Source organism: Dryas octopetala, chromosome 4 (genome assembly GCF_963921425.1).
Source record: "Dryas octopetala chromosome 4, drDryOcto1.1, whole genome shotgun sequence".
In the NCBI taxonomy this organism is placed as follows: Eukaryota; Viridiplantae; Streptophyta; class Magnoliopsida; order Rosales; family Rosaceae; genus Dryas; species Dryas octopetala.
Genome location: NC_141369.1, coordinates 1925061 through 2053417, shown reverse-complemented (window position 1 = coordinate 2053417; position 128357 = coordinate 1925061). Strand labels below are relative to the sequence as shown.

The window sequence follows — 128357 nt, the reverse complement described above, 5'->3', positions numbered from 1 at the left end:
AATTGAGACATTACATGTTGCCTTATGTTGTCTTCATCATTTCCAAAACAAACCTCATTAAATACATGTTGTCCCGGCCTATCATTAGAGGCTGAATTGGAAAATGGACAATGGCTTTGTTCGAATTCTCGTTTAGGTTCGTGCCCCAACAATCGGTTAAGGGCCAAGCCTTAGCCGATTTCCTAGCTGCTCACCCCAGTGTAGAAATAGAAGACATGGAGTCATTCGAGATAGCATCTCACTTTCTGGTACCATGGAAGTTATACTTTGATGGGTCAAGTAGCGCGGCCGCAGCTGGGGTTGGAATTGTGATCGTTTCCCCAGAGAGTTTTAGAGCACAATATGCCTTCTAATTTGACTTCACATGTTCAAATAATCAAGCCGAATATGAAGCATTAATTATCGGCCTGGAAATTTTGAGAGAGCTTGGGGCAGCCAATGTAACGATCATGGGTGATTCCTTGTTAGTCATTAAACAATTAACCGGAGAATATAATTGTTATAGTGCGGTGTTGTCAGAATACCGTGAAATGGCAATCCAATTAATGGACGACTTTGACGAAGTTAACATGGAGCATGTTCCTTGAGATTTGAATTGGGAGGCCAATGAATTGGCCCAACTTGCATTTGGTGTACACCTATCTGAGGGGTTGGCTGAGAAATTCTTTAAAGTAGAAAGAAGATTCTTGCCTTCGATCGAGGATAAGGGATTGATGATATGAGCAATACCATCAGACGTTACGCTAGAAGATTGAAGTTATCCTCTTCTCCAATACTTAAGGCGTCCAACCGAGAAGCATAGTCGAAGAATAAGACTTCAGGCAATAAACTATGTGATTATGAACGGTGATTTATATAGAAAAGGGTTTGACGACTTACTGTTAAGGTACCTAGGGAAAAAGGAAGCCATGTAAGTTATGACTGAAGTTCATGAAGGAGCATGCAGTGCCCACCAACCCGGAAATGGAATCAAGATGAGGTGGTTGATTAGGAGACATAGTTTCTATTGGCCAACTATCCTAAAAGATTGCATCACATATGCGAAAGGTTGCCAGCATTGCCAAAGGCATGGCCCGGTCCAACATGTGTTGACAACAATGTTGAACCCTATAATCAAACCTTGGTCATTCAGAGGTTGGGCTATGGACGTGATTATTCACCCATCTTCAAGCAAATGCCATTCCTACATCTTAGTGGCCACCGACTACTTCACTAAGTGGGTCAAAGCTGTACCTTTGAAGAAGGTATCACAGGTTGAAGTCATCCAATTCGTGAAAGAAAACATTATTCACCGTTTCGGTCTACCTAAGTCCATTACCACTGATCGGGGAAAATATTTCATAGGGGTGGACGTTAAAGCATTCATAGAAAAGAATGAGATCAGGTTGCATCACTCCACCCCATATTATGCCGAAGCTAATGGTCAGACAGAAGCCAGCAACAAGGTTATCAAGAATATCATTCAAAAAACTATAACGGACAAGCCAAAAAAGTGGCATGAAGTATTGTTCGAAACCTTGTGGGCTTATCGGACATCAAGGAGATCGGGGACAGGAACGACACCGTTTGCTTTAACGTATGAGCATGACGCGGTTTTACCTTTGGAGATAGCAGTCAAGTCCTTGCGGGTTGCCTTCCAAGAAAATTTAACACCGGATGAGTACACTCAAGCCATGGTTCAAGAGCTCGAAGAGTTGGATGAATCAAGATTGAAAGCTTTGAACAACTTAAAACTTCAAAAACAAGCCATAGCAAGGGCGTACAATAAGAAAACGAGGGCCAAAAGTTTCGGAGAGGGCGATTTAGTTTGGAAAACCATCTTGCCTCTTGGTAAACATGATCAAAAATTTGAAAAATGGTAACCCACGTGGAAGGGACCATTCACTGTGGTTAAGGTTTTAGGTAGAGGAGCATATCGATTAATGGACTATGATGGCCAACTTCATGATGCTCCAATCAATGACCGATATTTAAAGCGATACTACCTAACGGCTTGGGAATTGATGCAAAACGAAAACACATGAGAAACATAATCATAAGGATGAGTAGAAAGCCGACCAATATGTATATATATATATATATCATTAAAAAAAATATATGATCAAGGCTACAAAAGCAAGGCCATAGATGACCAAAAATCATAAGTCAGCCATTATAGAACAAAAGGTTGTAATCGAAAGATAAAATCCCAATATAGGCAACTATGATCGTGGGCTAAACATGGCCAAAGTCTAAAACAAGGCTAAAAGTGATGGAAAATGGTGGCCTTGAAGGTGTCCCAATGACTCTCAGTAATGCTCATGGCTGCGACAAAGCCGGCCTGTTTCTTGGAGAAGTCCTCCTGAGCACGAATCAATTTCTGAAGGCGGGCCTCAATGGGTTTGGCCCCCTGTATACATGCAGAGAACTTAGAGGCTAACTCGACCTGTTGGGCTTCAATCTTTCTCTTCTACTCCTCAAGGTCATGGTAAAGCTGCATCTCCTTCTTGCTTGCGACGGCCTCGGCTACAAGAACATTCTTAGCAGACAGAATTTCAGTGGCTAGGCTAAGAACAACATGGTGCTCGGCCCTGGCGTGATGGTAGTTGGCCGCAATCGACTCAAGTACCTGAAACGAGAACTTTATCATGGTCTTAATGCCAACGACCACAGGGTTGGCCACAGATAGCCTAACAATGGCATCTCGAAGCTTAGCTCGAAATGTTTCGTCCGACATCGCCTCGAGACCTTGAGCGAATAAGGCCTCAAAATCAGTCTTCCCTTGGCCACTGCATGGCCCAAGGATGGAAGACTGGGAGGCTGAAGTAGTGGAGGCAGTAGCGGCTGCAATCAGACATGGAAGCTCTTCAAGGAATCCGTAGCTCCCGTGTCCATCATAGGTGAACCCTGAAAGTTCTAAGTGGAGTGAGAGGCCATTGGGGGGCAATAGAAATTAAGTATGCAAGCCCAGAGAAACATACCCTAAATGGCTAAGAAGTCGTGGTAATAGTAGCCATGGATTCAGAGGTTGGGGTTGCCGGGAGCACTAGCGTGGAGACTTGTGAGCTTGAGCCAGCAATAGAAGTGGGGACAAGTGTTTCGGCCATGGATCCCTATAAGAAAACTTAAATAAATAAAAGATAAGATTTTTTAGGCTGAAATGAGGTTTTTTGACAATTACTTACCGTGACTGTAAGAGGAGGAGATATATGAGCTACGTGACTCTCTGTATCAAGGCCATTAGAATTGGCCCCAGAAACAAAGAAGATGTCAAGAGTCGGCATGGCGTTGTCCTAAGTGATAGGCGATTAGAAGTTAAATGTGCAATAAGGCCAACTAAGAATTTATATGAAGAAAAAAAGTTATGTACCTTTGTTACTTGTGGCTGAAAGACAATGGCCATATCCGTAGAAGTCCCTGGAGCAATCTTAGTGGCATGGTCCAAGTGAGGGTTATTAGGGGATGTGACATTGGCCTCAGTGGGTTTTGGACCAAGTGAACTAGCTAGAAGTGCAGGAGATGTTCGAACCACAACCTATGATGGACAAAATGGGTTAGGTATGCCTTACATACATATAAAAAGTAAACAAAGAAAATGAAAGGGTTTAAGAAATTTGAGCTACCTCACTACCCACCTCCGAATGGGGAAATGAAGACTTGTTCCTGTCAGGCTGAGTCACTAAGTCATCAGATGTAGAGATGACGTGACCATAGGGGATCTCTCCCATGTCCAAAAATGTCTCCACACATCCATTAGTTGGCTGAGAACAAGGCTAGCCACCTACAAAATATGGGTTAGAGTGGTGCAATCCCAATGTTCATCAAAAGTTTAGAGGAACATGTTTACCCTTTGCTCAGCAGTAAGTAAAGAGTTATTTGGTGGCAAGTCTATTGGCATAGAATACATGGTTGCGGATGTGTTTGGAGGGCCAACATTCATGGCCCCAGAAGAAGGGGGGATGAGGAATTGGCGGCCCGCTAGTACAAGGATAAAGAAATTAATAAATTTTTTATGAATTATAATAAAAGAAATGATTTGGCCAACATTGGCCATATTTCTCAAAATGACCAATATTGGCCGTAATTTGTAAATTGGTCAACATTGGCCGAAATTCTTAGAATGGCCAATGTGGGCCGTAATTCTTAAAATGGCTAAGGTTGGCTATAATTCTTAAGTGAAAGACAATACATACTTTAGGCTTATGTTCTAAAGAAGGAAGAAACTTGTTAGTGGGCCATTAAAGCAAAAATAACATTTATTTGAAACAAAGCTTACTTGATTTGATGGGTGGTGCCCTACGCTTGGCCACGGTTTTCTTGACTCGTTTTCTCTTGACAACCGCAGGGGAGGCATAAGAATCTTCATATGAGGCGTTTGAGAATGAGTCTAAGTAACAAAGGGAGTGAAAGATTAGTTGGCCCAAAAAAAAAATGAAGGAAGAGTTTTGTGCTTGGCCAAAACTTTCGCTTTCTTGTTCATTTCACCTTTGGTTTTCACAGGGGGGGCATCCGACAAATCTTCATTCGAGGTGCCCAAAGGAGGGGCTAAATAAATAAAGGCCAATAATTTATTTTTTTATATACGACGGTATAAGTTGAAAATAAAGAAGTGAGGCAAACCTTGAGGCCGAGTTTTGCGGCTCACTTGGCCATGAGGAGGTATGGGAACAAAAGAATTTTCTGGCTCTGATTCGCTAGTTTCTTCATACTTTTGGGTATTGGCCTCGCCATCTACAAAGGGGAACATAAACAGCAAGTATAGATATAAATGGTCAAGTATCAAAAGAGTCAAGTAAAAGGAAATAATGAATACCAGAGAGTTGGCCCACAACCACCTTTTAGGCTAAGTTGTTGGCCATCTTTACACGGTTGGCCGACATGGGACAACCATCAAATAAAAGTGTGGCTCACTCAACGGCTGGGACAAGGAACCAAGAACGAACAAACGTTTCCCACCATGCTACAAAGTGGGGTGTGGCTGAGAAATCTGCTGCCAATGAGGGAGCTTTGAACCCGACCAATAATTCTCCGTTGAGTGTATCGAGGGTCTTGCATTTCTCTACTTCTTTGAACTCACTCCTACTTGAGTCACACTTGTTGCGAGAAGGCATATAGGGAGCATGGATGGTTTGGGTAAAACCAAATTGGCGGCTAACGGTCGACGTCCAATACAGCTCACAACTACAAGAGTGGACAAACTTTAGGCTAACAATTAACCCATAAGCCAAATCCCGGGTGACAAGAATGCTACCCCATAAGCTATTATGATCATCCCACGAGTCTTTTGGGGCAGCCGGACTAAGTGGATCCAACAACTCCAAGAAGCGAGGATGCCAACGTTGAAGACAAACAACAAACTCATCCAGGGAACGACTCTCCAAGTTGTAAAATGTGGAAAAGTATTCCTCAACCTCTAGGCCAAGAATGGGGAGAATAAGAAGTCCTTTGCCTAAAGCTTTGTGGGAAGAATTAACCGCATCAAGAGGACCCGTTTAAGGAAAGTAAACTTGGAGCCATAATTGAAAAAGCCATATTGGCCCCGAAGTTCGATGATCCATGGGCTCGTTGTTGGCTATCTTCCAAAGATCGCGGTAGAGGTGGGAAAGCACAATGGGGCCAAGAGCTACGGGAATGCCGGTGGCCAACAATTCGGCCAAAGATTGGGACTCTATAGTCATTATACCAATACCCGTGCAAAAGATGTATTTGCACAACCAAACTTGCAAAAATGCAACATGTTCCTTGGTCGAGATGGTCTTGGAAGCCTTGACATTGGTCTTTACAAATGTTACATAATTCCTAGCTTTTTTGCTTGAGTAGTCGAGTTTCTCTTTGTTTTTGGGAAGCGTTGCCGCTCTAATATTTGCACCGTATGGCCGAAAACCCGCAATAGCGGCCAAGTCCAAGAGGGTGGGTGTCATCATCCCAAACCGTAATCTTAAAGAGTTGGTGCAGGTGGACCAAAAACATAGGACGACCGAAATTAGTGCCCGATCACACTCAAAACGGCCATGGTAGAAAAGCTTCAATGCATCGTATATCCCACTTTGAATCCATAGTGGCTTGCAAGTCTTCTCTAGTCGCTTAAACCAACGATTCCAATCCATGTCCGAAACCCCATTTGTTTCCTTCGGCTTCATAGGCGATGACCAACATTTAAATGGCCTAATTGCTTCCCATCCTTGCCAATCAAGAGATTCATGGCAAAAAATAGGAAGATCTTCTTCCAGAGATGACATGACTTCGGCAACAATGTTAGGAATAGAGCCATAAAAATGAAGGCCGAGGGTGAAAGTCATGACCTCGGGTGCGGCGTCGGGGTCAATAGGATCATAAGGCTCGTTTGAGTAGGCATTAACATCCTTCTTGAGAGCTTCATGGAGTTTCTTATGATATGCTTTGATAGCCTTTACATCCATGTTGTACTTAAAAACAAGAAAAACCCAAAAAATAAGGAACTTGACATCACTTGAGCAAAACGACAAACACGTGGTGCGCACACCTTCAAGTACCTAGAACAAGCCAATCATGGCATCCTACAAACCGAAATTCACAAAGAGTTCATCAATTTAAGTCATAAAATCAAGTTCAAAACCAATTTCAAGTAAGCAATTTTTAGAAATTAAAGGAAAATTGAAGAATTTTGACAATTCAAGAGGAAGAAAAGGCTTGAGTTGGGTGAGGTTGGGTACCTTGCAGGTTTTTTTTCCTTTTGGGGAAGACAAGTTCTTGGGGAGATGTTGCAGCAAACAATTAAGTGAGATAAAGAAAAGAATTAACCTTGGTGAACCAAGGTCGAAGATGAGACAGCTGGGAGATAGAAGGGGTGGAAAGTATTTGCCTCTACTGTTTGGCTTTGGGTTGTGAAATTTGAAATGATTGTGTTGCTACAAGAGGCCATGTGCGAAAAATTGCTTTCACTCTTTTCTATCGTATAATATTTGCTGTGGTCGAGTAGTAATACAAAGGTAATGTGAAGAAAGTAATTTTAATGGTTATATGCGATTATAAAAGGAAGAATGATGGGTTGGCCTTTGAGTTAGCGTCAAGCAGAAATGAAGTTTGAAAGAAATTCAATTTACTTTTAAGGGAAATGGGACCAGTCTTGTGAAATGTGAATGTACAGAGATAGTGATAGGCTTAGTGGTGTAGAATAGGTAGAATATTTGAAATGCTGAATTTAGTTACAATTACTTTTAGGAGTGGCCAATGAAAAATGGCCATGTTAAAAAAAAATGAAGAGTATACTCACTGCAGCAAGGATGACTCTTTTGTGGGTGTTGATTTCTCCTAAGCCAAGTCAATGGCTAGACTACACATTGAGATAAATGGTAAAATCTATGAAGATTGGGCGGTGGTTTCTTACTTAAGCCAAATTGATGGCTTAGTTATATATATATATATATATATGTCAAGGTTTGGTGGTGGCGTGAGGTGAACTGCAGTGGAAACATGCTTTAGTTGAAGTTATTTTAGGAATGGCCAATAAGAGATGGCCACATATATATTAATAAAAATAATAATAAAAAAAAATAAAATATGGCAAAGTCATGATGCAGCAAGGAAGTTTGTGGGAGTCTGGGCGTTGGTTCATCTTTAACCAAACTAATGGCTTAGTTGCAAACTTGCAGGTCATGCTTATGTATATAAAATAGATATATGTTTATGCATATAAGGTTATATACGAGCCAATATATATATATATAGAGGGCCCTTCCAATAAGGGATCCCTCATTTAGTGTTAAATGAGGGATCACCTTGTGGGGCCCACACGAGTCGTTTTGTGTTAATCCGAACCATCCATTTTTTACATCTCTATTGATAGATCATCCCTGCAAGAAATCAGCCAAATCGGAAATCGTTTACCCGTTCGATTAAGCGGTCAAAGTTTAGGTGTTTATAGAGGAATTTGTTGTTCGTCTATTTGTTTTAAACTTTGACTGCTTAAACAAACGGGTAAACGATTTCCGATTTGGCTGTTTTTTTGCAGAGATGATCTATCAATGGAGATGTAAAAAATAGACGGTTCGGATTAATACAAAACGACCCGTGTGGGCCACACAGCGTGATCCCTCATTTAACACTAAATAAGGGATCCCTTATTAGAAGGGCCCTCTATATATATATATGGTTTGTAATAGTTTGGGCATTGGTTCTTCTTTAGCCAAACTAGTGGCTTAGTTACAAGCTATATATATATGTTATATGTATATAATTGGATATATATATATTAATATATTAGCCTTTATATATTAATATGGATATATGTATTAGTCAATTCTTAGCTATTATTTGTGGCTATGCTCTTCCAAATTTTTTGGCCAAAAATAAAATATGGGTCAAAGTTGGCCACAATTCTTATTAGCCAATATATTAAAAAAAACAAAAAAAAAGGGCCCAAGTTGGTCGTAATTCTCAAAATGGCCAATGTTGGCCATTATTCTTAAATTGGCTAAGGTTAATGACTTTTGTGGGCCAATAGGAAGTTCATGCATTTTTTATAGGCCAATAAAGTGATAATGGCCATACTCGACGTGCAAGAAAAAGAAAAACTAAAATTTTATGGTCTCAAATTGCTTAGATTATAAAGCTTGGGGGACAATGTTTGTATCCAAAAATGACACTTGGATTATTATTGGCCATTTTTTATGTTGGTCATTTCTCATGTTGGCTATTTTTTATATTGGTCATTTCTTATGTTGGCCATTTCTTCATTGTTGGCCATTTTCGAGTAGTGGCCAAGGAAATTTTCTTGGCCAGTATACCCTTGTTTGGTGACCAACTCACTTTGGAGCCAATGAGTGTTTTAACCTACTTCTCTTTAAATTGTGATTTAAGGGCCAATAATTGTTTAAGACTACTAGCCAATATGGCCCACAACCCAAAAAAAGTTTTTAAGGCCAGTAATGGGACTATAAAATGGATGAACCCATCTCAATAAACGGGCCAGTAGAGATTTCCGCGGCCCATTTATATAACCAACTCTATGAGTCCAAAATCACTAGGAAGCCGAATCAAGCAATGAGTTCGACTTTAGAAAGGATTTCTATCCTCATTAATTATGTGATTTGATCGAAGATCCTCTTAGAGTCCAACTTTGGAAAGAATTCGGAAGTTTTGCGGACAAGTCACCTAGATGGATAATGACTCAATACGATCAAGATAGGACTCCTACTATGAAAATAATTTCAATCTTCATCAATGACAAAACTTGGCCGCCAAGAAGAAATCTCAGAAGTTCGAGTCCTACTAGGAGAAGGAAGATGATTTCGGGCCAGAAAATGACCCATTATCTAGGGTTGTATCTTAGCACCCTTATAAATAGATGCATTCGAGAGAAGATAAAGGACATTCAACATCCAATACACCCAAATTCTCAAATCTCAAGAATCTCTCAAAGTTCTTTTGCTTTCAATTTCTTTTTAGTTGTTACCGATCGAGGTGCTTTTAGGTTTCTCATAACTTTAGTCTCAAGATTATTAGGTTTGTAGCTCTATTATTGTCTTCACAAGGATTGTGGTATCGATTTATTTTATGCACTTTAGTTTCATGCAATTGGATTGTTTTTATTTTAATTATTGTTCAAATTCTTTGCTCAATACATAAATGTTTATTTTGTTCATTGTTCTTTTTAGTATTGAAGTTGATTTAGTTGGCAATAATAACGTTGAGTTTCATTATAATTTTATCGTCTATAGTTTCTTTTATCTTTTTGACCAATTTCATCATTGCATTCACGAATTCAACAACACTGTTCTAAGGAGGCCGAGACGCAACTCAGACTCTGATTCCGACTAAAGTTTTGTTCCCGAGGCTAAAAAAGAATCTAGGCCAAGAGTGGTTCCTAGCTTGGCCGCACAATCGTTTAGATTGGATTTCAGATTTAGGCGCAAAACCCCAACATCACCATCTCAATTTCTATTGTGGGTTAGTTTGAGGCCTAATAGTGGTATGCCATGTACACTCACATCCAAATGGACCAAAACTCACTTTTGGCCAACCTTGGCTAAAAAACTAGTGAACACATACCTTCGTCAGTATGACTGCTAAGAGATCTGTTAAAAGCTGATATGACACTTCCACAATGATGACTAGATGCCACGTGGCATAAAAATAATTAAAAAAATCTAGAAACATGGCACATCATGCCACATAATTATTTTTAAATTCTTTTATGCCACCTGGCATGACGTGTCATGTTGTCAGACCACGTGACATTCAGTCAGCATTATAGGAGTGTCACGTAAGTGTCACATCAGCATTTAACAGATCTCTTAACTGTCATATTGACGGAAGTATAATATTGTAACAAATTATAAAAATGAACTATGATATTGCAAGATTTTAAATATAAGATATTAAATTAAAATTTAAAATAAACTTGAGATACTGAACTGAAATTAACCCATAAATTTTCTAAACAAAAATGAATCATAATCATTTTATATAATACATGACATTGAGATGATAAAATGCTACACCACAAGAAGTCTGGTGGTGAGTAAAATGGATATGACATATGAGAGAAAATAAGGCAACAAATAAAGAAAAGAAAAACATCACTAGTTTTTTTTTTTTTTGGTCGAAAAAAACATCACTAGTTTGAGTTTGAGCCACAAGTGGAATATCTAAGCCAAAGATCTCGAGCGTAAGCCTCTCTTTAGATTCTTGACCGGAGGCTGACACATGGCGGCATGGCGCTGACTAAATCCGCTTTTGCCAAATTCACCAAATTTACTAAAATGCCCCTCTCAGAACTTGTGGACACCAAAGCTTTCACCATTCTATAGTCATAACATCGTGGGCCCACCAAGGGCGGTAAGTGGTGATGACGTGGCGAAAAGCGCAGAAAGAGAAAGTCGACCTGAGATTCTCGCTCAACCTTATCTAATTCCTTTTCTAATTTCTATTGTATTTTTAATGTAATCCACAACTCCTGGCCCACCTTCACGGCTTCAACTTCTCTGCTTAATTCTCTCTCTCGGTCTCTCTGTATTTAAGATTAAGAGGCTGCAGATGTAAGATATTTTGAACTTCTCTCTAAGCCACAAATATCGTTGAAGAAGATATAAGATATATATATATATATTTTTTTTTTCTGCTGGCAATTTAATATATATATTTTTTCAGATAGTGGATTCTCCACTTCTTGCTGTACATAAAGTAATGTACTCGCTACGGTTGCAACTGAATGTCCTTAATGAGATGTATTCTTGAATCATAAAATATATTAAGATTAAATAAAAAAATATCCATAAATTTTATAATAAATCTTAATTTAGTCTATTAATTATAAAAAATGTCAATTTGGTTTATGAGCTTTTCAAATTGTACCAAAGCAATACAAACGTTAATTTTCATTAAAAAAATTAACAGAAACTGATCATATGCACAACAAGTGACCACATTGTCAGAGAAATTTTAGTTCATTCATCATATTTTCATGTGACCAATTCCGTTAATTTTCAGATAGAAGTTAACTTTTGTACTGCTTTGAAATAACTTGAAAAGTTCGTGGATCAAATTAATATTTTTTATAGTTGATAAACTAAATTAAAATTCACTGTAAAATTCGTAGAACATTTTAATTTTTTTAAGACTAGCCTGATGATTTTTGACATAAAATCTTTACTATCTTTTAAAAAAAGGGTAAGAATATTTGTAAGAAATACGAATATTAGAGTTAAAGATACGTAAGTAATTTTGCCTTAGATTAGTTTATCACATTTAATGATCTGAATTTCAAATTTGATTAAAATTCAAGATCGTGGATTTTTTTTTAAAAAAGAAAAGAACCAAAAAGATGAAAAAGAAGAAATAATCTGATCACTGTTGTCTTTGTTTTATTTAGTTTACTTCTAATAATATAAATGAAGAAATTTATACAACTCATTTTATCGAAAAATTATGACAAATCTATTTCATCTTCTGTGGATGAGGATATATGAGATGGTTGAATTTCTCGCACAGTCCCGCGTGATTAAAACTGGGAGACAAGACGAGCCAACGCCACGTGTCAAGGGACTCTTTCGACGTGAGCCACAAGATTCCATCCAATTCTCGAGCATTCCATTCACAAGACAAATTTAAAATATTATTAAGAAAGAAAAAAGAGGAAAAAAAAAAACAAAACAAACACTGCTGCTAACGTGGCAGCACCTACTTTCTTCCTTTTTTCTCATCACACACACAGCCCCAATACACTATTCAATACTCCCTTCTCTCTCTTCCTCTTTGTCTATCTCATTTTCTTCAACCTTCTTCTTGTTCTTTTCTCAGTATTTTCCACTTGGGTGTTAGCTCTTTCTTCTGCCCCAAAGTGATACCCAGTTCTTTTTTTATTCTTCAAAATAAGGAAACGTTTCGAATTTTGAGGTCTGAGAGGTCAAAAGCAATGGAGCTGTGTAATTGAATGAAGGCCTAGCTTCAGGTTGTGATGGTCAAGTTTGGGGAATAAAAATGGGTTGTGTAAATAAGGAAAGTGTAAATTTATGAGTATTTTCTTCTTGTATGATTGTGGGGAAGATAGAGACAAGGGTTTGTTTTGGTTTCTTCATGCCAAAGGAGTGAGGAAAAACGGTGTCGTATCACACAGAGTTGAGGAAGAGGTCAATTTTGCATGGTGGGTGGATTAATGATCTCTCCGGCTATGGTTGTTCAAGTATGTATGCACAAATTTCTAAGCTTATATTGCATATATATACTTGCAGCCTCTGTTTTTTAGTGGTTATGTGAAAATTTTGATGGATCACTAAAACTACCATTTCTATTCTGAGATTTAAATAAATTTGAAGGGGAAGATGAGTTTGGATAATTTTTGGCATTTCTTTTTCAAGGGGAAGATATATTAAAAAGACCCTTTTCTGGTTGTGCACAATTATTTCAGAAAAAATTGGAAAATTTAGTGGTGGGTGATGCTGGAAGCAGAAGAGACATTTTTTGAACGTGTATTGTTTGTCTTGGTCATGTTTTGTAGGATCAAAATGGTGGGATTTCACTCGGTGCTGCTGGGGTCCAATTGAAGGATCAGTTCTCTTGTGGAAATGACTATGCTCCCAAGGTTTCAATTTTTGCCTTTTTCTTTTTCTCCAATCCTTTCTACTTTTTTTGTTCATTCGAATATTGATTAATTGTTGTCCAATAGGTGAGAAAACCATACACAATCACAAAACAGAGAGAGAGATGGACAGAGGAAGAACATAAGAAATTCCTTGAAGCTTTAAAGCTCTATGGTCGTGCCTGGAGAAAGATAGAAGGTATATATATATTTGAAATTAAAGTATAATTAGCAAGATAATAAGTGGTTAAGTATGTATCTTGGCTTAGATGTATCTCACATGGTGGGTATGTATCTGATTTAAAGGCTTAAAGTGTTATTATTTGAACATCTGTGAGCAGTTTACTGAAACATTCTGTTTGTATGACAGAACATATTGGCACCAAGACTGCAGTTCAGATTCGAAGTCATGCTCAAAAATTCTTTTCTAAGGTTTACTGATCTTATTCCATAATATCTGTATCCCATGTATTAAAGTAAGTTAGTTTTAATGACTCAAGGCATGTAAACCATTCTGTAAGGTTCATGCATTCCTGCATCATGTTGTTCTTACTTCTCAAGTCTGTTGCTCTTGTAGGTTGCTTTTGACACAAATGGCAGCAACGCAAACTCGGCGGAGCCAATTGACATCCCTCCTCCTAGACCAAAGCGGAAACCAATGCGTCCTTACCCCCGTAAACTTGTACACCATCTTCCTAAAGAAACCTCTATTGTAGAGCAGCCAACAAGATCTGCATCTCCAAATTCATCAGTGTCAGAGCAAGAAAACCAATCTCCAACATCAGTATTATCTGTGATTGGCTCAGATACACTGGGTTCCACTGATTCAAATACACCCAGTGGTAGTTTATCCCCTGTTTCATCTGCTGCTGGTTTCCATAGTGGGGGCTTAATTCAGTCTGAGGCCAACCCCTCCTCGATGGAGGAAAGTGGATCTCCATCACCAGCTGCAGCAGAAGGTGGTTCCCTTTCCAATGAGCCATTTTTGATGGTAATATGCTTATTCTTTTGTGTATCTGTCCATTTTTTTTAAAAAAAGAAACCTTTCAAGTGATATTCATAGTGTTCTACTTGTGTTGGTGAAAATGTCCAGAAGCTTGAGTTATTTCCCACGGACGAAGTCTATGAAAATGGAGGTTCAGTTGAGGAGGCATCCGCTCGAAGCCTTAAGCTCTTCGGAAGGACTGTATTCGTCACAGACTCCCACAGACCATCTTCTCCAACCGCAGGAAGTTTTAGCAAATCACTGCCTTCTGATGTGAAAGAGGAGAAACCTGTGCAAATATCAAAACCCTGGAACTTTATGTCTATGGAATCTGCATCTAATAATTTGCCCTATGGAGTACATAGATTCTTCTATTTCATGCAATTTGAGAATCAGAACTCAAATCTCATAGAATCTGGTTCTGCCAATCCTGTACCATGGTGGAACTTGTGTGCAGATTCACCATTTCCTTTCATTCCATTCAATAAGCACCAGCCAGTAAAGGCACATTTTGATTGTAATCTTGGAGATCCACATGATAAAGAAGTCCAGAAGGAAGGGTCTTGGACTGGTTCAGATGCTGGATCAGTCAGTGATGAGGATCAAAATGGTGACAAATGTCTAGATGTTGAGATGCAAGGTCATCAACATAGTTCTGAAAAAGACCAAGAGCCAAATTCGGTTTTCCAATTTAAGGCAAGTGCAAACTCAGCCTTCTCTGAATTAAAAGCAAGCCCTGAAAAGTGTAGGAAAGGTTTTGTCCCATATAAAAGATGTATGGCAGAGAGAGACGTCCAATCCTCAATAATAACAAGTGACAGGGATGGGAAAAGAGTCCACCTTTGCTTATAGTGTCCCACTATTGAGGTTGCCTGTACGAGTTTCCTTCTGTTAGTCAAGAGGTTCTTTTTCACAGCACAAGGGACCTGTTTGGATGCAGTTTAGTTTAAGACTGTAATGGCTCTGGCTGCTGGATGACTCAGAATGAGAGAAACCGTGGTAGCTTTTCCGAGCCTTGCAAATTCTAGTCTCATAGTGTTCTGTTTTGACCTCCAACTATTTAAACCTGCAACTTCGCCATTTCTTGTATGCCTCATTTCCCCTTGTTTTGCTTTTCCCCCTATTCCTGGTACTAGCTTTTGTATTCCTTCCTATTCTTTTGCTTCTTTGTAAATGTGAATTCCTTAGTCTCAATGTTAAAATGTATGCGTTGAATAGAACCATCATTCCTGTTTTAGGTTTTATGAGCATTTAACACTACACGTGGTATGACTTAAACCATATATCTGAATTGTTTTGGTACTATGCTTCCAACTGAAGAATTAAAACTAATTAGTTAGAGTATTCAACTCAGAAGTCAAAACAATTCAGCTCAGCGTGGAGAGCCTCGAGACATTTTATATTGTAAGTGAGATTTTACATTTCCAAAGTGAGAGTATTTTTTTGCACGTGAACAATATATATTAAATGATGTTATATATTGTAAGTGTTATAAAACAAAGGGATATATAATTTGATGTAGATAAATACTAGAGATAAATATTAAACATGATAATGGACAATCACATAAATAATGATCTTTACAACACTCCTCTTTGGATGTCCATTGAATATGACAATTGCCTCATTAAAAACCTTACTAGCCAAAACCCTATGGGAAAAAGACTACTAAGGAAAAGAGTACAATGTTTATGTGTTTCTGATAGTTATGGTGAGCGTGCGACACTGCCTCATTAAAACCTTGCCAGGAAAACCCAATATGACAAAAATCTTGGACGAAGGAAAAAGAGTACAATGCTTGATGGCACGCTCCTCCTGATGCTGATATATTTCTCCAATCAGTGAAGGTTGTCTCGTTAAAACCTTGCTTGAAAAACCCAATTGGACAAAACCAAAGCAAAGGAAAAAGAGTGCAACTTTTGTAATATTACTAATATAATGTTGGATGCGTTTGCCTCATTAAAACCTTGCTAGGAAAAATCCGGTGGGACAAAAACCTAGTCGAAGGGAAAAGAGTACAACACGCAAAATGGTTGAATGTTCCCCCTGATAACAACAAGCTTTAATTTGATTGGCTCAATAATCCAACAAATAATGATATCACATATGCCATCTTCTAGAGAGCGTAGTTTGGACATGCTTGTATCAACATGACTTCCATACTTTTAGGGGATATATGCTTGTCATTATTTGTTGAAATCCTATTGAGGTTAGAGCAATACTAACAAATATAAATCCACTAAATAAAGTGGTTAGAAACAATTCTCTCTAAAAAAAGATAAATTATTATGAAAATACTTTTGAGTATTGAAAAAAATTACATGACACAATCACCAATGCTATATTCGGTCTACTACATTGTGCTAAGTTAAATAAGGCACATTAAGATATGGTGCTTCTGGACCAAAGATCTTTCTTTCATCTTCTTTAAGAAGCAAGTTATCAATCTTAGTGCCAATAGACGAAATAATCGTTGGGTATAAGAATTTCACTAGTATTGTACTTGATCTGCATCTCGAGACACTATTTTCATTTCCCAAGGTCATTTATATCAAATCCAATATTCAAGCATTCAATAATCTTATGAGCTCTTCAGGAGCCTCAATTAATTCATAAATTCTTTCAAAAGTTTGAATATGTTGCAACAATTTCCGAATTTAGATTCTAATCAAAGTACTCAATGAGGCAATTTTGACCATATTCATAGTGTTAAAGTTGAGTACATATTTTGAGCTTCAAGCTCTTTTAATCCTTCAAGGATTTGATTCAAGCACTTAATATTTCATGACACATTCAATTTTGGATTTGACTTAGTAATTTGTCCTATATCTTATAGGAAATCGCTTCTAGCAAAATGTTTCAGGTATTTCATAATCATTAAAGGTTTTCTCCATATGCAATGAACACATTAAATTTACTAAATTTGTTAAAATGCGGTTGCATCTATAACATGAGAATATATAACCTCAATCCCATGTTTCTTTAGAGAAACCTTGTGCCATTATAAATAGTGATTTCATTCACTTTATTTCAAACACTCTATAACCTTCAGGGTTAACATCTTTGGTGTTTGAACTATAGGTTCTCATTATTCCACGTTTTTAATGATGTTCAATTCTACTGGAATTGCCTCTTTCCAGTTTGGCCAATCATTTCATGTTGTAGACATTTATAGTAAACGTGGTTCCACATTATTATAGCCCATGATAATTTTTGTTAACTACTATAAACAAAATATATCATCATTATATCAACGATCTCACAATTCTCATTTGCATGCATTAGATATATATATATTTTTTTTGTAATTGGTACACATGCCTCTTCGGGGGCTTTTATAGTCTCTTCAGGGACTGTCATCTCTTCTAGGATGATTTGTGTACATAATGTGGATCTTTAAATTTAATTAATTGGGGTTGTGTGGACCATTTCATATACTCTCCACTTTTGGGGAGCTAAACTTTGAAACCTATAGATTTGTTACTCTTCAGGCGTGCAATAAACCATTTTCCGCCAAATTGATGGACTACCAAGTTAGGACATCAATCCATGTTGACATATATAAAACTTCCATATGTGACTTTGCAGTTTCATTGTATATATATGCATCTAGCTTTCAAATAAATGCATTTACTAGATTTGAATTACCATTCATATCTCATTTCCATATTGAATGGTATGAAAAAGACTAGTATATGCATATTATGTTATTTCACGCCGTTCTTCAGGAACAATCATTTCTACCCCTAACGGCCGAAAAATTTTCATAAGTGCATATATAAAAATCAATAGAGTGAGTGGTTATACAAACTCAATTGCTTATATAACTTCAGATTATATAAAGACGAAACATAATCACGTTTGCAATGCACATGTAGGTATATGAAACTTCTGTTTTCAAATAATTCTTCGACATCAAACTTCAAGTTATAATAAGAATCAATAAATTAATTATGAACAACTATGAACATATATGCCAATATGTTCTAAATTGAAGCTATGAAACTTTCAAGTTCATTAAAAGCCATGAAACTTCAAGTTTCTATACAAAATATAAGCAAAACTTCGGGTTCTTAAATCTTGTTAAAGAATAGAACTACAATCTCATATGAATAAAGCTTTTCTGCTTAATCTAAACTTAATCAAGAACGAACTTTAGGTTCATAAGAAAAATTGTGGAGTTATGAAAAATTTGAGTTCTAAATTAAGGAATGATAGATCAAAGAATTTCTGTTTCAATTTGATTCTATAACATAGCGCATGAAAATCAAGGAACTTCAAGCTACGCGCGCCCCCTCCGCCCTGAGGATAAAATAAAGAAACAGGCAACAGCTTGGAAGCGAAAAACGCAAAAAAGATGGGGGTGCAATACGAGGACTTCCCAGGAGGTCACCCATCCTAGTACTACTCTCGCCCAAGCACGCTTAGCTGCGGAGTTCTGATGGGATCCGGTGCATTAGTGCTGGTATGATCGCACCCGTAAGCTTATAAGTCGTCACCGTATATAAAGGTTTTCGCCATGCCGCGAGAGGCAAAGATACGGCCCCATTTTGCAGGAGCCTTTGCGTAAGATGGAGCGCCACCACTTCGACCGATGCCGTGGGATCCGTAACAGAATATCTTATGGCCATTTTCGTACGCCAACGATCTTCAGAAAAAGAAAAATGACAATTAAAGCGCGCAATAGATGAAAATTACAAAATTGCCCAAACATCCGAAGAAAAAAAAACGCTAATTCGGCCTAGTAAACGGTCTTATTTGACCAAAATCCGCCTTACCTCACCGCCTGTGGCTTCGTCGTCCGTCCTACGCGCGCCCCCTCCGCCCTTGGGATAAAATAAAGAAACAGGCAACAGCTTGGAAGCCAAAAATGCAAAAAGATAGGGGTGCAACACGAGGACTTCACAGGAGGTCACCCATCCTAGTACTACTCTCGCCCAAGCACGCTTGACTGCGGAGTTCTGATGGGATCCGGTGCATTAGTGCTGGTATGATCGCACCCGTAAGCTTATACGTCGTCACCGTATATAAAGGTTTCCGCCATGCCGCGAGAGGCATAGATACGGCCCCATTTTGCAGGAGCCTCTGCGTAAGATGGAGCGCCACCACTTCGACCGATGCCGCGGGATCCGAAACAGAATATCTTAAGGCCATTTTCGTACGCCAACGACCTTCAGAAAAAGAGAAATGACAATTAAAGCGCGCAATAGATGAAAATTACAAAATTACCCAAACATCCGAAAAAAAAAAAAAAAAAAAAAAAAAAAACGCTAATTCGGCCTAGTAAACGGTCTTATTTGACCAAAATCTGCCTTACCTCACCGCCTGTGGCTTCGTCGTCCGTCCTACGCGCGCCCCCTCCGCCCTGGGGATAAAATAAAGAAACAGGCAACAGCTTGGAAGCCAAAAATGCAAAAAGATAGGGGTGCAACACGAGGACTTCCCAGGAGGTCACCCATCCTAGTACTACTCTCGCCCAAGCACGCTTAACTGCGGACTTCTGATGGGATCCGGTGCATTAGTGCTGGTATGATCGCACCCGTAAGCTTATACGTCGTCACCGTATATAAAGGTTTCCGCCATGCCGCGAGAGGCATAGATACGGCCCCATTTTGCAGGAGCCTCTGCGTAAGATGGAGCGCCACCACTTCGACCGATGCCGCGGGATCCGAAACAGAATATCTTAAGGCCATTTTCGTACGCCAACGACCTTCAGAAAAAGAGAAATGACAATTAAAGCGCGCAATAGATGAAAATTACAAAATTGCCCAAACATCCGAAAAAAAAAAAAAACAAAAACGCTAATTCGGCCTAGTAAACGGTCTTATTTGACCAAAATCTGCCTTACCTCACCGCCTGTGCCTTCGTCGTCCGTCCTACGCGCGCCCCCTCCGCCCTGGGGATAAAATAAAGAAACAGGCAACAGCTTGGAAGCCAAAAATGCAAAAAGATAGGGGTGCAACACGAGGACTTCCCAGGAGGTCACCCATCCTAGTACTACTCTCGCCCAAGCACGCTTAACTGCGGAGTTCTGATGGGATCCGGTGCATTAGTGCTGGTATGATCGCACCCGTAAGCTTATACGTCGTCACCGTATATAAAGGTTTCCGCCATGCCGCGAGAGGCATAGATACGGCCCCATTTTGCAGGAGCCTCTGCGTAAGATGGAGCGCCACCACTTCGACCGATGCCGCGGGATCCGAAACAGAATATCTTAAGGCCATTTTCGTACGCCAACGACCTTCAGAAAAAGAGAAATGACAATTAAAGCGCGCAATAGATGAAAATTACAAAATTGCCCAAACATCCGAAAAAAAAAACACAAAAAACAAAAAACGCTAATTCGGCCTAGTAAACGGTCTTATTTGACCAAAATCTGCCTTACCTCACCGCCTGTGGCTTCGTCGTCCGTCCTACGCGCCCCCCCTCCGCCCTGGGGATAAAATAAAGAAACAGGCAACAGCTTGGAAGCCAAAAATGCAAAAAGATAGGGGTGCAACACGAGGACTTCCCAGGAGGTCACCCATCCTAGTACTACTCTCGCCCAAGCACGCTTAACTGCGGAGTTCTGATGGGATCCGGTGCATTAGTGCTGGTATGATCGCACCCGTAAGCTTATACGTCGTCACCGTATATAAAGGTTTCCGCCATGCCGCGAGAGGCATAGATACGGCCCCATTTTGCAGGAGCCTCTGCGTAAGATGGAGCGCCACCACTTCGACCGATGCCGCGGGATCCGAAACAGAATATCTTAAGGCCATTTTCGTACGCCAACGACCTTCAGAAAAAGAGAAATGACAATTAAAGCGCGCAATAGATGAAAATTACAAAATTGCCCAAACATCCGAAAAAAAAAAAACAAAAAACAAAAAACGCTAATTCGGCCTAGTAAACGGTCTTATTTGACCAAAATCTGCCTTACCTCACCGCCTGTGGCTTCGTCGTCCGTCCTACGCGCCCCCCCTCCGCCCTGGGGATAAAATAAAGAAACAGGCAACAGCTTGGAAGCCAAAAATGCAAAAAGATAGGGGTGCAACACGAGGACTTCCCAGGAGGTCACCCATCCTAGTACTACTCTCGCCCAAGCACGCTTAACTGCGGAGTTCTGATGGGATCCGGTGCATTAGTGCTGGTATGATCGCACCCGTAAGCTTATACGTCGTCACCGTATATAAAGGTTTCCGCCATGCCGCGAGAGGCATAGATACGGCCCCATTTTGCAGGAGCCTCTGCGTAAGATGGAGCGCCACCACTTCGACCGATGCCGCGGGATCCGAAACAGAATATCTTAAGGCCATTTTCGTACGCCAACGACCTTCAGAAAAAGAGAAATGACAATTAAAGCGCGCAATAGATGAAAATTACAAAATTGCCCAAACATCCGAAAAAAAAAAAAAAAAAACAAAAAACGCTAATTCGGCCTAGTAAACGGTCTTATTTGACCAAAATCTGCCTTACCTCACCGCCTGTGGCTTCGTCGTCCGTCCTACGCGCCCCCCCTCCGCCCTGGGGATAAAATAAAGAAACAGGCAACAGCTTGGAAGCCAAAAATGCAAAAAGATAGGGGTGCAACACGAGGACTTCCCAGGAGGTCACCCATCCTAGTACTACTCTCGCCCAAGCACGCTTAACTGCGGAGTTCTGATGGGATCCGGTGCATTAGTGCTGGTATGATCGCACCCGTAAGCTTATACGTCGTCACCGTATATAAAGGTTTCCGCCATGCCGCGAGAGGCATAGATACGGCCCCATTTTGCAGGAGCCTCTGCGTAAGATGGAGCGCCACCACTTCGACCGATGCCGCGGGATCCGAAACAGAATATCTTAAGGCCATTTTCGTACGCCAACGACCTTCAGAAAAAGAGAAATGACAATTAAAGCGCGCAATAGATGAAAATTACAAAATTGCCCAAACATCCGAAAAAAAAAAAAAACAAAAAACGCTAATTCGGCCTAGTAAACGGTCTTATTTGACCAAAATCTGCCTTACCTCACCGCCTGTGGCTTCGTCGTCCGTCCTACGCGCCCCCCCTCCGCCCTGGGGATAAAATAAAGAAACAGGCAACAGCTTGGAAGCCAAAAATGCAAAAAGATAGGGGTGCAACACGAGGACTTCCCAGGAGGTCACCCATCCTAGTACTACTCTCGCCCAGGCACGCTTAACTGCGGGGTTCTGATGGGATCCGGTGCATTAGTGCTGGTATGATCGCACCCGTAAGCTTATACGTCGTCACCGTATATAAAGGTTTCCGCCATGCCGCGAGAGGCATAGATACGGCCCCATTTTGCAGGAGCCTCTGCGTAAGATGGAGCGCCACCACTTCGACCGATGCCGCGGGATCCGAAACAGAATATCTTAAGGCCATTTTCGTACGCCAACGACCTTCAGAAAAAGAGAAATGACAATTAAAGCGCGCAATAAATGAAAATTACAAAATTGCCCAAACATCCGAAAAAAAAAAAAAAAAACAAAAAACGCTAATTCGGCCTAGTAAACGGTCTTATTTGACCAAAATCTGCCTTACCTCACCGCCTGTGGCTTCGTCGTCCGTCCTACGCGCCCCCCCTCCGCCCTGGGGATAAAATAAAGAAACAGGCAACAGCTTGGAAGCCAAAAATGCAAAAAGATAGGGGTGCAACACGAGGACTTCCCAGGAGGTCACCCATACTAGTACTACTCTCGCCCAAGCACGCTTAACTGCGGAGTTCTGATGGGATCCGGTGCATTAGTGCTGGTATGATCGCACCCGTAAGCTTATACGTCGTCACCGTATATAAAGGTTTCCGCCATGCCGCGAGAGGCATAGATACGGCCCCATTTTGCAGGAGCCTCTGCGTAAGATGGAGCGCCACCACTTCGACCGATGCCGCGGGATCCGAAACAGAATATCTTAAGGCCATTTTCGTACGCCAACGACCTTCAGAAAAAGAGAAATGACAATTAAAGCGCGCAATAGATGAAAATTACAAAATTGCCCAAACATCCGAAAAAAAAAAAAAAATAAAAAACGCTAATTCGGCCTAGTAAACGGTCTTATTTGACCAAAATCTGCCTTACCTCACCGCCTGTGGCTTCGTCGTCCGTCCTACGCGCCCCCCCTCCGCCCTGGGGATAAAATAAAGAAACAGGCAACAGCTTGGAAGCCAAAAATGCAAAAAGATAGGGGTGCAACACGAGGACTTCCCAGGAGGTCACCCATCCTAGTACTACTCTCGCCCAGGCACGCTTAACTGCGGGGTTCTGATGGGATCCGGTGCATTAGTGCTGGTATGATCGCACCCGTAAGCTTATACGTCGTCACCGTATATAAAGGTTTCCGCCATGCCGCGAGAGGCATAGATACGGCCCCATTTTGCAGGAGCCTCTGCGTAAGATGGAGCGCCACCACTTCGACCGATGCCGCGGGATCCGAAACAAAATATCTTAAGGCCATTTTCGTACGCCAACGACCTTCAGAAAAAGAGAAATGACAATTAAAGCGCGCAATAGATGAAAATTACAAAATTGCCCAAACATCCGAAAAAAAAAAAAAACAAAAAACAAAAAACGCTAATTCGGCCTAGTAAACGGTCTTATTTGACCAAAATCTGCCTTACCTCACCGCCTGTGGCTTCGTCGTCCGTCCTACGCGCCCCCCCTCCGCCCTGGGGATAAAATAAAGAAACAGGCAACAGCTTGGAAGCCAAAAATGCAAAAAGATAGGGGTGCAACACGAGGACTTCCCAGGAGGTCACCCATCCTAGTACTACTCTCGCCCAAGCACGCTTAACTGCGGAGTTCTGATGGGATCCGGTGCATTAGTGCTGGTATGATCGCACCCGTAAGCTTATACGTCGTCACCGTATATAAAGGTTTCCGCCATGCCGCGAGAGGCATAGATACGGCCCCATTTTGCAGGAGCCTCTGCGTAAGATGGAGCGCCACCACTTCGACCGATGCCGCGGGATCCGAAACAGAATATCTTAAGGCCATTTTCGTACGCCAACGACCTTCAGAAAAAGAGAAATGACAATTAAAGCGCGCAATAGATGAAAATTACAAAATTGCCCAAACATCCGAAAAAAAAAAAACAAAAAACAAAAAACGCTAATTCGGCCTAGTAAACGGTCTTATTTGACCAAAATCTGCCTTACCTCACCGCCTGTGGCTTCGTCGTCCGTCCTACGCGCCCCCCCTCCGCCCTGGGGATAAAATAAAGAAACAGGCAACAGCTTGGAAGCCAAAAATGCAAAAAGATAGGGGTGCAACACGAGGACTTCCCAGGAGGTCACCCATCCTAGTACTACTCTCGCCCAAGCACGCTTAACTGCGGAGTTCTGATGGGATCCGGTGCATTAGTGCTGGTATGATCGCACCCGTAAGCTTATACGTCGTCACCGTATATAAAGGTTTCCGCCATGCCGCGAGAGGCATAGATACGGCCCCATTTTGCAGGAGCCTCTGCGTAAGATGGAGCGCCACCACTTCGACCGATGCCGCGGGATCCGAAACAGAATATCTTAAGGCCATTTTCGTACGCCAACGACCTTCAGAAAAAGAGAAATGACAATTAAAGCGCGCAATAGATGAAAATTACAAAATTGCCCAAACATCCGAAAAAAAAAACACAAAAAACAAAAAACGCTAATTCGGCCTAGTAAACGGTCTTATTTGACCAAAATCTGCCTTACCTCACCGCCTGTGGCTTCGTCGTCCGTCCTACGCGCCCCCCCTCCGCCCTGGGGATAAAATAAAGAAACAGGCAACAGCTTGGAAGCCAAAAATGCAAAAAGATAGGGGTGCAACACGAGGACTTCCCAGGAGGTCACCCATCCTAGTACTACTCTCGCCCAAGCACGCTTAACTGCGGAGTTCTGATGGGATCCGGTGCATTAGTGCTGGTATGATCGCACCCGTAAGCTTATACGTCGTCACCGTATATAAAGGTTTCCGCCATGCCGCGAGAGGCATAGATACGGCCCCATTTTGCAGGAGCCTCTGCGTAAGATGGAGCGCCACCACTTCGACCGATGCCGCGGGATCCGAAACAGAATATCTTAAGGCCATTTTCGTACGCCAACGACCTTCAGAAAAAGAGAAATGACAATTAAAGCGCGCAATAGATGAAAATTACAAAATTGCCCAAACATCCGAAAAAAAAAAAACAAAAAACAAAAAACGCTAATTCGGCCTAGTAAACGGTCTTATTTGACCAAAATCTGCCTTACCTCACCGCCTGTGGCTTCGTCGTCCGTCCTACGCGCCCCCCCTCCGCCCTGGGGATAAAATAAAGAAACAGGCAACAGCTTGGAAGCCAAAAATGCAAAAAGATAGGGGTGCAACACGAGGACTTCCCAGGAGGTCACCCATCCTAGTACTACTCTCGCCCAAGCACGCTTAACTGCGGAGTTCTGATGGGATCCGGTGCATTAGTGCTGGTATGATCGCACCCGTAAGCTTATACGTCGTCACCGTATATAAAGGTTTCCGCCATGCCGCGAGAGGCATAGATACGGCCCCATTTTGCAGGAGCCTCTGCGTAAGATGGAGCGCCACCACTTCGACCGATGCCGCGGGATCCGAAACAGAATATCTTAAGGCCATTTTCGTACGCCAACGACCTTCAGAAAAAGAGAAATGACAATTAAAGCGCGCAATAGATGAAAATTACAAAATTGCCCAAACATCCGAAAAAAAAAAAAAAAAACAAAAAACGCTAATTCGGCCTAGTAAACGGTCTTATTTGACCAAAATCTGCCTTACCTCACCGCCTGTGGCTTCGTCGTCCGTCCTACGCGCCCCCCCTCCGCCCTGGGGATAAAATAAAGAAACAGGCAACAGCTTGGAAGCCAAAAATGCAAAAAGATAGGGGTGCAACACGAGGACTTCCCAGGAGGTCACCCATCCTAGTACTACTCTCGCCCAAGCACGCTTAACTGCGGAGTTCTGATGGGATCCGGTGCATTAGTGCTGGTATGATCGCACCCGTAAGCTTATACGTCGTCACCGTATATAAAGGTTTCCGCCATGCCGCGAGAGGCATAGATACGGCCCCATTTTGCAGGAGCCTCTGCGTAAGATGGAGCGCCACCACTTCGACCGATGCCGCGGGATCCGAAACAGAATATCTTAAGGCCATTTTCGTACGCCAACGACCTTCAGAAAAAGAGAAATGACAATTAAAGCGCGCAATAGATGAAAATTACAAAATTGCCCAAACATCCGAAAAAAAAAAAAAACAAAAAACGCTAATTCGGCCTAGTAAACGGTCTTATTTGACCAAAATCTGCCTTACCTCACCGCCTGTGGCTTCGTCGTCCGTCCTACGCGCCCCCCCTCCGCCCTGGGGATAAAATAAAGAAACAGGCAACAGCTTGGAAGCCAAAAATGCAAAAAGATAGGGGTGCAACACGAGGACTTCCCAGGAGGTCACCCATCCTAGTACTACTCTCGCCCAGGCACGCTTAACTGCGGGGTTCTGATGGGATCCGGTGCATTAGTGCTGGTATGATCGCACCCGTAAGCTTATACGTCGTCACCGTATATAAAGGTTTCCGCCATGCCGCGAGAGGCATAGATACGGCCCCATTTTGCAGGAGCCTCTGCGTAAGATGGAGCGCCACCACTTCGACCGATGCCGCGGGATCCGAAACAGAATATCTTAAGGCCATTTTCGTACGCCAACGACCTTCAGAAAAAGAGAAATGACAATTAAAGCGCGCAATAAATGAAAATTACAAAATTGCCCAAACATCCGAAAAAAAAAAAAAAAAACAAAAAACGCTAATTCGGCCTAGTAAACGGTCTTATTTGACCAAAATCTGCCTTACCTCACCGCCTGTGGCTTCGTCGTCCGTCCTACGCGCCCCCCCTCCGCCCTGGGGATAAAATAAAGAAACAGGCAACAGCTTGGAAGCCAAAAATGCAAAAAGATAGGGGTGCAACACGAGGACTTCCCAGGAGGTCACCCATACTAGTACTACTCTCGCCCAAGCACGCTTAACTGCGGAGTTCTGATGGGATCCGGTGCATTAGTGCTGGTATGATCGCACCCGTAAGCTTATACGTCGTCACCGTATATAAAGGTTTCCGCCATGCCGCGAGAGGCATAGATACGGCCCCATTTTGCAGGAGCCTCTGCGTAAGATGGAGCGCCACCACTTCGACCGATGCCGCGGGATCCGAAACAGAATATCTTAAGGCCATTTTCGTACGCCAACGACCTTCAGAAAAAGAGAAATGACAATTAAAGCGCGCAATAGATGAAAATTACAAAATTGCCCAAACATCCGAAAAAAAAAAAAAAATAAAAAACGCTAATTCGGCCTAGTAAACGGTCTTATTTGACCAAAATCTGCCTTACCTCACCGCCTGTGGCTTCGTCGTCCGTCCTACGCGCCCCCCCTCCGCCCTGGGGATAAAATAAAGAAACAGGCAACAGCTTGGAAGCCAAAAATGCAAAAAGATAGGGGTGCAACACGAGGACTTCCCAGGAGGTCACCCATCCTAGTACTACTCTCGCCCAGGCACGCTTAACTGCGGGGTTCTGATGGGATCCGGTGCATTAGTGCTGGTATGATCGCACCCGTAAGCTTATACGTCGTCACCGTATATAAAGGTTTCCGCCATGCCGCGAGAGGCATAGATACGGCCCCATTTTGCAGGAGCCTCTGCGTAAGATGGAGCGCCACCACTTCGACCGATGCCGCGGGATCCGAAACAAAATATCTTAAGGCCATTTTCGTACGCCAACGACCTTCAGAAAAAGAGAAATGACAATTAAAGCGCGCAATAGATGAAAATTACAAAATTGCCCAAACATCCGAAAAAAAAAAAAAACAAAAAACAAAAAACGCTAATTCGGCCTAGTAAACGGTCTTATTTGACCAAAATCTGCCTTACCTCACCGCCTGTGGCTTCGTCGTCCGTCCTACGCGCCCCCCCTCCGCCCTGGGGATAAAATAAAGAAACAGGCAACAGCTTGGAAGCCAAAAATGCAAAAAGATAGGGGTGCAACACGAGGACTTCCCAGGAGGTCACCCATCCTAGTACTACTCTCGCCCAAGCACGCTTAACTGCGGAGTTCTGATGGGATCCGGTGCATTAGTGCTGGTATGATCGCACCCGTAAGCTTATACGTCGTCACCGTATATAAAGGTTTCCGCCATGCCGCGAGAGGCATAGATACGGCCCCATTTTGCAGGAGCCTCTGCGTAAGATGGAGCGCCACCACTTCGACCGATGCCGCGGGATCCGAAACAGAATATCTTAAGGCCATTTTCGTACGCCAACGACCTTCAGAAAAAGAGAAATGACAATTAAAGCGCGCAATAGATGAAAATTACAAAATTGCCCAAACATCCGAAAAAAAAAAAACAAAAAACAAAAAACGCTAATTCGGCCTAGTAAACGGTCTTATTTGACCAAAATCTGCCTTACCTCACCGCCTGTGGCTTCGTCGTCCGTCCTACGCGCCCCCCCTCCGCCCTGGGGATAAAATAAAGAAACAGGCAACAGCTTGGAAGCCAAAAATGCAAAAAGATAGGGGTGCAACACGAGGACTTCCCAGGAGGTCACCCATCCTAGTACTACTCTCGCCCAAGCACGCTTAACTGCGGAGTTCTGATGGGATCCGGTGCATTAGTGCTGGTATGATCGCACCCGTAAGCTTATACGTCGTCACCGTATATAAAGGTTTCCGCCATGCCGCGAGAGGCATAGATACGGCCCCATTTTGCAGGAGCCTCTGCGTAAGATGGAGCGCCACCACTTCGACCGATGCCGCGGGATCCGAAACAGAATATCTTAAGGCCATTTTCGTACGCCAACGACCTTCAGAAAAAGAGAAATGACAATTAAAGCGCGCAATAGATGAAAATTACAAAATTGCCCAAACATCCGAAAAAAAAAACACAAAAAACAAAAAACGCTAATTCGGCCTAGTAAACGGTCTTATTTGACCAAAATCTGCCTTACCTCACCGCCTGTGGCTTCGTCGTCCGTCCTACGCGCCCCCCCTCCGCCCTGGGGATAAAATAAAGAAACAGGCAACAGCTTGGAAGCCAAAAATGCAAAAAGATAGGGGTGCAACACGAGGACTTCCCAGGAGGTCACCCATCCTAGTACTACTCTCGCCCAAGCACGCTTAACTGCGGAGTTCTGATGGGATCCGGTGCATTAGTGCTGGTATGATCGCACCCGTAAGCTTATACGTCGTCACCGTATATAAAGGTTTCCGCCATGCCGCGAGAGGCATAGATACGGCCCCATTTTGCAGGAGCCTCTGCGTAAGATGGAGCGCCACCACTTCGACCGATGCCGCGGGATCCGAAACAGAATATCTTAAGGCCATTTTCGTACGCCAACGACCTTCAGAAAAAGAGAAATGACAATTAAAGCGCGCAATAGATGAAAATTACAAAATTGCCCAAACATCCGAAAAAAAAAAAACAAAAAACAAAAAACGCTAATTCGGCCTAGTAAACGGTCTTATTTGACCAAAATCTGCCTTACCTCACCGCCTGTGGCTTCGTCGTCCGTCCTACGCGCCCCCCCTCCGCCCTGGGGATAAAATAAAGAAACAGGCAACAGCTTGGAAGCCAAAAATGCAAAAAGATAGGGGTGCAACACGAGGACTTCCCAGGAGGTCACCCATCCTAGTACTACTCTCGCCCAAGCACGCTTAACTGCGGAGTTCTGATGGGATCCGGTGCATTAGTGCTGGTATGATCGCACCCGTAAGCTTATACGTCGTCACCGTATATAAAGGTTTCCGCCATGCCGCGAGAGGCATAGATACGGCCCCATTTTGCAGGAGCCTCTGCGTAAGATGGAGCGCCACCACTTCGACCGATGCCGCGGGATCCGAAACAGAATATCTTAAGGCCATTTTCGTACGCCAACGACCTTCAGAAAAAGAGAAATGACAATTAAAGCGCGCAATAGATGAAAATTACAAAATTGCCCAAACATCCGAAAAAAAAAAAAAAAAACAAAAAACGCTAATTCGGCCTAGTAAACGGTCTTATTTGACCAAAATCTGCCTTACCTCACCGCCTGTGGCTTCGTCGTCCGTCCTACGCGCCCCCCCTCCGCCCTGGGGATAAAATAAAGAAACAGGCAACAGCTTGGAAGCCAAAAATGCAAAAAGATAGGGGTGCAACACGAGGACTTCCCAGGAGGTCACCCATCCTAGTACTACTCTCGCCCAAGCACGCTTAACTGCGGAGTTCTGATGGGATCCGGTGCATTAGTGCTGGTATGATCGCACCCGTAAGCTTATACGTCGTCACCGTATATAAAGGTTTCCGCCATGCCGCGAGAGGCATAGATACGGCCCCATTTTGCAGGAGCCTCTGCGTAAGATGGAGCGCCACCACTTCGACCGATGCCGCGGGATCCGAAACAGAATATCTTAAGGCCATTTTCGTACGCCAACGACCTTCAGAAAAAGAGAAATGACAATTAAAGCGCGCAATAGATGAAAATTACAAAATTGCCCAAACATCCGAAAAAAAAAAAAAACAAAAAACGCTAATTCGGCCTAGTAAACGGTCTTATTTGACCAAAATCTGCCTTACCTCACCGCCTGTGGCTTCGTCGTCCGTCCTACGCGCCCCCCCTCCGCCCTGGGGATAAAATAAAGAAACAGGCAACAGCTTGGAAGCCAAAAATGCAAAAAGATAGGGGTGCAACACGAGGACTTCCCAGGAGGTCACCCATCCTAGTACTACTCTCGCCCAGGCACGCTTAACTGCGGGGTTCTGATGGGATCCGGTGCATTAGTGCTGGTATGATCGCACCCGTAAGCTTATACGTCGTCACCGTATATAAAGGTTTCCGCCATGCCGCGAGAGGCATAGATACGGCCCCATTTTGCAGGAGCCTCTGCGTAAGATGGAGCGCCACCACTTCGACCGATGCCGCGGGATCCGAAACAGAATATCTTAAGGCCATTTTCGTACGCCAACGACCTTCAGAAAAAGAGAAATGACAATTAAAGCGCGCAATAGATGAAAATTACAAAATTGCCCAAACATCCGAAAAAAAAAAAAAAAAAACAAAAAACGCTAATTCGGCCTAGTAAACGGTCTTATTTGACCAAAATCTGCCTTACCTCACCGCCTGTGGCTTCGTCGTCCGTCCTACGCGCCCCCCCTCCGCCCTGGGGATAAAATAAAGAAACAGGCAACAGCTTGGAAGCCAAAAATGCAAAAAGATAGGGGTGCAACACGAGGACTTCCCAGGAGGTCACCCATACTAGTACTACTCTCGCCCAAGCACGCTTAACTGCGGAGTTCTGATGGGATCCGGTGCATTAGTGCTGGTATGATCGCACCCGTAAGCTTATACGTCGTCACCGTATATAAAGGTTTCCGCCATGCCGCGAGAGGCATAGATACGGCCCCATTTTGCAGGAGCCTCTGCGTAAGATGGAGCGCCACCACTTCGACCGATGCCGCGGGATCCGAAACAGAATATCTTAAGGCCATTTTCGTACGCCAACGACCTTCAGAAAAAGAGAAATGACAATTAAAGCGCGCAATAGATGAAAATTACAAAATTGCCCAAACATCCGAAAAAAAAAAAAAAATAAAAAACGCTAATTCGGCCTAGTAAACGGTCTTATTTGACCAAAATCTGCCTTACCTCACCGCCTGTGGCTTCGTCGTCCGTCCTACGCGCCCCCCCTCCGCCCTGGGGATAAAATAAAGAAACAGGCAACAGCTTGGAAGCCAAAAATGCAAAAAGATAGGGGTGCAACACGAGGACTTCCCAGGAGGTCACCCATCCTAGTACTACTCTCGCCCAGGCACGCTTAACTGCGGGGTTCTGATGGGATCCGGTGCATTAGTGCTGGTATGATCGCACCCGTAAGCTTATACGTCGTCACCGTATATAAAGGTTTCCGCCATGCCGCGAGAGGCATAGATACGGCCCCATTTTGCAGGAGCCTCTGCGTAAGATGGAGCGCCACCACTTCGACCGATGCCGCGGGATCCGAAACAAAATATCTTAAGGCCATTTTCGTACGCCAACGACCTTCAGAAAAAGAGAAATGACAATTAAAGCGCGCAATAGATGAAAATTACAAAATTGCCCAAACATCCGAAAAAAAAAAAAACAAAAAACGCTAATTCGGCCTAGTAAACGGTCTTATTTGACCAAAATCTGCCTTACCTCACCGCCTGTGGCTTCGTCGTCCGTCCTACGCGCCCCCCCTCCGCCCTGGGGATAAAATAAAGAAACAGGCAACAGCTTGGAAGCCAAAAATGCAAAAAGATAGGGGTGCAACACGAGGACTTCCCAGGAGGTCACCCATCCTAGTACTACTCTCGCCCAGGCACGCTTAACTGCGGAGTTCTGATGGGATCCGGTGCATTAGTGCTGGTATGATCGCACTCGTAAGCTTATACGTCGTCACCGTATATAAAGGTTTCCGCCATGCCGCGAGAGGCATAGATACGGCCCCATTTTGCAGGAGCCTCTGCGTAAGATGGAGCGCCACCACTTCGACCGATGCCGCGGGATCCGAAACAGAATATCTTAAGGCCATTTTCGTACGCCAACGACCTTCAGAAAAAGAGAAATGACAATTAAAGCGCGCAATAGATGAAAATTACAAAATTGCCCAAACATCCGAAAAAAAAAAAAAAAAAACAAAAAACGCTAATTCGGCCTAGTAAACGGTCTTATTTGACCAAAATCTGCCTTACCTCACCGCCTGTGGCTTCGTCGTCCGTCCTACGCGCCCCCCCTCCGCCCTGGGGATAAAATAAAGAAACAGGCAACAGCTTGGAAGCCAAAAATGCAAAAAGATAGGGGTGCAACACGAGGACTTCCCAGGAGGTCACCCATCCTAGTACTACTCTCGCCCAAGCACGCTTAACTGCGGAGTTCTGATGGGATCCGGTGCATTAGTGCTGGTATGATCGCACCCGTAAGCTTATACGTCGTCACCGTATATAAAGGTTTCCGCCATGCCGCGAGAGGCATAGATACGGCCCCATTTTGCAGGAGCCTCTGCGTAAGATGGAGCGCCACCACTTCGACCGATGCCGCGGGATCCGAAACAGAATATCTTAAGGCCATTTTCGTACGCCAACGACCTTCAGAAAAAGAGAAATGACAATTAAAGCGCGCAATAGATGAAAATTACAAAATTGCCCAAACATCCGAAAAAAAAAAAAACAAAAAACAAAAAACGCTAATTCGGCCTAGTAAACGGTCTTATTTGACCAAAATCTGCCTTACCTCACCGCCTGTGGCTTCGTCGTCCGTCCTACGCGCCCCTCCTCCGCCCTGGGGATAAAATAAAGAAACAGGCAACAGCTTGGAAGCCAAAAATGCAAAAAGATAGGGGTGCAACACGAGGACTTCCCAGGAGGTCACCCATCCTAGTACTACTCTCGCCCAAGCACGCTTACCTGCGGAGTTCTGATGGGATCCGGTGCATTAGTGCTGGTATGATCGCACCCGTAAGCTTATACGTCGTCACCGTATATAAAGGTTTCCGCCATGCCGCGAGAGGCATAGATACGGCCCCATTTTGCAGGAGCCTCTGCGTAAGATGGAGCGCCACCACTTCGACCGATGCCGCGGGATCCGAAACAGAATATCTTAAGGCCATTTTCGTACGCCAACGACCTTCAGAAAAAGAGAAATGACAATTAAAGCGCGCAATAGATGAAAATTACAAAATTGCCCAAACATCCGAAAAAAAAAAAAACAAAAAACAAAAAACGCTAATTCGGCCTAGTAAACGGTCTTATTTGACCAAAATCTGCCTTACCTCACCGCCTGTGGCTTCGTCGTCCGTCCTACGCGCCCCCCCTCCGCCCTGGGGATAAAATAAAGAAACAGGCAACAGCTTGGAAGCCAAAAATGCAAAAAGATAGGGGTGCAACACGAGGACTTCCCAGGAGGTCACCCATCCTAGTACTACTCTCGCCCGAGCACGCTTAACTGCGGAGTTCTGATGGGATCCGGTGCATTAGTGCTGGTATGATCGCACCCGTAAGCTTATACGTCGTCACCGTATATAAAGGTTTCCGCCATGCCGCGAGAGGCATAGATACGGCCCCATTTTGCAGGAGCCTCTGCGTAAGATGGAGCGCCACCACTTCGACCGATGCCGCGGGATCCGAAACAGAATATCTTAAGGCCATTTTCGTACGCCAACGACCTTCAGAAAAAGAGAAATGACAATTAAAGCGCGCAATAGATGAAAATTACAAAATTGCCCAAACATCCGAAAAAAAAAAAAAAAAAAAACAAAAAACGCTAATTCGGCCTAGTAAACGGTCTTATTTGACCAAAATCTGCCTTACCTCACCGCCTGTGGCTTCGTCGTCCGTCCTACGCGCCCCCCCTCCGCCCTGGGGATAAAATAAAGAAACAGGCAACAGCTTGGAAGCCAAAAATGCAAAAAGATAGGGGTGCAACACGAGGACTTCCCAGGAGGTCACCCATCCTAGTACTACTCTCGCCCAAGCACGCTTAACTGCGGAGTTCTGATGGGATCCGGTGCATTAGTGCTGGTATGATCGCACCCGTAAGCTTATACGTCGTCACCGTATATAAAGGTTTCCGCCATGCCGCGAGAGGCATAGATACGGCCCCATTTTGCAGGAGCCTCTGCGTAAGATGGAGCGCCACCACTTCGACCGATGCCGCGGGATCCGAAACAGAATATCTTAAGGCCATTTTCGTACGCCAACGACCTTCAGAAAAAGAGAAATGACAATTAAAGCGCGCAATAGATGAAAATTACAAAATTGCCCAAACATCCGAAAAAAAAAAAAAAAAAAAAACAAAAAACGCTAATTCGGCCTAGTAAACGGTCTTATTTGACCAAAATCTGCCTTACCTCACCGCCTGTGGCTTCGTCGTCCGTCCTACGCGCCCCCCCTCCGCCCTGGGGATAAAATAAAGAAACAGGCAACAGCTTGGAAGCCAAAAATGCAAAAAGATAGGGGTGCAACACGAGGACTTCCCAGGAGGTCACCCATCCTAGTACTACTCTCGCCCAAGCACGCTTAACTGCGGAGTTCTGATGGGATCCGGTGCATTAGTGCTGGTATGATCGCACCCGTAAGCTTATACGTCGTCACCGTATATAAAGGTTTCCGCCATGCCGCGAGAGGCATAGATACGGCCCCATTTTGCAGGAGCCTCTGCGTAAGATGGAGCGCCACCACTTCGACCGATGCCGCGGGATCCGAAACAGAATATCTTAAGGCCATTTTCGTACGCCAACGACCTTCAGAAAAAGAGAAATGACAATTAAAGCGCGCAATAGATGAAAATTACAAAATTGCCCAAACATCCGAAAAAAAAAAAACAAAAAACAAAAAACGCTAATTCGGCCTAGTAAACGGTCTTATTTGACCAAAATCTGCCTTACCTCACCGCCTGTGGCTTCGTCGTCCGTCCTACGCGCCCCCCCTCCGCCCTGGGGATAAAATAAAGAAACAGGCAACAGCTTGGAAGCCAAAAATGCAAAAAGATAGGGGTGCAACACGAGGACTTCCCAGGAGGTCACCCATCCTAGTACTACTCTCGCCCAAGCACGCTTAACTGCGGAGTTCTGATGGGATCCGGTGCATTAGTGCTGGTATGATCGCACCCGTAAGCTTATACGTCGTCACCGTATATAAAGGTTTCCGCCATGCCGCGAGAGGCATAGATACGGCCCCATTTTGCAGGAGCCTCTGCGTAAGATGGAGCGCCACCACTTCGACCGATGCCGCGGGATCCGAAACAGAATATCTTAAGGCCATTTTCGTACGCCAACGACCTTCAGAAAAAGAGAAATGACAATTAAAGCGCGCAATAGATGAAAATTACAAAATTGCCCAAACATCCGAAAAAAAAAAAACAAAAAACAAAAAACGCTAATTCGGCCTAGTAAACGGTCTTATTTGACCAAAATCTGCCTTACCTCACCGCCTGTGGCTTCGTCGTCCGTCCTACGCGCCCCCCCTCCGCCCTGGGGATAAAATAAAGAAACAGGCAACAGCTTGGAAGCCAAAAATGCAAAAAGATAGGGGTGCAACACGAGGACTTCCCAGGAGGTCACCCATCCTAGTACTACTCTCGCCCAAGCACGCTTAACTGCGGAGTTCTGATGGGATCCGGTGCATTAGTGCTGGTATGATCGCACCCGTAAGCTTATACGTCGTCACCGTATATAAAGGTTTCCGCCATGCCGCGAGAGGCATAGATACGGCCCCATTTTGCAGGAGCCTCTGCGTAAGATGGAGCGCCACCACTTCGACCGATGCCGCGGGATCCGAAACAGAATATCTTAAGGCCATTTTCGTACGCCAACGACCTTCAGAAAAAGAGAAATGACAATTAAAGCGCGCAATAGATGAAAATTACAAAATTGCCCAAACATCCGAAAAAAAAAAAACAAAAAACAAAAAACGCTAATTCGGCCTAGTAAACGGTCTTATTTGACCAAAATCTGCCTTACCTCACCGCCTGTGGCTTCGTCGTCCGTCCTACGCGCCCCCCCTCCGCCCTGGGGATAAAATAAAGAAACAGGCAACAGCTTGGAAGCCAAAAATGCAAAAAGATAGGGGTGCAACACGAGGACTTCCCAGGAGGTCACCCATCCTAGTACTACTCTCGCCCAAGCACGCTTAACTGCGGAGTTCTGATGGGATCCGGTGCATTAGTGCTGGTATGATCGCACCCGTAAGCTTATACGTCGTCACCGTATATAAAGGTTTCCGCCATGCCGCGAGAGGCATAGATACGGCCCCATTTTGCAGGAGCCTCTGCGTAAGATGGAGCGCCACCACTTCGACCGATGCCGCGGGATCCGAAACAGAATATCTTAAGGCCATTTTCGTACGCCAACGACCTTCAGAAAAAGAGAAATGACAATTAAAGCGCGCAATAGATGAAAATTACAAAATTGCCCAAACATCCGAAAAAAAAAAAAAAAAAAAACAAAAAACGCTAATTCGGCCTAGTAAACGGTCTTATTTGACCAAAATCTGCCTTACCTCACCGCCTGTGGCTTCGTCGTCCGTCCTACGCGCCCCCCCTCCGCCCTGGGGATAAAATAAAGAAACAGGCAACAGCTTGGAAGCCAAAAATGCAAAAAGATAGGGGTGCAACACGAGGACTTCCCAGGAGGTCACCCATCCTAGTACTACTCTCGCCCAAGCACGCTTAACTGCGGAGTTCTGATGGGATCCGGTGCATTAGTGCTGGTATGATCGCACCCGTAAGCTTATACGTCGTCACCGTATATAAAGGTTTCCGCCATGCCGCGAGAGGCATAGATACGGCCCCATTTTGCAGGAGCCTCTGCGTAAGATGGAGCGCCACCACTTCGACCGATGCCGCGGGATCCGAAACAGAATATCTTAAGGCCATTTTCGTACGCCAACGACCTTCAGAAAAAGAGAAATGACAATTAAAGCGCGCAATAGATGAAAATTACAAAATTGCACAAACATCCGAAAAAAAAAAAAAAAAAAAAACAAAAAACGCTAATTCGGCCTAGTAAACGGTCTTATTTGACCAAAATCTGCCTTACCTCACCGCCTGTGGCTTCGTCGTCCGTCCTACGCGCCCCCCCTCCGCCCTGGGGATAAAATAAAGAAACAGGCAACAGCTTGGAAGCCAAAAATGCAAAAAGATAGGGGTGCAACACGAGGACTTCCCAGGAGGTCACCCATCCTAGTACTACTCTCGCCCAAGCACGCTTAACTGCGGAGTTCTGATGGGATCCGGTGCATTAGTGCTGGTATGATCGCACCCGTAAGCTTATACGTCGTCACCGTATATAAAGGTTTCCGCCATGCCGCGAGAGGCATAGATACGGCCCCATTTTGCAGGAGCCTCTGCGTAAGATGGAGCGCCACCACTTCGACCGATGCCGCGGGATCCGAAACAGAATATCTTAAGGCCATTTTCGTACGCCAACGACCTTCAGAAAAAGAGAAATGACAATTAAAGCGCGCAATAGATGAAAATTACAAAATTGCCCAAACATCCGAAAAAAAAAAAAAAAAAACAAAAAACGCTAATTCGGCCTAGTAAACGGTCTTATTTGACCAAAATCTGCCTTACCTCACCGCCTGTGGCTTCGTCGTCCGTCCTACGCGCCCCCCCTCCGCCCTGGGGATAAAATAAAGAAACAGGCAACAGCTTGGAAGCCAAAAATGCAAAAAGATAGGGGTGCAACACGAGGACTTCCCAGGAGGTCACCCATCCTAGTACTACTCTCGCCCAAGCACGCTTAACTGCGGAGTTCTGATGGGATCCGGTGCATTAGTGCTGGTATGATCGCACCCGTAAGCTTATACGTCGTCACCGTATATAAAGGTTTCCGCCATGCCGCGAGAGGCATAGATACGGCCCCATTTTGCAGGAGCCTCTGCGTAAGATGGAGCGCCACCACTTCGACCGATGCCGCGGGATCCGAAACAGAATATCTTAAGGCCATTTTCGTACGCCAACGACCCTCAGAAAAAGAGAAATGACAATTAAAGCGCGCAATAGATGAAAATTACAAAATTGCCCAAACATCCGAAAAAAAAAAAAAACAAAAAACAAAAAACGCTAATTCGGCCTAGTAAACGGTCTTATTTGACCAAAATCTGCCTTACCTCACCGCCTGTGGCTTCGTCGTCCGTCCTACGCGCCCCCCCTCCGCCCTGGGGATAAAATAAAGAAACAGGCAACAGCTTGGAAGCCAAAAATGCAAAAAGATAGGGGTGCAACACGAGGACTTCCCAGGAGGTCACCCATCCTAGTACTACTCTCGCCCAAGCACGCTTAACTGCGGAGTTCTGATGGGATCCGGTGCATTAGTGCTGGTATGATCGCACCCGTAAGCTTATACGTCGTCACCGTATATAAAGGTTTCCGCCATGCCGCGAGAGGCATAGATACGGCCCCATTTTGCAGGAGCCTCTGCGTAAGATGGAGCGCCACCACTTCGACCGATGCCGCGGGATCCGAAACAGAATATCTTAAGGCCATTTTCGTACGCCAACGACCTTCAGAAAAAGAGAAATGACAATTAAAGCGCGCAATAGATGAAAATTACAAAATTGCCCAAACATCCGAAAAAAAAAAAAAACAAAAAACAAAAAACGCTAATTCGGCCTAGTAAACGGTCTTATTTGACCAAAATCTGCCTTACCTCACCGCCTGTGGCTTCGTCGTCCGTCCTACGCGCCCCCCCTCCGCCCTGGGGATAAAATAAAGAAACAGGCAACAGCTTGGAAGCCAAAAATGCAAAAAGATAGGGGTGCAACACGAGGACTTCCCAGGAGGTCACCCATCCTAGTACTACTCTCGCCCAAGCACGCTTAACTGCGGAGTTTTGATGGGATCCGGTGCATTAGTGCTGGTATGATCGCACCCGTAAGCTTATACGTCGTCACCGTATATAAAGGTTTCCGCCATGCCGCGAGAGGCATAGATACGGCCCCATTTTGCAGGAGCCTCTGCGTAAGATGGAGCGCCACCACTTCGACCGATGCCGCGGGATCCGAAACAGAATATCTTAAGGCCATTTTCGTACGCCAACGACCTTCAGAAAAAGAGAAATGACAATTAAAGCGCGCAATAGATGAAAATTACAAAATTGCCCAAACATCCGAAAAAAAAAAAAACAAAAAACAAAAAACGCTAATTCGGCCTAGTAAACGGTCTTATTTGACCAAAATCTGCCTTACCTCACCGCCTGTGGCTTCGTCGTCCGTCCTACGCGCCCCTCCTCCGCCCTGGGGATAAAATAAAGAAACAGGCAACAGCTTGGAAGCCAAAAATGCAAAAAGATAGGGGTGCAACACGAGGACTTCCCAGGAGGTCACCCATCCTAGTACTACTCTCGCCCAAGCACGCTTACCTGCGGAGTTCTGATGGGATCCGGTGCATTAGTGCTGGTATGATCGCACCCGTAAGCTTATACGTCGTCACCGTATATAAAGGTTTCCGCCATGCCGCGAGAGGCATAGATACGGCCCCATTTTGCAGGAGCCTCTGCGTAAGATGGAGCGCCACCACTTCGACCGATGCCGCGGGATCCGAAACAGAATATCTTAAGGCCATTTTCGTACGCCAACGACCTTCAGAAAAAGAGAAATGACAATTAAAGCGCGCAATAGATGAAAATTACAAAATTGCCCAAACATCCGAAAAAAAAAAAAAACAAAAAACAAAAAACGCTAATTCGGCCTAGTAAACGGTCTTATTTGACCAAAATCTGCCTTACCTCACCGCCTGTGGCTTCGTCGTCCGTCCTACGCGCCCCCCCTCCGCCCTGGGGATAAAATAAAGAAACAGGCAACAGCTTGGAAGCCAAAAATGCAAAAAGATAGGGGTGCAACACGAGGACTTCCCAGGAGGTCACCCATCCTAGTACTACTCTCGCCCAAGCACGCTTAACTGCGGAGTTCTGATGGGATCCGGTGCATTAGTGCTGGTATGATCGCACCCGTAAGCTTATACGTCGTCACCGTATATAAAGGTTTCCGCCATGCCGCGAGAGGCATAGATACGGCCCCATTTTGCAGGAGCCTCTGCGTAAGATGGAGCGCCACCACTTCGACCGATGCCGCGGGATCCGAAACAGAATATCTTAAGGCCATTTTCGTACGCCAACGACCTTCAGAAAAAGAGAAATGACAATTAAAGCGCGCAATAGATGAAAATTACAAAATTGCCCAAACATCCGAAAAAAAAAAAAACAAAAAACAAAAAACGCTAATTCGGCCTAGTAAACGGTCTTATTTGACCAAAATCTGCCTTACCTCACCGCCTGTGGCTTCGTCGTCCGTCCTACGCGCCCCCCCTCCGCCCTGGGGATAAAATAAAGAAACAGGCAACAGCTTGGAAGCCAAAAATGCAAAAAGATAGGGGTGCAACACGAGGACTTCCCAGGAGGTCACCCACCCTAGTACTACTCTCGCCCAAGCACGCTTAACTGCGGAGTTCTGATGGGATCCGGTGCATTAGTGCTGGTATGATCGCACCCGTAAGCTTATACGTCGTCACCGTATATAAAGGTTTCCGCCATGCCGCGAGAGGCATAGATACGGCCCCATTTTGCAGGAGCCTCTGCGTAAGATGGAGCGCCACCACTTCGACCGATGCCGCGGGATCCGAAACAGAATATCTTAAGGCCATTTTCGTACGCCAACGACCTTCAGAAAAAGAGAAATGACAATTAAAGCGCGCAATAGATGAAAATTACAAAATTGCCCAAACATCCGAAAAAAAAAAAAAAAAAAAAAAAAAAAACGCTAATTCGGCCTAGTAAACGGTCTTATTTGACCAAAATCTGCCTTACCTCACCGCCTGTGGCTTCGTCGTCCGTCCTACGCGCCCCCCCTCCGCCCTGGGGATAAAATAAAGAAACAGGCAACAGCTTGGAAGCCAAAAATGCAAAAAGATAGGGGTGCAACACGAGGACTTCCCAGGAGGTCACCCATCCTAGTACTACTCTCGCCCAAGCACGCTTAACTGCGGAGTTCTGATGGGATCCGGTGCATTAGTGCTGGTATGATCGCACCCGTAAGCTTATACGTCGTCACCATATATAAAGGTTTCCGCCATGCCGCGAGAGGCATAGATACGGCCCCATTTTGCAGGAGCCTCTGCGTAAGATGGAGCGCCACCACTTCGACCGATGCCGCGGGATCCGAAACAGAATATCTTAAGGCCATTTTCGTACGCCAACGACCTTCAGAAAAAGAGAAATGACAATTAAAGCGCGCAATAGATGAAAATTACAAAATTGCCCAAACATCCGAAAAAAAAAAAAAACAAAAAACAAAAAACGCTAATTCGGCCTAGTAAACGGTCTTATTTGACCAAAATCTGCCTTACCTCACCGCCTGTGGCTTCGTCGTCCGTCCTACGCGCCCCCCCTCCGCCCTGGGGATAAAATAAAGAAACAGGCAACAGCTTGGAAGCCAAAAATGCAAAAAGATAGGGGTGCAACACGAGGACTTCCCAGGAGGTCACCCATCCTAGTACTACTCTCGCCCAAGCACGCTTAACTGCGGAGTTCTGATGGGATCCGGTGCATTAGTGCTGGTATGATCGCACCCGTAAGCTTATACGTCGTCACCGTATATAAAGGTTTCCGCCATGCCGCGAGAGGCATAGATACGGCCCCATTTTGCAGGAGCCTCTGCGTAAGATGGAGCGCCACCACTTCGACCGATGCCGCGGGATCCGAAACAGAATATCTTAAGGCCATTTTCGTACGCCAACGACCTTCAGAAAAAGAGAAATGACAATTAAAGCGCGCAATAGATGAAAATTACAAAATTGCCCAAACATCCGAAAAAAAAAAAAAACAAAAAACGCTAATTCGGCCTAGTAAACGGTCTTATTTGACCAAAATCTGCCTTACCTCACCGCCTGTGGCTTCGTCGTCCGTCCTACGCGCCCCCCCTCCGCCCTGGGGATAAAATAAAGAAACAGGCAACAGCTTGGAAGCCAAAAATGCAAAAAGATAGGGGTGCAACACGAGGACTTCCCAGGAGGTCACCCATCCTAGTACTACTCTCGCCCAAGCACGCTTAACTGCGGAGTTCTGATGGGATCCGGTGCATTAGTGCTGGTATGATCGCACCCGTAAGCTTATACGTCGTCACCGTATATAAAGGTTTCCGCCATGCCGCGAGAGGCATAGATACGGCCCCATTTTGCAGGAGCCTCTGCGTAAGATGGAGCGCCACCACTTCGACCGATGCCGCGGGATCCGAAACAGAATATCTTAAGGCCATTTTCGTACGCCAACGACCTTCAGAAAAAGAGAAATGACAATTAAAGCGCGCAATAGATGAAAATTACAAAATTGCCCAAACATCCGAAAAAAAAAAAAAACAAAAAACGCTAATTCGGCCTAGTAAACGGTCTTATTTGACCAAAATCTGCCTTACCTCACCGCCTGTGGCTTCGTCGTCCGTCCTACGCGCCCCCCCTCCGCCCTGGGGATAAAATAAAGAAACAGGCAACAGCTTGGAAGCCAAAAATGCAAAAAGATAGGGGTGCAACACGAGGACTTCCCAGGAGGTCACCCATCCTAGTACTACTCTCGCCCAAGCACGCTTAACTGCGGAGTTCTGATGGGATCCGGTGCATTAGTGCTGGTATGATCGCACCCGTAAGCTTATACGTCGTCACCGTATATAAAGGTTTCCGCCATGCCGCGAGAGGCATAGATACGGCCCCATTTTGAGGGAGCCTCTGCGTAAGATGGAGCGCCACCACTTCGACCGATGCCGCGGGATCCGAAACAGAATATCTTAAGGCCATTTTCGTACGCCAACGACCTTCAGAAAAAGAGAAATGACAATTAAAGCGCGCAATAGATGAAAATTACAAAATTGCCCAAACATCCGAAAAAAAAAAACAAAAAACAAAAAACGCTAATTCGGCCTAGTAAACGGTCTTATTTGACCAAAATCTGCCTTACCTCACCGCCTGTGGCTTCGTCGTCCGTCCTACGCGCCCCCCCTCCGCCCTGGGGATAAAATAAAGAAACAGGCAACAGCTTGGAAGCCAAAAATGCAAAAAGATAGGGGTGCAACACAAGGACTTCCCAGGAGGTCACCCATCCTAGAACTACTCTCGCCCAAGCACGCTTAACTGCGGAGTTCTGATGGTATCCGGTGCATTAGTGCTGGTATGATCGCACCCGTAAGCTTATACGTCGTCACCGTATATAAAGGTTTCCGCCATGCCGCGAGAGGCATAGATACGGCCCCATTTTGCAGGAGCCTCTGCGTAAGATGGAGCGCCACCACTTCGACCGATGCCGCGGGATCCGAAACAGAATATCTTAAGGCCATTTTCGTACGCCAACGACCTTCAGAAAAAGAGAAATGACAATTAAAGCGCGCAATAGATGAAAATTACAAAATTGCCCAAACATCCGAAAAAAAAAAAAAAAAAAAAAAACAAAAAACGCTAATTCGGCCTAGTAAACGGTCTTATTTGACCAAAATCTGCCTTACCTCACCGCCTGTGGCTTCGTCGTCCGTCCTACGCGCCCCCCCTCCGCCCTGGGGATAAAATAAAGAAACAGGCAACAGCTTGGAAGCCAAAAATGCAAAAAGATAGGGGTGCAACACGAGGACTTCCCAGGAGGTCACCCATCCTAGTACTACTCTCGCCCAAGCACGCTTAACTGCGGAGTTCTGATGGGATCCGGTGCATTAGTGCTGGTATGATCGCACCCGTAAGCTTATACGTCGTCACCGTATATAAAGGTTTCCGCCATGCCGCGAGAGGCATAGATACGGCCCCATTTTGCAGGAGCCTCTGCGTAAGATGGAGCGCCACCACTTCGACCGATGCCGCGGGATCCGAAACAGAATATCTTAAGGCCATTTTCGTACGCCAACGACCTTCAGAAAAAGAGAAATGACAATTAAAGCGCGCAATAGATGAAAATTACAAAATTGCCCAAACATCCGAAAAAAAAAAAAAAAAACAAAACAAAAAACGCTAATTCGGCCTAGTAAACGGTCTTATTTGACCAAAATCTGCCTTACCTCACCGCCTGTGGCTTCGTCGTCCGTCCTACGCGCCCCCCCTCCGCCCTGGGGATAAAATAAAGAAACAGGCAACAGCTTGGAAGCCAAAAATGCAAAAAGATAGGGGTGCAACACGAGGACTTCCCAGGAGGTCACCCATCCTAGTACTACTCTCGCCCAAGCACGCTTAACTGCGGAGTTCTGATGGGATCCGGTGCATTAGTGCTGGTATGATCGCACCCGTAAGCTTATACGTCGTCACCGTATATAAAGGTTTCCGCCATGCCGCGAGAGGCATAGATACGGCCCCATTTTGCAGGAGCCTCTGCGTAAGATGGAGCGCCACCACTTCGACCGATGCCGCGGGATCCGAAACAGAATATCTTAAGGCCATTTTCGTACGCCAACGACCTTCAGAAAAAGAGAAATGACAATTAAAGCGCGCAATAGATGAAAATTACAAAATTGCCCAAACATCCGAAAAAAAAAAAAACAAAAAACAAAAAACGCTAATTCGGCCTAGTAAACGGTCTTATTTGACCAAAATCTGCCTTACCTCACCGCCTGTGGCTTCGTCGTCCGTCCTACGCGCCCCCCCTCCGCCCTGGGGATAAAATAAAGAAACAGGCAACAGCTTGGAAGCCAAAAATGCAAAAAGATAGGGGTGCAACACGAGGACTTCCCAGGAGGTCACCCATCCTAGTACTACTCTCGCCCAAGCACGCTTAACTGCGGAGTTCTGATGGGATCCGGTGCATTAGTGCTGGTATGATCGCACCCGTAAGCTTATACGTCGTCACCGTATATAAAGGTTTCCGCCATGCCGCGAGAGGCATAGATACGGCCCCATTTTGCAGGAGCCTCTGCGTAAGATGGAGCGCCACCACTTCGACCGATGCCGCGGGATCCGAAACAGAATATCTTAAGGCCATTTTCGTACGCCAACGACCTTCAGAAAAAGAGAAATGACAATTAAAGCGCGCAATAGATGAAAATTACAAAATTGCCCAAACATCCGAAAAAAAAACAAAAAAAAAACAAAAAACGCTAATTCGGCCTAGTAAACGGTCTTATTTGACCAAAATCTGCCTTACCTCACCGCCTGTGGCTTCGTCGTCCGTCCTACGCGCCCCCCCTCCGCCCTGGGGATAAAATAAAGAAACAGGCAACAGCTTGGAAGCCAAAAATGCAAAAAGATAGGGGTGCAACACGAGGACTTCCCAGGAGGTCACCCATCCTAGTACTACTCTCGCCCAAGCACGCTTAACTGCGGAGTTCTGATGGGATCCGGTGCATTAGTGCTGGTATGATCGCACCCGTAAGCTTATACGTCGTCACCGTATATAAAGGTTTCCGCCATGCCGCGAGAGGCATAGATACGGCCCCATTTTGCAGGAGCCTCTGCGTAAGATGGAGCGCCACCACTTCGACCGATGCCGCGGGATCCGAAATAGAATATCTTAAGGCCATTTTCGTACGCCAACGACCTTCAGAAAAAGAGAAATGACAATTAAAGCGCGCAATAGATGAAAATTACAAAATTGCCCAAACATCCGAAAAAAAAAAAAAACAAAAAAAAAACAAAAAACGCTAATTCGGCCTAGTAAACGGTCTTATTTGACCAAAATCTGCCTTACCTCACCGCCTGTGGCTTCGTCGTCCGTCCTACGCGCCCCCCCTCCGCCCTGGGGATAAAATAAAGAAACAGGCAACAGCTTGGAAGCCAAAAATGCAAAAAGATAGGGGTGCAACACGAGGACTTCCCAGGAGGTCACCCATCCTAGTACTACTCTCGCCCAAGCACGCTTAACTGCGGAGTTCTGATGGGATCCGGTGCATTAGTGCTGGTATGATCGCACCCGTAAGCTTATACGTCGTCACCGTATATAAAGGTTTCCGCCATGCCGCGAGAGGCATAGATACGGCCCCATTTTGCAGGAGCCTCTGCGTAAGATGGAGCGCCACCACTTCGACCGATGCCGCGGGATCCGAAACAGAATATCTTAAGGCCATTTTCGTACGCCAACGACCTTCAGAAAAAGAGAAATGACAATTAAAGCGCGCAATAGATGAAAATTACAAAATTGCCCAAACATCCGAAAAAAAAAAAAAAAAAAAAAAAACAAAAAACGCTAATTCGGCCTAGTAAACGGTCTTATTTGACCAAAATCTGCCTTACCTCACCGCCTGTGGCTTCGTCGTCCGTCCTACGCGCCCCCCCTCCGCCCTGGGGATAAAATAAAGAAACAGGCAACAGCTTGGAAGCCAAAAATGCAAAAAGATAGGGGTGCAACACGAGGACTTCCCAGGAGGTCACCCATCCTAGTACTACTCTCGCCCAAGCACGCTTAACCGCGGAGTTCTGATGGGATCCGGTGCATTAGTGCTGGTATGATCGCACCCGTAAGCTTATACGTCGTCACCGTATATAAAGGTTTCCGCCATGCCGCGAGAGGCATAGATACGGCCCCATTTTGCAGGAGCCTCTGCGTAAGATGGAGCGCCACCACTTCGACCGATGCCGCGGGATCCGAAACAGAATATCTTAAGGCCATTTTCGTACGCCAACGACCTTCAGAAAAAGAGAAATGACAATTAAAGCGCGCAATAGATGAAAATTACAAAATTGCCCAAACATCCGAAAAAAAAAAAAAAAAAAAAACAAAAAACGCTAATTCGGCCTAGTAAACGGTCTTATTTGACCAAAATCTGCCTTACCTCACCGCCTGTGGCTTCGTCGTCCGTCCTACGCGCCCCCCCTCCGCCCTGGGGATAAAATAAAGAAACAGGCAACAGCTTGGAAGCCAAAAATGCAAAAAGATAGGGGTGCAACACGAGGACTTCCCAGGAGGTCACCCATCCTAGTACTACTCTCGCCCAAGCACGCTTAACTGCGGAGTTCTGATGGGATCCGGTGCATTAGTGCTGGTATGATCGCACCCGTAAGCTTATACGTCGTCACCGTATATAAAGGTTTCCGCCATGCCGCGAGAGGCATAGATACGGCCCCATTTTGCAGGAGCCTCTGCGTAAGATGGAGCGCCACCACTTCGACCGATGCCGCGGGATCCGAAACAGAATATCTTAAGGCCATTTTCGTACGCCAACGACCTTCAGAAAAAGAGAAATGACAATTAAAGCGCGCAATAGATGAAAATTACAAAATTGCCCAAACATCCGAAAAAAAAAAAAAAAAAAACAAAAAACGCTAATTCGGCCTAGTAAACGGTCTTATTTGACCAAAATCTGCCTTACCTCACCGCCTGTGGCTTCGTCGTCCGTCCTACGCGCCCCCCCTCCGCCCTGGGGATAAAATAAAGAAACAGGCAACAGCTTGGAAGCCAAAAATGCAAAAAGATAGGGGTGCAACACGAGGACTTCCCAGGAGGTCACCCATCCTAGTACTACTCTCGCCCAAGCACGCTTAACTGCGGAGTTCTGATGGGATCCGGTGCATTAGTGCTGGTATGATCGCACCCGTAAGCTTATACGTCGTCACCGTATATAAAGGTTTCCGCCATGCCGCGAGAGGCATAGATACGGCCCCATTTTGCAGGAGCCTCTGCGTAAGATGGAGCGCCACCACTTCGACCGATGCCGCGGGATCCGAAACAGAATATCTTAAGGCCATTTTCGTACGCCAACGACCTTCAGAAAAAGAGAAATGACAATTAAAGCGCGCAATAGATGAAAATTACAAAATTGCCCAAACATCCGAAAAAAAAAAAAAAAAAAACAAAAAACGCTAATTCGGCCTAGTAAACGGTCTTATTTGACCAAAATCTGCCTTACCTCACCGCCTGTGGCTTCGTCGTCCGTCCTACGCGCCCCCCCTCCGCCCTGGGGATAAAATAAAGAAACAGGCAACAGCTTGGAAGCCAAAAATGCAAAAAGATAGGGGTGCAACACGAGGACTTCCCAGGAGGTCACCCATCCTAGTACTACTCTCGCCCAAGCACGCTTAACTGCGGAGTTCTGATGGGATCCGGTGCATTAGTGCTGGTATGATCGCACCCGTAAGCTTATACGTCGTCACCGTATATAAAGGTTTCCGCCATGCCGCGAGAGGCATAGATACGGCCCCATTTTGCAGGAGCCTCTGCGTAAGATGGAGCGCCACCACTTCGACCGATGCCGCGGGATCCGAAACAGAATATCTTAAGGCCATTTTCGTACGCCAACGACCTTCAGAAAAAGAGAAATGACAATTAAAGCGCGCAATAGATGAAAATTACAAAATTGCCCAAACATCCGAAAAAAAAAAAAAAAAAAAACAAAAAACGCTAATTCGGCCTAGTAAACGGTCTTATTTGACCAAAATCTGCCTTACCTCACCGCCTGTGGCTTCGTCGTCCGTCCTACGCGCCCCCCCTCCGCCCTGGGGATAAAATAAAGAAACAGGCAACAGCTTGGAAGCCAAAAATGCAAAAAGATAGGGGTGCAACACGAGGACTTCCCAGGAGGTCACCCATCCTAGTACTACTCTCGCCCAAGCACGCTTAACTGCGGAGTTCTGATGGGATCCGGTGCATTAGTGCTGGTATGATCGCACCCGTAAGCTTATACGTCGTCACCGTATATAAAGGTTTCCGCCATGCCGCTAGAGGCATAGATACGGCCCCATTTTGCAGGAGCCTCTGCGTAAGATGGAGCGCCACCACTTCGACCGATGCCGCGGGATCCGAAACAGAATATCTTAAGGCCATTTTCGTACGCCAACGACCTTCAGAAAAAGAGAAATGACAATTAAAGCGCGCAATAGATGAAAATTACAAAATTGCCCAAACATCCGAAAAAAAAAAAAAAAAAAACAAAAAACGCTAATTCGGCCTAGTAAACGGTCTTATTTGACCAAAATCTGCCTTACCTCACCGCCTGTGGCTTCGTCGTCCGTCCTACGCGCCCCCCCTCCGCCCTGGGGATAAAATAAAGAAACAGGCAACAGCTTGGAAGCCAAAAATGCAAAAAGATAGGGGTGCAACACGAGGACTTCCCAGGAGGTCACCCATCCTAGTACTACTCTCGCCCAAGCACGCTTAACTGCGGAGTTCTGATGGGATCCGGTGCATTAGTGCTGGTATGATCGCACCCGTAAGCTTATACGTCGTCACCGTATATAAAGGTTTCCGCCATGCCGCGAGAGGCATAGATACGGCCCCATTTTGCAGGAGCCTCTGCGTAAGATGGAGCGCCACCACTTCGACCGATGCCGCGGGATCCGAAACAGAATATCTTAAGGCCATTTTCGTACGCCAACGACCTTCAGAAAAAGAGAAATGACAATTAAAGCGCGCAATAGATGAAAATTACAAAATTGCCCAAACATCCGAAAAAAAAAAAAACAAAAAACAAAAAACGCTAATTCGGCCTAGTAAACGGTCTTATTTGACCAAAATCTGCCTTACCTCACCGCCTGTGGCTTCGTCGTCCGTCCTACGCGCCCCCCCTCCGCCCTGGGGATAAAATAAAGAAACAGGCAACAGCTTGGAAGCCAAAAATGCAAAAAGATAGGGGTGCAACACGAGGACTTCCCAGGAGGTCACCCATCCTAGTACTACTCTCGCCCAAGCACGCTTATCTGCGAAGTTCTGATGGGATCCGGTGCATTAGTGCTGGTATGATCGCACCCGTAAGCTTATACGTCGTCACCGTATATAAAGGTTTCCGCCATGCCGCGAGAGGCATAGATACGGCCCCATTTTGCAGGAGCCTCTGCGTAAGATGGAGCGCCACCACTTCGACCGATGCCGCGGGATCCGAAACAGAATATCTTAAGGCCATTTTCGTACGCCAACGACCTTCAGAAAAAGAGAAATGACAATTAAAGCGCGCAATAGATGAAAATTACAAAATTGCCCAAACATCCGAAAAAAAAAAAAAAAAAAAACAAAAAACGCTAATTCGGCCTAGTAAACGGTCTTATTTGACCAAAATCTGCCTTACCTCACCGCCTGTGGCTTCGTCGTCCGTCCTACGCGCCCCCCCTCCGCCCTGGGGATAAAATAAAGAAACAGGCAACAGCTTGGAAGCCAAAAATGCAAAAAGATAGGGGTGCAACACGAGGACTTCCCAGGAGGTCACCCATCCTAGTACTACTCTCGCCCAAGCACGCTTAACTGCGGAGTTCTGATGGGATCCGGTGCATTAGTGCTGGTATGATCGCACCAATAAGCTTATACGTCGTCACCGTATATAAAGGTTTCCGCCATGCCGCGAGAGGCATAGATACGGCCCCATTTTGCAGGAGCCTCTGCGTAAGATGGAGCGCCACCACTTCGACCGATGCCGCGGGATCCGAAACAGAATATCTTAAGGCCATTTTCGTACGCCAACGACCTTCAGAAAAAGAGAAATGACAATTAAAGCGCGCAATAGATGAAAATTACAAAATTGCCCAAACATCCGAAAAAAAAAAAAAAAAAAAACAAAAAACGCTAATTCGGCCTAGTAAACGGTCTTATTTGACCAAAATCTGCCTTACCTCACCGCCTGTGGCTTCGTCGTCCGTCCTACGCGCCCCCCCTCCGCCCTGGGGATAAAATAAAGAAACAGGCAACAGCTTGGAAGCCAAAAATGCAAAAAGATAGGGGTGCAACACGAGGACTTCCCAGGAGGTCACCCATCCTAGTACTACTCTCGCCCAAGCACGCTTAACTGCGGAGTTCTGATGGGATCCGGTGCATTAGTGCTGGTATGATCGCACCCGTAAGCTTATACGTCGTCACCGTATATAAAGGTTTCCGCCATGCCGCGAGAGGCATAGATACGGCCCCATTTTGCAGGAGCCTCTGCGTAAGATGGAGCGCCACCACTTCGACCGATGCCGCGGGATCCGAAACAGAATATCTTAAGGCCATTTTCGTACGCCAACGACCTTCAGAAAAAGAGAAATGACAATTAAAGCGCGCAATAGATGAAAATTACAAAATTGCCCAAACATCCGAAAAAAAAAAAAAAAAAAAACAAAAAACGCTAATTCGGCCTAGTAAACGGTCTTATTTGACCAAAATCTGCCTTACCTCACCGCCTGTGGCTTCGTCGTCCGTCCTACGCGCCCCCCCTCCGCCCTGGGGATAAAATAAAGAAACAGGCAACAGCTTGGAAGCCAAAAATGCAAAAAGATAGGGGTGCAACACGAGGACTTCCCAGGAGGTCACCCATCCTAGTACTACTCTCGCCCAAGCACGCTTAACTGCGGAGTTCTGATGGGATCCGGTGCATTAGTGCTGGTATGATCGCACCCGTAAGCTTATACGTCGTCACCGTATATAAAGGTTTCCGCCATGCCGCGAGAGGCATAGATACGGCCCCATTTTGCAGGAGCCTCTGCGTAAGATGGAGCGCCACCACTTCGACCGATGCCGCGGGATCCGAAACAGAATATCTTAAGGCCATTTTCGTACGACAACGACCTTCAGAAAAAGAGAAATGACAATTAAAGCGCGCAATAGATGAAAATTACAAAATTGCCCAAACATCCGAAAAAAAAAAAAAAAAAAAAACAAAAAACGCTAATTCGGCCTAGTAAACGGTCTTATTTGACCAAAATCTGCCTTACCTCACCGCCTGTGGCTTCGTCGTCCGTCCTACGCGCCCCCCCTCCGCCCTGGGGATAAAATAAAGAAACAGGCAACAGCTTGGAAGCCAAAAATGCAAAAAGATAGGGGTGCAACACGAGGACTTCCCAGGAGGTCACCCATCCTAGTACTACTCTCGCCCAAGCACGCTTAACTGCGGAGTTCTGATGGGATCCGGTGCATTAGTGCTGGTATGATCGCACCCGTAAGCTTATACGTCGTCACCGTATATAAAGGTTTCCGCCATGCCGCGAGAGGCATAGATACGGCCCCATTTTGCAGGAGCCTCTGCGTAAGATGGAGCGCCACCACTTCGACCGATGCCGCGGGATCCGAAACAGAATATCTTAAGGCCATTTTCGTACGCCAACGACCTTCAGAAAAAGAGAAATGACAATTAAAGCGCGCAATAGATGAAAATTACAAAATTGCCCAAACATCCGAAAAAAAAAAAACAAAAAACAAAAAACGCTAATTCGGCCTAGTAAACGGTCTTATTTGACCAAAATCTGCCTTACCTCACCGCCTGTGGCTTCGTCGTCCGTCCTACGCGCCCCCCCTCCGCCCTGGGGATAAAATAAAGAAACAGGCAACAGCTTGGAAGCCAAAAATGCAAAAAGATAGGGGTGCAACACGAGGACTTCCCAGGAGGTCACCCATCCTAGTACTACTCTCGCCCAAGCACGCTTAACTGCGGAGTTCTGATGGGATCCGGTGCATTAGTGCTGGTATGATCGCACCCGTAAGCTTATACGTCGTCACCGTATATAAAGGTTTCCGCCATGCCGCGAGAGGCATAGATACGGCCCCATTTTGCAGGAGCCTCTGCGTAAGATGGAGCGCCACCACTTCGACCGATGCCGCGGGATCCGAAACAGAATATCTTAAGGCCATTTTCGTACGCCAACGACCTTCAGAAAAAGAGAAATGACAATTAAAGCGCGCAATAGATGAAAATTACAAAATTGCCCAAACATCCGAAAAAAAAAAAAAACAAAAAACAAAAAACGCTAATTCGGCCTAGTAAACGGTCTTATTTGACCAAAATCTGCCTTACCTCACCGCCTGTGGCTTCGTCGTCCGTCCTACGCGCCCCCCCTCCGCCCTGGGGATAAAATAAAGAAACAGGCAACAGCTTGGAAGCCAAAAATGCAAAAAGATAGGGGTGCAACACGAGGACTTCCCAGGAGGTCACCCATCCTAGTACTACTCTCGCCCAAGCACGCTTAACTGCGGAGTTCTGATGGGATCCGGTGCATTAGTGCTGGTATGATCGCACCCGTAAGCTTATACGTCGTCACCGTATATAAAGGTTTCCGCCATGCCGCGAGAGGCATAGATACGGCCCCATTTTGCAGGAGCCTCTGCGTAAGATGGAGCGCCACCACTTCGACCGATGCCGCGGGATCCGAAACAGAATATCTTAAGGCCATTTTCGTACGCCAACGACCTTCAGAAAAAGAGAAATGACAATTAAAGCGCGCAATAGATGAAAATTACAAAATTGCCCAAACATCCGAAAAAAAAAAACAAAAAACAAAAAACGCTAATTCGGCCTAGTAAACGGTCTTATTTGACCAAAATCTGCCTTACCTCACCGCCTGTGGCTTCGTCGTCCGTCCTACGCGCCCCCCCTCCGCCCTGGGGATAAAATAAAGAAACAGGCAACAGCTTGGAAGCCAAAAATGCAAAAAGATAGGGGTGCAACACGAGGACTTCCCAGGAGGTCACCCATCCTAGTACTACTCTCGCCCAAGCACGCTTAACTGCGGAGTTCTGATGGGATCCGGTGCATTAGTGCTGGTATGATCGCACCCGTAAGCTTATACGTCGTCACCGTATATAAAGGTTTCCGCCATGCCGCGAGAGGCATAGATACGGCCCCATTTTGCAGGAGCCTCTGCGTAAGATGGAGCGCCACCACTTCGACCGATGCCGCGGGATCCGAAACAGAATATCTTAAGGCCATTTTCGTACGCCAACGACCTTCAGAAAAAGAGAAATGACAATTAAAGCGCGCAATAGATGAAAATTACAAAATTGCCCAAACATCCGAAAAAAAAAAAAAAAAACAAAAAACGCTAATTCGGCCTAGTAAACGGTCTTATTTGACCAAAATCTGCCTTACCTCACCGCCTGTGGCTGTGACTTGAGTTTGTTTTGTCGTTCCCTTTCTAAAGAGGTATGGTGCGCAAAAATCGGACACCGAGTGCCTAATTTCCAAATTTGTGCTCAACAAGCTGAAATAAATAATTCAATACAATGCGGGCCGTTTACTATGTAATATTAGTATTGAAACACCGAGTTTTGCATTCATACCAGGAAAAGATCAAATCATTCAACATACATTGATATGAATTAAATTTAATCTCATAGCAGGAGATTCATATCTCAACAGTTTAGTATCCATTTAATGCTAATTAAGAATTTGCATGTGCTTGATAAAGTTTATGGAAGTGTAACTTATGGTCACAAACAGTGGTCCTCCAAATGGATAAGTTACCTTGTCAACTGCCCTACATTTGCTAGCCTAAACAAATTATAAGAATTGGGTAGTGAGATGTGCTATTGAATTTATTCTTTGAGGCCAGCATGTAATCAAACCCCCATCATAATAGAAAAAGTGTGTACTCTGGGTAACCCACATCAGTTTAGGGAATCGAATCCAATGTCAAATCAAAATATGTCATTTCGTCTCAAATTAGAAAGGTCTAAACCGTTCAATTTCATTAGAATCATCAATTCAATTTAAACATTGATGTATGCATTTGAATGCAATGTGAAAGTCATGTGATGAGATATAGGTGTTAAATTCCTAGTTTATATGGGTTTTCTTGTAATTATAGGAATAGATGTATTTGCTATTTAGACCCTCACTTGTACAGGTATAAATACCTCTTTTATATGATTAATGAAATATGCTGAAATTATTAAACCCTAAACACATTTTGACATGGTATCAGAGCCACCCAAACTCCTATTCATCAGATTTAGGTTTTTGGTGGTGTGTTAGGGTTGATCTTGATCTGTTTTATTGTTCCTTGCGTGCTCAGTTAGTTGAATTGTTGCTGAGTGCTGGGATTATTTTTTGGTTCTTGCGTGACTTTCTGTCCGCCGCTGCTGAGACGACGCAGAGGTTGATCAGCCCAGAGGTTGACGACGACGCCGCCGCTGCTGTCGCCGGCCGTCGTTCTGCTTGCATCCAGAGGTTGCCGACGTGTGCAGAGACGACGCCGAGTCCGCCAGTGCACCGTCAACTTCCTGTGTGCAACGCCGCTGCCCAGACGCCGTTCCTCTTCCCTTTCTGCGCCGCCGTCCTCTTTTGCTGCGCCGCCGTTTTTTTCTGACGCCGATCCTTTGTGCTACTGCTGTGTGCGTTTTTCTCTGGCTGCTGCGTGACATCTTGTTGCTTGACACCTTGTTGCTGCGTGTCAATCTTCCTACTTGCAGCACTAACTGGTCCTTCACATCACTTTGCTGCGTGACATGGTGTGGCTGCTGGGATGAATTGACACCTGCTTTGTGTGCTTTGTGCTGCTGCGTGACACCTGCTCTCTGACTTGTTCCGCTGCTACAAATCCGTTTCTTGGTCTAAGTTTTTTTGTTTTTGAGTATCATGGCCGACTCTTCCAAGACTGATGGCAAGAAGGCTGAATTGAGTACACCTCCTACACTTCCTCCGGTTACTTTTAATGACTCAGTAATCACACCAGAAAAGCTTGATGGCACAAATTATGGTGAATGGGCTTTAAATGCACAGAATAAGATTCGCGGCCGGAAGCGCTGGGGTTTAGTTTCAGGTTCACATCCTATGCCTACGGATCGTGATTCACCTGAATTTGAGGCCTGGGAAGATGAAAATTGCATGGTTAAGTCTTGGCTCTTGGATGCAATGACCAAAGATGTGCGTTCATTGTTTATTCGTATGGCGACAGCCAAGGAGATATGAGACGCTCTCAAGAGGCAGTATTCTGTGAGTCAGGATGGTTCCAAGGCTTATTCACTCCATTGTCAGGTTATTTCCACTCGTCAAAATGGTCGAACTATTATTGAATATTATGGTATATTGCAGAAACTTTGGCAGGAGGTGGATGCAATTCAACCTTGTCCTATGGAATGTTCGCGAGATATTGGGTTGTATAATGATATTGTTAGTGCTAATCGGCTATATGTTTTTCTGGCTGGCCTTGATTCGCATTTGGATAGTGTTAGAGGAAGGATTCTTGCTACCTCTCCTCTGCCTGATCTTCGTACTGCTTATGCTACAGTGTGTGCTGAAGCTAATCGCCAGGATGTCATGCTTGGTGGTCCTACTAATACTAGTATGGCCATGGTGGCCAGACCCTCGAGTGGTAACCGGTTCGGTTCTAGAAAGAATGAGACTCGGAAATGTACTCATTGTAATGGTACCAATCATGTGGTGGAGAAGTGTTTTCAACTTCATGGGTATCCGGAATGGCATCCGAAAGGCATGAAGGCATCTCCAGGGGACTCTCCTTTTAAGGCTACCCAACCGGCTCCTAAGGGAAATTTGGTCAATACTTCTGTTTTTGCTGCTAAGTCAGGTATATCTTATTGTGCTTTGCGTACTCCTGCTAATTCTTGTACAAATACATGGATAATTGACACAGGTGCCACCGATCATATGACTTGTGATAGATATGCATTCCAATCCTTGTCATCTAGTAGTCCCAAACCATTCATCACTAATGCCAATGGTGTGTCTTCTCCAGTCCTTGGCATTGGCACTGTGTCTGTTTCGTCTCTTACCTTGTTTAATACCTTGTTTGTTTCGTCCTTAAACTGCAATTTATTGTCTGTTAGTCAACTAACTGCTTCTCGTGGTTGCGTTGTTGTTTTCTTTCCTACTCACTGTATTTTTCAGGATATTCATACCAAGGAGAGGATTGGCAGTGGTAGAAGAGATGGGGACTTGTACTATCTGGATGGTGATACTTTGGGTCTGGATGGTGTCAGTCAGGCTCATCATGTTAGGGGTACTCAGTTAGTTGCAAATAAGAAGAAGATCTGGCTCTGGCATCAGCGGTTGGGTCATCCTTCATTTAGTTATCTAAGGCGGTTATTTCCCTCATTGTTTCGTGGTTGTAATTTCCAGGATTTCCAATGTGAAACTTGTGTGTTGGCTAAGAGTCACCGAATAGTGTTTTCTTCTAATGATAATAAATGTGGAATTCCTTTTGGTTTGGTTCACTCTGATGTTTGGGGACCTGCCCCTCTTTCTACTTGTAATGGTGTTCGATGGTTTGTCACATTCATCGATGATTGCACGCGTATGACCTGGATTTATTTTCTTCATAATAAAAGTGATGTATGTGGAGTATTCCAATTGTTTCATAAGATGGTGAGAACTCAGTTCAATCATTCGATTCGTATTCTCCGCTCTGATAATGGCGGCGAATATGTTAACAAAGGATTGACAGATTACTTTGGTTTACATGGCATTATCCATCAGACATCTTGTTATTATTCTCCCCAACAGAATGGGGTGGCTGAACGGAAGAATAGACACTTATTAGAGGTTGCTCGATCATTGTTGATTGGCGGTCGGGTACCGACTTTCTTATGGGGTGATGCCCTTAGCTCAGCCGTGTACTTAATTAACCGCACTCCATCTAGTGTTCTCGATTTTTGGCGCCCATTGGATGTCCTTGCTGCTTCTTGTGAGCTTCCGTCTATTTTGCATTTGGAACCTCGAGTGTTTGGCTGCGTTGTGTATGTTCATTTACATGGGCATCAACGTACCAAATTGGAGCCCCGAGCTTTGAAATGTGTATTTGTTGGCTATGGTCGTGCTACTAAAGGATACAAGTGCTATCATCCTCCGTCTCGACGGTTCTATGTATCTATGGATGTTACATTTCATGAGGAACAATTTTTTTATGAGTGTTCTGCATCTTCCCTTCAGGGGGAGAACGTTGGTGAAGGGTCGAATGCCATAGATATGGAGTTTTTCAATGTTTTCAGGTTACAGGAAGAAAAGGACGAGCAAGGTAGTATCGAGCGCTCAGTGGGTACGGTGGGTGACATACCTCCTCTGGTAGATCAATCCTGCTTACCTACAGACTCGGTGGTGCAGTGTGACAGCAGTGATCGTTCTGACTCCTCAGTTGTTGGAGGTTTGTTTGATGATAGTACAACTCTCAGTCCTCATACTTCACCACTGATACAATCTTCTCCAGAGATGTCTCATGAGGTACATCCTATTTCCCCTTCTTTTTCTGATGATTTGAGTATCCAATCTGAGTCTGAGCCTGACACCTCTAGGTATAAGCTTCCACATAGGTCAACCCGAGGTATTCCACCTACATCTTATGAACCAGATCCTAACGTCAAAGCCAAATACTCTATAAATAGTCATATGTCTTCGCATAGGCTATCAGAGTCATATAAGTCATTTGTGCATCAATTATCTTCTGTATATGTCCCAAGAAATTTGCAGGATGCTTTAGCAGATTCAAGATGGACTAAGGCAATGGCAGAAGAAATGGAGGCATTGCTGAAAAATAGGACTTGGGAGTTGGTTCAGTTACCTAAAGGGAAGAAACCTGTGGGATGCAGATGGGTCTATGCGGTTAAACATAGAGCTGATGGTTCCATAGAGAGGTATAAAGCTCGTTTGGTTGCCAAGGGGTACACTCAGTCTTATGGAGTTGACTATCAGGAGACATTTGCTCCAGTAGCAAAGCTGAATACTGTGAGGGTGTTGCTGTCTCTAGCTGTTAATATGGAGTGGCCTCTTCTTCAGTTTGATGTCAAGAATGCATTCTTGCATGGCGATCTTGAAGAAGAGGTCTATATGGATCCTCCTCCTGGAATTCCTAAACTAGAACAGTCTGGTATGGTGTGCAGACTAAGAAAGGCATTGTATGGCCTGAAGCAATCACCAAGAGCCTGGTTTGGACGGTTCTCCAAGTCTATGAAGGCTGCAGGCTATAAACAAAGTAATTCAGACCATACACTATTCATTAAACGAAGAGGTAACAAGCGTACTGTACTCATTATATATGTGGATGATATGGTTTTGACAGGAGATGATCAGGAGGAGATGACCTCGCTACAAACGTACCTGGCTTCTGAGTTTGAGATGAAAGAATTAGGTAACCTGAAGTATTTCCTTGGGATTGAAGTAGCGAGATCTTCACATGGTATTTTTTTGTCCCAGAGAAAGTATGTTCTTGATCTCTTAACAGAAACAGGTATGCTTGTTTGTAAGCCTGCTGCAACTCCTATTGAGCAGAACCATAAGTTGTTTGAGAGCTACAATTCTGCTCCGACTGACAGAGGAAGATATTAGAGACTTGTGGGGAGATTAATTTATCTAGCTCACACTCGACCGGACATTGCCTATGCTGTTAATGTGGTGAGTCAGTTCATGCATGACCCACGAAAATTACATATGGATGGAGTTGAGCGTATCTTGAGGTATCTGAAATTCGCACCAGGTAAAGGGTTGTTATTTAGTAAACATGACCATTTGGATGTTATTGGATTTACAGATGCTGATTGGGCAGGATCAGCAGATGATAGAAGGTCTACAGCTGGGTATTTCACCTTTGTTGGTGGTAATTTAGTTACTTGGCGAAGTAAGAAACAACAGGTGGTGTCTAGATCCAGTGCAGAAGCGGAGTATCGAGGTATGGCAAATGGTATTTGTGAGCTCCTATGGCTGAGGAGGTTGTTGATAGATTTGGGGTATAAACCCAAGGTCGCTATGAAGTTATTTTGTGATAATAAATCTGCGATTGAGATTGCTCATAATCCGGTTCAACACGATCGTACGAAGCATGTGGAAATTGATCGTCATTTCATTAAGGAGAAATTAGAGGCTAAGATTGTTGATTTCCCTTTTGTGAAATCTGAAGACCAGCTGGCAGATGTTCTTACCAAGGCTGTGTCGAGTAGGATATTTGATTGTTCACTTATCAAGTTGGGCATGTGTGATGTTTATGCACCAACTTGAGGGGGAGTGTTAAATTCCTAGTTTATATGGGTTTTCTTGTAATTATAGGAATAGATGTATTTGCTATTTAGACCCTCACTTGTACAGGTATAAATACCTCTTTTATATGATTAATGAAATATGCTGAAATTATTAAACCCTAAACACATTTTGACAATAGGCAGTATGTATTCTCGTCCATGGTAATAAAATCATTCAGAGAGTAAGACAGAACAAGGAATTAATCTTATAGATTATATCACGATCCTAAAAAACCAAGAGAATAAAAAATGATCTAGTATTTAATTTTATCCTATGCTGTGCGTGTTTACCTTGTCATTACGTATTTAGTTATGTAATTTGTTGTGCAAGTGTGTTTTGTACTCAATTCTTGTTTTTTTTTTTTTTGGCCATGTTGTACTCAATTCTTGTTAAGTACCCTTATTATGCTAGTAGCAGCCAAGGCCTTTTACTAACAAAGTCACAAAATAGGCAGCACCAACTTGTAAGTTAGAATAGGAACTATGCATTACCAAGCAATTATAGTCCAAGTCTCTGTCCACACAATTTGCACTGATTAGAGGACGAGTTGATAGAAAAGAAAATAACAATGATAAAAGCTATTATTTATCTTACTAAAGTGGCCAACCTGTTCTTAACTACAAGAACTATTAATCTATCACTAATCCATTTTGATCTAGCTTATTTATGTGATTTCAAACAAACAAATGTTTACAGCCCTTCTCTGTTTTTCTTGGTAACCAAGGGTGTCTTGGGTAAGTTTTCGCGCACCAGACTAATCCTTTGGGCCGGTCAAAGACAGGCAATCCACGTCGGGCCTAGGTGATACACAAATAATTTTACCTCCCTTGCTGCCTGGCTAGCTCTAAGGGTTGAACTGGAGAGTCGAACTCGGGTGCCTGAGTTTACACCTACACCTCCGACCCAACTCCTCCAAATGTCTACAACCCTTCTCTTTCATTTATACATATATATAATAGTAGAAAACCTATAAAATTGGTTCCATGTCTGAGATTTTTTTAATTATCTTCTCTGAAGTAAATGAATTACTCATGGATTGAGACTACTTGCTTGTTTTAACTCCAGGAGTTAGTTCTATAAATTTAAACATTCCATCTCTAAGTTCCTATCATATTTTTCATGTTACTTATCCTAGTTCTCACTAGAAGTTTGCACTAGCTAACAAAACAAAATAGGTTAGTGATCTCTACTTCTTTCTTTGGAGTCTACTTTAGAAAATAGGCTTTTGAATCTATTCAACTACCAGCCTTCTTTCAATTCGTTTGGCCCCAACACAACACAAGCAAATTTTACAGTATTTTAAATTCCAAAATCCAACAAAAACAGTAAAACAAGCTTCACAAAACTCAAGCTTTCTAAGTACAAGGTAAGCAAGTAAGGAACAAATGAGTTCTGAAATTCTGCTTTTCACTTTGCATGTAAAGAGGTTGGAGGATTAAATCTTTGGAATTCTGATAAGAGTGATGCATTAGTGACATTTGCTGAATACTTGAACGTAAGAGGGAAGCTTCTATTTTCATTCGAATCTCTTCTTGCATAAATCTTGCAGCAATTGTCATCAAAGTGAACTCCATAACCATTTTGTAGTAGTTGACCAACACTTAGCATATTTTGGTCTAATTTAGGAACCAACAACACATCTTGAATCATCTTCCTTCCTTTTCTTGTCTCAATGGATAGGGTTCCCTTGCCTTTAGCATCAACAAGATCATCATTTCCCATCTTCACTCTTGAACTCACAGAGGTATCAAAGTCTACAAAGATACTTCTATCTCCAGTCATGTGATTGTTGCAGCCACTATCAACAAACCAAACATGTTCATTTTTATCTTCAGTTGCAGCCAGACAAGCATAGAACATGTTTCCATCTCCACCTTTTTCTTCTGTGAAGTTGGCTTGTTGTTTTTTCTTGAGCCTGCAATCTTTTTGAACATGGCAAAACTTGTCAAAATTGTAACATTTAGCCTTTCCTTTGAACTAACAATCAGTTTCTTCATGACTTTTTCTATTGCAGATAATGCACTTTCTACCTTCAGAATTTTGAGTAAAATTCTTCTTTTCCACGTAAGCCTCAGAGTTGTTCTTCCATTTGTCTTTTTGATTTTTGTCTTTCCAATTGTTATTCTCTTTTGAGGTTTTTGATTTATTTTGGTATGAACTAGACTAGTTTCTATCATTCACTTTTGAACCTAAACTAATGGATTGGAAAACACTCTCTATATCATTTTAAACATGCCTAGATCGATAGTCTTTGACCAAAGGCTTTTATGGATCCCATCAGTTCTTGAACACTTAGTGTACTAAGTTCTTTAGTTTCATCAATGATGCACACTATTGGATCATACTTTTGATGTAAACTAATTAGAATATTTTGGACTAATCTTTTTTCACTTGTTTCCTCACCATAACTCTTCATTTGATTTACAGTCTCAGTAAGCTTAATTAGACATGTAATCACTCAACAACTCATTTTCACTCATTCTAGCATATTCGAAATCTTTTCTCAAGGATTGACATTTAACAGCTCTAACCTGGATTGCTCCTCTATATTTTTTATGCAGAACCTCCCACGCTCCTTTGATTGTTGTCTCTGTCATGATTCTCAAAAAAATCTCTCCAGTGACTCCTTGTTGAATCAAGCTGAGTGCCTTAGCATCTTTCTTCTCATGCTCCTTCAACTGCTTCAGCTCAGCTACCTACTGTCAAAGCTTCTATATTTTCTGGTATCAGATATCCTTCTTCAACATATCTCCATAGGTCAAGTGAGATGAATATGGTTTTCATCATCACACTCCAGTAATCAAAGTTATTCTCACCTCCAAATATTGGAGATCGAACATCACTACTGCTGTTTGAGCTTGCCATTAGTGAGTTTCTATGTTAGTTAGGATGAACGCCCCTGTAGAAGAAGATCAACACAGCTCTGATACCAATTGTTGGATTTGATTTAAGCTTACAAGTAATCTCACACATATACACAGAATGAATGAAAGATACAAGTTAAGCACAACAAGCACAAGAGAAGAGAAAAAATGCTGAGAGGGTTGAGAGAGAGTATTTTCTGGTGTAGTGAAATTTGTATTTGATCTCATCTACAACTTGATATTTATCAAGTTCCATAGAGTACTTTAACACAAAATATCTAAGTTAATGATCTCAGCCATCTATTGTGAGCTTGATGATCTTACTAATAAAAGTACAAGACTTAATTAACAACTAAGAAATAACATAAAGCAAAAAATGCAATAAAATTCTGTCCATTAAAGCTCGAGCTTTGTTCAGTAGAGATTTTAGGAGCTTGACGTCACACCCCAAACCCCGGGTATGCAACAGAGGCACCTCCTAAGACACTCAAGAAAGGTTGTGTCAGGCCCCAAATCATACTAATTTAATTTTATTGACTTAAGTGTGAATCATATCTTAATTAAAGAAATAAAATTTATAAAATCAAGATATGACAAAAATAATAAATAAGTACCCAAAAACAATTAATAAACAAACACTTACATTAATTATATTGTACATAATTTACACAAAATCATATTTTACATAAACTACTCATTGGTAGTCCCTTCTAGGACACCACACAACTTTATACATATATACATTATATTCTCATGCTTCAGTAATTTTAAGGCTCCATTTCAGCACCTGCAAAATTTATAAAGGGGTGAGCAACCTTAGCTCAGTAGAGAAACCTTTCTCATGAACAATTAACTAAATTAAACTAAGTGACAAGAAATATGACATGATAAATAAATAATGTTTGATGCAATGCCAAATCCACTATTTCTATTCCCGTGCATTTTACCACTGTGGTCCCGAGTGCTTCAATATATAGACTAACACCCAAAATACCATCAACCTAAAGTCCCATTTTTGCTAGTCATCTTGTCCTTCTCCTTGTCGCCAGTCCCAAATTACCTGATAAAAACTTGCGCAAACTTGGCTGACCTGGTCTGGTCTTAATAGGTGTACGAGCTTGAGAAACCTTATTTTCGATGCCGTCATGCTGCCGGATTTGATATCTGAGCAACGGCACCCTGAAGGGCATTTCGGTCATTTCACGTGGTTGCACTGTGAGTGAAACTTATCAGATTTTAATGTAGAGTACCGTTAGTGAATTGTCTGTTTTGTGTGTTTGTTGTTATATATTAAAGAAGGCTAACTGTAGGATTTGGATCATGAGAATGAATTGATGAGGATTAGTGGCTAAGGAATTAATTGGGATTTATAGAGTTGCCTTTAGAATAATTGCTGAATTAGAGAAGAAATGCTTATTGTCGAGGTTAATGAATGATGATTAGGCAATTGATTTGCTAGAATGATGATTATTATTATTAGTGAGATTTGATGTAGTTATGAGGAATTATGATGATCTTGATGCTTGGATCATTGATGATCGAAATATTATGTGATTGGATAATTATTATTTAGGCTTGGATTTTATTGTGGATTATTTATTGAGTATGAAAATTGAGGAAATTTTTTAGGTTAATTAATTAAGTCATTTCACTCATACGAGCTCTAGTGAGCTTACCGGGTTGCTTGTTTAAATAACCCGGTGTACCATGAATATGGTGCAGTGTGGTTGTGTTTGTTTTGCAGGCTAAGCATGCTGTGGAGGCAATGAGGAGAAGACTAGGCAGTGAGACCCATTTTAATTTGATTTAAACGATTTTATACAGTGATTTTAAATAAATGTTTTTGGGCTCACACTCTGATTTATTAAATGTATTTATTTACTATGTTAAATGCATGGCTCATTTGAAAGATAAAACAGGTTTAAATGTTTGATGTTTCAGTGTTTTTATGGGCCTAAGGTTCGGGGCGCTACAAATGGGCTTTGTTGAAATCATTTTTATTTGGACCCTACGAATGAATTATTTTTATTTGTTTGTTGAGTCTGAGGCTCCCTGTTGTTTGCGGTAGAGGTGGCTGTTGAATTTTAGGAGTGTTATTCACAGGTTTATAAATTTTTGGGTTAGTCCAATTTCAGGGGAGGTTCTGCCGAATTTTCGATAGGATTTTCTTCGATTTTGGATCTCACAGCACCTCTCTGAGTTTCAGGGTAAAATCCGGGGGCGGTCCTGTCAACGCTGCCTATGCGATGCGGTCTTCCACACAGATGTATGGTCAGTTTTCCCCTGAGTACTAGTGTGGTATGAGTTTCAGATTCAGTGGTTAAGATATCATATTTATTGAGCAGTTTGATATTTTTCAGCTTGAGCAGTGTTGTTGATTTTCCAGTTATTGAGAAATTTAAAATATGAGTTTACAGCACCAAAGATTTTAAGCATGACATTTCAGAGTTTGGATTTCTGGTTGAGCATTCAAGATATGACTTATCATTGGGCATGATATTATTTATAGTTAAGTGAAATATTAAGAGGGTGCATATGATGATTTTTTTTTATTCATTTTGCATTGTATTTTTTTTAGATCTCTCTATATTTCATATCTATGAGTTTCCATATGCATCAGGTTGATTCACAGCTTTGAGGTGATTTCGAAATGGATTTGTGAAATTGTTTTAAAAACTTGGGGCTTTCAAAGAAAATAAGTTCAAGAAAAATGAGTTGTTTTTATAAGTTTATTTCAAAGGAAATGTTTTAATGTTATTTTTGTCCACTCACTGAGATTATTCACACGTTTTTATTTTTAACATTTTCCCCCAGGTATTAGAGATCGCGGAGGTCGGATCGCACCACGTCGAGGCATTTGAGTTTCTCATCCGCAGCTTATTGGTATATTTTGGGATCAAGGTCTCTCTTATAACTGTATTAATGAGATGTGATTGTAAATCTTTTTGGATATGCTCTAATTGGATTTGATACTCGGTGGCGGTCTGAGACCCTTTTGGTTTGTGGTTGGGGTTGGTTGCTGAATTAGAAGTGTTAGTTGTTTTATGAACATGTGGGATTGTTTAATTTACAGGGGAGATGTTGCCGAATTTTTGGTAGGATTTCCCACTTAGATTGACATTCCTATAAAGATCATAAGGAAGGTTGAGGTTAGCGAGCTGACATCTTATCGGTGTTGGACCCCACAGGATTACCTTGGGTTCCCGGGTGTGCATGCGTGGTCTTGTCACTCTCCCCGTACCTTTCTCTCTTCCCTCTGACCGCCGATCACGGTGATTCGAAAAAATAGGGCCGACAGCCACTCTGGTGGCGATCCGCTAATCCCAGCGAAGTTCGGTGGCTGAACCTACTGGGTTTTCTTCCTCTCATTGTTTTGAGCATGATGGTGTCCTCGAATTCCTCAACGGACCACCGTGCATGGCGAATCGAAGCCGAGAAGCTCGGTGCTTTCCGTCGTCGATTTCACCGATTCCAGCGGCGGATGATGGCGAGTCTAGTCCCGTTCTTCTCCCCTCAACATGCTCTATCTATTGGTGTGGGTGTCTTGATCCAATTGTTGCAAAATCAAAAACCCCCAATTCAAAATCCTTAACCTGTTGCTGCCACTCTCAGATTTCGGTGACTCCGGCCATTCTTGGTTGAGATTTGGGTATCAAAATCTTCCCATTTCTGAGTCCTTTTCCTTTGTTGAATCAATTATGTGATTTTGCAATTAATTTTGAAAATCCATGTTCAGGTTTATTTTGCCACCGCAAGCTCGGCCGCCCATGGCTATGATTTGGGTGTTGTTCTCTCTATTTTTTTCCATTGATATCACAGAAACCCGTGTGTTGTTGTATTTTATAGGTTGTTGCATGTGCCATTTTTATGTAATATGTTGGGTCAGACATGATTAAAGAAGAAAAACCATGTTGTAACATTTGATCAATGCTGAAACCACAGAAACCAGCCACCTTGAGTGATAAATTGTTAATTCTGTTGTTACCAACTTGTGGGCAGATTTTGTATACACCAAAATAACTTACCCGAAACCAATCTGTACATTAAACACAGAATTTGACTCTTAATCTTAGTTGAGTGATCTACCAAAGAAAACCATTATACTCGTTTGTCCAATAAAACCAATTTAGGAAATGATATTCAATTTAGAATGTAACCTTGAAAAGAAGTTCTAAGTCACATGTGATCACCAACTTTAAGGTTTTCATGATGTCAAAGCACCACCAAAGCACAACGATCAGTTACACAAGACTATTGATGGTATCTCAGGTCTAAGGACTAATTTCGAATCTACTACAACTAATGAGATCTTGTTTGACAAGTGTTTCACTCCATACAAGAATTTCATTCGTTGATCATGTTTAGTGGACCTTTATTCACTATAGGCACCCATACTTTTTTCCTTTGGTGTCTTCACACGCACAGTCTGAGACTGAGTGTCTCCACATTTGAGTAGGCTAAAGAACTATGCTGATCTCATTCGGATATACTGTTTCCTAGATAGCAATCCCTTCGATCAGGAACCGTTTAAGAACTATCAACGGAGATGTATGGTTGATAACAAACCTATATTCCACTTATACTCTCATTTTAAATTGCTTTAAGGTATTATCCGTCTTAATGGGTCTACTCGACGGGCGACTACTCGAAATGTCGTCCTTAAGGTTGGCAACGATTAGCCTTATGACACACATGTCCTACAATCTCTCACTTGCACTAATTTCAATCGTACCACGTAACCATGTTACCTATACTCATCTTTCTTTTAAAGATGTTCAGCCTAGTGTCAAGGCACTCTGGCTAATACGGTCTTGCAAACAATTGTATGTAATTGTATGTGAGATACAAGAAGGCAAGCTTCGTTGTTTCTACAGTTTTTATATTCTCCGATATACTCTGTTTGGATCATGAGACCTTCTAGTCCATGGCTCTAGTGTCATTCTTGCACTAGTTCCCAACCAGACCGACATGACCTGAACAAATATGGTTCTCTAAGACCATATTACCAAACGACTTTCCTTGTAGATGCATTTCTTACCATGTAAAAAGTAATCAACTTATATCGATCTATGCTTTTGTGCTTTTTTTCGAACGATTTTGAATTAAGCAATGTACTTTACATCGAAATTTGTCGAACTAAGTACTTTCAATTCCTATGAATTCTAGGTTGTTTAGCAATTATACAGAAGCAGCCTTTGTGTTTCAATGCTTTTTATTCCCTTTTGAATTAAGCATTCTATTGATCAAGTTCTTCTCCTTTGATCAACTCATCTGTCTCTAGTAGATGTTGGATTACGATAATCCAGAACTTATTATAGTTCTTTCAACTAATGGCTCTATGTGGACCACATTTCGTATCTTGGCATTACTCCTTCCGAGTTATCATTGATGATTTCTCAGTTTCTTAAGGTGTCCAGACCTTTTGCGCATACTGATGTTATCATCACACTTCTTTGAATCTTCAGCCGTTCTAACTGTCATCTCACTGATACACACATATGCCTTCATGCTTTCTTTCACTGTACCGAGCAATACACCCATTGTACCTCGATACACATGCATTGCACTACCAAAGCACATCGATTAGTCGTACAAGACAGTTGATGGTGTCTCAGGTCTAAGGACTAATTTCAAATCTACTACTACTAAAGAGATCATGTTTGATAGGTGTTTCACTCCATACAAGAATCTCATTTGTTGATCTTGTTTAGTGGACCTATATATATTCACTATATATAGGCACCCATACTCTTTGCCTTTGGTGTCTCCAACTGCCTCCAAGATTGAATGTGTCAACATTTGAGTATGCTAAAGAGCTATGTTGATCTCACTTGGATATACTGTTGCCCAGACACCAATCCCTTCAATCAGGTTTAGTTTAAGAACTATCAACAGAGATGTATAGGTCTCGTGGATAACAAACCTTTATTCTACTTATACTCTCATCTCAAATAGCTTTATAGTATCATCCGTCTTAATGGGTCTACTCAACAGACGACTACCCGAAATGTTGTCTTGAAGGTCGGCAACGATTGGCCTTAGGGTACATATTTCCTACATGGATGTCTTCCTTTGCTATGTAAATTTGGTTGTACCTCGAGTAACCATTCATAAACGACAAAATTTCAGGTTTGGCTGCCTCGTTAACAAGGAGGTCACATGCATAGGATATTCATCTTTAGAAGTTGCAAGGTTTAAATTACGAAAATCAATACAAACTCTTATTTTGCAGTTCTTTTTTATTACAGGAAAAAAATTTGAAAGCTTTTTTATATATTTTACTAGCTTGATAAACTTGGCTTCTACAAGCTTTTCAATTTCCTCTTTCACCCTAAGTTCTACTTCCTTTGACATCTGTCGGGGTGGCTACATGAATGGCTTGAAGTATTCTTGATTGGAAAACAATGCTCCACTAGTTGGCGATTGAGTACGAGCATCTTAGTGTATTCCCATGCAAAGAATTCTTTGCACTTCTTCAAAAGTAACTTCATCTCAGCTCTTAGCGATGGTTCCATCAAGCTGCTGACGTACACCGGCCTATGTTCTTCTACCGTTCCCAAATTTACTTCAATCAAAGGGTCTTGGACTTCAACCTTAGAGTCATCAAGCTTAGCCGGTGCTGGGTCCAACTCTTCGATCACTAAGAGGTCATCTTTAAGCCCTTATCTTAAACACTCGATGAGATTAATCTTATCCTTGTCTTTTCAGGCCGCATCCTCGGCCAAGTACGCCGACTATCACTCCAGAACCTCTTCAATCGTTTTTTAATTCTCGTTCGTTATCTGACATGAATATTGACGCAAATAGGTCGGCCAACACTGACCACCTTTCTTCAGTTTTAGCCTCTTCTACTTTGGTTTCGGCCAGCTCATTGGCCATGATCTCCAGAGGCTTACCATCCTTAGCTCCTCCATTCAGCAAGGATTGGAAGGTGACTCATTCCTCATTAACTTAGCATCTATAAAGTTGGCAGAAGTTGAAAAAGGCTGTGTGTCCTCTATCATTCCAAAATATGAGCAATTGGGGCAAATATGATGGGATACACCAGCTTCCATGGATCCACTCTTGACCGAGGAGCACATTGTATTTGGAAGATGAGTTTACCATAAGGAAAATTGTGTCTCTCCTATTTTTGCCAACCACTACTTCTAGTGAAATTGCTCCCAGGATCTTCGCATCATCTCCTAAAAAAAAACTTATCCTTACCTTGGTTCATGTTTTGTTTTCTTTAGCTTCGTCAAGGTGGATAGAGGCAAGATATTAGCGGCGACTCCATTATCCATGAACACTCTGTTGATTGACATCCCTTCTATATGTGCCCAGATATACAACACCCTAACTTGCTTGGCCATTGCATCCGTTGGCCTGCCAAGGTGTGTTCTCAGTTGGTTGTTAAGGTCATCACCATGTTCTTTAAGCCATGCAAATCGCCTACAATCATTTTCTTCTTGATTCAATACTTGATCATCAATTTCTGCCCAACCCTCTTCTTCATCCACCACATCACCTTCCAACCAAGCCACTTGTTCTGGCCTTGCTTCAAATTCCAAAGGCAACGTGATGATCATGCCTCACTCTATTGGTCCTAGAGTTCCAAAATCAACTGTGATCTTTCCCGAAGGTGATATCTTCATTTGGGGCTTCTTCCTCTTTAATAGAGTCTTTCTTCTCTTCCGTTAGCAGATCAGAACTTAATGGAAAACCCTCGGATGGGGGAAGGGAGTCAACCCCTACTTGGTTGACTTCTTTTTCAGGGGTCAAGATCGTTTCCTGGTCAATTTCACTTTCAGATTGGTCAACTTCAATTTGGAGCTTCGACCATGAGTTGGTCTGTTCCACTTTTAGAAGCCTCACTCATAGGTTGATCAACGTCAACTTTGTTAGTTAAGACTTTCTTCTCTTTGGTCTTAAACACTCCAGTCAAGTGAGCTTCAAGCATGCTTATGACTTTCTCTTTCTCGTTCGGGACAACCATTACCTTGGTTCCCTCAATCGTTCTTTGGACCTTAGGTTCAACAGTAGTATTAATCTCGATCGAGTCATCATCCTTTAGAAGTTTGACTTCTCAATTTTTCCCTTAGGTCGGAACCTCTCCTTAGTTGAGCCTCTCTTTTTCAATCTAGGTGTAAAGCCCGAAAATTCCCAAAAAAAAAAAATTTTGAGAATTTTCCTGAGACTTCACGGAAATTCTAGAGTTTTTCTAAAATTTATTTTATAAAGGGAATTTGTTTTCCCTCAAGACCAAGAGGTCTTTCGAGTAACATGCCTTCACGGGAAATGTTTTGTTCGTATCTAGAAGATCAACGGTGCAGACCTCGTATTTTTTCGGAATTTGGAAAATTATCCAATGAATTTCTATAGAGTTTAGTATTTTAATTTTTTATAATTTAATTTGGAATTCCCAAATTTTTTGGAAAATATCAAAGGGGAAAATTGGTGTATTGACCCTTTAGATAATTAGTACTCACTGAGATAAGTTTGTAGGATTTTTCAGTGAATTTTTTCGAGTCTCAAGATATTTTTGGTGAATTTTCGAAGTTAGGAAAATAGAAAAAAGTATTTCGTGCGCCACGTGGCGCGACATGATTAGCTGTGGGGGATGCCAAATAGCATCATTTTGACGCATGAATACGCAGAGTAGACGGGCAACCCACGTGATCTGTTTCCTCTCTGCTCTCGACCCGCGCCTGGACCCGGCCTAGCTCACTTCTCCTTCTTTCTTCTTTCTCTTTGGGCCAGCTCTCTCTTCTCTTTTGGGACGTCCACCCAGCAACCCATTTGGGCTGTTTCTTTGTGTTTTTGGCCCAACAGCCCCATCCCACAAAGTCCAAAGCCCATGTTTTAAGAATTCTCTAGAAATTCTAGAGAATTCAAGGATGTTTGAGAATTATGAATTTTATTTTTATTTCTATTTATTTAAATTTTTATTGAAGGATCTAAAGTATTCTAATTGATCCTAGCCCTTGATTTCAAATTAATCTTAGCCATTAAATTCACCGTTGCCCATCTATAAATATCCCCTTCATCCATCACTTTTATTCACACTATTTTCATAAATTCTAGAGCTTCTCTCTCTAGAATTCTCTCTCTTTCTCTCTCTCTCTCTCTCTCTCTCTCTCTCTCTCTCTCTCTCTCTCTCTCTCTCTCTCTATATTGTTGCTTTTTATCTTTTTAGGATCAAATAAAAATTTTCGATTTTGATCATAGCTTGAGTTCTAGAAGTCCGATTGGTGAGCCGTTTTCACCTACACGTTCGTGGAACCGAGCCCCACCATCTAGAGTCGAACTTCGGCATAAATTAGGAATTTCATTTTAAAGCCTTCGGTAACCCCTTCAATCCTTGTTGAATTTTTGCTAAAATTTTATTAGATTTATACTGTTGTTAATTAGATTTTATTAGATTTATACTCTTGTCCGTGCACCGTCTTCTACAGGTAAGCTCGTAACCCAACTTCTTTAACAATTGTTTATTTAAGTTGTGGTTTTAGACGAAACGCTACTTTACTGTTTAATTGAAATTGGATTAATAATATATTGAGGCCATGTATGTGATAACTCAACAACATGTTGTCTAAGGGCAATCCATGAGCATACAGGCATTGGGGACTGGACCAGAGCTCCCTTAGTTTTCCCATGCACTGACCTGGACATGTTGTAGGTTAACATTGATCAACCTCCTCAATTTAAATTAAAATGAACCTAAGTAGAAACTAAACGATATGACATGACTTTTTGTCTTGAGGAGCAAGGTCCTGTCGGATCAAGAATTCAAAGAAGCCTAGCAGTTACGCTAGTGCCGAACCACTAAATTTTACCTAATCTTATCAGACAAGGTCAGGGGTACATTTTGTACGTTCCTAATAGCTGCCGTTGGATTTGGAACTCCAATTTTCCCAACAAGTACGCGTGGACATAATAGACATGGAGATGGGCAGAGCTTTCACATTGGTAAAAGGTAGGGGAAAACACCACGTCCCGGTTAGAAGGTTTTCCCTTATTTTATAATACTATATATTATAGAATTGTTTTCAATGGTATTGCATAGATTTTGTATAGCATACTTGTATAGATTTTATTGTAATTACCATTGTGACCTGAGAGTAAAAGGCCCCAGTGTGGTGTCCTTGAGTTTTGATCCCCTAAACCTTATGAGGCGGTGTTTACGGACGGGCCAGTCGAATGTCCGTCTAGGGATGCTACCCTACGTGATATTCACCAGAAATGGATACACTCGCTCTTGTATTAATGATTGATTGGATTCCGGTATGGGTAGTTGGCCATTCGTGTTCAGTTGACAGGTAACTATTCTGAACTTAACATGCGCATGTTGGATTTTCACAAAATTTGTGTGAAAGCATGCAAAGGTTTTACTCACTGATTATTATTGTGGATATTTTGTTGTGTTGCATTGTTTCACTTTGGTCTTCCTCTCAGTCAAATTATAAATATTATACCCTCATTATTTTTTTCAAACCTAACTTGGGATTTCCCCGAAGGGAAGCAATGATCATATGTGATGCTTACCCCTACTGTACTCTTGTGAGTGCAGATTTCCCAGTGAATAATGGCATAGACTAAGGCCTGTGGCGTGGAATCTGTATCTTCTGAGTTCCAGTTTCAGCTTCAGATTTATGTCTATCTGGTTTAGATCCTTTTTTTGGATTAGCGGTGGTGTCTCCCGTCTTTGGATCAGCGGTGGTGTCTCACGTATTTAGCTATAGGTGTTCTACACATGATTCAGTCTCTTTGGCACTACTTTACTAGTTGTCGAATCACTCTAGATATAGGTTGGGATAGTTTTTACCCAAAATGGAAAGATGCCATTTTGACCATTTGTCCTTTTGTTGATAAGATTTCTGAGCTATCTTTGAAGAGCGATTTGGATGCCTAAACCAACCCATAATTTTATGTCTTATATATCAATGAAAAGCCCTGGATGTCTTTTTTCTAATCATATATCGTTTTCCTAAATCCAAGCTCGGACCAGAAAATTATTTCCCAAATAATTCAGCTGACTCATTTCTTCTCGGGTGCAATTTTGGGCTGACTTTTTAATTCAAAATGAACACCTTAGAAGTCTTCAAATGTTATGAAATTTAACCTTCCATCTCTAATTGGATTCATGTCAAAATCTATTTAGAAGGATAATTGGTGCAATTTAACATTTTGTTGTTTGGAAGCCAAAAACACAAAACTCAATGAAATTTAAAACTTTTATTCAAATGCGTTTACAAAAATTAAGTAAAAGAAATATAAAGAGTGTGAATTCATGAACATATCATTTTTCACTCGACCATTATTTTGGCCGTTACCATTGCCCCCCATTTCTTGTTGCAGTGAGCTTGGTTCACCATTGCGCGTATAAGGTTCAATGACTTGAACTTGGTTGGCCACGTGTGGATTCTGACCAATTTGAATACATATACTAGCAATGTTGTTGGCCATCATATTATTAGTCCGTTCAATCTGGTCTAACGTTTTATTTACCTGGGTAGTCACGATCTGTAGATGAGTCTGATTGATCTGACCTTCCTCCCTCACCAAGTGGATAAGTTGCTGGACATCCTCAGCAATAGCCGGATTTGGCTGGAGTAACAGGTCGGTTTCCTCCCGATCATCTTCAACCTTAACGTCATCATGAGATCCAACCTGAACCTTCCAGTCCAATTCTTAATCAGCAGCGAGTTGAACATGCTTGCTTTGGCATTGCTGGCCAACTTGAGGTTTCTTTATGGAATCAAGATTTGGTTGGTTTCCTGAACCGGTCGTTTTGCCACCGGGTTGATTGCTTGGGTTCACCTGACTCTTCGTCATCGGATCACAATAAGGAAACTCCTGATCACGATTAGGAAATGCAAGAGTATTAGCGACCATGCAATATAAGCAAAGACAACAAATAAGGTTTCACTGGGTATGCCAAAAATATGTTCACTTGTTTTTAACCAAGGTTAGCTGGAAACGAAACTTTGGTCTTTTTGTGTATGAGTGCGGGGTGTGCCACCATCAAGCCAAGTTTTGGCTAAATCGGAATAAGAATGTGGTTGGTTAAGTGATTGCACCTAAATTGACTCTTTTCAAACGATTGATCGGCCAACTAGGAACTGCTCTCGGCCTAAGTTCTTTTCAAGCCTCGGGAACAAGGCTCTTAAAGGCCTAGTTGGATTCGGAGTCTAAATCACTAGTTGGCCTCCTAAGGATTACGTGATCAAACTCGTGCACAAAGTTATGTAATTGTCCAAGCAAAAAAAAGAAATTATGAACGATAAAGGTATAATGAAACTTATTGCGAGCTTCACCAAGCAAGTTAAATTCAAGATTTAAAGCAACAATGACAATAGCAGGCATTTAGATTGAAAGTGAATGAAAAAAAATTGCATTATACATGAAACAAAACCAACTAAAGTTGCATGAAAAACAAAGAACAAAAACTAAACCCATACCACAAGGCTTTGAGAGGATGATGGCAGAGCTACAAACCTAGTGAACTTGAAACTAAGAGCTCCTGAAAACCTAAAAGCACTTTGCATGGAAGCAACGAAGAAAAATTAAAAACAAAAGAACTTGAGTGTTTCTTGAGACTTGAGAACTTGGGTGTTGATTGTGTTGAATGTGTGTCCTTCATCTCTCTTGGATGCATCTATTTTTAGGGGTTAGCTAGGCAATGGGCCATTATTTGGCCTGAAATTCCCTTCAGACTCCTAGTTTGGGTGTGGTTCATCTTCCATGAATATAGGATGTGATCAAATCCGGAGTGGATTCTCCCTTGTTAAGTGCATTTATAGCTGATTGAAATTCTTCCTTTTCTTGAACTCTTTTCTTGGGTGACTTGAACTCTCAGCCTTCTTGGATGAATTAGACCTTAGGACTTTCCGAATTCTTCCCTTTGTAGAATTTGGATTGATCTTGCATTCAATTTTGTCAAGGAAAGTCTTTAATTTGGATTTTGGCTCTACCTTGGGTGGCATTCTAGCTTGAGTATGACTCCTTGGCGAATGGGTAATCCTTGTATAACTTGGGCGGAGCTATTATTGGCTAAGGAATTTCCATATATATCAATGAGCTTTGGACTTATCCAGGCTAGATGGGTTCTTGATAAAATTGATAAAATCCCAACCCAAATATTAGAAAAATAATAAGGTCATTTTCCTCTTAAAAAATAAAAGAAATAGATAACCTGGGCTCAAAACTAGGTTGAAATCACTTTTTTTTTTATTATTTTTTTTTATAAAAATAATAAATTAGGCCTCTTAATTATTGAAAATAATAAATACATGTTATGACATTTTCTGACTCAAGTTGGGCCATTTTCCATGATTTATCACCATAACCTGACCTCAAAATAGGTCTTTTTAGTCGTCCACATTTCACATAACTTAGGTTGGGCGACCAACATTTTTGATATCATGGGCGAGGTTGCCTGGATAGATCTTAATTGATCAATTTCTCCATGCTCACAAGGTTGGGCGATCAAAATAGATGGTTTTTGGGTGAAATAACCATAAAAAGACGTAGGGTGATCGAGAAAAATAGAGAGAAATGGTCACCCGGGTAAAGTAATGAGTAAATAAATGGAGGGATGTTAGTGGATATAAATAAGGAGAAAAGGCAATTCGGGCAAGGTAATGGGTATTTGAGTGTGAAAAATGATGGAGAGTGGATAGCTCGGATATCATAGAAGGAATTTTGATAGTGTTTACACCCTAATTTGGTTTTTGGGCCGAGAGCATGGCCAAGCCCATGTTTTTATTAAATTGATCTCATTATAACTAGCTCAAACTGTTATGCAAGCAAGCCCAAGAGTCACGGCCCAAGTCGAAGAGATTAATGAAGAGAAATTCAGTTGCCGCCGAGAGTCCTTGGTAGACTAGGATTTCCAAATAAGGCAAGATTGGAAAACTTTGGCACAAAGAAAGGAGGAAAGAGTCTAAATGCGAGTAGGAAGGAGATTTTATAACCCTAGGAGGAGTTGATCACTTTATAAACAAGGCTTTGAAGAAGAAAATCTCTCTCAACACATCTCACAAAAATCAAGCACAAGATTTTCGACAATTTTTCTAAAAAATTCTCAAGATCACAACGTGTTCTTTGTTTCCTTTAGTTTTCCTTCAAATCCAAGAACCTTGTTCTTCGTTTTGTTCTGCTATGATTCTGATTATTCTCAGTATTGATTCTGTTTTAAGGAGTGATTTCTTTTAATCTAGTTTGCTTTTAGTATGAGATTTGTGGTTTGAACTACCATTGTTACTCAGTTTCAAGACAATCAGATTACTCATACTTTTTACATTAAAGTTCATAACTTTTCTTTGCATCTAATCACTCAAGCATACAATCATCGTTTTGTCGAGTATTTAAAGTCCTTGAGGATCAAGGCAGTCAAGAACCTAAGCGAGTTTCATGTTCCTTTCTCGCCGTGCAATTGTTTGTTTAGAGTTAGATTATTCTCGGCACAAATCATACACTTAAGCACTCAAATTCACTTTATTTTCTGCGAACGGTCTCTTGGCCGAAAAGCAGTGGCATCCCGTAAATCGTTTAAAAGGACTACTAGTGTTCTTGCTAGAATTTCGGCCAGGTTTGTCGTGAATTTTAGAGGTAACAAATAAAAAGTGATGGGAGGTTGGGCGGAAGGCTTGTATAGATTTTGGGTGTAAAATGAGAGAAAGTTAGGCGGTCAACTTTCATGTCTCTTTTTAAAAATTGGTTGGACCCACTTAAGAGTAAACACCATATTTTGGTCATTGAAACCGTGTACTTGCCTCATTAAAACCATGTACTTGCCTAGGCTAAATATACATATATATATAAAGTTCAATTACAAATACACTCACCAATTATACGGGGTTTTCAAATTGGTCCAGAACAAAAAAAAAATATTTCATATTAGTACACTAACTAATAGAAATTTACAAAATAACATAGTTGTTACAAATTTCGTTAATAATTAGGACATTAAATGCCAGTGTTGAAAGCGTTGACGTTGATTTTTTGAATGATGTGAACACCAAATTTAAACTACATAGATTAATGATGTCATATTTAATTTTATTTTTAGAGGGTTTAAATGTTTTGTTAGTTTTTTTTAAAAATTTTTTTTAATCAATATGACATTATTAATCCATGTGAAGCAAATTTGGTGTCCACCTCATTCAAAAAAGGCTTATTTACTAATTTGCCCCCTAAAAGTAACTTCAATTCTCACTTTACCTCATAAGGTATATTTTGTATCATATTATCCCGTAAAACTAATTCTCGTGTATCACTTTGTTCACTTCCTATTTTTACAAACTCTGGAAATTAATTAAAAATAGTTCCGAACTCAGAAAAATTTCTACGGACTCTTCTTGACTAGTTCTAATTTACTATGAAGTCAAATTACCAATTTTCCTTCTAGAGTTTCCAGAAAATTTGGGTAGTCTAAATTTATTTCTAAAAAATTAAAATAAATTTCCCTCTATAAAAATTCTAAAATTTCCGTAAAGTCTCGAATGAATTCTCAAAAATATTTTGGAAATTACCAAAAACCTGATTTAGAGAATTCTTCCGAGACTTTATGAAAATCCTAGATTTTTTCTAGAATTTATTTTACAGAGGGAAATTTATTTTTCTCTAAGACCAAAAGGACTTTTGGGTTGCAAGTGTTCACAAGAAAGGTAGTGTTATTGTTTAGAAGACCAACGGTGCAAACCTCGTATTTTTTGGAGTTCGGGAGATTATCCTATGAATTTCCCAAGAGTCTAGCGTATTTTAATTTTTTGGAAAAACTCAGATAGAAAATTGGTAATTTGACCCCATAGTAAATTAGTACTAGTCAAGACGACTCTACAGGAATTTTTCATGTATTTTTCTGAGTGTAGAGCTATTTTTAATTAATTTCCAAAGTTTGTAAAAATAGGAAGTGAGCAAAGTGATATACGAGAATTAGTTTCAGAAGGGTAATGTGATACAAAATAAACCTTAAGGGATGAAGTCAGAATTGAAGTTACTTTCAGGGGGTGATATATTAAATAAGCCTTCAAAAAATCCACATCATCATTGTCTAAAATGACATTTAACTATCTTTTTTGATAGAATTCATAATAAATGTGTTATTTTGTAATTATCTATTAGTTAGGGGACCAATCTGAAATATTTTGTTGTTCATAGACCAATTTAAAATATCACCTATAATTAATAAGTACATTTTGTAATTTTGTAATTGAGCCTATATATAAATATGCATTTACATATCTATACATATATTAATGTATAAACCGCTAGACTCGAAAGCCATCCAGACAATCCAATCAACTTACCTAACCCGTTCACATTGACTAGACATCATCCAACCATCATCACACACAACTTTTTCTTCCCTGAACAAATCAATTCCTTCCTTTACTCATAACCAGGGAGTAAAATTTTGAAATTTTCGGCGAAATTTCGTCGAAAATTTCGTTTTTTAGGGGTATGAAAATTTTAGCACCATACCAAAATTATTTCGAAAAATTTCGCCGAAATTTCACCGAAATTTTCCGAAATCCTCGAAATTTCGGCGAAATTTTCGACGTAGAGACCGGAGAGAGAGAGGGGAGGCAGAGACCGGAGGGAGAGGGGAGGCAGAGACCGTCGCCGGAGAGGGAGCTGCAGATCGAGGCGCCCCGTCGTCGGAGGGAGAGAAGAGATTCAGGGAGGGAGAAGGAAGAAAGAGTTAGGAAGGGAGGAGGGAGAGGGAAAAGAGAGATTATGAAGGGAGGAGAAAAAATGGTGAAGGGAGAAGAAAAAAAACAGGAGAAAAAAAAAAGAGGAAGGCTGAACTGGAAGAAGACGAAGCCCAGGGGAAAAGTAAAGAAAAAGAAGAGGAAGTCACGTGGGAAGAAGAGGAAAAGGAAAGAAAAAGGAAAAAAAAAAGAAAAAAAAGGAAAGATAAAAAAAAAGAAAAGAAAAAACAAGAAGAGAAAAGAAAAAAAAAGAAAAGAAAAGGAAAGAAAAATAAAAAAAAGAGAAATTTTTTTTTTTTTTTTTTTAAGGTAGATTGAGATTTGGAGTCTTTAGGCAATTGGAAAGAAAAAAAAGGTTTGAGATTTTATTTGGGGTTTAATTTGGTCATTTTGGTGTTTCGTTTAGTTGTAAACATAAATTATGAAAAACAAATTTATCCTCTTATCATGAAGTTTCATTTCCTTAATATTTGGTTTTCCAATTACGATAATTTGTAAAATTGAAATTTTAGGTAAACCGTTGTCGCCGCTACTGCCATTGGATTGGTTCTATTTTAACCCAATTCGGCTTAATTTAACTATCGAAGACCATTTCCAAGTCCCTTTGAGTAAGCTTGCTACTTTCCGTTGCCACATTGGTGATTTATTCGTGTAATTTTATTATGTAATTATTAATTAGTGAAGTATTTTTTTAACAGTATTGTCTCCGGCGCGTATTATATTCATCACATATCACATGAAATCTACTATATTATTTGATTTCTTCAATGTTTTTTATCAATGTAGTAGATAATATGTTAAATTAACATATGGTCAAGTTTTATTCAAAATTTTCATATTTTGATAGTAATTTTCGTCGTTTTTGTCCAATTTTATCGAAATCGAAATTTTAATCGAAATTTCCGCGAAAATTTCCATCGAAAATTTTTTCGAAACCGAAATTTTACTCCTTGCTCATAACCCAAAGTTTAGACGAACTTTAATTGAACTGAGGGAAAAGGAAAAGAACTCAACGTGGACACAACATTCTTGTGTTTCTTTTTGCCCCGAGCCATTCTATTCTCTTGATGGCATCAATGCACGCCACGTGTTTGATTTTATTTCTCCCATAGACTAGCTTGCTCCAAATTCAATAAAGAAGGTATCCCGCATCATTTTTCTCATCCAATTCCCTCTCCTACCACGTTGTCATGGCTAGTGCCAATTTCTATTCCAAACACATAGATTTTGGGAAAATTTTATTAGGACCCCTTTTTTTTTTCACATATTCTTCCAATTTTACTCCTAATTGTAGAAATAAATAATGCAAATCTGAAAAAAAATTGTGGGGTTTTAAAAGAAAAAATAAGGTCCCTTAAAATTTCTCTAGATTTATATTAAACGACTGTAAAACCAAACAGCAGCAAAGATGAACAAGATCAAAAGTAGAAAAGAAAAGAGAAAGTAATGCAATGGTGCGTTTCCAGCGTGACAGCATCCACATGAAGTAAAATATAAAAAAAAAAAAAAAATTCCACCATGTATCATCAAAATTAAAAAAAAAAAAAAAAAATCAAAAGCTTTGCTTTTTACTCCCCACTGTCTCTTTGTCTCACCCCTCTCAGTGTCAGTACTCAGTAGTGAGCTCTTCAAAGTTGAAATCAAGAAGAAAGAAACAAAGAAAGAAATGTCACCTCCAACTCTAACAGTGGTTCTCCTCCTCCTACTCACAGCAGCCTCCACCGCCATCTCCCACTTGCCTTCGCCATCTACTTCCACCTCCGTCTACGACTGGCAACCTGCACGAGCCACCTACTACGCCGCCTCCGACCCCCGCGACGCGGTGGGCGGCGCGTGCGGCTACGGCGACCTGGTGAAGGCTGGCTACGGAATGGCCACGGTGGGGCTGAGCGAGACGATCTTCGAGAGGGGCCAGATCTGCGGCGCGTGCTTCGAACTGCGCTGCGTGGACGACATGCGGTGGTGCATTCCGGGGACCTCGATTATCGTGACGGCCACCAACTTCTGCGCGCCCAACTACGGCTTCACGGCGGAGGGTGGGGGCCGCTGCAATCCTCCGAATAAGCACTTTGTGCTGCCAATCGAGGCCTTCGAGAAGATCGCTATTTGGAAGGCTGGTAATATGCCCGTCCAGTATCGCAGGTTAGCTTCGCTTAGCTTTGTCTTCTCATTCAAGTTTTATTGTCCTTCTTTTTCATAGCTTTGGCTTCTACTTTACTCTTTCATATTTAGTAATTACTTGTTTGTTAATTAATACTCATGGGTACAAGTCATCACTCACATCACGTATTCACGTGTGCTTTAATTTAGCTATTTTCATGGAACATGCTCTGTTTTGGAAGCACGTTAAACGACACTGACAATAAGCTTAAATTTGTTTCTTTTCTTTTTGTCTAGCTTGCTCCTCACGTTGCGATACTTTTTCTCCCTAGTTCTCAACTTTTATATTGCTGACTTAAGGTTGTTTTGAGAGTACCACCCAAAAATTATATGTTTGAGTCCGTCATTTATGATCTCCCTCTTACAACATGTATTAGGGACCCACATTCATGTTGTGAGACTGATGTCACATATATGGGACTCATGCAAAATTTCCTCGAGGGTAGGGTTCTTATGTTACAAATTCTTTTTGCCCGTATTTCCCCCCTCAAATATGCCTCTTGCGGTGTTGGCATTTGGAAAACCATACCACACAGGTTATCACCATCTTCTAACTGATTATTAATGTATAACTTCAGAGTTTTGAAAGATAATAACATGAAAACAAAGATGATTCAAGAGTATAAAACACTGAATGTTGATCTGGATCACCCTAAAGAGTTCTATGCAATAATAGTGTGGTTAGAATATAAAATTGATCCATATCTAACAGCATAAGTTTTAAGATTAATGGTTTACTAACAATAGTTATCATGTATTAGAGCATGAGATTCTAAGTCTGAATATCTGTAATTGCAACATGTTGGCCCTCTAGTGGTGGGGAGAGATCCACATGTTATCGTGTATTTTAATAGGTGCTTTGCAATACAATGATGCACCTTTCCAATAGGGTATTTTAATAGGTGCTTTGCAATACAATGATTCTAAGTCTGAATATCTGTAAGTCTGCTCATTTCTCATGCTTAAAAGAGAATTTCTCCCATATCCTAATAGCTTATCCCATATCTTAATAGCTTATTCCTTATCCTAATAGCTTATGTTTTTCAGAACAATACACTAGCAAAACTTATTAAGGGTTAGAGAAAACTTATACTCTGTATAAGCCCAAGACCATGGCGGTTCACTAGAATGTTAGTATCTATTTTACTTCGTATTCCTGTTTTGTTGATTCCGTGATATCTGGACAAGGGCAATAATCCTGGGCGCGATTCTTATTTTAGTAAGTTGTTGAGTCTAGTTAGGCTGATGAGCTTTTACTTTGGGCATTTGAGGTTTTTTCTTTTCTTCATTTGTGTTTTTTGGGTTTTTTAGGAGTCCTAGTCCTAGTCCTAATCCTAATCCTATGCCCATCCTATTAGAAGAGGTTTTGGGATCGATGAAGACATGCTACAGTTTATTTATAGATTGTTTTTAGATAGTTTATTAGTAAAATTAATGTTTGGTTTATTGAAGGTATGTCTACCAGGGCTCTCTTTTTTCTTTTATTTCTTATTTTGTAGTCAGACACCCTTTTGACTTGCTCTTCTTGGCTCTTTGCCTCCTAATAAGTCTTCCTTTATCCCCAAATAAACACCCTCAAACCCCATTGTTAAGCCTTCAAATGTCTTTCCAAAACAGTCCCAAAATCCCTAATTCAGATGCTATCCCAGAATTCTAGCCGCCAGCTCTTCTTTACCCTTTTTATCTATCTTTTGCACCCTTTTATTCTACAAATCCTTAAATTATGTTTTATAAACCAATGCCTTTAAAACCACAAGTTTTTAGAATTTAAATCCCACCACACAAGTAGGCAAGGGTTTCCTCCTACATCTTCAGGAAACTGCTGAGGTACTTATGTGTGACTACAAAGCTGTATTTTTGAAGCTTGTAGACTTTTCTTATTTGGAGAAGTTTTTTGATGATTTGAGGTTGATATTGTTTTTAAAATATGGTTTGCGTCTAAGAATCAAATGAATTAATCTTGATGCATAACATGGCATTACGGTATTTGCAAATTGGTGCGTGATTCTGATTAGCTGCTGATTACTTGATCAGGGGTGTGCATGACAACTTTTGAGTTTGAATTTAAAGCTGTATAGCTGTATGTGATTGCATATGGTGTTCTTATAGGATACCAAGGTGGCCTTGACAAATACGAATCTTAACGAATACTATGATGACAAGGTGGCAATAATCAAATTAAGAATCTTTATGGAATACAAAGATGACACAGGTTTCCTGAGACATGTTTGATAGAACAAGATTCACACATACTAGTCATGATTTTGTGGCATTTCGCCACATCCATGCATGGCATGTCACCACACAAATGGACATCTGACCTCATGTGACTCAAATAGGCAGATGGTTACAGGACAATCAGTAAATATTGTCCAGAATTGCATTCATTTGTCAACAATGCAAATACTAGACTGGAATGGAAAGGCCCATTTCTAGGAAATTTTTTTAAACATAAAAAAGGGGCAATCCTGACAAATAAGATTTGTGAGTCTTAAGTAGGCTTTGTCTAGTTGTTGAAAACCTAGCTTTAACTTTTGTTTTCAAGGTCTGGATCAACATGTAGCTCTTGAGGTCAGGTAGATTAATTGCTCTAAAAATGTCTACAGGAAGTTATATGGTATAACTATAACTTATACCTAGCTTACCTTTGTTTTCCTGAAATCTTTAGTTTCTTAGGAACACAGATAAACTTTAAGAGGCTAAGAATGGGTTATCAATCATTCTTTATGAAAAAATCAGTGTCTGTGTTTGTGCATGCGTGCATGCTTGCGTGCATGTGCATGTATGCATGTAAGAGAGTTCAAGGTTGGGTTGGCACTTTCAGTTGTACTATTTTGCATATATTCTTGAATCTCTGACCTGTGATCCCCCATTTATTGGATATCAAAACCTATAGCATGCTTACAGCAGGCCATTGCCTTGTGTCATCCTGAAATGTATTTTTTTTTTTTTTCTCTTATTCTTGTTAATTTTGTTTCAAACAGGATTAAGTGTAGAAAGGAAGGAGGAATTCGCTTTACCATAGATGGTTCTAGTATCTTTATTTCAGTGCTTATCACCAATGTTGCTGGTTCTGGAGACATAGTTGCAGTGAAGATCAAGGGTTCAAGAACTGGCTGGCTTCCAATGGGACGGAATTGGGGCCAAAATTGGCATATAAATGCTGATTTGAAGAACCAACCACTTTCGTTCGAGGTCACTAGCAGCGACGGGCTCACAGTTGCATCTTACAACGTCGCTCCCAAGGCTTGGAACTATGGGCAAACCTTTGAAGGGAAGCAGTTTGAGTCTTAAAAGTACCATTTAGAAGAAATAGTGTAAAAGGGACCATTGTTTTTTCAGGTTTTCTTTCCAAATTGGGGTGGAAGAGGGTGTAAAGAATGCTGGTTATGTTGATTATTATTTTTTTCTTTTGCGGGGGAATATAGTTAGATTGCGGTTGATGTTATTGTAGAAAGATCTTATGTCAAAGCTTAATTATTAAAAAGCCCCATAAAGTGAACTGGGATGCTTAAGGTTCGGGAGTTGTTGGGTGAGACCAGCCACAGGAGTGGGGAAGATGAACTGAGATAGGGATTCGGACAGAACTACTGGGGTTTCTGCAGGGATCAAAATGGTGATTCCACTATGGCAGGGTGAAGGTGTACGTTGGTGTGTTGGGGGCTTAAGTATGCTGATAGCTTGGTTGCTGAAGTTGAAGTGGCGAGAAATGAGAAGAGGGTTGGGGATCTTTTTGTATGCTGACTTTGCCTTAATATGGAGTCTGATTCGATAGTGCTGATCAATTGCTTGGTTTCTCTTTTTGGGGTGGTGGCTGTCTCGATTGAATACCTTGTTTTGTTAAGCTTCTTTAATAGTTAATAATACATGCTACCCTTATCTAATCTTTTTCAAAAAGGTAAAAGGAAATTGCTGTTTTTTTTTTTTTTTTTCTTTTTCTCCCTCCCCGAGTATTTGAAATAAAAATTTTTATTATAAATTTTTGCATCCAAATACTCTTAAGAACTAAAAATTTGCCCATGAGTCATGACTACCAAAAACATTGGTTTTTTATTATTATTTTTATGGGAATATGCAAAATTTATCAAGAGGATATAGTGATATACTGAGTAAATCAACAAGAGCCGATTCGTCCACACCCTAAACTCTGGTCTATATATATATATATATATATATATATACATATGTATATTTTTTTTCTTTTGGTAAAGTGAGTATGAAATTAGAGAATAACCCCCTGAAACACCAGAACGCATTGACAATTATGAATTGCCCATCTGCCATTTGGAATGATTTTAGCTTTCACGAACTAATATTATGTACTTAATCCAAAAGCTGTTGAATTGCAAAGAAGACTGCACCAATGAAATGAATTCCAAAAAAATGCAAGGTGTTAACCACCCAGACTTGGTGCTTAGCCATCCTTTGGGAAAACAAAAATAACTTAGTACCAATATTTAAAACAACTCAAGACTCCCGCACACTATTATGCAGCATATTCTTCACTGTACACTGACTGCCAAGTTCATAATCAAAATCAAAACCTTTGAGCAATTAACTAAGCAAAGGATTCTAACTTTTGATCATTCTTAACAGCGATTTAACACTCACGAGGCCCAAAAAAAAAAAGACAGTGATTTAACAGTTATTGATGCTATTCTTGTCTCTACCATTCCATACAAGGTACGCAGAAAATCCCCCTTCCCCAGCCTCCAACTATAACCACTATACTTTTCATTTAGAAATTCATTCTACTCAAATGAACAAACCTATGTCTCTAAAGAAGTCTTCTCATTCCAAACACATTGCAATCGTAGAAGCCAAAAAGTAAAAAGACATGGATTTGAATTCAATCCCAAGTATCAGTATAAGAAAAATCATTGCATCACTATGAGTAGATGCATGATAGCGAGAAACTTAAACAAGAGATATAACCAAACAAGTGTAATTTATCAAGGAACCTGCTTAGTTTCCCACCAAGAATCGTTCCCATATATATTGTGTTACTCCTGGAAAACAATTAACCTATATAACAAGTGATGAGCAAAACAACATCACATAAACAAGGACGAGAACCTATCAGACAAACGCAAAGACCCTTGTTTCCAAATCTCTCTGAAGCATGTCTTGCAGCATAGAAATCAATGATCAGAACCCAAGCTTTAAAAATAATTTGGACACCCAAGATTTCTCCTTTTCCCATCACTAAGAGAACCAGGGATGAAGGATAGAGGATGCACCTAAAGGCTACACTCAGTAAAATACTTATACTATTTATTGTGCTTGTATTAGTGAGAGTTGAATATTACTTCAATTCTTCTGGTCCTAAAAATTTTCTTTTTTGCCATCTCAAAAACCAATATCAACATTGTTCATAGATCATGACTCAATTTAACAGAATGGAAAAGAAAAACAAGATATTCTTTTAGAACAATCTAATCTAGCAAACAGTGAGTCCCATCAGCCATGCATGGTGTTTCTGAACCTCAGAGACTGATGAGAAGTCTGTCATTCATGATGTACAAATAACCAGGGTACAAATAGCCAGGGACAGGGCACAGCCCTGCCCTACGCACATCGTGTTGCTTATATTGTTAATAATTAATTAATTAAAAAGATGAAGTAAACTTCAGCTACATTATATAAGATCTACACATTACCAATGGACATTTCATAATAACTAAAAATCATGTTACAAAGAGCAATTGATGTAAACAAGGGTTTATGTGCTTTCTTCTTGGTAATTTCCATATATCACAATTTAGGAATTTCTAAAAGGTAGGGACAGTGCATGGCACCAGATGAGATGATTTGATGTGATATTAAAGATAGTGTACTCAATAGCCTATAGTTAAGGTTATTTTAATAGTCATTTTAACATTTTATTGTGTTTGAATGTGCAGGGACAGATCTTGAATTTACAAAAAACTAGCACAATTTTAAGCTTGGGTCATAAGTTCATTATTGTGGCAACTGGTCATAAGTTCATAAGCTTAAAAAAATAGTAACAAGATATTAACAACTATACGTTCTAGGTTTCCCATTACAATAAAAGTGTAGAAGACTCAATAAAAGATATTAAAGACTGACTTCTAGGTGCATCACAATAAAAGCCATAAAAAACTCTTGGGTTGTTGTACAGCTGGAGTATAGCCCACAATGGATCCATTGTATATTTTGGAAGGTGCAGCTAGTGATCCTTACAAAGCAACATTATAACTATTAAGCTATCTTATAAAATTTCCTTATGCCAATACAATTTAGGTGCCACTTATAATAAATTATGTTAAAGGATGCAGCTATTTTTATGAATTCCAAGTCCATAAACCTTGCAAACAAGCCTCATCGGCATTGAGTTTCTTAAGAATAAAAACAGAACACAAGTAACAAGAAATAGCAGAAAGGTGAAGGACCCATATGCTAATTAGCATCACCTAGATATGCTGCAAAACCACAGAATTCAGTCCAGATTAAAGGCAACACTGATTACACACCATAAGTGAATCAGAAATAAATTTCATGTCTGCTATCATATACAAAAAGGGGGAAAAGAGAAACGACAAGTATTTTCTATCCAGGTACATCTTTTCCCTAAATTGTTTCACATCAACAATGGATGTGAATTGTCTGAGCATGAAATACAGAATACAAGTGGATGTAAGTATATTCAATCTTCATATAGGTGGAAAGGAGATACAAATGAATTTCAATATCAATTACTATATCACAGAAAATCTACTCTGAGTTAATCAGAGGCCAAGAGAGAAAACCTGGCAGAAACCAAAGATACAAGATAAGGGAAGAAAGAAGCCAACAAACCTCTCACAATAATCAAAAGCTCTGTACGAAATTGAACCTCCAAGCAGGAACAGGAAATAAAACTTCAAATCAAATCTTCTGATGAGATTCGATAAGCAATGCATTTAGCATGATATGAACCGCAGCTTCGTAAACAGGCAAATCATAATGCATTCCATCCACCGTACAACGAACCCCACAATTCCAACTCAAGGACTCGATATCCAGCAACAAAAGGGGTCCTCCGGATTGGCGCAAAAGCTTACTTTTGTGAAGCTGTTTATCATATTCACCACGCAATGCGTCAGTCATCTTCTCCCTCTTCTCCTCCGTATTCAGCATCGAGTTTATCAACGTCGGCATGCCAATCCAGAACAAGTGCGGCGATCTGGCCGGCACTGATCCCATTGCAGGCTCGGGCGAAAATGGCAGCAAAGAAACCGCACGACTCCGTAGTGATTTCAATGAAACACCAAAATCTGATGCGTTGGTGAAATGAAGCATATGCCATAGCCCAGAACCCATGACCAACACATCTGGGTAATTTCGATTTCGCTTGAAACCCATCACCAAATTAGTCAAATTAACAGCATAAGGAGCCCAAATGAAATCCAGTCTCATCCCAAACTCACCCACCACAATCTGATAATCACTATGCCTTTTAAACAGATCATTCCTAACCTTCTCCACACGCTCTGAATCCAAAACAAGACTCAACAAAGAAAGCGCCACATACCTTGCTTGAGAGTCCCCTGCCACCACAACCCAAGATCCGTTAAGCAAATCGGAGGCGTCGGAACGACCCAGTTTCTGAAACCCACAAGCAAAAACAGAGGCGGAGGCGGTCCAGCTCCACGACTTGTCGTAATTGACCGAGTTGTTGTCGAGAGGGTTGAAATTGGGGGACTGGGTGACATCCCAAACGACGTCGTGGAGGTGGGAAATGCAATCCCGGCGGTTTTCGAAGACGACGACAGAGGAGACGGAGGTGACAAAGTCGTTGACGGAAGGGAAGTAAGGGGTGAGGTGGACGCCGATGGCGAGAGTGATGAAGAGGGCGCCGCTGAAGAAGAGCATTTTGTTGCGGCTGAGATGCCAACCCGCCATGCCCATTGGGACCAACACCACTACGCACGCCGCCAACACTCCCAATTGCACTGCTCCCAACATAATATTCTTCTCATCAATCTATAGATTTCTCTCTCTTCCCCAACATCTGATCGACGACCAATTCAAGGCCTTGCAAATTGAGCTCTAAGTCATTGCTACAACAAATTGACTATTACTTTTTCTTTGAGTCTGAAAGGAACGTATCACCAACGACCACGACGACAACAAGAACAGCGCGTCTTGTAAGAGTTGTGTGAAGTGATATTTCGGGGTTGAATTGCAGACAATAGAAATTAACAAAGACTTGTGCCTATTTCATATTTGTGGGTTTTTTACAAGACAAATCAATAATGCCAGATATATCAAATTTATAGGGTAATTTAATTTAATAATCCGTTTTAATATCAAATGAGCGTTTTTGACCCTCCCTCTCCAAAACTTACATTTTTAACCCTTTTACAATTTTTCGGACCAAAATACCCATTATATCTATATCATATGTAGACCGAGAATTCCATAGGTAGACTAGAAAATCGATAATTTGCTTTTCCTCCACTTTCTTCGCCTTCCAAACTCCGATAGCCGTTTTCTTGCCACAGATACTTCACCGAACCACCGTCAATCATTATATCGTCCACATCTACAACTAGGCCGTGAAGAATCAACGCTGCCCCACGTGCTATTATACGAACCCTAGAAGTCGACTGTGGCTGCCCTACGAAGGTATTTCAAAGATCCAATTTTTTTTCTTAGTTTTCCCAGATCCAATCTTTGTGACCTTATGTTCGATTCAAGAACCCACAAAGGAATGTATGATTATTGAAATGATTACATATTTATATCGACTGATCTGGGTTCCACTTTATTAGGGTTTAGGTTCTGTTATATATAATTAAATTATGTTAATTTTTTTGAAAGATTTGAAGAAATGTTGTTTAAAACATGAACCCCAACAAGATGATGTATGTTGTGTCAAACGCATTTAGAATGTGCTGTTAACCATATATTTTTCATAGCTCACAAACATCAAGAAACACACTCAATATGATTAATTGAATAACTAAATAAAGACCAGAACACTTACATGATGCCATAGTAAATAAGTCTTCTCCTCTCTACAATCCTTAGTGCAACTCAATATGGTGCTGAAAATATTTTGCAAGTTATTATTGTGAGAGCAGGGACTTGTCCTTATATAGTGGTGCTAAGATTAGAGTCCTCCCATAAAGGTCTTACTTCTATCTCTAATCAAACACTCACTGCAATAAGAACTCCTTATTCATGTTCAATTAGGACTTCAATAATCCTACTTATTAGGCCCTTTATTACTTGTTAAAACATAATCATCACGTGTCAAGCAACATCTAGACTAGTCTATTACAACTCTTTCATGGACTATAAATTATGATGAGTTGTTGTATCCTAATACAAGATGATTAGTCCATAAAGAATTCTTACATTCCCTCACTTAGACTAATTATAATGCTCAACAAGTACACTATAAAGAATAGACCAAAAATCCTTAGTGATCAAATGAGTTGCAAAAGACAAAACCTAAATGTGATTTAATCAATTATTGGTTTAACATGGAACCATAGAAAAGATCTTGCAGTACTGAAAAAGCAAGCATCCTATGACCACCAATGTAAACAAATAATCAACCAAGCCACTAGTATAAAACATGCAAACAATGTGCTTCCTTAAGTGATTCAAACTTGATGCACATTAGTCCACCTTAAGATCTAAATAGAATCTGCCTTAATTGCTTCAAAGAAGCCTGTAAGTTTCAAAATGAAACTACATTCCAAAATTTGTCATTCAACAAAACCAAACAACAACATCCAAATAGCTATTTCAAAATAAAAAATTATATTTTTGAAAAACGGTTACAAAAATAGAATAAGGTTCTTGAGATAAAATTGAAATCATGATAATAAACTGACAAATGATGTTTAATCTAGAATTGCACTTTAACAATATCTCTGAAAAAATTAGTATACGATCAAGAACTTAAAATTAATCAAAAGTTTGATAAAAGAATAAACACAAGTCTACAGCATCAAAAGACTATAAAACTCTCATTCTGGTAACATGTTCCTTGAGAAACTCCTATAGACAAAGACTTAGCAAGCGGGTCAGCAATCATTGACTTATTGTCAATGTGTTCAACCATAATTTGCCCTTCTTTAAGTTTGTCTCTAATTAGTACGTATTTCACGTCCATAAGTGAGCATTAACCCTTAAGTTTACAAAACATTTAGCTCCCACTAATCAAAGGTCTCACTAAGCCACTTATAAAGTAGAAATTTAATGAACATATATGCCCCCAGTTTCTACTATAAGAGCAAAAACAAGAACAAACAGTCCATATATAATAATCACATAAATGATTGGAAGACATTATCAAGCTTTCTCCAAGCGGCTATTGTGTATGGCCGTAAAGTCATGAACCACTTGAAGGCAGCACTTGTGAGCGAAGAGACAAACATACGCATCTTCAGAGCTTCATCTCTGGCATGCTCTCCGCATTCGGCCGTGAACCTCACAATATGCTCAATGGATGGGATCTTGTAATCCTCGCCAGAAAACATGGTAAAATCCGGCTGTCAGAACTTCGTTGGATATTCATAATCCAAGATTTTCCGTGAACAACAAAGTGTATTTCAACCTTCGGTGCCTGCCCTGATCTCCCACATATTCCTGGAAAAGGTTTTCCACAGCAGTTGTCACACCCTAAACCCCGGGTATGCAACAGAGACTTTTCTTAAATATCTCGAGGAATTAATACAAATTAAGCGACATTAATTTTCCAAGACACTCAAGAAACGTTGAGCCTTTTTTATTTAAATAGGCTGGATTGGATCAGAGTACTCATTACACAACAAGATCTTTTAGGGAAATAGTAAGATCAAACTAAATAAGTAAATAAAATTAACCAACTCGCTAGGGTGGAATAATTAAATTAGCACCCCAGAAAAGGGACTTACCAAACTATAAGTAAAACCCACATAAGTTTACAAAAGGATTAAACCAAAAATATCATTTTTCAAATGGGTTGCCAATGGAAAACACCCATGAGAAATCAAGAACCGCTGCAAAGCAAAAGACATGAATACAGAGACCTTGAGACACCAGACAAGAGAATCCAAATTGAGCACCTCTCAATCGAGATCTCTTCCAAGAGACAAATCTGCATAAGCAAGTTTACAGAAAAGCCCCAAATTTTTTTGTTAGGTTTAAATTAACAAAAATCTTGGATCCCCAAACTTAGATTTCTCAAAATCCTTTTACCTATTTCGATTTAGAATCGAATCAACTTACCCAACCACAAAAGATTGAATAAAAAGAGAGCAAGAGAAAAAAAGATGAGGATAAGGATGACAGGTGATTACCTGTCAGAGGATGAGAGTTGTTGTGTGCTGCGACGGAGAGAGAGAGAGAGAGAGAGACCCAAAATTTTCCAAATTTATTTTGGGATTTTTCCTTAATTTCTAGAATTTTTCTAGAAATTGTTGGGCGGAAAATCGTATTTTTCACCTTGAGCTTTAATTGTTTGACCAACTTCGACTAGAGTTTTGACTCAAGTTAAACCTTTAAAAGGTAGTACTTTTACTCACGAACCCAACGGAGCAAGTCTCGTATTATTCCGAGTCCGGGAGATTATTTTATGAATTTCTCAAATTTTTTTTAAAAGCATTTTATCCTAGTTTGTGGAGTTTGAAATTTCTGAAATTTTTCTAAAGGGAAAATTGGCAATTTGACCTCATAGTTAATTAGTACTAGTCAATACGAGTCTGTAGTATTTTTCGGGGTATTTTTCTGAGTCCCGAACTATTTTTAATTAATTTTTGAAGTTAAAAAATATAGGAAAAAGAAAATAAAATAGGAAAATCACCAGATCGCGCTACGTGGCATGATCTGGAGCGTCCAACGATGCATGGCAGCAAGATCTGATGGCTGCATGTGCAGCCAAGTGTCAGGGCATGCACCACGTGTCACTTCCTCATTGGCCCAAGTTGTGACGGTTGACTTGAGTCAACTCGGTCAACTCGAATGAGTCAACCGAGTTGACTCACTCTCTCCCCTATAAATAGTGCCTCACACCCCCAGCTGATCTTCACAATTCAGCCGCATGCTTCCCAAGAGAGAGCTTCTCTCTCTCCTCTCTCTTCATTTTTCTCTCTTCTTCAATCTTGTTTTGAGTTTATCTTGAGGTAGTGTGAAGACTTTGTTTTGGTGAAGTTTTTTAAAAAATCATTTCTGAGCTCCATAGGTAATTTCTTGATTCCTGTCGAATTTATGCTAAAATTTTGTTAAATTAATCTCTTGTTAATTAGGCTATTTTAATCTTGTTACTTAGCAAGTCTAGTAATACCGAGACTCTACCCGTGGGAAGTCTTCAACAGGTATACCCTTAACTCAGCTTATTTAATCTGCTGTTGTTTAAGTAGTGGTTATAAATGAAACGCCGTTTAACTGTTGTTATTAAATGAACTTAATAAATATTGAGGTCATATCAGTGGTAACCAAATAACGTGATGACTAAGTTCAGTCCATGAGCATACAGGCGTTGGGTACTGAGCCAGAGCACCCTCAGTTTCCCCATGCACTGACCTGGTCACGTTGTAAGGTTCATATCTAATCAACCTCCTCGACAATAAATTAAAATAAACTTAGAAACCACACGATCTGACATGATTGTCTGCCTCGGGGAGCAGGGTCATGCCGAATCAAGAATTTAGAGAAGCCTAGCAAGTTACGCTAGTGCCAAACCTCTAGATTTTACCTGGTCTTAACAGACAAGGTCGAGAGTACGTTTAGTACGTTCTTAATGGCTGTTGTCGGATTTGGATCTCCAGTTTCCCAACAGGTACAAGTGGGACCCAGACACAGGAAATGGATCAAGTAAGGGACACACTTTGGTAAAATAGGTAGGGGGAAGGTACCATATCCCGGTTATTGGATTTCCTGCCTATTTTCGTACTATATGTATATGAAAATGTCTTTCACAGAGAATGTGCATGATTTTTGTATGGCATATTTGTGTGATACCTTGGACGACCTGAGAAACGGAAACGTGTTGTGACCTTGGGTTTCGATCCCCTAAACCTCCGGAGGGGTAAATACGGACTGATTAGTCGAATGTCCTTCTGGGGAGGCTAACCAATGTGGTATTACCAGGTAAATGGATACTCTCACCACAGTATCGAGGTGGTGGTTGAATTTCCGATACTGGCGGTTGGCCTGTATGTGATCGGTCGCAGGTATGTTTCTGAACTATGTCACGTGACAGGAAGGATTTTCACTGAAAAAGATGTATGAGCATGCAAAGACTTTACTCACTGATTATTGGCATAATTATCTTTATCATTACTCGCTTTGGTTACAATATTATTGGTATTGATACCCTGTTTTTGGGTGTGCATTGCTTTTAAACTGTTTTCCTTGAAATCCTATATTTTCGAGTATTGTTTCAAACCTAACCAGGATTTTCCCTCGAGGGGAAGCGATGAACGTATGTGACGCTTACCCCCTACTGTACTCTTGTGAGTGCAGATAATCCAGTTGTTGGAGACCAAAATTGAGGTCGTGGGTGTGGCACTTGCAGCTTGTCAGTTTCAGCCTTGCTATCTGGTTTAGATCCTTTCTTTGGATCCGTGGTGGTGTTTTTCTTTCATTCTCGTAGGTGACATCTCCCATTGGCTATCCATGAGTCTAATTTGTTGCACCACCTTGTTGAAGACTGAATCACTCTGGCGTGGGTTGGACTATCCTGACATATCTGTTTATCTACTGTTTTTTTTTTTATGTAGCACTATGGTTAGTGTATTTGAAACACATAACCCTCACGGGTTGGTACTCCTTACAATAATTTATAATATGAGGTATATTAAGTAATTCCTTCCGTTGTATTTTTACTACTCTGATCCAACCCGGATTCTTCAAATAAAAAGGGCTTAACTCGTTTTAGAGAGCTTGAGAATATAATACTCGGGGTAAGGGGTATTATAGTCTCAGGATCTTTAAGACGGGTGCTGCTGTGGTGTTTCCAGTTTCGGGGCGTCACAGAGAGAGAGAGAGAGAGAGAGAGAGAGAGAGAGAGAGAGAGAGAGAGAGAGAAAGAAACACCTCGAAGCTCTAGTAACTCAAATCACCGTCGAAGGTGTTGGATCGGTTTTCGTTTGATTCTCCTTCATGATTGACTTTCTAGACTAAAGGAAGACACCACGACGATCAGTGTGTCGAGAGGATAATGTTTTGGGTGGTTAGTGTCGCAACTCGTCAGAGAGGGCAGATCGCCGTCGTGAAGTTGAATTTGTTCATCGTCGATTTCGACATGGTAACTAGTTTTATGGACAAGCGAAGGGCAGAGAAAGCGAGAGGATGAGGAGAGGAAGATTTTAGGGCAAATTCGACTGCTGGGTTTTGATCGGAAAAAGGGTGCGGGAGAGAGAGGAGAGAGAGAAGAGAGAGAATGGAGAGAATGAGAGCGAGAGACAGAGAGAGAAGGTAAAAAAGATGAGATATTTGTGATTTTGTGTTTTGGTTGGGACAATAGCGTTTAAAAGTCATGAGTGTGAGTGTAATAAAAGGGGTTTAATGACTTATTAAAAAGAATAAGTCATTATATCAAAAAAATCGGTGTCTTCTATTTAAGTTTTTGTAGTAGTGAAGAGAAAAGAAAACCAAACAAAAGAAAGTAGGGGGTAAGCATCACATACGATCATAGCTTTCTTCAGCGGACCCTGCTAGGTTTGAAAACTTTAAAAATATTTCCCTTTGAAAGATTAATTTCCAAAATCAAAAAACATTTTTACAAATTCGTTTTAACATCTCAGCTACAATAGTATATGGTAAATATGCATAAAAACCCATAAATAATAATAACTCAGATAGTCGAGAGTGTCATGGTAAATAGGAATAGGAACTTGCAATTGAGATACTGTATCACTACCACCAGATCAATCATGGGTCTCTGCTTCGCACAAGCACACGTAGCCACGTGTTAGCTTGGCTAAACTCCCCATAATGTATTGATCAATTCTTCTAGAAGGTTTAGGGATTTGAACCCAAGGTTACGTACCACGCTACCCGAACTCTCAGACCAAATACAAAAAACTACACATACACACACAAAGTTCATAGTCAGGAATGTAGAATAAATCCTCCTACCTGGAATTCAATGCTCTTCAAGTATTCTCTTCCACAAGCCTCCCACGTTCACACACACTATGAATATGATGAATAATGACATAAAGAGCAAAAAAGGAGAATACTTTGGAAAGTTAGAAATTTAAATTCACCATATATAGAAGTTTTTATTTTTTATTTTTTTTATACAAACTAACCTTCTTTAGTCATTGGTGGTTTCTCTTACTGTAGGAATCACATTTAAGCCTCTATTTAACTCCAGGGGATAGAAAGGAAGGTGAGCTCAAGAAACAATGGGTGTTTTTAGCAATTTTTCTTTGAAACTTTTATTTTAAATTTTGTTTATACATCTTTGTTTAATGTTGTAAAACAAAAAGTAGATCACATACAACCTTATTATAGCCATAGGAACAAGTTTTGAGGGTTGAAAACAAAAGAAAATGAAAAACAAAGAAAAATGAAAATATGGAAATTTTTGTTGAAAATTCGCATTTACGTATGGCGTCCTTTCTGGCCTTATAACTTGCGTTTTAACAGTTTATTTTGCATGACTTTTATATGGTTATAAAGAGGTGATGTAAAGCTTTAAAATAAGTATAAGTTTGCTTAATTTGGTGAAAGTTTGATAGGTTAAAAGTCGAGTAAAAAATGAGATAAAAACTGGAAAAGAATTATGGAAACAGAGGCTGTTTGAAGAAGATGATGAATAGTGTCTAGCCAGCGACCCCCACACGCACCGCCGGCACGTGGTGGCTGTTTTCGGCGACCTCCGTCACCCAATTTTGACCCTATCAACTTCATTTTTCGATACGAGTCTATTGGTATAAGTTTCACATCAAGATGACACCTCTAAGTTAGAGTGTGAATTACACTCTCCTTAAAAAGAGAGTGAGATAAATTTAAATTCAATTAATTTATATCTAAACTATACATTTTTAAATTTTTTAGACCCGAACACATAGGAACGGACCAAGAAGGAACCCGTGCTCAAGAAATTAAGGTAGGGTCTCTATTCCCCAATAATTGGACTATATTACAATTAATCCTTGTGTCATGTTGTGTGATTTATTTTTTTTGTGATGATATTTATTTATTAAATGTATCAAGTTCATTATATTTGTGGATGAACTTTTATTATTAATCTTGTTATTATTGATACCGTAGCTGTGCACTGTGAAATTTCTTAAGTTTGTGATACACTCAAATTGCATAAGATTGAATTATCATTAATGTACAAATTAATTTCTCTACACATGCATTATTGTTTATCTTTACATGCATAATCATAAGTGCATAAGGAAAGTGTAGTCGTGAACAGTGTTAACAAAATAATTAATTGAGACACCAAGAAGAGAGGGAGATGGACTTGGTGGTCTCGTAATTTATTGTTGACACCAAAGAGAAAGAGAGATGTACCTGGTGATCTCATGATTTGTGGAGGAATTGTTGAAAAAAAAGTGAAAATAATAATATTCAAAATATTTGGACTTAAGGGATGGACGAGTGTTGGCTCATTTATGGGACATTCGTGGACGTAGTGGTAGGATGCACGATATAGGACGTGTAGACCTGTTTGTCTTGGGTATGTGTCAACAAGAATAGTTAAGAAGTGAGTACATACATTTTTATTGCATATAACTATAATCATTACTCGTTTTCTTTTTCTTTTCTTCTACTGAGACATTGATTAAATGTGATAATTGGCCATGAGGGATCACTATAGCCTACTGAGCCTTAAAAGTTCACACCCTAATAGATTGTGTAGGTGACGGGAATATGATCGATGATGTGGAATACCCAAGTGGAATTTAGAGAATTTGCTGGAATGACATGTTTTGTTTTATTATTAATAAATTGTAAAATTTAAGAAGATAAACATCTGGTGTAGTACTCTTGGAACAGTAGTTTTCTAAATAAAGTTTATTTTCATACTTGGTTTAATTAGTCTCTTAAATTATTCTATCTTATTTTATTTTCCTTTCTTTTCACATCTTAAGTGTAGAAGTAATTTTATTAATCTGCGATTATGATGTAAGTCACGCTTCACTCCGAGATATTAGATTTTATTCAGTATTGGGGTGTAACAAGTTGGTATTAGAGCATCTAGGTTTGCTTAGTCTGGGGATTAAGAATATAGATTAAAAAAAATATATATATTTAACTATTAGAAATTATTATGGTTTTCTTGCCTTAATTATTAATCTTATTTCTTTAGTCGAACTAACCTTTGATGTGTTTGTTTTTGAAATAGATATGGAACCAATTCAGGGAGATGATCCTTGGGGAGGATTCCAAATAAATGTACAAGGGCAAGTAGCACCCCTTGATATAAACGTATACTTTGGCCACACTCATGAAAATGCTAGAGCTTTCTATTTAAATGAAATCAAGGAGGTCCTGTGTTCTTTTCCACACCTTCCATATGAGACGCGAAGAGAATTAGCGGAGTACATAGTTAGGACTTATGCTCACATTGCTAATGATGCATTTCAACAGTCCATGAACAATGGACATGTTGCTGCCTTGTTTAATGAAGCACTTGAACAACTAATGCAAGAATATATGGCTCCCTCGGTAGTTCCAAGCTTCCAGCCTCATATGAGATACTACCTGAGTTAGCACAGGATGGATCCCGCACACCTCCCCCACCAGTTGAGGATGATAGTTTTGATGAAGAATAGGGTAGAGGGTTGAGGATGCTAAAGTAGAAGTGACTTTTGGAAGTGTTGTTTTTGAATGTGATATTATGACTATGGGCTGTTTAAAAGTAAAAATGTACTATAACCCAAATATGAGTATGAACTTTAAGTATTAAGTTTTTAATTTTGTTGTTGTAATAACTTCTTATTATAGGATAGGTAGACCTTTCCTTTAAACTTTTTTTTTGGGTGCTTATATTTTAATATTTTATTTATGATAAGGTACTGGTAAATATGAGTTATGATTCTATATTAAGATGGCTGGAGGAGCTGAGGATATGAACCACGTGTTAAATGGAAACGATGGAGTAATCGCCGCTATTCAAGACATGACAAATGCGATTCGTGAAAGCAACTGAGGGCATCCCGAAGAAGATGAAGTGGAACGAGTTATGTGAATTCAAGGAGAATTTCGAAAATCTCGACCCCCTGTTTTTAAGGGTATACCAGATCCAGTAATAGCAGAAGAATGGTTGCGTCAAATCAAGAGAAGTATGATTAATCATAGGGTACCAGAAGGACTACGAGTGACTATTTCCAGTTCCTATTTTGAGGAACTGACATATCATTGCTGGGAATCAGTTCAAGGGATGCAAGACACAGAAAATATGACCTGGCAAGAGTTTGAGAGGATCTTTCTTGAAAAATATTTTCCTGGAGTTATACAAGAAGCAAAACATGTGAATTCATGTACCTTCTCCAGAAGGACATGACTGTGGTCCAGTATCAAGCCAGATTTGAAGAACTGTCACATTTTGCGCTTTACATGATACCCGATGACGCTACGAAAGCAAAAAGGTTTGAGGAAGGTCTTTGACATGCAATCAAAGAAAAAGTGGATATCCTCAAATTAACTTGTTATGCAAATGTCGTAGATAGAGCATTTATAGCTGAACGAAGTTCTTCAGAGGTAAGGAAAAATTGGATTCATAAGAGTGTAAGTGGAGGACCTAGCAGCATGCACCCAAGATTTGGACCTTCTCAACTTCCGCCACTAAGATCAAATGTGGTAAACCAAGACTCGATAATTTGCTACCACTGCAGGCAAGCTGGGCATTCGCAACTATTTTGTCCACAATTGCAGACATACCAGACTCCTCAAGCACCTCAATCCCAGTATTGTGCTCCATACCCGCCACAATAGAACCAATGAAGGCCACCGATGGTACAATAGCCACCACGTCCCGGAAAGCAACCCACTCAAATATGACACCTCCACCTGGCATAAAACGTTCTGAACAACCTGCCCAGGCAAGAGTATAGGCTATCGAAGCAAAGGCAGGACTAGTAGAACCAGATATGGTGGAAGATATATTCCTAGTATTTAATTCTTGGGCTAAAATATTATTTGACTCCGGCGCTACACATTCTTTCATCTCTAAGTCATTTGCATTCATCCTTGGGTTAGAATCTGAATTCATGAAATTTTCATTGAGAGTTGGGTCTCAATTAGGAGGTGTTAGAAAAATCGATAGAATATGTAGAACTTGCATGATAGAAATAGCTGGTCATAAAGTATATTTTGATTTAATGACAATGAACATGTCGGAGTACGATATCATCCTCAGAATGGATGGCTCACACAATACTAAGCTGTTATCGACTGTAGGAGAAAAATGGTAACAATAAGTACATCGGATAGACAAACATGCATTTAAATTTTATGGAGATAGGGAAACTCACCATCCTAGATTAACTGTTAACTTAAAAGATGATGACTTTGTGAGCTTAATCGCTAACCTCAAGATCGAAAAAGAAGATAGCTCACGGATCAAGTTCATCCTAGTGGTGTAAGAATACGAAGATGTATTTCCAAATAATTTGCCCGGATTACCCCCTAAAAGAGAAATAGAGTTCACTATAGAAGTTTATCTAGGCACATCACCTATCTCCATACCTCCACATCGAATGGCACCGGTAGAGCTTAAGAAGCTGAAGACTCAACTTCAAAAATTTCAAGATAAAAAGTTCATTTGTCCCAACACATTGTCATGTGGTGCACCAGCTCTTTTCGTGAAGAAGAAAGACGGATCTCTCAGGATATGTATCGACTACCGCCAACTGAATAGAGTCACGGTGAAGAACAAATACACGTTGCCTCAGATCGACGATTTATTTGATCAATTGAGATGATCTTGTTTCTTCTCCAAGATAGACCTTCGATCTGGATACCACCAGCTGCGCATCAAGGAGGAAGATGTACCAAAGATAGTATTTCGGACTCGATACGGACATTACGAATTCTTGGTGATGCCATTCGGTTTAATGAACGCACTAGCAACTTTCATGGATATGATGAGCCGAATTTTTCGACCTTACCTAGATCGGTTTGTGATCGTATTCCTAGATGACACCCTTGTCTATTCCTCATCTAAAGAAGAGCATGAGCAACACTTGCATTACGCCTTACAAACGTTGAGAGAACACAAGTTATATGCCAAGTTTAGCAAATGTGAGTTTTGGCTAACAGAGGTAAAAATTTTAGGGCATATGATTTCTAAAGAAGGTATAGTAGTAGATTCTTTCAAAGTTGATGCGGTGTTGAAATGGAATCAACCGAAAAATGTTACCGAAATACGGAGTTTCCTTGGGCTAGCTGGTTATTACAGAAGATTCATAAAAGATTTCTCCCGACTAGCCGCCTCAATGACAAAGTTGACACGTAAGGGGGCAAAGTTTGAGTGGAAAGAGGAGTGTGAAAATTCATTCCAGGAATTGAAAATGCGATTAACCACTGCTTTGGTACTAATCATTCCTGAACGAGGTGTAGGCTATGTAGTATACACTAATGCTTCCTTACAAGGATTGAGAGGTGTCTTAATGCAATCTGACAGGGTCGTAGCCTATATCTCCCGACAACTAAAGTCACATGAAAAGAATTACCCTGCACACGATTTGGAGTTTGCAGCAATTATTCATGCTTTAAAGGTATGATGATATTACTTATATGGCGAATGCTTTGAACTCTATTCTGACCACAAGAGCTTGAAGTACCCTTTCTCTCAAAAGGAACTTAACTTAAGACAACGAAGATGGATGAAGTATTTAGAAGACTATGTTTTTAGACTACATTATCACCCAGGAAAAGCTAACATAGTCGCATACACATTGAGTAGAAAATCTCAAGGAATGATGGGAAGCTTACGGATTCAGAAGTTGAAGGTTGTGGAAGCCATTCCTGAGTATGATTTATACGTTGATGTCAATAACAATGATGATTATCTTTGCAATTTAATTGCTCGACCGAGATTAAAGGAAAAAGTCATTGAAAAGCAACAAGAAAACACATTCTGCAAATCCATACGTGAATAGCTCACCTCAGAAGATGAAAATGAAGGATGTACTGTTCACAAAGATGGTGGCTTGAAATACATAGGAAGGATATACGTGCCCGAAGTCTCGAAATTGCGAGACGAAGTACTGCATGAAGCTCATTTCTCTACCTACACTATCCACCCAGGTAGTACTAAGATGCGTTACGATCTTCAACAACAATACTGGTGGAAGGGCATGAAAAAGGAAATAGCAACATATATTGCAAAGTGTCTCACGTGCCAACAGGTGAAAGCAGAACACCAGAAACCAGCAGGGATGCTCCAACCACTACCTGTAGCTGAATGGAAATGGGATAACATCACAATAGACTTCGTGATAGGTCTACCGCGATCGTCAAAGGGACGAGATGTGATATGGGTTATTGTAGATCGTTTAACCAAATTCACTCATTTTCTACCTGAACTACTGATTCCACCAAAACACTGGGAAAGCTATACATTAGGGAGATAGTAAGACTACACGGAATCCCAATTTCGATCGTTTTAGACAGAGATTCTAAATTCACTTCTCTATTATGGGGAAGTTTACAACGTGCACTTGTAACGAAATTGAACCTTAATAACACTTTTCATCCCCAAACTAACGGACAGTCTAAGAGAACTGTCCAAATTTTGGAAGACATGTATACTAGATTTTCAAGAAAATTAGGAAAACCATCTACGTACCACTAGCAGAGTTTTGCCAATAACAACAGCTATCATTCTAGTATAGGGATAGCACCCTATGAAGCACTCTATGGAACACCTTATCGCCTTTGTGTTGGGGTGAAGTTAGAGAAGACATTTTGTTAGGGCCAGACTTGGTTCAGGAAGCCACAAAGAAGATAAAGATCATTAGACAACGCTTTCTTACTACTCAGAGTCGGTAGAAAAATTATGCACACCGACGAAGAAGGCCACTAAAATACAACGTGGGCGATCATGTATTTCTCAAAGTCTAGTCACGAAACGGAGTCAAGAGGTTTGGGAAATCTGGGAAACTTGCTCCAAGATTATCGGACCGTTTGAAATTCTCCAACGGATTGGAGAGGTAGCATACAAATTAGCATTACCTCCTCAACTCTCTAGTATCCATAATGCTTTTCATATATCTGTGCTTCGGAAATATTAACTGGATCCATCACACGTTTTGGATTGGGGGAACTCAGCGTTGACAAACAAGTATCTTTTGAAGATCAACCAATTCAGATACTTGATCACAAAGAACAAGTTTTGCGCATGAAACCATTCCATTAGTCAAGGTTTTGTGGCAACACGGGAATATAGAAGAAGGTACATGGGAATTAGAATCTGACATGCACAAGAATTATCTAGAGATGTTTCTTGACATAGGTACATTTAAATTCGAGGACGAAATTTTTTTTTAGGAGGGTAGATTGTAATGTCCAAATAATAATAATAATAATAATAATAATAATAAATAAATAGTTAAATAAATTATATTTATGGGCTTTAAAATTGGGCTAAATTTCTAAGTTTGGGCTACAATCTTTAGCCCAATTGTAAAGTTGTGTTCTACAAGTTAAAAAGCCCAACTTAAAAAAAAATGATAGAAGAAGGGATAATGTACACCAACGTCCATCAGCCTTTTTGATTAAGAACACCTAAGCTTTAGATTAATGGTGATGATCTCTTTAGAGGGATGAATCACTATCTAGGTAATGATTAGTTCCATTTCTTCATAACTGAATGAGCCCACTAGATGGTTAATCTAACCAAGATATTGGCTATAAATAAGGTGGTGTAGGTGTGCTTAAGAACACTCTTAAGCAGTAAAAAAGAATAGAGAAAAAGAGAGAGCGAGAGAGAGAGGGAGAGAAAGAGAGAGAAAGAGAAAGAGAAAAAGACAGAAAGAGAGAAAGCTTTGGAAGGTTAGAAATTTAACTTCACCATCTTTAGAAGTTTGTTTTTTTTTTTTTTTTTTTTTTTTTTTTCATACAAACTAACTTTCTTTAGACATTGGTGGTTTCTCTTAGCGAAGGAATCACATATAAACCTCTATTTAACTTCAGGGGATAGAAAAGAGGGTGAGCTCAAGGAATCGTGGGTGTTCTTAGTAATTTTCTTTTGAAACTTTTATTTTAAATTTTGTTTACACATCTTTGTTTAATGTTGTAAAACTAAAAGTAGATCATATATAACCTTATTATAGCTATAGGAACAGGTTTTGAGGGTTGAAAACAAAATAAAATGAAAAAACAAAGAAAAATGAAAAATCTGGAAAGTTTTGCAGAAAATTCACATTTTCGTATGGCCTCATTTCGGGCCATATAACTTGAGTTTTAACCGTTCATTTTGCATGATATTTAGATGGCTGCAAAGTGGTGATGTAGAGTTTTAAATCAAGTATAAATTTGCTTAATTTGGTGAAGGTTTGATAGGTTAAAAGTCGAGTAAAAAATGAGATAAAAACTGAAAAAAAAAAAAAAATCTGAAAAACAGAAGCTGTTTGAAGAAGATGATGAATAGTGTCTGGCTAGCGACCCCCACACGCACAGGCGGCGCGTGGTGGCCTGTGTGGCTGTTTCCGGCGACCTCCTTCGCCCAATTTTGACCCTCTCAACACCATTTTTCGATATGAGTCTATTGGTACAAGTTTCACCTCAATCCGACACCTCTAAGTACGTTAGAGTGTGAGTTACACTCACTTTAAAAAGAGAGAGATAAATTTATATTTAATAATTTATATCTAAACTATACATTTTTTAAATTTTTTAGACCCGAACACATAGGAACGGACCAAGAGGGAACCTGTCCTCAAGAAATTAAGGTAGGGTCTCTATTCCTCAATGATTGGACTATATTACAATTAATCCTTGTGTCATGTTGTATGATTTATTTTCTTGTGATAGGTATTTCTTTATTAAATGTACCAAGTTCATTATATTTGTGGATGAACTTTTATTATTAATCTTGTTATTATTGATACCATAGGTGTGCACTATGAAATTTCCTAATGTGATATACTCAAATTGCATAAGATTGAATTATCATTAATGTACAATTTAATTTCTCTACCCATGCATTAAGTTTATTTTTACATGCATAATCATAAGCACATAAGGAAAGTGTGGTTGTGAACAGTGTTAAGAAAATAATTAATTGAGACACCAAGAAGAGAGGGAGATGGACTTTGTGGTCTCATGATTTATTGGATACACCAAAGTGAAAATGAGATGTACCTGGTGATCTCATGATTTGTGGAGGAATTATGGAAGGAAAAGTGAAAATAATAATATTTAAAATATTTGGGTTTAAGGGACGGACGGGTGTTGGCTCATACATGGGACATTCGGGGCCACAGTGGTAGGATGCACGGTATAGAACGTGTAAGCCTGTTTGTCTTGGGTATGTATCAACGAGAATAGTTAAGGAGTGAGTACACACATTTTTATTGCATATAACTGTAATCATTACCCTTTTTTTTTTTTTTTTACTGAGACATTGATTAAATGTGATAATTGGCCATAAGGGATCACTATACCCTACTGAGCCTTAAAAGCTCACACCCTAATAGATTGTGTAGGTGACTGAACTATGACTGATGATGTGGAATACCCAAGTGGAATTTAGAGAATTTGCTGGAATGAAATGTTTTATTTTATTATCAATAAATTGTAATATTTAAGAAGATGAACATTTAGTGTGGTACTCTTGGAACAGTAGTTTGCTAAATAAATTTTAGTTTCATACTTAGTTTAATTAGTCTTTTAAATTATTTTATTTTCCTTTTTCACGTCTTAATTGTATAAATAATTTTATTAATCTGCGATTAGGATGTAAGTCATGCTTCACTCCGAGATATTAGATTTTATTTAGGATTGGGATGTGACAAAACCTGTGCACATGCCGATAATCTCCTGGACAATACCCCGCTCAATTTCGCCGAACGATTGCTCCATCCTAGTTACGGTTCCCTGCATGCTTTGAATCTCAATAGTTAAGCGTTCGGCCGCTTGGAGTTCAACCGTTTCCGCCATGGTCCCACTTGTAGTGATTCCCTTATCAGCTATTATTGCTGTAATTTCTTCAACAGTGTAACGACCCGACCCAAATTTTCCACTAGAAATTTAAATTTTTATTTAACTATGTTTTTAAGAGGTCTTTAAAGAATGTTGATTTGTATTTTAAAGATTTTGAGATTTATTTGGAAAATAAAAAGGGTTTTGATTTTAATTTTTATTTTGTTTTAATTTGGGGCTTGACCCAAAGTTGACTTTTAAAATAAATGAGATTTCGATTTTGACTTCGGGTCCGTTGGAAAGGTTTCGAGTCCACAAATTCGTAGACACGTAGCATGTGAAGTGAGGGGCAATTTTGTAAATTTATAAAAGTGGGTTTTAAATACCCAAAATCAAAAAAAATTTCTGATTTTTCTCTCTCTCTCTAGAATTTTCTAGTGACTTCTCTCTCTCCCTTTTATTTCTCTCACCCCCGCACTCTCTCCCTGTTTTCCTTTCCCCCGCACCCTCTCCCCTGCGCCATAACCCCAGCCATCCCCACTCACCATCGGCGGCCACCTTGCCGGCCTCGACCTCCGGCGAGCACACACCCCAGGCGCCGACCACCCCCCCCCCCGAGCCTACTCTCTCTCTCCTTGTTATCACTCTCCCCGTGTTCTCTCTTTGCTCTCCCCCTCTGTACGCAGCACCGGCCATCAACGCCGGCCCCCCCCCCTCACAGTCGCCACTCTCCGATGACCTTCCCTCAGGCCGGCGACCTCCCCCAGCGCTCCTCCAGCCAGCCCAGCCACCTCTGCGCGCGAATCCAGCTCGAAAAAAACAGTTTTGACCGCCGGCTTCTCTTCCCTTCTCCGACCAGTTTCCGGCGCCAATCACCTCCATCCTAGGTGGGTATCGTTCCTCTTTCATTGGGCTTTCATTCTCTTAAGCTTAGGTTGATTAATTTTGAGTAATTGGGAATTTGAAATTCTGGGAATTATAGCCATTTCGGGATTATCTTGGGTTTTCGGATTTGGGGGCTATTATGTTGTCATTTAGGAGACCCAATAGCTGTTTAGGACTGAAAAAATTAATGGGTTTGGTTGAAATTAAATAAAATTGGTTGAATTTGGAGTTGGGGCAGCCACTTTGGATGGCTCCTGCAGTGAGTCCGAACCCCCGCTGCCATTCGTGAATAAAGGATTAATTTTGGGCAATTGTGGAGTGAGTTATTGATCTTGGTCAGGACGTTTTTGGTTAGGCTGAGCCGGGAAGCTTCTGGAGTGTTTATGTAGGGGTTTGGGGTCTACGAGTGGAGGTTAGGAATCGTCGAGCTAGAATGGGAGTCGGGTGTGACGTTAAGTTAAGCACACATTTACATTTAAGTGCCTTGAGTCGGAACTAATTATATTTCGTTGATTGCTTATTCTATAGGCGACACGGCTGTGGCTCGTGACGATCCGACGGAGGATCGAAGCTAGGACTATCTCTGTGAGTGGACTTTTGTTTTTTAAAAGCATTTTTTAAACCTTATGAATTTATTTATTTGATTGTTTTGAGTTTTAGATTGAGATATAATATATGGGAGAGAACTTTTGACTTATCAAACGACTTTTATGAAACTTCATTATTTAATTATGTTAAGCATCTTGAGTTGATCTTAGATTTGATAAATAAATGTCGGATTTCGGCTTTTCATTTTCCCTCGTATATAAGTTTTAAAATATGGTTTTACTTGATGGATTATTGGAGTTGATAAATTTCTTTGGAAAGGACTTTAGCTTCTTACTCTATACATATGGTTCATTTTATTATTTCAGTTTTTGGTCGAAAAGATTGATTTGATTTATGTATTTTGAAATTAAGTTGGAGTTATGCAATGAGATTTTATGGAAATTAAAGTTCTTGGGAAAGTACAATAATTCTATTCTTGGTGAAAAAAGATTTATTTGGGTTATGGAAAAATGGTTTTCAAACCACCCTTGCAGTACCCTTTAGGATTATCGGATTTGGATAGGTCTTTGGGACCCATCACGGCACACATATAGGTTTTGGGCCGTGTGTCGGGATGCTTCGCCCTTTGGGGGCTGCTCTGCGTGCACGTATGACCAGGATTGCCTGCACGTGCTGATTTTATTCGCACGTGTGTATGGCTAGGATATTGCCTGCACGTGTTGGATTTCACTCCACGCGTGTGTATGGCTAGGATATTGCCTGCCTGTGCGATGCAGGAATTCCGCACAGGTGTATGGCCAGGATTATTCAGGGTATATAGCATGGTGGAAAATGAAATTGGTATCTCAAGAGTTTAAATATGGATTTTAAGTGAGAACTACTTTTCGAGTTTTATAACGATTTCGATTTTATTATTTTTATGATTTCGTTAAATTAAATGATTTGCTATTGGGAAATGTGTTTTGAGTTATTTTTTCCTTGAGTTCTATTAGTTTTATAATACTCTTAAGCTTGAAAATGGTTTTAAAACTGGGGAATTTCAGAGAGTGACGTGAGGTCTTAGTGTTAAACGTAGTTTTGAAGGATTTTTTGAAACATGAAGTTTACTTTAATTTTCGTTTCTATTAAACTGTCCACTCACTGAGTTTGTCTCACGGTTTATTTTGTTTTGTCTTAAATTGTTCCCCCAGGTAGAAGGTTTGGTGGAGGTCGAGCCAATAACGTCGAGGTAGTTACATCCATATTTCTACTCGGACCAGTAGGCGTCATTTTATTTTCGGTGTAAAAATTCTGTGTAATAGAATAGAAGCTCTGATGACCACTTTAACTTTTAAGTTGGTTTCTCTGTGAAATTGTTGGGTCTGAGACCCTATTTGGTTGTGGTAGAGGTAGTTGATGATTTAGAAGTGCTTTTTTTAGCAGGTTTTGAAATTTTGGGTTAGTCCATTTTCAGGGGAGGTTCTGCCGAATTTTCGGTAGGATTTTCCTTGATTTTGGATTCCCATAGGACCTCTCTGGGTTTCAGGGTGAAATCCGGGGGTGGTCCTGTCAAACAGTTACTCTCGCCTCACAACTTCATCGAGAAACTCTTCGATCATCTTATGAAACGATCTAGTCACAGTCATTTACCAAATGTGGTCCCACTGAGCATTACAAATTATGTTACCCTAAAATATCACGGCAGAGATTGCCGAGAATCTTGAAAAGAACACTGCAGTCCTTTAAAATAAAAAGAAAAAGCTTGAAATCTTGAGAAATCAAGATGCTTGAGATCTTGAGAATTATGAAATTTGTGAGTTGTGTTGAAAAGGGTTAAGGTCCTTTCTTTGTGCTTAATGCTTGTATTTGTAGGGAACTAGCCCTAAATCTTTAAGAAGTCCTTTTTCCTTCTTGAATTAGATTTCTTCTTGCTTTGTGTTACCCTGAAAAAATGTCACGGCCTAGATATGGATGGCCACGAATCAAATAGAGCTTTTCGTCCTTTGGGTGCTTGCGGGCGTGCAACTATTCTCGACAAAAGAGCTGTAATAGAAAATATTAATGAAAACAAGATATTGCGCCGAAGGTAAATCTAACTTCTAACAAGACAAGTATGCAACAAGTAAAGGAACGAGAACTTGTCTAGCTTTGTTTCTTGCCTATGAAAATTAAAGGACTTTAGTAGCATGAATAATCTAAGAAAAATCAAGAACGATGACAATTGACTGAAAACTGAAGAAAGTACTAGAATTAATGTGAAATCAAATACTAAGAAAGTTGTTCTTAGCAGAGCTACAAAACAAGGAAATTGACCAAGAAAAAAAAGGTTACAAGAGAAAGTTGTCCTGCAAGTATATAGGGTGGATATAATATAGTATATGGAAAAAAAGGTTGTCATACCCACGAGGATTATTAATTTAATTCAAAAACTTAAATTCCTTATTTAGATCTAATAAAAATAAACACAACTTGAAAATTAAAAATGACTTTGAGAAGATTATTGTGATGATTTATGATGAGAGCAAATGAAGAACAATAAGTAAACTAATGAAAATAAAAGATTATAGTTTAACAGTCAATTGGAAGAACTAGGGATTCGGAATCAACCACAAGCAATCCAGTTTATGTTTTAATACATTCAACAAATTCTTTTGATTCTTTAGATGATAATTCTCGTATCTAAGTTCCTCTCAAACACTTAGACCATAGTTTTCCTTAAGTGCATGATTCTTTTCTTCTCAGGCAAAGGTCGTATACCCTAATATGCAATTTATCCTTCTCAGACACAAATTTAACAAGTAGCTAGGATTCATTACGCTCTAGAAAACAAGAGAACCAAGCAAATCATTATTCACTCTCGAGCAACAATGTAATTTACCACACTCAACCACAAGCAGCAAATTCAAATTATATTGCCTCTCAGCCTCAAATTCAACTTCAAATTTACTAGATGCAAAGCCCTAAAGTGTGCAGTCAAAGAACTTAACAAATAGCAACAATTAAAACAATGATTAAGCATTCATCTAAAAGAAACTAGAAATCCATTGAATAAATATTTAAAACCATAAACATTCATGCTAGGGTATCATCCTATCCCTAGAAAAAGAGTTTAGTTACTCATGTTTAAAGAAAACATAATTAAAAACCTAGAAAGCATTAAAAACTTATGAACTATGACGACGGATGAAAGAAAACAATGATGGCAGCCACTTCTTGTCTCCCCTTCTTCAAAAAAAAAAAAAAAAAACCTTTTAAGGTGATGATCTTTTCCCTTTAAATAAGAAACAATTCCTTTTCTTATTTGGTAAAGACTTTCCTTGTTGGACTTGGATTATTCTTATGATGAGTTGTCATTGATGATTTGGCACCCAAAATCCCAAAAAAAATAGGATTAGACCTTAAAAAATAAACCTGGATCCCTCTAGATACTTCCCAAATACATATAACATCAATTGGGCTCCAAGAAAGAAATCTAAAAAGAATTACTTTGCATTTTCGCACAAAATTTTCTGCCTGAACTGCCTTCACTCAAATAGCCATAACTTCTCCTAGAAAAATGAAAATCACAAACCGTAAAATTCCTCGGAAAGCTAACATCCGTATCTTTCCAACGGTATAAGACACGACATCTGGTTTGCTCTGAGGAGGTGTAGTTTATTCCGCGAAGTTGACTAATCTGCCCAGTAATCTCTACTCTGAAAATATCTCATTTTGCTTTGTTTTCTCCTCTTTACTCTTCAAACCTATAAAAATACAAAACTAAATTAAAATGAACTAAAAACACTCAAAAACATAACAATAATCCAAGAACAAGAATATAAAAGTACATGAAATAATGGTCAGATCAGAAATCCTAAGAACTAAGAAAACTGTTTGCTTGAAAAACTTGAGGAACTTTGTCGCTTGAGTTGCTTGATTTGTTCATTGTTGTGTTTAGGTTGTGTAGAGAGAGAGAGTTTTTCCTTCTTGAAGAGATGTATTTATAGGCGTGTGATAACATAGAGCCGAGTAGTCCTTATGTGAGTAGAAATCGGCTTCTTTGCCCATCAAGTCTTCAAAATCCTTTCCTTATTGCACGTATCATATATCTCTTGATTTTCCTTCACGCCCAAGTTAACTGCATAATTAATATTCAGTAAAATCCACCAAAATATCAATAAAATCTATAGAATAATAATAATTATTCTAATTTCCTGCTAGTTTTCCACAAATACGTGCCAAATTTGGGTGTAAACACTTTGTCTTCACGCCCAAGTACTCCTCTACTACTTGCCTGATTTGATTGTTCTCCTAGTCCACCAAGGAAATCACGGCGCAACCCGACTCAGACTCCTTTCCATCTTGTTAACTTTCCTGGTCTTGGGCTCAACTGTTGGGCTTCTACTCAAACAAAACCGGGTCTGGTCGTGGATCCGGCCCAAAACCCAAAATAGGGTGTTAATAGTTTTCTAGATATTTTGATTGATTGAATTTAATTGAAGTATAATTTAATCAATCAAAATACAAAAAAGATTAAAGACTGCAAACTCAAATTGATTTATTGCTATTCTGGCTTTGGCTCTGCCTCTTGCTATGCTTTCGATCTATATTCCCTCACAGTTTGAGCTTGCTTTTATTTGAGTATCGTTCTTGATTATTTGTATTGGATTACTTATTGATTTCTATATAACCCATTTGCTCGATAACTTATTGGATCACCCATAACTTAATTATCCTATTTTTAGAAGACACTTATATTTCACTGACCTAGAAGATGTTAATAATAGTCTCCTACCCAGATAAGGTTTTGTCTCCTTCTAGTGTTAGGCTTGGCTATTCCTTGTGATTGTTGAATTCTTGTACCTCAAGCAGTCTGTTGCTTGCATCTTAAGTTTAGGCTTGTATAAATATGCGTTAACACGTTTAATAGAATTATCAAATTATCAATTCCTACATGGTATCAGAGGTTCTATCGAACTAAGTGGTTTCTTTCTTGCCCTCACCCTAGCCGATCCTTTCTCTCTTATTTTTCTCTTCTTTCTTCGCTCCCATGGCTGACCCCAATGCTGCTAGCTCTTCTGTCTCTTCCTTCTCCCCGTCTGGTCCTAATGTTGCCACTTTCCTCAAGCTCTCTGAATCTAATTATTTACTTTGGGCAAGTCAGATGCGGCCCTTCTTAATTGGTCATGACTTCTTCAAATATGTTGATGGTTCTTCTAGCTTCTACGCCTCCTGCTGAACTTTCTGCTGATGATATTGGCCATGCTCCTATTCGTCCCAACCCGGCCTATCTCTCTTGGTACCAAAAAGATCAACTCGTCTGCAACTATCTTACCTCCACTCTTTCTGAGGCTGTGCTTTCTCTTGTTGTTGGCAAAACTTTTGCTCAGGCTATTTGGGAGTGTCTTCGTCAACACTTCTCTCAAATCTCGGTGGCCAATTCCACTAATCTTCGATTTCAACTTCTTTCCATGGACAAAGGGTCCAAAACAATTTCTGAATATCTTCACCATGCCAAATCGATGTGTGATGCTCTCGCTGCTATTAATGAGCCCGTTTCTAATACGAATCTTGTCACCGCTATTCTTCGTGGGTTGGGTGCTGATTTTTCAATGTTTGTCACTGCTGTCTTGAATTTTCCTCCACTGCCCGAGTTTCCAGACCTGCGCGCTTGTTTATTTTCCTTTGAGGCTCATGCTTCCCGCTTTTCCCAGGCCTCCTCTCAAGCTCTCATGGCCATTCAGCAGCCTGCACCGCCCCCTCGTGATTTCAACCCTTCGCAGCCACCACGCCCATATTTTTCCAACCATCGTGGCGGTGGCTACAACGGCCGTGGTGGTCGTGGTCGTGGTGGCCGAGGGCGTGGGGATCGTGGTCGTGGTGGCTGGCAGTCGCATCAGCCGTGGCAGCAGCATCCCTCGTGGCAGCCGCATCCGCAACCTCCACAGCCCGCGTGGGGTGGCCTCGTGGCAGCAGCCATCCTCTTCACCTTCTCTCACTGCTGGCGTGCTAGGTGCCCCTCCTTCTTTTTGGTGTACTGTTTGTAACAGCCCTGGTCACCATGCTATGATGTGTCCTCATCGTCCTATTCCGGCCAACTCTCCTTTTGCTGGTTTCCAGACTCAAGCTGCCCCTCCTTATCCTGGTCAAGTTACTTCGTATGTTGATCCCACCTGGCTTCCTGACACTAGAGCGACTCATCACATGACGGGCAATGGTAGTGTCTTACAGGATGCCTCTCCCTATAATGGTAATAATGTTGTTCTTCTTGGTAATGGTGATGCCTTATCTATTGCCCATACTGGTTCTCTTCCTCTTACTCTCGGCTCATCTAATTTTCGGTTATCTAATGTTTTTCATGTGCCTCATCTTCGCAAGAACTTGTTATCTGTTGCTCGCTTTACGAGGGATAACTCTGTGTCTATTTCTTTTTATCCTAACAAGTTTATTGTTTCTGACTTGGCTTCTGGTCTTCCTTTATTTCAGGGCCCCTGTAAGAATGGTCTTTACCCCTTGTCTGCGTCTTCGCCACAGGCCTTCATGGTTGTTTCTTCCTCTTTGTGGCATCATCGTTTAGGTCATCCGTCTGTTGATGTTTTAGCTAGGTTATCTTTAGGTCGTCCTTCCAAATCTTTTTATAGGCATTGTGCCATTGGGAAGTCTCATAAACTCCCGTTTTTATCTAATAAAATTTCTTCTTCTTTTCCGTTCTATTTGGTGCATTCTGATGTGTGGATGTCTCCTGTTTCTTCTTTTTCTGGCTATAAATATTATGTTTTATTTACTGATGATTACAGTCAATTTTCTTGGATTTTTCCTATGTGTGCCAAGTCCGAAGTCTTCACTCATTTTCGCAATTTCTTTTTATTGGTTAAAAATTTGTTTCATTGTTCTATTCAATCTTTTCAAAGTGATGGTGGTTCTGAGTTTGTTAACAAAGATTTTATTGCCTTTTGTGACACTCATGCCATTTTTCGTCGCTTGTCTTGTCCCCACACTCCCCAGCAAAATGGTCTAGCTGAACGGAAACATCGTCATATTGCAGATGTCACTCGTACTTTGCTCTCCGCTTCTGGTGCTCCTTTTGAGCTTTGGGCAGAGGCTGCCCTTACTGCAGTCTCCCTTATTAATCTTCTTCCCACTTCGGTGCTTGGTTGGTCCTCCCCTTTCTTGCGTCTATATGGTCGTTCTCCTGACCTCTTCTCTTCACACCTTTGGTTGTGCGTGTTATCCGTACCTAGGGGCTCATGTTACTAACAAATTGGCATCTCGTTCCAAAGAATGCATTTTTGTAGGTTATAGCAGGCATTACAAGGGCTATCGTTGCTTGGATCCCTCTTCCAATCGGGTGTATGTCTCCAGACATGTTCTATTTGATGAAACGACCTTCCCATATGCTCGTGTTTCCTCTACACCCGCTGCCTCTCCCACCGTGCAGCTTGAACTTCGACCTGTGGCTCCTCTTGTGCCCGCCCGCCATTGGCTGCTCCTCCCTCCTCCACTGCCCCTCTGCCGCCGCCCCACCCACCCTCTCCTCCATCTACGGGTACCTCCAGCGGCACCTCTTCTTCCTCGGATGAACCAGTGTCTCCTCCACCACGCCACTCTATGATTACTCGGTTGCGAGCTGGTGTTGTTCAGCCCAAGGTCCGTACTGATGGCACTATTCGGTATCCTCTATCTACTGATGTTGTGGCTGCCTATTCTGCACAAGTTCTTGAGCCCAGCCCACTTGCTTTACTCAGGCCTCCCGGTCTCCTGAGTGGCGTCTTGCTATGTCCGAGGAGTTCAATGCTCTTCTGAAAAACCGCACCTGGTCGTTGGTTCCCTCTCATCCTCGTCAAAACACCGTGGGTTGCAAATGGGTCTTTAAGGTCAAGCGTCACGCCGATGGTTCTATTGAGCGCCACAAAGCGCGACTCGTTGCTAAAGGATTTCATCAACAGCACGGGTTTGACTATGATGAGACTTTCAGTCCCGTTGTCAAGCCTGCCACCATCCGCCTGGTTCTTAGTCTTGCTCTTACCAACGGTTGGTCGCTTCGCCAACTAGACGTTAAAAATGCTTTCTTACATGGTTCTTTGGATGAGGACGTCTATATGGCACAACCCCCTGGCTTTATTGATTCTCGGTTTCCCACTCATGTGTGCAAACTTCACAAGGCTATCTATGGTCTGAAACAGGCTCCTCGTGCTTGGTTCCAACGCTTTAGTTCCTTTCTTGTTCGCCTTGGTTTTGTTCAGAGCACTGCTGATCCTTCTCTTTTCACACTTGTGCATGGCTCTCTTTCCCTTATTTTACTTCTGTATGTGGACGATATTATTCTCACAGGTACATCTGATGGGGCTATATCCTCTTTCATTTCTACTCTTGCCAAGGAATTTGAAATCAAAGATTTAGGTCGGCTTCATTATTTCCTTGGTCTTGAGGTCCTTCACTCTTCCTCTGGGCTCCACCTCTCTCAAACCAAGTATGCTCTTGACTTACTGCAGCATACTCACATGACTGAGTCCAAACCGTGTAATACTCCTATTGCTTCCAAGGTGCAACTCTCCAATCAAGATGGTTCTCCCTTGGCTAATCCAACTGAGTTTCGGCACTTAGTAGGCTCCTTCCAGTATCTTTCTATGACTCGGCCTGACATCGCCTTTGCTGTCAATCATGTTGCTCAATTCATGGCTCACCCATGCACTACCCACCTCATTGCGGCTAAACGGATTTTGCGTTATATCAAGGGTTCTCTTTCCATGGGTCTTCTCTTCCGTCCAGCTTCGGGTCCATTATCTCTGCGTGGCTACTCAGATGCTGACTGGGCTGGCTGCCCGGATACACGCCGATCCACGCCTGGGTTTCTTATTTTTCATGGATCGAATCTCATCTCCTGGAGTTCTTCTAAGCAACCCACTGTGTCGTGTTCTAGTGTCGAGTCCGAGTATAGGGCCTTAACCCATGCTTGTGCCGAGTCCATTTGGCTCTCCTACCTACTCAAGGAATTGCGGCATTCTCTATCTCGGCCTATCATTCTCTACTGTGACAATTTGAGAACTACGTATATGGCTGCTAATCCAGTTTTTCATGCCCGGACTAAGCACATTGAGTTGGATTATCATTTTGTTCGTGAACGTGTTAAAATGGGAACTCACCAGGTTCATTTTGTTCCCTCTGTTGATCAGCCTGCTGATCTTTTGACTAAGGGTCTTCACAAGCCTCGCTTTAGTCTCCTTCGTTCCAAACTTGTCTCTCCTAGACCGTCAAGTTTGAGGGGGGATGTTAATAATAGTCTCCTACCTAGATAAGGTTTTGTCTCCTTCTAGTGTTAGGCTTGGCTATTCCTTGTGATTGTTGAATTCTTGTACCTCAAGCAGTTTGTTGCTTGCATCTTAAGTTTAGGCTTGTATAAATATGTGTTAACACGTTTAATAGAATTATCAAATTATCAATTCCTACAGAAGACACTACTTTTTTATTTCCAATGGCAATCAAAGCCACAAATTTGTCTTAAGAGTCGTGGCAAAACCAATTAATGCAGTTTACATAAAGTGCTAGGGTGCCTCAGTGACATGGAATTTCCATGTCAATTAGAGTATTTAATTTTGTTAAATATATCTCATAATTCATTTGCCACATAAGCGCACTCTTATAAAGACTCATTTAACTTTTCTTAAAATTTTACAAAACTTAAATTAAATTAAAAAATATATATATTTAAAAAAGATTTCATCCCCAATTATCTCTTAAACAAATTTTGCCCCAGAACCCTAAAAAGCTATTACATCATCTCCTATTGCATCTACAATTTGGAAATTTTTTGTTCAACCCATTCATAACAACAAAATTATATTAAACTCAATTTAAATGACAAAATTTCTTATGTTTTGATTTGAATCCTGAACCCATCTGGTGCTTAGCTCTTAATCTGAATCTTTTTCCGATGAGAGCCCACACATCAACTATATCTTCAACCCTCTCACTAAAATTGAGGTAGATACCCATCAAAAGAGAAAGAAAATTGATGGAATAATACTATATATTAAGTTAATTAGGGCATAGAAGGAAACAAATGAATGTTTTGCAGGATATGCAAGGTCAAAAACTGAAAGTGTGTAGATCTTTGGTTAGTGTTTTAAGCTGGATTCTTGCAACAATGGGAAACTAACGTGTATATGGCTTGGTCTCATGCAATTTGAGTGAGATATAGGAATTTCAACTTAAAAAATTGAGATAACAAATCTGATCCAAGAGATTAATGAGAAGAATATATAAGGCATTGAACCGTTGAAGAGAAGAAGCAAGTGTTGTTGACGTCTATGAGAGAAGATTCAATGTTAATTAGATAGAACATTCAAAGTAGTTCAATCGTTACTAAATAGTTAGACAAGAAAATAATTGCTAATATAAAATCTTTACATAAGTGTGAATTTAGTCATTGTTTTTGAGATGGGTAAGATGGTATTTCAATAAAAATGATTTTAATATAATATTGTAAATAAATAGCAATGTGTATAATAGCCAAAAATATAAATAGTGATGTACACAATTAATTTTGCCACGTCAGATTGAGCACAAATTGAGGCACATGATTTGAGGCACCAAATCATTTCCCAACAGTGATATTTTCGTTTATGTAATTTAGATGATTTTTATGTAACCAATTGTGTACTGGATGTTGATCATGTACTACTTCAAATCATACTGCAGTCTATTTCTCTTCAACGGCCTGGTTGTTTTTCTATTTGAATCTTTTTGGTGGAGGAATTATCCTAAACTAATTAGCATTCTTCAAGTTCCCTTTAATCAATATGAGGTGATCTGGAAGCTTACCTTCTATCAATCCTCTACATAAACTTTGAGAAGCAAGACATTTATAGAAATGTTTTCGTGATAAATAAAGAATGAGAGTTGCTTTAGGTTCTTTAAGCATATATAAACTAATTTCTATAAAGGCTTATTCACATTATTATCCCCTGTAAGATATACTTTTTTTTCACTTTGCCCTTTGAAACTTAAATCCTCTCAGTTTGCCACCTGAACTTCACACAGTTATTGCAAAAGACCCTATGCCGTCAACTCTGTCAATTTTTCTGTTAAAAAAGCTGACGTGGCACCTATATGGCATGAGTGATACCCTTTTCTAGTTATGTAAGATCCATGTGGACAAAAAAAATTATAAAAAATTGACATGAATCTTATTATTTTTTAGTTTAAAAATCATTTTTTATTATTTTGTTGTCCACATGGATCTTACATAACTAAAAAAGGGTCTCACTCATGCCATCTAGGTGTCACGTCAGCTATTTTAACGGACAAATTGACAGAGTTGACGGCATAGGGTCTTTTGCAATAACTGTGTGGAATTCAGGTGGCAAACTGAGAGAATTTAAGTTTCAAGGGGCAAAGTGAAAAAAAGTGTATCTTACAGGAGTAATTGTGTGAATAAGCCTTCTATAAATACAATTATTGGGCATCTTCTCTATAGGCACGTTAGGTGAAATTTTCAAAATTTCCAAAAAATGCCCATGCTTATATTCAAATGTCAATCTAAACAAATGTTATCAATAGAGGGTACAATGGTAAAACAAACAACTAATTAAAAAATTGAAAAACCAAAATGAAAAGTAAAAAGAGAACATGCTCCTAAAAAAGAGGAACCAAATATGAACTACATATATATATTTTTTTTAAATCATGTTTTAACAATTACTTTTTACGTTAAATAATTTGTAATATTTAAATTAGTGTTTGATTAAGGCCCCATTTGGGATTGCGGTGGAGGACCCAAAAGCTGCTGTGGATGACAATTCTCAATCATCTACAGTAGTTTTGGTGTTTGGTAAAAAAATAAAAAACTGTTTTTCCCCACAATTCTCAACTTCTCACAACAAAAACAGAAAGCAAGTTTCTAGGTGCTTTTGAAAGCTGCAATGACTCACAGCAATAATGAATATTTTATTTTACCCAAAATACCCTCATTGATTTCTATAATTTTTATTTGTTTATTTTAAATTAAAAAATATGTCCATTGTTAGTTACATTTTATATTGTGATAATTAATTATGATATTTTATTTATAGGATTAAAATTATAATATACCTAAAAAAATAATAGGCATACTTATTTAATAATGTTGTTCTTAGAAAAATTATTGCTAATAAAAATTTGTAGTAAAAAATTTCAAAAACAAGTAAAAAAACATATTATTTTTACCAAACAAATAAGTGAAATGTACTTTCAGCATCATGTCCATTTTAGTAATTATACACAGTCACAACATTTTTATATTAACATTTACCAAACACTTTGATACTGTTTTTTGCACTCACAGCACTTTTGAAAACATAATTTACCAAACACTCAACTGCTTGACTTTATTTCACAGCTGTTTTACTTCACAGCTGTTTTTTCTCACAGCAATACCAAACTGGCCCTAAGTCTTGGATAAGTGGGTTATTACTATTAGGATAAGTTGGTTAGTGGGCTAATTAGTGGGTTGTCTCTCCTAATCAGACGCCTGTTAACATTAGAAGTGAGCTATTTTACTGCAAGCTGGTGTAACTCATGCGTATATAAGGATGAGTTAGTATTTGGATCAGCATCAAAGAAAATAAAGAACGTTATTGTCTCTTGCGGAATAATAAACACCATATTGTGCTTAAGAGTATTAAAACAGAGATTACCTTAATAAACAAGGGTAAAATGGTCAAACAAACAATTAGTTAAAATTAAAAATTTAAAAGAAAAACCACGTCCAGGTTAGCATATGGCAGTTTTCTTCTTCTCACGTTAACGTATTGCACTCCCACTCCACTTCCCTGAATTTATTCTCTCCACCAAGACTTCACCTTCATCCATTTTTGAGTGAAGCTCAAAAGGAAAGGATTCAAGGTTCTTTCCACCTTCGATTAGGGAAAATCCAATTTTCCCTGTAAGTTTCTTTATGTCTCCAACTTCCTTTTTATATTATTTCAATTTATTAATTCCATGATTCTTTTATTTAATTAAATTACAGACTAATTAGAATGCTCGACGTATTCCCAAGCTTTTTTTTTTTGTTACAATTTAGGGTTATGAAGTCTGGCTTTTTTTTTTTGTCGAAACTGAATTCATTAAGCCCAGAGGCAAAGGCAGAGGAGGGAAGAAACCCAGTCCAAAGCCAAATGCAAACAAATACAGGAGAAAAAGAACAATAAAACAGAAGAAGTAGATTTTCTGAAGTCTGGCTTACTATTAGGTAATCATTCATCTCATGATGTGTTTCAACATATTTAAGTTATGTAATGTGTTTGGTAATGTTTTTCCTATTTGATATATGTTTCATTTTAATTTGTTTCTTCCTCATCACTCTTTTTATTTTTTTTCATTTTAATTCAATATTTGAGATCATAGACAAGAGTCGCTTGCTAGAGTAGAGTAACATATGCCTCTAAATTGGTAATTTACTATCATTTTTGTCTTTTTCCTTTTAAATTTTACATTATTGTCTTTGAGACTAAAGTTTCAGTTTTGAATTTATTTTACTGATTTTTCATGTGTGTCCTGGGGTTCTAGGCTATGGATCATTTAATTCTGTCTCTTTCTTTTAGTACTTCAATTCTTGGTTGCAGAACTTCCTTGTTTTTTTTTTTTTTTTTTTCAATTTTTACAGGAGTTTTTTATATGGTTGTGATTGGTTGATGAGAAAGTGAGGAAAAGGGAAACAAATCAAAATGAGAATTACCGTTTATAAGAATTTCATTGTATAGGGTGTGTTGAATAGTTCTAATTTTTTGCTTTGCTTTGTTTTCTTTTTGAATTTTCTGGGATCTGTTTTCTTTTTTTCTTTTTTTGGGCGAACCCACTATTCTATTTGGTTGGTGAGGAAAGTGCACGTGAAATCAATTATGACATGTATCACTTTTAAATTTTTAATTACCATTTTAAGTTGTTGTTGTGACATGTATCACTTTTCAATTTTTAATTACCATTTTAAGTTGTTCCTGTTTATGCATATGGGCATATGCACATATGGGTTTATGTTGATCTGGTGTATTTATGTTAACCTTTTGTACACATCTATTATGGTTAAGTTCCATTTGTATATTTGGTGGAACTTTGGAGAAGTGTGGGTTTGAGCAAATTAAGTAAATAGCACCATCTATTTGGTTGATGAAAAAGTATGTGTGGGGCAGAAAAAGTATTGATGGGGTTTCACTTTGATATTATCAAATTTCATTTAATAATCTACTTGCATTGATATTATAAGTACTATCATCATCAATATGTTTTATTTGTATACTTTTAGCTATATATGATCTGTTTTTATTCATGAGAATTATGTGGAAACTACTCACCTCATGAATTCTCTTGAAATCCCCATATATATATATATCTAACTATAGGTTTCTATTTTTTTCTTCTGTCTTACAAGGGCGTCGGGTAAGCTCTGCCTCGATCTCGATTCTGAACCTTACAATCATGCCCCTCCTTTCACTTTAAGGTATGAGAATGACCCCTTTTTAGCATTTTGTTTGTTTCCCTACAAAATGAGAGAAATAGTGGAAGAGAATTGAAAAATTTTGAATTACCAAAAACTTTCTGTTTGTTGGATTTTAGCTTTGGTATGTTTTGGATTTTGTTCATAAAATTTGGAACGCAATTGATGGAAGAAGAGAACAAAATGTAGTTTCTTGAGTAATCTTGGAATTCTCATATTTTGCTTTAACTACAAATTCTGTTTTTGACATGGCAGTCGAGGAGGGCGTCGTGTACCCAAAATCCTACGCAAAGCTCTGCCGCATTTGCGGTTCTAGACCTTACAATCATAGCCCTCCTTTCACTTTCATGCCTTACTGTCTGTAGCAACAGGAGGTATGAGAATTACCCCCTTTTAACTTTCTGTTTGTTTCCCTACAAAATGAGAGAAATAGTGGAAGAGAATTGAAAATTGGGTTTTAGGGTATATGTGGATTTGGGTTATAAAGACTAAAATTTTGGATTTCGTATCTATTACATAATAAATTACTATTCTGCATTTTACTTTTTGTTTATGAAACCATTACTCTGCATTAATACAGTTTATTTTTTATTGCTTTTCAATTCAATATTAGAAAGTTGGCAACCAAAAAAAAAATGAAGTTTGTTTGTACTTTTCTTCTGTTTACTTCATATTAAGTTTACTATTGATCGGTGGAAATTGTAAAGGTTTTTGTTTTAGAAATTGGGTCAAATTTGTTATTGTGCTCTAGGAATCACATAATATATATTGGATTGTTTGTTGGCACAAAGGGCATCCATTTCAGATACATCAGTTCTCATGGCCTACACAATTCTGATGGCCTAATGCTAATATGGTGAATATCTCTTTCTATTTGGTGTATGGATTGACATTGCAGTTCTAGGTTGAGTCCACTAATTGTGTGTGCATGTATTTGTTTGGATTATTAATGCATTCCTCTGAATTTTGTGTACAATTTTCATATGAATTCTGTGAGGAGAACAATAACATTGTTTGCTTTGTTTATTAAACCTTTTTTTTCTTGGTTTATCTATATCTATCTATATCTATCTATATATATAAAGCAAACACCCCCATTAGGTGAAATTTTCAGAATTTCCAAAAAATACCCTTCGTTAATTAAAATGTTAGAAGAATAAAAATTAATCTAAGGAGGATAAAATGGTAAAAGAACAACAAAATTGAAAACCCAGCGTGTGTTTCCTAGGAGCAGTTCAACTCTATCCCACTATCTAGGCCACACTATCCCACTAAACGCAAACGTCTCTAATTGCCAATAACTAATCAGAATTTTTGCATTTTCTTTTTCCTATATTCTGCTGCTCTATCTCCTCCTCAAAAAGCATAAAATAGAAAGATTGAAGATAAATTTTCTTTGGGTGGGAATGATACGAACTAGATTGAGTGCAAGGAGAAGGGCCCAAGGTAATACCTTAAAGCTTTTGTAAGTCTTGATTATTAGAATCTTCAAGGTAATTTATTGTTTTAATTGCAATTTATTTTTTTTCCTTTATCTGCATCTTAACAAAGAAGGATTGGGGTCTAAAAAGGCACCGACGTCAATTTCTATACCAACTTAAATCCCAACATTTTCTATATCATGAACTTTGATTAATACCTTTAATTTTTTCCATGTGAGGGGACTGTCATGCTGAGAGTTTGACGAATTATTTTGTGCTCTGCAGTTCTGCTGCAGGGTTTTCTACAGAATACCTGCAGGGTTTGCCATTTCTAAAATACTAAATTAAATTTTCATTACCTAAAGACTAAATGAAAAGTATTGGTTAGAAATCATGAAAACAATAAAAGAAAACAAAAAGGTGAAGAGAGATTCTTACATATTGCAGCATGATATCTTTATGTAATCCCTAATCCCTATCAAGTTGCTGTCTATGTAATAATGTTATAAAAAGTTTCAACAATGATTAAAATCGATCTCTATATAATGTGGCTCCTTTGATTGTACGGTTCTATTTGTTTACATGTTTTTTCTTTCATTTAATTTTGTCATATAACTGTGTAATCTCTTAGTATACATCTGTGCACTACTATATGATTCTTTAGATTGTGAAATTAGAGTATTTAAATTCCTAGCGTTAATTGAAAAAAAAAAAAAAAAAAAAAAAAAAAAGAGAGGCTGTTTTGGCATTGCTCATCAGGTTGTGCATGATTTTTTTGAACTTAGAATTGGTATGCTTCTTTCTTGGTAATGAGCTTTTTGGTTTGCTAAAAAAAATTGAGAAACTTATTAGAATGAATGCTCTATATCTCTCTCTTAACAATTTCAAATGAGGCAAGTGTTAGTATGTTGTTGTTACATATAATTTGGGGATAAATTTGAGCAAAAATAAGGATGTTCATATATTTATTTAGGGGACTTGTAGTGTTTATACCAAGGGGAGATGGCAACCTGAAAATTGCTAATGTGTTACGTTCCTCTAACTCTGTAAATCACTTTTTCTAAAGTAAAAAAAGAGGTATTGATCGAGTAGAGAATACGTGGCAGTGCTAACTTTGAAGGTGCTACAAGGAAATAAAATTTAAGCTGAATAATGTAATATATTTTATATATCATTTCCTTCTCTGAGTGCAGCCCACCATAAATATTTGGGATTGTAGTCAATCAACATGGTTGTCGTTATGCTAATTTTAAAGTGCACCATGATATAAAAAACTTGACTGATAATTTTCCTCCTAATTTTTCACACGTCTTTATTTTATCCTTATTTTTTTTTTTTATAGGATGAGTTCAACAGAATGGAGACAATCATTGATTTCTTCACAATATCGCAATTATTTGGCTTGACGGCGCCAGGCATCTCGAGGAAAGCGACCAATGGTTGATAATGTTTGTGATGATCGAATTGAGGCGGACACCAGTAATAGAGATCAGTCATCCCCTGGTATTTTTTGTACGCTTAACTAATATTTATACATTTTTAGGGTTCTTATTTAAAATAAGTTCATAATTGTTTACACAATTAAGTAGCATTTTTATTATTATTATTCTTCTTTAATTATAATTTTTTAAGCATGAAAAGTAAAATTAAAATTATATAATACTCAAGTGTAATCATCAATTGGATAGAACGAGTTGGCGATGAAGGCCCAAGTTCAAGAGTTATGTCAAATCATGAGAATGAAGGTCAAGTGTAACCATATAACGCAGATGCCAGGTTCAAATACGGAAACTAATTTATTTGAACAAGTGGAGGATGAAGGCCCAAGCATAAGAGTTTTATCCAATTCTGGCAACAACATTGAGCAACCTCTTAGAAGATGTTTGACTTATATAAGACGAATGGCACGTTCAGGTACGTTGCGAATGGCCGACGAGGATAATCTAAATTCTACTCCTAATGGTGGGTTATTTTTTACATTGTTTTTAGTTTGAATTACAATTGTTTCACTCAAAATTAAAAGTGAATTATTTAAAAGCAGAAGTGCCTAATGAAACAACGAATCGTAATGCGGGGCCAGGCAGCAACAGCGTACCTCGAGTTCAACGTAGGCCAAGAGAAAGGAGAAATCATAATTGTGCTAGAGATTATTGTGAGAGCATGGGAGTCCTAGGATGCCAATTACCTATACCAACCATATGTTCAAAGTGCGCAACGCAATTATTTCATTATGAGACCTCCAATATGTGTTGTTGCAACGGAAAAGTTGCCTTGCCATGGATACCATCTCCGCCAGAAATGGTAACACTTTTCATAGACCAAACATCGGAGGGTAGACACTTTAGGCAAAATATTTGAGCCTACAATCATGTATTTGCCTTCACTTCAATGGGTGTCCATGTTGATGACATAATTAATATTGGAGGACGTGGAATTTATACATTTTGAGCACAAGGATCTATATATCATAAAATTGGGAGTCTTCTACCAAGAGAAGGTAATAGACCGCGATTTCTACAAGCTTATATATATGATACCGAGCATGCAATTGAAAATCGGTTGGCTGAGAGTGATATTCTAGATAGAAGTGTGGTTGAAAGATACAACGGATTCTTAATGAACATAATCCGTTCGCTCAGACATTACAACACTTAGGGCGACACCCACAGTTGCCAAATTGCAAACTCATCTTAAAAGAGCAACCAGCAAACCGGCCTCAATATAGTTTACCATTTGCATCTGAGGTCGCTGCAATTATAATAAGCGAAGATGAAGCCACCAATCAAAATGGAAGAAATTTCATCGTTCAGACAGCTCAAGGACAACTTATAAATGTCCAAGACACGGCTGGATTCTATGATCCTTTACAGTATCCGTTGTTATTGTCGTATGGATCATATGGATGGGATATTAATAGTTGTGACGATCGTGGAAGAGAACTATCGCCTTGCGACTATTATGCGTATATTTTACAAGTGCGTAAATAAATAAAAACCACCTAATTAATTTCAGAGAATTTTGAAATGTAAACCCAAACTTTGATTTTGCAGATACGCGAGGATGATCCATCAGTTCTACTTCGAGGGGGGCGTCTTTTACAACAGTACCTTGTGGATAATTATGTGAAAATTGAATCACACAGATTTAGATGGGTACGTTCCCATCAAACAACACTTCGAGCTGAACTTTACCAAGGCTTTCAGGACTCTCTAAATGCAGGTGAAAATAATGCGGGTATGGATCTCTCTCCATAATCATAACTAAATATTATCTACATGTAAGGAGTGTGCAAAGTAATTACCAAACAAAAATTTTAATGTCTTAGGTAACATCGGTTGCAGAACTATTTTGCCATCATCATTTGTTGGAAGCCCACGTGACATGTATCAGCGGTACCAAGATGCAATGACTTTGGTTCAAAAATATGGGAAGCCTGATCTTTTCATCACAATGACATGTAACCCAAGTTGGGAAGAAATTAAAAGTGAATTACACCCTGGCCAAACACCTCAAGATCGTCCTGACTTACTCACCAGAATTTTTCGAGCAAAATTTACAGACTTAAAGCAAGACATTGTGGATAAAGGGGTATTGGGCAAAGTTGTTGCACATGCTTATGTCATTCAATTTCAAAAGCGGGGCCTTCCTCATGTGCACATGCTTATTGTGTTAGATGAAAATGATAAGGTTCACAACCCAGATGATTATGACCGCATTGTTAGAGCTGAAATACCGGACGAAGATGGAGAGCCGCAACTTTACAATGCAGTGTTAAAACATATGATACATGGTCCATGTGGAGTACAAAACCAACATTCTCCATGCATGAAAAATGGCAGATGTAAAAGAAGTTATCCTAAATCCTTTGCACCCGTCACTATTCTAGGGAGTGATTCTTATCCAATTTATCGAAGACGAGGAGATCGCATGTCCGTCCCTCTAGATCGACGTGGAACTCTAATGGTTGATAACAGTTGGGTTATTCCATACAATCTGTGGTTGCTTTTAAAGTATGATTGTCACATCAATGTAGAAATATGTTGCAGTATAAAAAGTGTCAACTACTTATATAAGTATGTTTACAAAGGACCAGACAGAGTCGCCCTTGAAGTATAGCCAGATCCTATTAGAGACGAAATAAGGCAATTTGTCGATGCAAGATGGGTTTGTGCACCGGAAGCACTATGGCA

The 128357-nt window shown here is 40.6% G+C and overlaps 3 protein-coding genes, 67 non-coding genes and 3 pseudogenes across 70 annotated transcripts; 5 read left to right on the top strand and 68 right to left on the bottom strand.

The window, feature by feature from the left end:
- Window positions 1–2024, top strand: part of LOC147286128 (uncharacterized) — a 4684-nt pseudogene extending 2660 nt beyond the window's left edge.
- Window positions 2025–12143: 10119 nt separating this feature from the next.
- On the top strand, window positions 12144–15263 carry LOC147286127 (protein REVEILLE 1-like). The gene is made up of 6 exons (XM_086242129.1): window positions 12144–12640; window positions 12956–13039; window positions 13124–13235; window positions 13407–13468; window positions 13614–14027; window positions 14130–15263. Exons 1-6 carry the CDS (start codon window positions 12599–12601, stop codon window positions 14871–14873), a joined length of 1458 nt encoding a protein of 485 aa, XP_086098255.1. The 5' UTR covers window positions 12144–12598; the 3' UTR covers window positions 14874–15263.
- Window positions 15264–18381: 3118 nt separating this feature from the next.
- Window positions 18382–18500, bottom strand: LOC147286126 (5S ribosomal RNA). The gene has a single exon (XR_015122131.1). It is a non-coding gene; the product is annotated as a 5S ribosomal RNA (ribosomal RNA).
- A 404-nt stretch (window positions 18501–18904) lies between these two features.
- On the bottom strand, window positions 18905–19023 carry LOC147286125 (5S ribosomal RNA). The gene has a single exon (XR_015122127.1). It is a non-coding gene; the product is annotated as a 5S ribosomal RNA (ribosomal RNA).
- A 420-nt stretch (window positions 19024–19443) lies between these two features.
- On the bottom strand, window positions 19444–19562 carry LOC147286124 (5S ribosomal RNA). The gene has a single exon (XR_015122135.1). It is a non-coding gene; the product is annotated as a 5S ribosomal RNA (ribosomal RNA).
- A 412-nt stretch (window positions 19563–19974) lies between these two features.
- On the bottom strand, window positions 19975–20093 carry LOC147286123 (5S ribosomal RNA). Its single transcript, XR_015122116.1, has one exon. It is a non-coding gene; the product is annotated as a 5S ribosomal RNA (ribosomal RNA).
- Window positions 20094–20511: 418 nt separating this feature from the next.
- On the bottom strand, window positions 20512–20630 carry LOC147286122 (5S ribosomal RNA). Its single transcript, XR_015122115.1, has one exon. It is a non-coding gene; the product is annotated as a 5S ribosomal RNA (ribosomal RNA).
- A 418-nt stretch (window positions 20631–21048) lies between these two features.
- Window positions 21049–21167, bottom strand: LOC147286121 (5S ribosomal RNA). The gene has a single exon (XR_015122240.1). It is a non-coding gene; the product is annotated as a 5S ribosomal RNA (ribosomal RNA).
- Window positions 21168–21584: 417 nt separating this feature from the next.
- On the bottom strand, window positions 21585–21703 carry LOC147286120 (5S ribosomal RNA). Its single transcript, XR_015122239.1, has one exon. It is a non-coding gene; the product is annotated as a 5S ribosomal RNA (ribosomal RNA).
- A 413-nt stretch (window positions 21704–22116) lies between these two features.
- LOC147286119 (5S ribosomal RNA) lies at window positions 22117–22235 on the bottom strand. Its single transcript, XR_015122134.1, has one exon. It is a non-coding gene; the product is annotated as a 5S ribosomal RNA (ribosomal RNA).
- Window positions 22236–22651: 416 nt separating this feature from the next.
- LOC147286118 (5S ribosomal RNA) lies at window positions 22652–22770 on the bottom strand. The gene has a single exon (XR_015122121.1). It is a non-coding gene; the product is annotated as a 5S ribosomal RNA (ribosomal RNA).
- A 414-nt stretch (window positions 22771–23184) lies between these two features.
- LOC147286117 (5S ribosomal RNA) lies at window positions 23185–23303 on the bottom strand. The gene has a single exon (XR_015122133.1). It is a non-coding gene; the product is annotated as a 5S ribosomal RNA (ribosomal RNA).
- Window positions 23304–23723: 420 nt separating this feature from the next.
- LOC147286116 (5S ribosomal RNA) lies at window positions 23724–23842 on the bottom strand. The gene has a single exon (XR_015122238.1). It is a non-coding gene; the product is annotated as a 5S ribosomal RNA (ribosomal RNA).
- A 418-nt stretch (window positions 23843–24260) lies between these two features.
- Window positions 24261–24379, bottom strand: LOC147286115 (5S ribosomal RNA). The gene has a single exon (XR_015122237.1). It is a non-coding gene; the product is annotated as a 5S ribosomal RNA (ribosomal RNA).
- Window positions 24380–24797: 418 nt separating this feature from the next.
- On the bottom strand, window positions 24798–24916 carry LOC147286114 (5S ribosomal RNA). Its single transcript, XR_015122236.1, has one exon. It is a non-coding gene; the product is annotated as a 5S ribosomal RNA (ribosomal RNA).
- Window positions 24917–25334: 418 nt separating this feature from the next.
- On the bottom strand, window positions 25335–25453 carry LOC147286113 (5S ribosomal RNA). Its single transcript, XR_015122234.1, has one exon. It is a non-coding gene; the product is annotated as a 5S ribosomal RNA (ribosomal RNA).
- Window positions 25454–25869: 416 nt separating this feature from the next.
- On the bottom strand, window positions 25870–25988 carry LOC147286112 (5S ribosomal RNA). Its single transcript, XR_015122233.1, has one exon. It is a non-coding gene; the product is annotated as a 5S ribosomal RNA (ribosomal RNA).
- Window positions 25989–26401: 413 nt separating this feature from the next.
- On the bottom strand, window positions 26402–26520 carry LOC147286111 (5S ribosomal RNA). The gene has a single exon (XR_015122132.1). It is a non-coding gene; the product is annotated as a 5S ribosomal RNA (ribosomal RNA).
- A 416-nt stretch (window positions 26521–26936) lies between these two features.
- Window positions 26937–27055, bottom strand: LOC147286110 (5S ribosomal RNA). The gene has a single exon (XR_015122119.1). It is a non-coding gene; the product is annotated as a 5S ribosomal RNA (ribosomal RNA).
- A 414-nt stretch (window positions 27056–27469) lies between these two features.
- On the bottom strand, window positions 27470–27588 carry LOC147286109 (5S ribosomal RNA). Its single transcript, XR_015122130.1, has one exon. It is a non-coding gene; the product is annotated as a 5S ribosomal RNA (ribosomal RNA).
- A 420-nt stretch (window positions 27589–28008) lies between these two features.
- LOC147286108 (5S ribosomal RNA) lies at window positions 28009–28127 on the bottom strand. The gene has a single exon (XR_015122232.1). It is a non-coding gene; the product is annotated as a 5S ribosomal RNA (ribosomal RNA).
- A 418-nt stretch (window positions 28128–28545) lies between these two features.
- On the bottom strand, window positions 28546–28664 carry LOC147286107 (5S ribosomal RNA). The gene has a single exon (XR_015122231.1). It is a non-coding gene; the product is annotated as a 5S ribosomal RNA (ribosomal RNA).
- Window positions 28665–29082: 418 nt separating this feature from the next.
- LOC147286106 (5S ribosomal RNA) lies at window positions 29083–29201 on the bottom strand. The gene has a single exon (XR_015122230.1). It is a non-coding gene; the product is annotated as a 5S ribosomal RNA (ribosomal RNA).
- A 418-nt stretch (window positions 29202–29619) lies between these two features.
- On the bottom strand, window positions 29620–29738 carry LOC147286105 (5S ribosomal RNA). The gene has a single exon (XR_015122229.1). It is a non-coding gene; the product is annotated as a 5S ribosomal RNA (ribosomal RNA).
- Window positions 29739–30154: 416 nt separating this feature from the next.
- LOC147286104 (5S ribosomal RNA) lies at window positions 30155–30273 on the bottom strand. Its single transcript, XR_015122228.1, has one exon. It is a non-coding gene; the product is annotated as a 5S ribosomal RNA (ribosomal RNA).
- A 413-nt stretch (window positions 30274–30686) lies between these two features.
- Window positions 30687–30805, bottom strand: LOC147286103 (5S ribosomal RNA). Its single transcript, XR_015122129.1, has one exon. It is a non-coding gene; the product is annotated as a 5S ribosomal RNA (ribosomal RNA).
- A 417-nt stretch (window positions 30806–31222) lies between these two features.
- Window positions 31223–31341, bottom strand: LOC147286102 (5S ribosomal RNA). The gene has a single exon (XR_015122118.1). It is a non-coding gene; the product is annotated as a 5S ribosomal RNA (ribosomal RNA).
- A 414-nt stretch (window positions 31342–31755) lies between these two features.
- On the bottom strand, window positions 31756–31874 carry LOC147286101 (5S ribosomal RNA). Its single transcript, XR_015122128.1, has one exon. It is a non-coding gene; the product is annotated as a 5S ribosomal RNA (ribosomal RNA).
- A 412-nt stretch (window positions 31875–32286) lies between these two features.
- Window positions 32287–32405, bottom strand: LOC147286100 (5S ribosomal RNA). The gene has a single exon (XR_015122125.1). It is a non-coding gene; the product is annotated as a 5S ribosomal RNA (ribosomal RNA).
- Window positions 32406–32822: 417 nt separating this feature from the next.
- On the bottom strand, window positions 32823–32941 carry LOC147286099 (5S ribosomal RNA). Its single transcript, XR_015122227.1, has one exon. It is a non-coding gene; the product is annotated as a 5S ribosomal RNA (ribosomal RNA).
- Window positions 32942–33360: 419 nt separating this feature from the next.
- Window positions 33361–33479, bottom strand: LOC147286098 (5S ribosomal RNA). The gene has a single exon (XR_015122124.1). It is a non-coding gene; the product is annotated as a 5S ribosomal RNA (ribosomal RNA).
- A 419-nt stretch (window positions 33480–33898) lies between these two features.
- Window positions 33899–34017, bottom strand: LOC147286097 (5S ribosomal RNA). Its single transcript, XR_015122117.1, has one exon. It is a non-coding gene; the product is annotated as a 5S ribosomal RNA (ribosomal RNA).
- A 419-nt stretch (window positions 34018–34436) lies between these two features.
- Window positions 34437–34555, bottom strand: LOC147286096 (5S ribosomal RNA). The gene has a single exon (XR_015122226.1). It is a non-coding gene; the product is annotated as a 5S ribosomal RNA (ribosomal RNA).
- A 420-nt stretch (window positions 34556–34975) lies between these two features.
- LOC147286095 (5S ribosomal RNA) lies at window positions 34976–35094 on the bottom strand. Its single transcript, XR_015122225.1, has one exon. It is a non-coding gene; the product is annotated as a 5S ribosomal RNA (ribosomal RNA).
- A 418-nt stretch (window positions 35095–35512) lies between these two features.
- On the bottom strand, window positions 35513–35631 carry LOC147286094 (5S ribosomal RNA). The gene has a single exon (XR_015122223.1). It is a non-coding gene; the product is annotated as a 5S ribosomal RNA (ribosomal RNA).
- Window positions 35632–36049: 418 nt separating this feature from the next.
- Window positions 36050–36168, bottom strand: LOC147286093 (5S ribosomal RNA). Its single transcript, XR_015122222.1, has one exon. It is a non-coding gene; the product is annotated as a 5S ribosomal RNA (ribosomal RNA).
- A 418-nt stretch (window positions 36169–36586) lies between these two features.
- On the bottom strand, window positions 36587–36705 carry LOC147286092 (5S ribosomal RNA). Its single transcript, XR_015122221.1, has one exon. It is a non-coding gene; the product is annotated as a 5S ribosomal RNA (ribosomal RNA).
- A 419-nt stretch (window positions 36706–37124) lies between these two features.
- On the bottom strand, window positions 37125–37243 carry LOC147286091 (5S ribosomal RNA). Its single transcript, XR_015122220.1, has one exon. It is a non-coding gene; the product is annotated as a 5S ribosomal RNA (ribosomal RNA).
- A 420-nt stretch (window positions 37244–37663) lies between these two features.
- On the bottom strand, window positions 37664–37782 carry LOC147286090 (5S ribosomal RNA). Its single transcript, XR_015122219.1, has one exon. It is a non-coding gene; the product is annotated as a 5S ribosomal RNA (ribosomal RNA).
- Window positions 37783–38199: 417 nt separating this feature from the next.
- LOC147286089 (5S ribosomal RNA) lies at window positions 38200–38318 on the bottom strand. The gene has a single exon (XR_015122218.1). It is a non-coding gene; the product is annotated as a 5S ribosomal RNA (ribosomal RNA).
- A 420-nt stretch (window positions 38319–38738) lies between these two features.
- Window positions 38739–38857, bottom strand: LOC147286088 (5S ribosomal RNA). Its single transcript, XR_015122217.1, has one exon. It is a non-coding gene; the product is annotated as a 5S ribosomal RNA (ribosomal RNA).
- Window positions 38858–39277: 420 nt separating this feature from the next.
- Window positions 39278–39396, bottom strand: LOC147286087 (5S ribosomal RNA). The gene has a single exon (XR_015122136.1). It is a non-coding gene; the product is annotated as a 5S ribosomal RNA (ribosomal RNA).
- A 419-nt stretch (window positions 39397–39815) lies between these two features.
- LOC147286086 (5S ribosomal RNA) lies at window positions 39816–39934 on the bottom strand. The gene has a single exon (XR_015122123.1). It is a non-coding gene; the product is annotated as a 5S ribosomal RNA (ribosomal RNA).
- A 420-nt stretch (window positions 39935–40354) lies between these two features.
- On the bottom strand, window positions 40355–40473 carry LOC147286085 (5S ribosomal RNA). Its single transcript, XR_015122216.1, has one exon. It is a non-coding gene; the product is annotated as a 5S ribosomal RNA (ribosomal RNA).
- Window positions 40474–40892: 419 nt separating this feature from the next.
- Window positions 40893–41011, bottom strand: LOC147286084 (5S ribosomal RNA). The gene has a single exon (XR_015122120.1). It is a non-coding gene; the product is annotated as a 5S ribosomal RNA (ribosomal RNA).
- A 420-nt stretch (window positions 41012–41431) lies between these two features.
- LOC147286083 (5S ribosomal RNA) lies at window positions 41432–41550 on the bottom strand. The gene has a single exon (XR_015122215.1). It is a non-coding gene; the product is annotated as a 5S ribosomal RNA (ribosomal RNA).
- A 420-nt stretch (window positions 41551–41970) lies between these two features.
- LOC147286082 (5S ribosomal RNA) lies at window positions 41971–42089 on the bottom strand. Its single transcript, XR_015122214.1, has one exon. It is a non-coding gene; the product is annotated as a 5S ribosomal RNA (ribosomal RNA).
- Window positions 42090–42502: 413 nt separating this feature from the next.
- Window positions 42503–42621, bottom strand: LOC147286081 (5S ribosomal RNA). Its single transcript, XR_015122212.1, has one exon. It is a non-coding gene; the product is annotated as a 5S ribosomal RNA (ribosomal RNA).
- Window positions 42622–43034: 413 nt separating this feature from the next.
- Window positions 43035–43153, bottom strand: LOC147286080 (5S ribosomal RNA). Its single transcript, XR_015122211.1, has one exon. It is a non-coding gene; the product is annotated as a 5S ribosomal RNA (ribosomal RNA).
- Window positions 43154–43570: 417 nt separating this feature from the next.
- LOC147286079 (5S ribosomal RNA) lies at window positions 43571–43689 on the bottom strand. Its single transcript, XR_015122139.1, has one exon. It is a non-coding gene; the product is annotated as a 5S ribosomal RNA (ribosomal RNA).
- A 422-nt stretch (window positions 43690–44111) lies between these two features.
- LOC147286078 (5S ribosomal RNA) lies at window positions 44112–44230 on the bottom strand. Its single transcript, XR_015122210.1, has one exon. It is a non-coding gene; the product is annotated as a 5S ribosomal RNA (ribosomal RNA).
- A 421-nt stretch (window positions 44231–44651) lies between these two features.
- Window positions 44652–44770, bottom strand: LOC147286077 (5S ribosomal RNA). The gene has a single exon (XR_015122209.1). It is a non-coding gene; the product is annotated as a 5S ribosomal RNA (ribosomal RNA).
- A 419-nt stretch (window positions 44771–45189) lies between these two features.
- Window positions 45190–45308, bottom strand: LOC147286076 (5S ribosomal RNA). The gene has a single exon (XR_015122208.1). It is a non-coding gene; the product is annotated as a 5S ribosomal RNA (ribosomal RNA).
- A 419-nt stretch (window positions 45309–45727) lies between these two features.
- On the bottom strand, window positions 45728–45846 carry LOC147286075 (5S ribosomal RNA). The gene has a single exon (XR_015122207.1). It is a non-coding gene; the product is annotated as a 5S ribosomal RNA (ribosomal RNA).
- Window positions 45847–46270: 424 nt separating this feature from the next.
- LOC147286074 (5S ribosomal RNA) lies at window positions 46271–46389 on the bottom strand. Its single transcript, XR_015122206.1, has one exon. It is a non-coding gene; the product is annotated as a 5S ribosomal RNA (ribosomal RNA).
- A 423-nt stretch (window positions 46390–46812) lies between these two features.
- LOC147286073 (5S ribosomal RNA) lies at window positions 46813–46931 on the bottom strand. The gene has a single exon (XR_015122126.1). It is a non-coding gene; the product is annotated as a 5S ribosomal RNA (ribosomal RNA).
- Window positions 46932–47351: 420 nt separating this feature from the next.
- Window positions 47352–47470, bottom strand: LOC147286072 (5S ribosomal RNA). Its single transcript, XR_015122205.1, has one exon. It is a non-coding gene; the product is annotated as a 5S ribosomal RNA (ribosomal RNA).
- Window positions 47471–47888: 418 nt separating this feature from the next.
- Window positions 47889–48007, bottom strand: LOC147286071 (5S ribosomal RNA). Its single transcript, XR_015122204.1, has one exon. It is a non-coding gene; the product is annotated as a 5S ribosomal RNA (ribosomal RNA).
- Window positions 48008–48425: 418 nt separating this feature from the next.
- Window positions 48426–48544, bottom strand: LOC147286070 (5S ribosomal RNA). Its single transcript, XR_015122203.1, has one exon. It is a non-coding gene; the product is annotated as a 5S ribosomal RNA (ribosomal RNA).
- A 419-nt stretch (window positions 48545–48963) lies between these two features.
- Window positions 48964–49082, bottom strand: LOC147286069 (5S ribosomal RNA). Its single transcript, XR_015122201.1, has one exon. It is a non-coding gene; the product is annotated as a 5S ribosomal RNA (ribosomal RNA).
- Window positions 49083–49500: 418 nt separating this feature from the next.
- LOC147286068 (5S ribosomal RNA) lies at window positions 49501–49619 on the bottom strand. Its single transcript, XR_015122200.1, has one exon. It is a non-coding gene; the product is annotated as a 5S ribosomal RNA (ribosomal RNA).
- Window positions 49620–50038: 419 nt separating this feature from the next.
- LOC147286067 (5S ribosomal RNA) lies at window positions 50039–50157 on the bottom strand. The gene has a single exon (XR_015122137.1). It is a non-coding gene; the product is annotated as a 5S ribosomal RNA (ribosomal RNA).
- A 419-nt stretch (window positions 50158–50576) lies between these two features.
- Window positions 50577–50695, bottom strand: LOC147286066 (5S ribosomal RNA). The gene has a single exon (XR_015122122.1). It is a non-coding gene; the product is annotated as a 5S ribosomal RNA (ribosomal RNA).
- Window positions 50696–51114: 419 nt separating this feature from the next.
- Window positions 51115–51233, bottom strand: LOC147286065 (5S ribosomal RNA). The gene has a single exon (XR_015122194.1). It is a non-coding gene; the product is annotated as a 5S ribosomal RNA (ribosomal RNA).
- A 419-nt stretch (window positions 51234–51652) lies between these two features.
- On the bottom strand, window positions 51653–51771 carry LOC147286064 (5S ribosomal RNA). The gene has a single exon (XR_015122184.1). It is a non-coding gene; the product is annotated as a 5S ribosomal RNA (ribosomal RNA).
- Window positions 51772–52191: 420 nt separating this feature from the next.
- Window positions 52192–52310, bottom strand: LOC147286063 (5S ribosomal RNA). The gene has a single exon (XR_015122174.1). It is a non-coding gene; the product is annotated as a 5S ribosomal RNA (ribosomal RNA).
- Window positions 52311–52728: 418 nt separating this feature from the next.
- On the bottom strand, window positions 52729–52847 carry LOC147286062 (5S ribosomal RNA). The gene has a single exon (XR_015122164.1). It is a non-coding gene; the product is annotated as a 5S ribosomal RNA (ribosomal RNA).
- Window positions 52848–53267: 420 nt separating this feature from the next.
- LOC147286061 (5S ribosomal RNA) lies at window positions 53268–53386 on the bottom strand. Its single transcript, XR_015122153.1, has one exon. It is a non-coding gene; the product is annotated as a 5S ribosomal RNA (ribosomal RNA).
- Window positions 53387–53803: 417 nt separating this feature from the next.
- Window positions 53804–53922, bottom strand: LOC147286060 (5S ribosomal RNA). The gene has a single exon (XR_015122142.1). It is a non-coding gene; the product is annotated as a 5S ribosomal RNA (ribosomal RNA).
- A 27121-nt stretch (window positions 53923–81043) lies between these two features.
- Window positions 81044–85801, top strand: EXPA13 (expansin A13). Its single transcript, XM_086239016.1, has 2 exons — window positions 81044–81810; window positions 84813–85801. Exons 1-2 carry the CDS (start codon window positions 81335–81337, stop codon window positions 85120–85122), a joined length of 786 nt encoding a protein of 261 aa, XP_086095142.1. The 5' UTR covers window positions 81044–81334; the 3' UTR covers window positions 85123–85801.
- A 2497-nt stretch (window positions 85802–88298) lies between these two features.
- Window positions 88299–90010, bottom strand: LOC147286058 (Pmr5/Cas1p GDSL/SGNH-like acyl-esterase family protein). Its single transcript, XM_086241554.1, has one exon. The coding sequence runs from the start codon at window positions 89794–89796 to the stop codon at window positions 88717–88719; it is 1080 nt and encodes a 359-aa protein (XP_086097680.1). The 5' UTR covers window positions 89797–90010; the 3' UTR covers window positions 88299–88716.
- A 26893-nt stretch (window positions 90011–116903) lies between these two features.
- On the top strand, window positions 116904–117572 carry LOC147286057 (secreted RxLR effector protein 161 pseudogene; annotated as a pseudogene).
- Window positions 117573–125936: 8364 nt separating this feature from the next.
- Window positions 125937–128283, top strand: LOC147286056 (uncharacterized; annotated as a pseudogene).
- Window positions 128284–128357: the final 74 nt, after the last annotated feature.

Excerpts from the sequence above, each read along its gene's own strand:
- LOC147286058 (XM_086241554.1), bottom strand. The coding sequence starts at position 89,796 with ATGTTGGGAGCAGTGCAATTGGGAGTGTTGGCGGCGTGCGTAGTGGTG.
- LOC147286127 (XM_086242129.1), top strand. The coding sequence starts at position 12,599 with ATGGTGGGTGGATTAATGATCTCTCCGGCTATGGTTGTTCAA. Across the intron at positions 13,236-13,406 it reads TGCCTGGAGAAAGATAGAAG|AACATATTGGCACCAAGACT; the intron begins GTATATATATAT and ends TTTGTATGACAG. Across the intron at positions 14,028-14,129 it reads CCAATGAGCCATTTTTGATG|AAGCTTGAGTTATTTCCCAC; the intron begins GTAATATGCTTA and ends GAAAATGTCCAG.
- EXPA13 (XM_086239016.1), top strand. The coding sequence starts at position 81,335 with ATGTCACCTCCAACTCTAACAGTGGTTCTCCTCCTCCTACTCACAGCA. Across the intron at positions 81,811-84,812 it reads ATGCCCGTCCAGTATCGCAG|GATTAAGTGTAGAAAGGAAG; the intron begins GTTAGCTTCGCT and ends TGTTTCAAACAG.